Raw genomic sequence first — 144,179 nt, forward strand, 5'->3', positions numbered from 1 at the left:
TTAGCGTGTGTAAATTCCTTTTTCTGATGATAAAGGTTGTGCTGTTTCGGTCACTACTCTGAACGCACCAAGATCTCTTTGATGCGAATTCTCTCTCACCTTCGCTCAGCCCAAAAAGGGGTGTGAGCTAAAAAAACGGTAAGCCCTAAAAAAAAAAAGAAAAAAAAAGGAAAAGAAAAACGTTTTGCGGGTAACAGGGTGTTTTAAAAATAACAGTTGCCTACATAGATGACTCGCAAAAGTCTGAAATCGGTGGTCACTTTGCTCGAATAGGTATATTTTACAGATCAAAACAAGAATGCCCCATGTTTTTTTGTTTTATAGGATCCGTCTTTTTGTGTGTGTGTGCTTAAAGTGGATATTTAAAACTTTAATGCGTAAATTGGACTAGTAAAACACGTCGCCGAGGAAAGTTTTGACTGAATACGAGTCGCTAGTTTCTGGCCATTCATATTAAACTTTTATTCTAAGTCATCCTCTATATCGCGTAGTTTTATTGTTTTTCTCCAACGATACACTTTGTTTTAGCAGCATCATAAAATTTATACTTGGTAGTTCAGTGTGAGCAGCGAGGTAGAGTAAAACAAAGTATAGTACGGTTCCAGGAAGTGCCAAGCTATGAGAATATCCTGAGTACAGCGCGTGGTTGTGCACTGACGGTTTGTGGCTGTGATGAGCTTGGTGGCACGAGTCGGCCAAATGCACCAACTGTGAAGGCCACAGGCTCGAGACCCGGCTCCTATTCGCGCATTGAATGCACAGTTCGTCCGAGGTCACACTGCGTATGCATGATACAAGAACTGTCTCCAGACGTGTTCCAAGACGAGTAAACGCAACATACGTGCTTCGTATGCCGCAACCAATTCAAGAGGTAGCTTGGTACGGGGCATACGAAGTGCGCATGTCGCGGTGACTCGTTTTGGAACACGTCTCCAGGCAGAATTTTTGTATGATGTATAAGCGGTGTCACCCCGGCGTTATGCGTTCTTGCAGCGGGACTTATCAAAGCCACCCGCTCGCGCCTTTCGACTTTGCGGTCTAGTTTGTAGGGGAAACAAAAGTAGAGACCGACACGCTGCTTAGAAACGAGCCCGCGTTTGCCCACACAATGGGTGGGCACTGTGCGTGCGCAGAAACCGCGTGAAGCGTCTGCGCAGTGAAATCGACAGCGCCACCGCAGCTGCGTGACGTCAGGGCCGCGTGTGTTGTTCCGAGTTAAAGGGCAAAGGAAAAAAACATTTTTTTTAAACAGTTTAGATAGAAAAAGGATATCATAAAGCAATATTACAACGAAGAAAAAAAATTTAGAGCTATATTTACGGCGCTATGAATTTGTAGTTGGCGCCCGCCGGCGCCGCGGAAAGGTGGCCCTTAATCTGGCCCTTATATATCACGTGGTGCTTGCACTCTTTCGGAAGCTTCCTATGGCCTCTAAAAGTAACTTATTCATCTTTGTTTGAAGTATAACAAAAAACTAAGATTAATAGGTAACTTTTAGAGCCCAAAGGAAACTCCTGAAAAACGAAAGCAGACGTGATATACCTGTGCGCCGGTCAGACGACGGCGGCGGCGTCCCGAAGCAGACGAATTTGTGCGGCGACGGCGGCGTGGAGAAACTCGTTGAAGCGGCGTTCGCACAACGCTCAGCGTGCGGCGGCGACGCAACGCGGTGGCGCGCGGGCCTACCACGTGACCAGCGGCGGCTCCCGCGGGCGCCAACTACAAATTCGTATAGCGCCGGAAATATAGCTCTAAAAATTTTTTTTCTTCGTTGTAAAATCGTTTTATGACATCCTTTTTCCATCTAAGTTGTTTAAAAAAAAATGTTTTTTTTCCTTTGCATGTGTCCTTTAAGAAGGTTAACCCATCTCGATTTTTTTTTAAATTTTTCTTGTAACGCCTAGTACTCGGAGCTGGAGATGAACGCATGTCATAAATGTTTTTGAATATAAGTAGGTATTTCTAAATAAGCTTTGAACAAAAAAAAAAAGAAAAACTCGCTATCCACTGCGTGCTAGATTACAGTTCTTACGACGGGCACTTGAAACTTCGGCGACGCAGAAGATGCTCGTGGGAACCGCTTAAGTACAGCCAATAATAGATGCACCCCGAGACTCGTCTATAAAAACATACGTTTACACGATGATTTCGAGTTATGAGAATAACGTTTTTATGGTATTTTATTATTACACGTTTTCAAAGAACTCCTTGTCGGAAGACATTCACACGAAATTCGCTTTAGTGATTGCCCTAATGCATTATTGTTATTGTACTATTACTGATATAGTGTTGTTCACTGTAATGACGCCAACCGTCTCCTATTAAAAAATGACAGTATGCGACGTCAATTCATATCAGTTGGAAATGCTGGGAACACAGTATTTATCAGTAAAATATTGATAAGGGTAAAATACGTATTGTAAGTTAGAATACGTATTTTACATTGTACCTCGAACCGTAGGCTTCTAGAATTATTAAGAACAAAGTGCGTTACAGATTTGGCTGTGAAGTGCCTTTTATCTTGTGAAAGCAAAGAATCAGTGTTGACACTTATAAAAGAAGCGCTAAGGATAATCGTAGTTTTAAAGGAGTCCGCCTGTCTTACTTAATGGTACGAAAAATCAGCTCTAATGACTTCTTTTGCGTTTTGTCGTTTAAAGATGCCATGGGACGGCATCGAACTAAACAAGTGAGAAAACTCTTTGACTACGACGGGAACCATTCGAAATGCAAGATTGAAGGGTGTGGCGTGAAGATAAAAGGAGACCATGCGGCTAACCTTGAGCGGCACGTAAAAAAGTTTCACACTGACATTCACGATACATTAGCGAAAACGCGAGAGGCTGCAAAACCCTTAAATAAGTGCACAGAAAAGCGTGGGGCCTCATTGTTGAAAAAGCCTTGTTCCCAACAGAGACTATTACCGTCCTTTCTGAAGTCAAGAAACATTCAAGTGACCATCGACAAAAGAGTTATCATCGAAGCATGCGTGGAAATGGTCACAGTAAACGGAAGACCCCTTGCGTTGATGTCTGATTCGGGTTTCCGGAAAATCATTGATCCCCTTCTCCAAGGTGACAAGGTCTCGGAAATGAGATTTCTGTCAACCCTCAGAATATCCGTGACGAGGTGATCGAGGAAGCTGCGAAGATACGGGATGCGATAAAGTGCGAGGTCAAAGGGCGCCTGGTATCGTTAAAAGTGGATTCCGCCACAAGACTTGACCGATCCATCATTGGGATCAACGCTCAGTTTCTGGTTGCAGGGACCCAGGCCGTGCGAACTTTGTCAATGCGGGAGGTCAAGGAGCGCCACACAGCTGAACACCTGAAATCTGTCATCCTAGAAGTTCTAAAAAGTTACGAAATAATGCCAGATCAGATTTATTCCGTGACAACTGACAACGCTGCTAACTTAGTGAAGTCGGTGTCCTTGATAGTGGAACACGAGGAAACAAACTTCCATGGGGTGCACGCTATAAACGGAGCTGAAAGCGACGATGATGAGCAGTTCTGGAACGAAAGTGAGTCTGATATCATCTTCGAAGAACTTCTTGGTGCCGGCTCAGGAATCGCCGCAACAGGAGTGGCCCTTCGTGGGGTCCGGTGCGCAGCACACACGCTTCAGCTGGCCGTAGAAGACGCACTTAAAAGCGCGGACGTGAAAGTTCTTCTTGACAAGTGTCGTGCAATCTGTAAGAAGCTGCGTGTACCCACAACAATGATGCTAGTCAAGAAACTGAATCTCAAGAAGCCGATCCTAGATTGCCCAACTAGGTGGAACTCTACCTGTGACATGTTGGAGAGGCTAATCGAACTCAAACCCTTTTGCATTGACATGGGGAAAAGCAGCACTGACTTTGTGGGGAGTGACGAAACCTGGGCAGCTATCGAAGGAATTATCGCCAGTTTAAGGCCTGCAAAGGTTGCAACCAAGGCTCTTCAGAAGGAGCAGCTGAGCCTCGGTGATTTCTTCGGTATATGGCTGCAGTGCTCACTGGAAACTGCGAAGATAGACAGTGTTCTTGCTCAGCGACTGACATCTTCTTTAAAGCAACGGCAGAAAAGTTTGCTCCAGAACGACGTTTTTCAAGCCTGCGTGTTCCTGGATCCTCGTTTTAACGTCCTTCTTCTGGAAGATGAGAAAAAATCTGCCAGGGACCACCTGATGAAGACGTGGGTGGCTCTGAAAAAGGTGCAGAAGCCTTTTTTGGTTGCCCCAGCATCTGCCTCGTCTGGCGAAGAATCGACAGCAGGTGACTCTGACGATGATTTGGACGCCTTACCGCGACTGAAGGAGGCGGCATCAAGAACTCAACAAGCAAGCTTGAAAGCAGCAGATACTTCTATCAGGCCACTGCTTGACTCTTTCTTAAGAGAACCACGTTTAAAGAGACCGGAAGATATTTTCAAGTACTGGGAAAACCAGAAGGGTCTAAAACCAGAGCTCTACGAAGTGGCGTCAGTTGTCTTAGCTGTGCCTGCGACACAAGTGACAGTAGAGAGGGCATTTTCAAGTTTGAAATTCGTTCTCTCTCCACAGCGAGCAAACCTTAGCGAAGAAATATTGAACTCTATTCTGCTTGTTCGCAACAATGTAACAAAAATGAGCACCTAAGCTTTCACAAATGTCTATTTTTCTGCACCCCTAATTTATCTAGTATAGTCAAGCGAAGGCTAAGAATAATAAACGTATACTTGTGCGTTCTCATTTCTAATCTGGATTGATTTGAGTCTGAGGCGCGGTTCTCAACAGGAGTGCAAGGTGTGACACAGCACAAACAAGCAGTCGCAGTTTTCTATTTTTCGGAGCTGACTCGTCCATTACTCTTAATATAGGTTGCGCTGTATCGCACTTCGGGTATGAACAGGAGGGAGACGTGTCGGCACTACGTTGCGCGATGTGCATGTCATTTAATTAAGCTCAATCATAACGCTAATATAATGGCTTGACGAATCGATTTGCATCCCCCTTTACGTACAGAGTGCGACATTGTTAGCGCGAACAAGCGATCGCCGGTTTTTCCAGTTTTTCTTTTTGAAACCGCGGGATGTCATTCAAGTTATTATTGCTACGGAAAGAGCTCATTTAGTTCTATAATGTAAGCGATAAAATTTCGTGCTCGCTACTACTATCTAAAAGTAAAATGCGAAAATGTGGCGATGTCATGTTAGCGCGAACTGTGTCGCGATGTGTACATCAAATACTTTGGGATGTGATGTGACTCTATCGTTGTTCCTTTCAGTATTTGTCCGTTTCTAGCTCTAAACTCCAACACCGACGTATGACCGCGGTTTTCTACAGGAAAAATAATCATCTCAGCCCCCGCTCCCCCCCCCCCCCCCCCGGCCCCGCCCCCCAGCCCTCATCCAATCGCCTCAAAAACGGCGAGGGGGGATAATACGACGAAGGCAGTGTAAGGTGCAGAAGGTGTGGGAGAGGCCGTACTGAGCAAAAATTGAGAGTGCGAAGTGTTGTACTCTACGTCTTTCACCAAGGCTTAACGCTTTATGTGCGATCTGGAGATGTCGCGAACCGGATGAGGTTCGAGTTCGACCAGGTTCGACTTCTTCGAGCTTCTATTTATCTATTTATTGAACATGCCCCGAGGGCCCGAAGGCATTACAGAGGAGGAGAGCAGGTACAAAAGGATGGGAGGAAAAACAAACAAGTTATCGATATTAATATTATAACAAGCAATCAAACAGGTCGTGAATCATTGGACAAAATGGTTAGTGGTAGCTTTTCAAAATAAATTAGGGTCAGTGATGGTAGCAATAAAACCGTGGAGGTGGTTCCACTTTTGTGTTGTGCGAGGAGGAAATGTAGTTACTAGTGAGTTTGAGACTGCAACTTTACGCTGATGATCAACACGGGCCGAAATGTACAAGGGGAAAGTTATCATGGAAATACATTTTGTGATATAAACATAAACGTGAAATTTTACGGCGCTGAGAAAGAGATGGTAAAGATAAACTAATTTCCATCGATATGACACTAGTAGTGCGATGATATGAAACGAGCCGAGAGATTTTGTATAGACTTCAGTGCCATGACGAGGGTATCATGACCCGGATCCCAGAGAGAGGCTGTATATTTCAGCTTGGATCTAATTAATGTTTTTTTATATATATAAGTGAAACGGGTGCCAATGAGAAGTTACGTTTTATGTAGCCCAACATGCAGTTAGCGCGAGAAGTGATATGCTGAATGTTGGGTTTCCATGACAGGTTAGAAATTAAGTGAACACCCATATTTCATTTCATTTATTATACTCTCAGGGCCCGAAGGCATTAAGGGGTCTTACATATTTGTAAGATGACACTTGTTTCAAAAAGGTGCCATCAAGGTAATAACAAGGACTCGTTAGGTGTGCGGGACACTCATGTGTTTACATTTATAGTGTTTAGTTTCATTAGCCATGACTCACACCAACAAGAGGCAGAGTTAATAACAGATTGAACGGCAAACGAAGAAGAAATACCTTGACTTTCACGGTTATCACCACCATCATCGGCAAAGAGACAGATATTAGAAAGTTCAAGGAAGTTCGACTAGAGTTCAACTGTGCGGCGAGCTGGCTCAGTTGGCTTTAGATTGCGTGGTGATGGCGAAATGATAGTCAAACATCCTAGTTTTAGTAAGGACAGCACTGTTTGGTTGTTTGGGTAATATAGTAAGAATACATTTTGTTATTAACTTTTTAAGATTTCAGAATCATGTTCTGTTGATTGTAACTGCTTCTAAACGAAAACAACTTATTCCGTAAAAACATCTTTCCAAACCTAGACATGCTTGTATCAAAATCTAACCGCACTGTCCACGAAGTCGAACCTGTTTGAAGGTTCGTCGAACCAGTAACTGTAACCATGTTGAATTAACCTGACACTGGGTTAGAGAAGAAACTTCGAAACGTAGAAGGGACAGAAAACAGACAGGACGACGTCTCAAGGAGCGGGAAATGTATGCTTGGGTACCAAATTATATCATGCGAATAGATTTAACGAACAAGTGTTGGAGCTAGAAACACGTGCAACTTTTGACCAATTCGAAGTACCAGAAGTCGTTTTTGAATTTTTGGTACCGTGAATACCCCGTTGTTGGAATACTGGGATTACTTGAAACCGTTTATTGTAAAACACGTGTCTAGCATTTTAATAAAACAGACTATTGGAGAAACCGAAAAAAAAACCGGTTTTGAGGAGCGTGTAACCGCTAACCGAAACCGTAAATATTAAAACCGTAAAAAACCGAAACGAAACCGGTATCAACAGGAAACGGTAACCGTAACCGTAACCGAAACGTTATATTTTTCGGTTTGAGTCCCTGATTTTGGGTCTAGGCGGAACCTGCATTTTTCACTCCGGCCTGAATCTGACATTTTCGTACGGGAACGCAGACCACTAATCAGTTCAACTTTTTTGAGCAGGTTAGTAAACCGAGCAATCTTTTCTAAAAAAAAAAAAAAAGTAATTACTTTTTGATACAGCTGCCAAGCCCGCAGTGTTGCGTTGTTATTTCGATTGAGTGCTTCCATACCATCCGTTCCTTGCGGTTGCAATCGGGTGACATCGAAACTAATCCTGGTCCTGATACTAACGCCATACTAGCCGAGCTAAAAAAAAAAAAAAAAAAAAAACTATCCACCCGTCAATCGAAAGTACTTGCAGAGGTACAAGACCTTAAAACCCAGCTTTTGACAACAGATAAAGCCATATCAGATTTGAGCGGGCGCATGACTGCACTCGAGAGCTATTATCAAAATCTCGCCCCCGTGCGCACCGAGTTAGAAAATGTAAAAATCGAGACGGCTCAGGCGGCCTGTTTGGTCTGTGGCCTGGAGGCGCGCTTCGACGATGCCGAAAATCATTCTCGACGCAACAACCTCAATTTCCATGGCCTCCCTAACTCCACTGGATCAGAAACGTCTGCCCAATCTGAACAACCGGTCATCCGGCACTGTCGTGATCGCTTGAACCTGAACATAGACCCCAAAGAAATAGAGCGTGAACATCGTCTTGGATATCATACATCTGACCGCCCTCGCCCAGTAATCGTTAAATTCACGTTCTATAAAACAAAATATATATACTATCTAATGGCCGCAAGTTCGAAAGAACAAGTTTCAGTGTTTGCGAAGACTTTTCTCGGCCCGTCCAAAATGCTCGCAAACACCTACTTGCGTTTGCAAAAAGCAAAAATACGCCATTTTCTTTACGGTTTAAAACACTACTCATGAGCCCGAAACGTTATGTTTTTGGTGAACCACCACAGACTGTGAAGGAAACAGCATAACGATTGCTCCGTCAGAAGGAAATAACAGCCCCCTCTCGGATTTCTACCGAAACTAATCTTTCATTTTCTGTAATCTTCACCAACGCGCGTACTTTTCTTCCGAAACGAGACATTGCGTCTAATTTCGTGTTGTCCTCCGGTAGCAATTTGTTGATATTAACTGAAACCTGGCTGTCTAAAGAAACCACTGATGCTAAAGTTCTGACCGATCTGCCGGACTTCCGCCATTATAGAAATGACCGCCAAGTCACACGAGGGAGTGGCGTTCTCATCGCCGCACACCAGTAGTTGTCATGTTCTATTGCTAACATTACATACGACCTTGGAATACTATGGCTCATATGTCGCGCTTTACCTCACACGATTCTTTTGGGAGTCTGCTACAGGCCTCCCCATAATTCTTCCTACGTTTCTCGTAAACTTAATAACATCTTTAGCGAATTTGCCTCAACGTACCCCAATGCGCATATCCTTCTCTTTGGAGACTTTAATTACCCGCAAATAGACTGGAGCAACCGGGTCCCCTCAGCTATAGGCCACGAAGCCGCAAAATATTTTATTAACGTATGTTTTGATTTTAACCTTGTTCAACTTGTATCCGAACCCCCACGTATTTCACGGGATTCTGCAAACATCTTAGATCTAATACTAACCAGTCATCCCGACGGCCTATCATCGGTTACTTATCTCCGCGAAATCAGCGACCACGAAGTAATTCATGCTACCTTCAGCTTTTGCCCGGTACGACGCCAAACACGCGATAAAAGAATTCGTCTTTATGATAAGGAAAATTAGGAAGTAATAAACAGGGAGCTAAACGCCTTCCTTCCAATTTTTGAAGCATCATTTCTTAATCGCTCTATTAATACAAACTGGATAATGTTCAGAAATAAATTAAATGAACTTGCAAATGAATTTATCCCAATAATTACGTTCCGTGAGAATCGGCAGAAACCCTGGTATACAAAGTCTTTAAAAGGAAAAAAAAAAAAAAACAAAAAAAAAAAACGTCTTTTCCGCTCGGCCAAGCGGAATGCGAATGGGAAAAATACTACGCAGCTGAAGACGCCTATCTGGCCTATCGCCTATACGTAACGCAAAGCACTCCTTCCTTTATGATGACTTGCTAAATATCTTAATTAAGGCCACGGTCCCACTGAATGCGGCAGTTTAGGTACTTTTTGGCAGGTCATTACTCATCTAATTTTAAATACAGTTTTTTGGGATTGATGTCATTCGAAAGGCGATGCAATCCTCTTTCATTTGATATTATGTGTGTGTTGGTGTTTACTGTTCATGCGCATTTGTAGCATTGCGAATATGATGGCGCGGACCCTCACTTGCTCCACTAGTTCATGTTTTATGAACGATCCATTAAAGATAACACGGTTCCAATATAGCAGTTTTGTTAAGATGATGTTAAAGCAGAATGTAACGATACACTTTTTTGGTATTTGCACTACTATGTTTTTTTCATCTCTCCAAATATTGCCCTAAAATTGACATTTTTCATCACAAATATGTTTTTAATGACAAGAGCTAGGACAATGAAATTAGCTACAGATGTAGTGCTTATAATGGGTAATATGCAGAAAAAAATTTATAGTTGTGTAAAATGTTTTTGTTGAGATTTTTTATATCAAACGTATCACTTCTTTGTGCTTCGAGTCATGGTACTTCAAATGCCGCTGAGGAAATAATTAAACTATAATAAAATATTTTATAACATTTAGAGCTACAATGGTTGCCCAAGAGGTGGACGATGGCTTTTTTTTAATTTGCAAAGTCATAACGCTCCAGGAGCCCTTCAAACTTACCTGTTTTTGACGCATATCTTTTTTAGACATCAAGCAGATTTATTGGCATCTAATAACATTTATTGTTTGGAATAGATATACATTGCGATGTAATACATTATCAGAATGATCTTGCTTTGGTTTTTTAATAGGTGTAGAGCTTAGCTAATTTTAAAAACAAAAACTGTTTGGGTGTTTTGTTGCGCTACCTGGCGGATGGCAGACAAACTGCTGATTTCTAATGTTCAAAAAATTTCCGAGGGCGGCGTTTTACCTTCAAATTTAAAAAAATATATTGGAAGATTTACTATCGATAAATGAATGGTTTAAGTACTGGGTCAGGTTAATAAATCTAAGACAAATAATTACACAAGCGTAGCGTGATATAATGTGTTCATATTTCGATATGATTGAAATCAATAAACAATAAAGACGAAGAGGAAAAGAATACACCCGGGTTCACTTCTTGCCTAGAGTCACTAAATGAGCTCTAAAGTATCGGCAGTCCGTTCCCCAAAATTGTTTAGGGCGCCGCCATTTTGGGTCTTGTTCAGAGCAAACGCCACTGCCGATCGCCATGATCCAAAAGTACGTCTTCCTCAGCATTAGATGCGGTGCAAGGAAGCTGATGCAATATTGCAGTGCTCTGTCGCGGGCTGTTTAAGCATTTGTGGGGGACGGAAACTAGTGGTGCAAAACTATCAATAGTACTATCGATAGTATCGATAGTCGCCAGAAATCTGACTATCGATAGTGAAAAAAACTATCGATAGTCGACTATCGAAAAAATATCGTTAATCGTCTATCGAAAAACTATTGATAGTCGACAATCGTAAACATATCGATTGTACTGTCGACAGTTTACTATCGATAGTTTTCCGACACTAGCAGTTTTGCGTCGCTCCCTTTTTTTCTTTTTCTTGCTTTTTTTTTTTCAAATCGGACACCAACTAGCCTAAGAACTTACCATCCCAACTTTGGTTCAGCTTTCAGTGATGACGAAGACGGGAGTTTGGGTGAAAAGAGGCGGAAGGTCAGGCGAGTGGCGGTGTGGCAACTGTGTTCGCTCTAGTAGTGGTGCAAAACTATCAGTAGTACTATCGATGGTCTCCATAGCCGCCAAAAATCTGACTATCGGTAGTAAAAAAAACTATCGATAGTCGACTATCTAAAAACTATCGATAGTACTATCGATAGCCTACTATCGGAAAATTATCGATAGTACTATCGATAGTCGACTATCGAAAAACTATCGATAGTACTATCGATAGTCCACTATCGAAAAGCTATCGATGGTCGACTATCGATAGTCGACTATCGAAAAACTATAGATAGTACTATCGATAGTCGACTATCGATAGTTCTGCGACACTATCGATAGTTTTTCCAAAACTATCGATAGTATCGATAGTCGATTTATCGATAGTTTTGCATCACTAACGGAAACGCGTTTCCTGTGATTTTAGATAAAGCTTCAGATAACTGGCAACCATGATTTTAAGCCACAATACGGCCAAGTGTCGTTACTCTGAACCGTAGCTAATTTACTGGCACAAGCGGGAACAATGAGGAAGAGGCAGGTGTCAAAAGGTAGTGGCTTGTGGAATCCACGGGGCTTACGTCATGGCCCCTCCAGGTATTACAAGCCTCTTGAACAAGAGCATGAATAGTGTCATTAAATAAGCTACGCTTCAGAGTAGCGACACTTGGCCATGTTGTGGCTTAAAATCATGGTTGCCAGTTATTTGAAGCTTTATCTGAAATCACAAGAAACGCTTTTCCCTCCTCCACTTTAAACAGTTTGCGACAAAGCAACGGAACATTACATGAGCTTCCTAACACCGAATATAATGCTGAGGAGGTCGCACTTTAATCATGAAGATTGGCAGTTGCGCCTGCTCTGCTCAAGCACGAAAATGGCGGCGTTCACAACACTGTCGGGGAAGAGAGTGCCGATACTCTAAGCGCAGCTCATTTATTGGTTCTACTTCCCTCAAATCTCCTTTCCCCTGACTGAAACTGAAACTAAATATGAATAATACACTATTATTATACCTTATTTAGTTATAACCAACTACACATAATGAGAGGAGGGAGCGGCCGAGAAGGAAAAACGCGGGTTTTATGTGCAACCGTTCTTACCGTCTCAAAAGAAAGAACGCGCGAGCTTGCGCTGGTTTAAAAACAATACTATCCAAAGTAGTAGTAGTAGTAGTTAGTGGTGAGGGTAGTGGAAAGCCGGAACATGTTGGCCACTCCTTTCGATCCAAAGAAAAGAGGCGGCATGCTGTGTTCTTTGTGATTGTGCGTCTAATTGCAAATGGTTGTGGCTATGTTTATACAGCCGGAAGTTAGTCTGCCTTAGTGGGCGTCTGGTGTCTCAGCTTTAGATGAACAATTTAGCCAGTGCGGTACGACCGCAAACCTGGGGTCTTTAACGTGCGCCATGCAGTAGTGATGCACGACCGCACGCCGGTACGATGCTCTTCCAGATCAAAACGGGCAGGGGCGGGGTGGGTTCTGCAGTGCGAGCTTTCGCTCCATGTGCTCCGAGCTGGCGTGCGCTATACTCCGTTCCACCTTATGGTGTACCGCAGAGAAGGCTATTAACATACGAGAGCTTGTGCCGCCGAGATGTGCCCTAGAGCAAGGAGCTCGCGCTTGTACCTTTTACTGTGGTACATCATAAAGTGAAGCAGAGTATAGACCATGCACTCGGTCACCGATCCCCCCCCCCTATTGAAAATATTTCTAAAGGGCCCGTCAGCCTTGAAGGATTATGGGACCTCCACAGGCCTTTAAAACCCTTCAAAAATACCCTTCAGAAAAACCCTTCAGGGATACCCCATAGAAAAACCCTTTAGCCCCACATCCCTTCAACCCGTATGACCCTTTAGCCCATCAACCCTCTAGACACCCAAATGACTGTGAACCATAGACAAAAATGCAGTTCAAGACATTATTGAAAATTTATTGCAGGCATTTAGTTTTACATGCATATTATAACTCAAAAAGGCGATAAAGAGCAACTCTTGTTCAAACCCGGCGCAAGGAGCTGTAGGCGAGAGATCACATCAAACAGGGGCAACTGACTTCTTTATCACAAAGAAAAAGATCTTTCAAAGTACTCACAATGCCGCTGGGTATATTCCTGATGTACGGTAGTTCAGCTAATAAAACCGAGCAGATGCACCCCACGGACACATACACAGTCTCAGTAAGCACGTTTAGCGAAAACCACGACCTCGCAAGCAGCACCCGCCGCCGTTGAGGAATTCCGAACACAGTCACGGTTTCGTCCATGATGACGTTGCGCCGGCGTCTTCGGCGTATTTTTCGCTCGCTGGATGCTTCTGAAGTCGAACGGACGAAGAGGCGCAAGGAACAAGTCCGAACAGCGGCCGTCATCCACCGTCTCAGGACCCACAGTGGCATAATCCCGGTGCGCAGGCACAACATGTGGTGGGACGCTGACCCCGACTGCCAGGCTTTGCAGCGAGTAAGTCGACACCGGCCACCATCTCCTTGAATGCGCCGAACACGATGGCGATCGAGCGGTGCTGAAGGCGGCCAACGCCGAACTGGGGATCACCTGCGGAACCAAGGAAGAAACTGCACGGATCAAAACAGACCAAGGGGCGAGCCGTCAAAGCCATGCATGCTCACCTTCCTGGAGGAAATTGGTCCGCTCCGATAATCCGCGGCGGCTCTTGGGCTAACCGGAACCGCCCACACCAACTCATGTTTGGATGGATGGATGGATGAATACGGCTGAGCCCTTTGGATCGGGCGGTAGCTTACGCCACCTAGCCATTTTGTTTTACCATTTAAGCTTAGAATATTTAAATGTGAAATCTATATTCACTCCGCAGTGCAAAGAAAGTGAGGCTATGAAACCCCCTTGCCATCAGTGAATAAGAAAATACCTAGTTTTCTCTCGATTTCTGCCACCATTCACTTAATCTTTGCTTGGTAATCTCTACAGTCTTGAAATCCACTCTCCCTTCGCTGTCTCTAAAACCCAATGACTTTATTAAATCTATGTTGTCTTCGGTAGGCATAGGGTGAAGCCCTTTACAGTAGAGTATCAAGTGCTCAGCCGTCTCGTCCTCCTCTCCACAAGCAGTGCACACTGTATCAATTTCCTGGTACTTCACTCTGTATGTTCTGGTTCGCAGAACACCCGTTCTTGCCTCAAACAGCAATGAGCTTCCCCTAGAATTGTCATAAATGCTTTCTTTGGCACTAACTCTTTTGTTTAATCTATAGCTTTCCAGAGCCGTCTTTGTCTGCATTCCCTCTAGCCACCGATCTCTTTCTGTGACCTTAACTTTCTTCTTAACTGAGACTTGCTCTTCCGTATCTTCGCTATAGCCCAAAAACTTTCCTCTTAATTTCCTAGTGCGCTGTCTCCACTTTGTGTCTACACTCCTCATGTATAAATAGCTGAAAACCTTTCGTGCCCATTGCTCCCCGTCCATTTGCCTCAACCTATCCTCAAATTCTATTTTGCTCACCGCTTCCCTGCTCTCAAATGATGCCCATCCCATGTCTCCTTGTACTCCCTGGTTTGGCGTTTTGCAATGTGCCCCCAAAGCCAGTCTACCTACTCCGCGCTGTTTTATTTCTAGTCTCGCATGCACTTCGGATTTCATGCATAGCACTGCATTTCCAAAAGTCAAGCCAGGCACCATGACCCCTTTCCAAATCTCTCTCACCACCTCATACCTGTTGTAATTCCAAAGTGCTCTATTTTTCATTACAGCTGCATTTCTGTTGCCCTTACCTATTATATACTTTTCATGGTCTCTGAGATATTCTGCACCATCACATATCCATACTCCTAGATACTTGTATTTACTAGCTCTCTCAACTGTAATATTCTGTACCTTCAGCCTCTCAACTTCATCCTCGTTAAAAATCATGACTGCCGATTTTTCGCTACTGAATTCTAAACCTAATTCCTCTCCTTCCCTACCACAGATGCTCATTAATTCCTGCAACTCTGTCCTGTTGTTAGCCATTAGTACAATATCATCCGCATACATCAATCCCGGTAAGGATTGCTGAATTTTTTGGCCTAGCTTACTGTAAGAAAGGTTGAACCCAAGCCCACTCTTCTCTAGTCTATCCTCCAATCCTCTCAGATACAACATAAACAGCAAAGGCGATAACGGGCACCCCTGCCTAAGGCCTCGTCTTATCTCTATTTTCCCTGTCGCCTTTCCTTCCCATGTTATAATCACCTTGTTATCTTTGTAAATGTTCCTTAATAGTGCTGTTAGTCCTTCATCTAGGTTTAAGTTCTCCATTATGTCCCACAGGTTTCTTTGGTTCACATTGTCATAGGCACCCTTGATATCCAGAAATGCCAGCCAGAGCTGTCTGTTTTCTTTTTGCGCCATTTCTATACACTGTGTTAGAGAAAATAAATTGTCCTCCAACCTTCTTTGTTTTCGAAACCCGTTCTGTAACTCGCCCAGTATGCCCTCGCAATCTACCCATTGTTTACAAACTAACCGGAGCGCCCCTAGCGGACGCCACCGGCGCCGCGCATGCGCGGTGGCGGGTGGGCAAGAAGCCCGCTGTCGCCCATAAACAAACCATTGAATTGCGTTGTTGTTGGCGTCGGTGGGAGTTCCCGTGCTCTTTTTCGCGCTGGAATTGTTGATTCTACGTCCTCCTAACAATGTCTGACTACTTGAGCGGCTTCAGCAAAACTATCGGGGCAAAACTTTGCGTGAATAATGTGACGTGCGGCGATTCATTTCACGTCGACGCCGCAGAATGGGCGCTAAAGCCTGACTCCCACGATGAGATTCTGCTCGCTATTTTCAGTCGCGACGTCGCTCGGACTGCAAAAACGTGGACCGTAGCTGCGATGGTGGACGTCGATACTAAAAACCGCAAGTTGAATCGGGCATTACAAGTCGATGATGGCCACTGGTAACAATGATCAACATCTTGTATCTGTTTACAGTTAGCCTACTTACCCCAACCAACCTTCAAAAGTGTTTTGAGGCCTGCACTTAGTTCTTATCGCAATTACCGGGTCAACTTTTGGTTTACGGGCCGCTGTCGTTTGAACGAGCTGACGACAAAAAGCAACCAAGTTTGAAAGAGCAGACGACAGTTCGAACGCATGCGCATTGGAGTACGGGCAAGAAGTACCGCGTCAACAAACCATTCGAATGTCACTTTGTCGGCGTCTGTGTGAGTCTGCATACTCTTTTTCGCGTTGGAGTTGTCGATTCTATCCTCATCGCAATGTCTTACCACTTTAATCGCCTGAGCGAAATTATCAAGGCTCGTTACGCCGCTAAACTTTCCGTAAATAATTTGACGTGCGGCGATTCATTCGCATGAACGCCTCAGAATGGACGCCAAAACCATGATGAGATTTTTGTAGCTATTTTCGGTCGCGACGTCGCTCGTGCTGCAAAACTGTAGAAGGTAGCGGCGATGATCGACGTCGATGCTGAAAATCGGAAGCGGGAACAGACCAAGCGTAACAAGTCGGTGATGGCCACCGGTACCAATAATTAACATCTTGTATCTACTGTTTACACCGAGCCTACTTAAGTCTTTTGAGGCCTGCAATTACTTCTTAGTTCAATCACCGGGTCAAAGTTTGGTCTACGGGCCGCTTTTGTTTGAACGAGCAGACGACAAAAAGCAGACAACTTTGAAAGGGGTCCATATCACAAGAGCGAATGACATTTTAGCGAACGGCGACATTTTAGCGAATGGTCGTTTTAGCGAATAACGGGGGCGCGCGTTAACCCATCCGTCGCGCTGCGCTTTACGCCGCTTCGCGGCGACAGTCTGCGGCAACTCATTACAAAAATATGAACTCATTTCGTCCGACTATTCGCTAAAGTGTCGTTCGATGAAACGTGGGCGTTCGCTAAAACGTCATTCGATCAAGTGAGTGCCTCCCCTTTGAAAGAGTAGACGAAAGTTCGAACGATCAGGCGGCCGTGTGAATTTGAAGACGTACTGAACCCGCGGGTGGTCCGGACAACTTGGGGTTTTCTCTCGTTCATGTTGGAACAAAGCGACAAAGCAAATACATCTGGCGACCACAAAGTGTGGCCCGCACAAGCAATCGTAGTTCGACAGCGTCTGGTTTGCCCTTTTCACGGCTACTATCCACGTTCTCGGACGAACGGTGGGGGCAAAAACACATGCAAACTGATCTTCAAACCTTTCCAGACTCTCTTGGTACAGCCCCTATCGCAGCATTTTGACGAGAAGGCAGGTTTTTTGTCTCTTTTCTTCCAAAGGAACACAGAATGCATGTCTGGCACGGCGCCTTCTGCCCACCGCCCCAGACCGGAAGTGCGTCCGGCGCGCCACCACCGCGGCGTGACGTAGGAGAGTTGAGTTGGTGTTCACGCACCACCCTCTCCCGCCGACCGCTGGCCTGGCTGTTCTGCACCCTCTCCCCATCGCCGGGTGGAGAGAAACGCAGTGTGGATTGTTTTTTGGGGACCGTCCCCCGTCGAGGAGCCGGTTCCCCGAACCAGCCGCTCCCGCGTGCATCCCTGTTCCTGAAAAGCGCGCACTGCTCTCGGCATGTTTTTTTTTTTTTTTTTTTTTTTTTTAATGGTTGCACGGATTTTGCTTCAAGCGGGCAAGATTGCGTTCGCCTCAAAACGCCGCTCGGCCAATACCACTCGGCCCGCGGCTCGTCAATTCTCCACATGGGGCGGTCGCCCTCGGTGGCCTCCTTGGCGACCGAACACCCGGGCAGTGACAGACGGGTCCAGGAGCCCACTCGTATTTGATAGAAGAGCAGTAATAAAATCTGACCGTACATACATACGATCGACATTCTCCAAATACTTATTTTTGTTTTCCCGTAGCGTACAATGAGCAACTATGTTCTAATTCTGCGAAATGTGTTTTCTCCACCTAAGCCTTTACCCACAGACATCTGAAGAAGCCTGAAGGTTTTTCCGACCTCATTAGAAAAGTTCTTGACAGGCTTTCAGACATTTCAAGGCACTGTAAAGGGGACTTCAGACATTTCAGGAGAGCTGACGGGGCCAACGAACCCACCAGGAAATATCGGTGCCCCTTTCAAACATCTCAGAAATTCCTGAAGTCCCCTTCACACCCTTTAAAAAAATCCTGAAGTCCCATCAGAGCGATTTTCAATAGCCCCCCCCCCCCTTTGTGCGTCTAATTTATATACAGGTAGAAGTATTTGAAGATAGACGATGGGCGTCGATCGTCTCGAGGTAATGTAACGTAATAACATTATATAAACGATAAACATATTGAAGGACTGAACGACTCAATTTTTTAATTCTCGGATTGTAATAAAGCGGTAGCCTATTGTACTTACCGTTGATGAAGAGCAATATGAGGTGACGAGGTAATTATTAAGTGATGAGGCTCTATAAGGACGACGACATTAGTGGGTGTCGAACCACAACGTACGTTGCCAGACTTGTTTTAAGTATCGTGTACCCAAAAGACCTTTCTTCACCCGCAATAGAATATGGTAAAATCAATGACGATGCTGCTTTACAACTGATGTGGAACAGGAAAACTGCACTGTGCAGAAGTGCGGCTTATTCGTTAATATGAGAGACGGATTTCTAGCAACACTCCCTGATTGACTGCTTGGAACAAATGGCTTCGTTGAGGTAAAGTGTCCCCGTTCCAAAAGATTCTTGAAGCCTGCTGAAACCGCAAAGGCGTATGAGGCGAAAAATAAGAAAAATGAGCCTGTGAAAGGTCCAAATCACCACTATAGCTTCTACTATCAAATACAAGGGCAGTTACACAATCCACAAAGAGAGTTTTGTGATTTCTTTATATTTACACTGAAGGGCATTGATATCCAACGTATTCAGAGGGATGACACCTTCTGGTCAACCAACAAAGAGCCTTTTCTACTCAAGTTTTACATGGAAGGCCCGACTTGCGCTGAAATTCTTCAGGTGGACGAGTTGTCCGACCGAATAAACTGCCATCACTCCCGATGTGGGAATCTCTCGATCTTCGTTCGTAGGCCATAGTATCATGAGATTGAGGGGTGTGGCTCTTCGTCCGCCGAATATTGCTTCGGCGGGTGTTTTTAGCGAGTAAAATGAGACCGCCGCGTGTTGCTGGAACAAGAACCTGGCGATTCTTCACTGAACTGCTTCTTCCGTAAGCTTCAAGAGGGCCTTGTTCGCTTCGCACACCATCTGTTCTGCTTGCCCGTTAGTTGGAGGATGGTATGGTGCACTAAGGTGATGCCCGATGCCGGTTTTCTTCTTTTTTTTTTTCAAAAACTTGTTAATTTTATGTGAAGCAAGATTTGGCACGTTATCAGAGAAAAGTATTTTCGGTAGAGCAAAAGTAGGAAAAACAGAGCGTAGAACGTCAATGACGCGTTTGACGTCGTGGCAGGCATCGTGTAAACTTCCAACCACTTAGAGTGCGCATCGACAATGACTCCGCAGATGCGGATACGTTTCGCCACCCACCGACTGAATAATGAATCGTTTTCAATTACTGTTTATGATGGCACTGGACTCGAGGAAGACTTCGAGTCTTTCTACAAAGTTAGTCCAGGTGCCAGCACTTTTGTCGAAAGCGATAAGTGTTCGAAAAGTCGACAACGTCGGTAGCCACGTGCTGTGCTTGATACTGGACGCTTACCATTCGCTGAGAAGAAACTTGCTTGTTCGTCTGCCACGAGTCGTCCGATATCAGGTCATCACCGCTACTCCATCTCCCGACAAAACAGGTCTTCATTGTCCGCATGTCCATAGTTAGCAATCACGTCAACTTATAAATTCCCGAACGCTCATAACTTGCCGTCGCTAAACGCCGTTTATTCATAGCCTCTTCATTGCAAATAAAGGTCTTCCTATTTATTCTGATGGTTTTCACCATATTCCTCCTAAGCTGTATTGCAACATTATGTGTGTCGGTACTTCCGAAAATATTGGAACGGCGTTTGTTTTCTGGGAACCCCCTATAATGTAACAACCTTTACAACATCTTCCGGATCCCGTGAAACACAATATTTTGTGACATCACTTTTCAGTCATCATTATAATGGTGAGGTAAGTACCGTAAATCGTGAAGCAGTTTACTTGACGTCCGCTTCCACTGGTGTCTTGGAAGATTGAGTCTACTGAGCGTGCATTCCTGCAGAAGAAGTTTTCAATGTTATAATATTGATACGTCAATCAACAAGTGACCCCTTCTTGGTAAGATTTATTGCGAAAACCCGTGCCAACCGCCGAACCGTATTTATACCCAGCCTGACATTCTCGCATACAGGAATTTGCTAGGCCACGCTACTTGAACCAGCTGAGCACAGCTGGCAGCGGCGCGAGCAAGGCCACGAGGGGAACGTGATGGTGCTCGAGCCATCCCACCGTGAACCAATGTTTCGGCCACCCCACGGGTGCGTGTCGCCATCTATTGGTTGAACTAACGCTTTGTTAACGATGGCTGCCGTGGGACCGCAGCCTTAACAATCCTAAAAAAATTTGGGCAAGTTATAAATCCCCAAGAGAGGCGCATTATTAGCCTGACGAACGGAGCGGGCGAAATAGTCACTGATACTGAGTGCGCCAATGCTTTTACCTCGGCCTTCTTTTCCGTGTTTACCGAAGAAACCGATGTCCTTCCCTCTTTAATACCTTCTAACGCAGTATCTACTTTACCAGCTCTCACATTTTCTGTAGATGGCATCTCATCATTAATTGAAAATATCAAACTCTCATCGTCAGCCGGCGTTGACGGAATTAACTCAAAACTTAAAAAAAATACCAAACGTATATCTGCTGTGTACATGACCTTGTTCTCACAATCACTTTCTACTGGCACCTTACCGGACGACTGGAAGGTGGGAAGGGTCGTTTCAGTCTACAAATCGGGTAACAAGGACTCCCCACTAAATCACAGCCCCATCTCTTTAACAGGCGTCCCTTGCAAAGCCATAAAACACGTCATCTACACTCAAATAATTAAATATCTAGACGCTATCAACTTTTTCCACCCCTCCCAGCACGAGTTTTGTAAGGGCTTCTCTTGCGGAACTGAACTTGCACTCTTTGTTCATGACTTGCATTCTAATCTTGACCATCACCTCCAAACTGACACGATTTTTTTTTTTTAGATTTTGCCAAAGCATTCGACAAAGTACCGCACCAGCGCATCCTACTAAAACTTTCCCAATTAAATCTAAACACTGCTATTGTTCAATGGGTCAAGGCATTTCTGTCTAATCGCTCTCAATTTGTCTTTGTTAACAACCACTCATCTAACCCTCTCCCAGAAACGTCAGACGTCCCACAAGGATCTGTCCTCGGCCCCTCCTGTTCTTAATATACATAAATGACTTACCATCGCATCTGTCACGCCACATTCGTATGTTTGCGGATGACTGCGTTATTTACCGTACAATCACTAACACCTCTGACCAGACACGCCTGCAGAATGACCTTAACCATGTACAAGAATGGTGCGACTGTTGGCAAATGACCCTTAATGCCAGCAAATATAAACTTATATCATTCCATCGTCGCCGTAACCCCTTTCTTTTGCCCTATACAATTGCTAGCGTCACCGTCGAATCTGTACAATCAATTAAATACGTAGCTGTAACACTGTCGAACAATCTATTTGGCGCGCGCATACTACCAACGTCATATCAGCTGCAAACAGAGTCCTTGGATTTGTTAAACGTAATCTACGCCATGCCACGAAGCACGTGTGCTTACTTGCGTACAAATCACTTGTTAGATCAAAACTCGAATACGCATCTACCAATTGGAACCCACACCGAGCATGTATTACTAATGAACATGAATCTCTTCAAAATCGATCCACAAGGTTCATTCATTCTGCCTGCTCATACGATATCAGCGTTTCATCTTTAAAAGCAGAATCCGGCCTGACACCTCTTCTCTTCGCCGTCGCCACTTCCAGCCTCTCCCTCTTTCACAAGTTTTACTACAGCTCGCTCAACCATGCATTTTACATTGTTCTCCCATCACGCATATCTACGCGCATTGGTCATCCACTTGAAGTAACACTCCCACGTGCCCGCACTACGACTTTTTTTAGCCTCCTTTTTTTTCTCGAGCAGCAGCAGACAGGAATGGCCTTCCCCACCACGTAGCCGCTATCACATGTCCATCCGTATTCATGGAGACTGTGGTCAACCACCTCCCGACATGAATACTTGTTAAAAATGCTTTTATATGTAACCCCTTCCCGTATCTAATACCCCTAACGGGGTCTTTAAGGTAATAAAATGAAAATGAAATCAAATACTGCGATATCTGGGAGATACGACTTACAATGACTAATATTTCGTGAAGCGCCGCGCACGAAATAGTAGTTACTGTGTGCCGTATTCCCTGTGTTCGAGTTCGAGAACTCTCGCTTGTGTTACACCTTTTCTTTTGGACTGACTATTATAAAAAGCGCTACTGAAGTCATCAAGCAGTACCATGTTCTGATGACGTGCATAACGTCTGAGGTGAAGATTGGGTTCAATTCGTCAGTTTGAATTTCCTGGTAACACTTTCTTTTGCCAGATTTGCTTTGGCCGCGGTTTTGGCCTGATGAACTCATATTTGCGAAACGTGTGCGAGGCGTAAGGGTTACATAATATATCTCTCATCGTAAAATAAAAGTGACAATAAAAAAAAAAAACGAATATTTAGTATGATGTAATGATTTGGGCACGCGAGAGACATTTTGGCAGAAACAAGGAAATTTCATGCGTTTGCGAGGGAAATTCCGACTTTTCGTGTTGGCAGCCTTGCGCTCAAGGCGGGCCACCATTTACGACCTCCTCGTTTGCCATCGGCCCAAAACTTCCGTAGAGTGGACGTGACCAGGGGGCGACATACCGCACAGGAAGATCAAGCTGGACTCTCTGCTAAAGTTCATTCGAGAAGCCTTTATTCTACACTATATTTAAACATTTTATCCTCGTCGTATTCCCCATCTCTCACCCCTAATATTCCCACAAATGACTTAAAGGGACCATGAAATGATTTTAAAATCGAGTTTCATCCACCGCACGTCGTAAAAGGTGTGAAAAGAAACACAAAAACACAAAAATAGGGAGCCAAAAAAAAATTATTTGCTATAGAACTTTTAAAAGAAAACTGGACTCTTTTGCGCCTTCCTTCCTTCGCCTGTTCACTACGATGCATCCGCGGAAATGGAGCACGTCAGCCAAATCCAGGTCGCCTATTGGGTAAGAGCCTACCTCACCAGCTCCGCGATCGTAAACAATAAATAGCCGGCGAATGTTTCCTAAAAGTTTTGTTAAATAATATACAGATCCACATTTTGTAGCATAATTAGAGATGTGTGGCGAAAATTGCCAAATTTGATAATGCTGAGAGCCAAGCGCCATCTATCGTGTGGTACACGAAGCAACTACTGCGCGTGCGCAGTAGGGCAGGGCCAGTGTTGTCAAATTAGCGATTTTGTCGCTAGATTTAGCGATGTTCTATACATTTAGCGACGGATTTTTTTAATTTAGCGGCTAGCGACTTTTTTTAGCTACTTTGCTGTTCACCCGTAATCTTGTTGTTTTGAACAATCTTAGAGATGCTTCCGGGCTAAACCCTTTTGCTTCTCTCGCCGAGTTTGCTTTTGATATATGCTCAATTTAGTGGCGCGCTTAAAAAAAAGTGTCAACACTGTCAACACTGCACACCATCTCTCCCGCGCCCACGTACCCACGTGCTCTCCGCCATACGTTGAGAAGATTGTCGAACTGTTTAGGGAGGTGTCAGGTCGACTTAATTTTACCTCGGTATCGCCTGTGAATAAATACATTCAGTTTTTAGACATTTTGGTCCTTTTTTTTTTTTTTGAAGAACAGGGCTGTTGGCAGTATTGTCCGCGCACTAAGAAAAGCCTGGTTTTGTTTAGAAGTGCTCACTTTAAACTGGTAAAGAGGGGTATAGCCTTGACATGTCAAGTGCGGCTCTGGAAAAAAGTTGCAATCACCAGAAGAAAATTAGGCTTGAAGGACAATCAAAAAGGTTACAAATATTATTACAAATAAAAACCGTCCTAGTTGTTTTTCAGTGTAAGTTCAACCTCTCAAAATACCTGAGATATGATTATTTGAGGTTCACTTACTTAAAAGGATTTAATAAGCTTTTGAAATTCAACGAATGTTTTAGCGACTTCCTGGCGAATCTGGCGACTGTTTAGTGACTTCCTGGTCTCAATTTAGCGGCGCGCGCAGAAAAAAGATGGCAACACTGGGCAGGGCCGACAGTTACTTGGGTGGCGGCGGCCGCCGACGAACGTTTATTTTCTTTGTTTTCCTTCCTCTCAAAACTCTGACTGACTGAACGTTTATTTTTCTACGTGTTCTTCCCGCGCGTGCCGACTTCAAGCAGCAAGAAAACAGTACTTAAAACAGACCACGACGAACAAGAACGCTGGATCCACCGACTCCGACGAAGCGAGGTGCTCAGAATATAGGCCTAGCCGACTCGGCGCTGCGTTGCTTCGTCGCAAGACCGTCTGCCTACGACCGGCTGGCGTGCTAAATGGAATATGCCCGCGCGACCCTTGTGGACCCTTCCCGTATTATAGTTTGATCACTGAGCTCAATTCTAGATTAAGAGGTGAGGTCAATCTCTTCCCCTTGTTTTCCGAGGCAGTGTTGACGAACACTCGTGGAAAGGGACTCTCGTCGATTCTATCTTGTTTTGTGTGATATAGAGCTGAAATAAACGCCGTATGGATTACCTTCGTAACACGGTATGTACACTTTGTTATTGGTATGCCATTTTTATTCTGACAGACTGCACGTCACTGTCGAGCTATAACAGTTCGTGGGAGGTATACGTACAACCCCGGTCCAACCTTTCTTTGCCGAGTGTCGCGTCAGTATCGAGTTGCAATCGTAAAAGAACGGTCCCGAAGCGCTTACAAACAGCGCGAATACAGCACTTCCATCGAACGCGCGCGTCCGCTCCGAGTGTAAAACAAGGTATTTACGTGGCTCTTGCTGACACTCGTAGTTCAAACGTATCTTTTTTAACGTCGGCTCGCTCCTGCATCTCCGAGGCCGCGAAAAACGCCATCTACGTCGCTTTGCAAACGACTGACACGGGCCGGCCCATCTGCCAACAATGACAGGGTGGTTGACTTCTGGAGTCTTCACCGGAAGACCCGCTGCACTTCCCAACAGGCATACCGGCGTATGGGACTAGTCCCATGCTGTCGCTGTAGCGCAACATATCTCATTGAATTTCGCTCAGCTGCGATGCGGCGATGAGAGGCGCCGATTCAGGAAATACGTCGGTGACATCAGCGCAGTAAAACCTACCGGCGCACCCCAACTCGTTGCCGCTAACACTCCCATTCTCCTATTGCCGAGAGAACTTCCGGTTCCGGAAACGGTTTACGTCACGGCTTGTTTTGCGGTCAGTTGGAGAGAATGAAAAAGTCGATATTTCAATAATTTTTTGTGTAGAAGTTAATAAACCGAGACGAAAACGGATGCCTGTTCGGCATTCAGTGAACATTGACGGTTTAATGTAAAAGTTATCTGGAAAAAGTAAAAAGGTCATTTCATGGTCCCTTTAAGGTCAAGTTGGTGGAAAAATCATTAAAATACGTCTTAAACGAAACAAACTTAAAGGAGCTGCGCAACGATTTTAACGTTGAAAGAATTGGCATTTTCTGCTTTTGATATTGTTCCCTGTGTCACAAATGGCAGAAAACACACCTCCTTTCATCGAAATGTTGCGATTCCGCTGCGTAATAGCGAGGCAAAACTTAGAATGTTTCCCGACCTGCAGCCACGAGCGGCGGCCATGAGCAACAAGCGGCGTGACGTCACTTGGATAGTTGTAAGAAAGATAGCAAGTTGTGCGAATACCCGCTCGATAAAAGGCAACTTTATTTTTATAAATCTTGTCGTTCCAACATATATATAAATGCGTCAAAACCCTGGTATCATCGACAAAACTTTTATTATAGGGAGTTTTAGTGGCGCCATCTATCCTAGGTCCACTAAACCGCGAATAGCCGCCATAAGCCGGAGGGGGAGGGGGACAGCGAATGAGACTTTCCTCCTTTCACCGTATATTTCGCGGGGCGCCCGCCAGCTCGTGCTCACGCGGTCGCGAGCGGATGAGTTCTCGCTGCTCGCTGATGGCTCTAAAGAGAGAACTTTTCCGGAACCCCGCGCAAACTCAAGTGACGTCACTGCGCACGTGACCCGGAAGACGATGTACGAGTTGAGAGGCGGCAAAAACCTGGATCTTTTTTATTTTAGAGCGCAGCTCTTAGGGGCCCGTTCCCGGCTTGAGCGGCGTCGGCGTCGGCGTCGCCGTAACTGCAACCCTCGTAACCCTCGTGAGGGTTACGAGGGTTAATCTCATGAGGGTTACCCTCACGAGGATCACGAGGGCCACGAGGGTTACTTACCCTCGTAACCCTCACGAGGGTTACGAGGGTTAGTTACCCTCAAAAGGGTTACCTTCACGAGGGTTACTTACCCTCGTAACCCTCACGAGGGTTGCGAGGGTTAGTTACCCTCAAAAGGGTTACCTTCACGAGGGTTACCCTCACGAGGGTTATGAGAGTTACCCTCACGAGGGTCAAGAGAGTTACCCTCACGAGGGTCACGAGAGTTGCCCTCACAAGGGTTACTAGGGTTACCCTCACGAGGGTCACGATGGTTACCCAGGTCACGTGACCCCCCGTTGACGCCATAGCCACTGATGACGTCACCGGCATCCGCATCGTCATCATCACTGATAACGTCATCAGTGACGTCCCTGATGACGTCACCGGCATCCACATCATCACTGATGGCGTCATCAGTGACGTCACTGATGACGTCATCGGCATCGTCACGTGGCCCCAGGTCACGTGACCCCCCGACGTCACGTGACGCCCCAAGGTCACGTGACTTCCACAAGGTCACTTGAACCACCCCCCCAGTACCATAGCCTCCTCTATACGGAGAAAGCCTGGCACATCGACGACGGAGCCATAGAGCGCGCGGCCGCAGGAAAAAGGAGAGGAGGAGCGCGCCGAACGGTGACCAATATGGTAGCGCAGAGCAGAAAGGGCAGACCTAGACAGCGAGCGCTTGGGTCGTGAGCGGCCGCTCCCCGAACCACGCTTGTTTTTGTGTTTTCGTCACCGTCGTTTTTGTACTCCGGGAGAAACGGGCGCGGCGATTCGAAAGAGCGCAGGGAGAAACGGGAAAGGGTGGACGTTGAGTTTCTCCTCTCCACGATAGCAACAAGAAAAGAGAAAAAAAAAAAAAAAGATTGTTTCTGCGTTTGGCCGCTCGCTCTTTTGTGGCGCTAGCGGGCAAGGTTCTCTCCGCTCCCGTTTCTCCGCCCCTCCTTTCCCATTTACGGCGGCCGTCTTTTCACGCGACGCGCCAGGCTTTCTTCGTATAGACCGACACGCGGGCTTGACGTCACGGAGCTGCGGCGGCGCTGCGATCGCGCCAGAGGCGGGGTGTGTGGGCAAAAGCGCGCACGTTTCGCATGGGCGTCATAGCATTTCAGCTTGCCGCAAAACTGTTTTACCGTTAATTGCACCGAGAGGTACAGCAAAAAGTAGCGGAGTGAGTTTCCAGAAGTTCCCTGCAGACTCTGAAAGGCATAGAAGGTAGATAATATCCGTGGATCGAAAAGAATGGTCGCCTCGCGCGAACGACCGTTTGTGCGGCAAACACTTTCTTGAAGGCAAGTGCGGCTTCCATTTCAATCTCCGTCCCGAGGCTTGCTTATGTGCAAGGAAATAGTTGTCTGGTCGAGACCACCCGGATTTTGTTCCCATGGTGTTCGCGCACAAAGCACCGGCCAAGCGCTCGTCGGAGGCTCGCTACGCCCGTGCTACCCAGCAGAAGGGGATCGGCGACAAAACAGAAGTGTTGTAGGCATTACCGAAAAAAAGTAACGAAATACGTTACTCGTTACTTGCAAATTAAAAATACGCGTTACTGAGCTACCTTAAATGAAAATAAAAGGAACGCGTTTCCGCTACCGATAAAAAGTAACGCACGTTCCTTCTGCGTTACTTGCTTTTTTTTTAAATTATGATTTAACACATTTTACGGTTTTGACGATACAGGTCATATACCAAGAAACATTATGTTCATGCAGAAACTGAACATAATTACTTTATCTCTTTTTACGGTTTCACCTAAATACGATAAAAAACGCAAAGAAAAACATGGCTTGACGCCTAAAACACGGAAACAATTTAAGTGTAATTTCTATAAGACATAGGAAGTAGTAATGAGTAACGTAACTACGTTACTTGAAATAGTAATATAAGTACGTTACCCGTTACTGTGTCGAAAAGGTAACGAGTAGGTTACTACGTTACTGAAAAAAGTAACGCGTTACCAACAACGCCGTTACTAACTCTGTTACCGCCAAAACTGCAGAACGGACAAAGCGTTACTGCTTGTCATGCCTTGTGGTCATGAGGGTAGGAAAAATATCATACCTTGACTTGAAGACGCTGTGTGTATTTAATCAATTAATGATTACACACACTTCCGCAGACCCACAGGCTGCTGATCCCGCCGGCAGTGCGGAAACCGACTCGAAGTAATCGCAGACATCGAGAGACTTGTACGCCTGCACCCTGTCGGCCGTGAACTGGCTTGGCGAAATAACTAAATAAACGACGACGTGAGCCTTCGATTTCCGTGGCGGCAACTTTACGTCGAAAGTCCAGCGGGCCTTGTTTACGGCGTACGGATCCTCGTAGGCAATGCCGTCCACGCCCAGTTTGTTTCGATACTGCTGCCGTTCAGGCTCGGGCAACGAGCTCAAATAGTCAAGCATAGCATACGACATACGTTGTGAGGAAATACGACGCACAAATGAAGATACAAGCGTCGCCACAACGTCAACAACGAGCGCACGCTATAGAGCGCAATGGCGAAAACACGGAGAGCCAGACTGCTTTTGCCCACATAGCTACCGCGCATGCGCGGCCTTCCGACCGTGTTGGTAAACAAAGCCGCTCCGCGTGTCGGTCTATAGAGGAGGCTATGCCAGTACCCTTCCCTCCTCCTCAAGAGCTGCGCTCTAATTCGGCGTTACAGGGAGTTGTAAACGGCTTTCATTTTTTTAAAAATAAACACTAGGGCATCCAGGCAAAATCTGTTTTCTGTAGTTCACTGCAGAAGTGTCAGGCATCACCTTCCACAATGATTTAAGCAAAGCCCTGAAATTGTTGCACAGCTCCTTTAATGCGAAAGCATTAACAGTTCCATGGAGTGAACCGGCGTTATCAGCTTCTGAAGGTGCGCCAAACGTTACCTAAATCCCCCGTCCCAATGGAGCGAAGTCTGTAGCATGCAGCAGCGATCTGATGGATAGGCTCTCATTGGCTGGCGCACGTCAGTTTCAAAGAACGCCACCCCATGACGCTGCGGACCCCACGCCGATAAAAGGAATAGGGTGGCGCGCGCTCGGCCGCTTCTGCTCCTCTCGACGCCGACGAACATGGCGGCGCCTCAAGCATCTACATCGTCGGCGGTCGCAGCCAAATCTGCCCGTCCATGCAATTACACCGCAGACGAACTAAAGGCTCTGTTATACTCCGACGTAACGCGCGCGCAGGCGAACGCTGGCCGAAGTCGGCTACGTCACGTCAATCACGCCGCGCGCGTGAGAGAGAGAGAGAGAAGTCTTGCAAAAGAGGAAAAACCATCGTTGGAGTTACAGCCATGGGCCGAACGGTCATCGTTGGATTGGGGGGAAGGGAAGGGGATAAAAGCTGATAGAAGAAAAAATTGTGAAAAAAAGAGAGAGGGAGGTTGTTTCGCCAAAGCCGACAAGCGGGGCGCGAGGAGCCACAGAAAGTGGCTGGCAGAAAAGGGGGCGGAGCCGAGGAAGGAAGGAGATCCTTTAAATGTCCAAGTGTCTTGTCCAGAAGCCTGTAGCACATCTTCACAGAGTCCAGGGTGAACGAATCGGGTTCGGCACGCGGTGTCCGAATTTCCAAGCACTGTCACCAGTCACACCAACACCAAGTTTCCCAGTATTCCGAGCCAAAGTGCAATGGGTCGGCGAGCATCTCTCTGCTGCATGTATACACAACACAGCGTTGCGAAAAGATTGGGGGGAACATTAATAGATTCCGTTCCCTCAACAGGGGCGGTCGAGCCTATTGTATGCATAAGGGACATTCCGCAGAGTGCTACGGAATGACATTCTTTGCCTGTGTTTGGCTGAGTGACCCACGCGATTTAACGCGTGGTTCACCAAACGCAAAGGTAGAAATTACTTGTATGGCATTTTCTGAAAATGCCTGACCCTTGGCATGCCTAGGGTTTACTAGCTTCCGAATCTATCATTCGAAAACTTTTCACGGCTGGGCGAGGTTAGTTCCTGCCCATTAAAAAGAAAAAAAAGAATTCCGAATTTATTATTCGAAACCCTGACTCAGTAAGGTTATTCCTTGCCCGCAAGAGAAGAATCAACATAAATAAAAAATCACGCCGCGCGCGTCAAAAATTCGCCCTCTTTATACTCCGGCGGCCCTGGCGACTCCCGCGGCTGTGCGTCGGTGGGCCGCCGGCGTGGCGCATGCGCAGAATCTGACTACGAGGGCACGTTTCCTGCGAGAGTGCGCCACTTCCGGTGCCTTTTCGTTTCGAATAGCAGACGAGAATGCTCGCGCTTCTTGAGCGCCAAGTTCGAGCGATGGCGTGGACGTACCTTGCTCGACGAAAACTCGCGCTTGCACTGTTGGTGCACCACCTGCGCCGCAAGCGTAGGCGGCCAATGTACATACGGTAAAATCTTTGACAAGCGTACGGTCTACGGTACTCAAGCTTCCTCGTGTCGTAGACACACAGGTGAGGACGAATTCCCTCGATGAGCTTCTCGACCAGGGTGTAAGATATACAGGTGGGAAAACGGCCCATAGAAGCCCACCGCAGCGCCGTGACCGGATTGTGTACTCGTCTGCTTGCGGGTGCCCCCGATTTGCGACAGATGGCGCTGCGGCGAGAAGAAAAAAATTGGAATCGAATTTGCATGGAACTTTATGGGAGAGTGCGGAAAATAAACCGAGAGCACGACAGTCCACCATTAAAAATCCACGAGAAACCTTCTCCGTCAGTTTAGCCGGTCGCCACCGTTCGCCCACACGGAGTGAGAGTTCGCGGTGCTCCACATAGATGGCGCCACAGAAAAAGAGAAAACCGAGAGGGACACAATCTGGTCGCTCATTTGGCTCTCGTTTCCCCACCTGTTTATCTTACACCCTGTTCTCGACCGACCGAGTCCGATTCTTCAAACATCACGCCACACGGAGTGGTGCTCCTGTCGTCTGCTATTGCTCGCATTCGCCGCACTTCCCGCGCGACGCCTGCCGGGAGCCAGCGCGTGATGCATCCTGGTCCGGCGTCGTCGGCGCGTCCGGCGCGGAATACCGCATGCTCCATTTTGGCGTCGAGGCGGTCAGGCTGCGTCGAACGCCGCCGGTCGCGTCGGTTACGCCACGACGCCGGAGTATAGAGTGTCGGGTTTTGGCCGACGTGACGTCGCTGTGACGCGCTCGCACGCGCGCACGCGTTCTTAAAGGCTCTGTTATACTCCGACGTAACGCGTGCGCGCGTGCGAGCGCGTCACAGCGACGTCACGTCGGCGAAAACCCGACGCTCTATACTCCAGCGTCGTGGCGTAACCGACGCGACCGGCGGCGTTCGACGCAGCTTGACCGCCTCGACGCCAAAATGGAGCATACCGTATTCCGCGCCGGCCGCGCCGGAGACGCCGGACCAGGATGCATCACGCGCTGGCTCCCGGTAGCCCTCACGGCGAATACGAGCAATAGCAGACGACGGGAGCACCACTCCGTGCGGCGTCATGTTTGAAGAATCGGACGTCTCGGTCGTCGAGAAGCTCATCCGAGGGAATTCGTCCTCACCCGTGTGTCTACGACACGAGGAAGCTTGTACCGTAGACCGTGCGCTTGTCAAAGTTGTACCGCATGTGCTGTACATTGACCGCCTACGCTTCCGGGGCATGCGGTGAACCAACAGTGCAGGCGCGAGTTTTCGTCGTGCAAGGTACGTCCACGCCATCGCTCCAACTTGGCGCTCAAGAAGCGCCAGAATTCTCGTCTGCTATTCGAAATGAAAAGGAACCGGAAATGGCGCACTCTCGCAGGAAGCGCGCCCTCGTAGCCAGATTCTGCGCATGCGCCGCGCTGGCGACCCACCGACGCGCGCCGCGGGAGTCGCCGGAGTATAGAGAGGTCGAATTTTTGACGCGCGCGGCGTGACTGACGTGACGTAGCCGACTTCGGCCAGCGTTCGCCTGCGCGCGCGTTACGTCGGAGTATAACAGAGCCTTTATACTCCGACGTAACGCGCGCGCAGGCGAACGCTGGCCGAAGTCGGCTACGTCACGTCAGTCACGCCGCGCGCGTCAAAAATTCGACCTCTCTATACTCCGGCGACTCCCGCGGCGCGCGTCGGTGGGTCGCCAGCGCGGCGCATGCGCAGAATCTGGCTACGAGGGCGCGCTTCCTGCGAGAGTGCGCCATTTCCGGTTCCTTTTCATTTCGAATAGCAGACGAGAATTCTGGCGCTTCTTGAGCGCCAAGTTGGAGCGATGGCGTGGACGTACCTTGCACGACGAAAACTCGCGCCTGCACTGTTGGTTCACCGCATGCCCCGGAAGCGTAGGCGGTCAATGTACAGCACATGCGGTACAACTTTGACAAGCGCACGGTCTACGGTACAAGCTTCCTCGTGTCGTAGACACACGGGTGAGGACGAATTCCCTCGGATGAGCTTCTCGACGACCGAGACGTCCGATTCTTCAAACATGACGCCGCACGGAGTGGTGCTCCCGTCGTCTGCTATTGCTCGTATTCGCCGTGAGGGCTACCGGGAGCCAGCGCGTGATGCATCCTGGTCCGGCGTCTCCGGCGCGGCCGGCGCGGAATACGGTATGCTCCATTTTGGCGTCGAGGCGGTCAAGCTGCGTCGAACGCCGCCGGTCGCGTCGGTTACGCCACGACGCTGGAGTATAGAGCGTCGGGTTTTCGCCGACGTGACGTCGCTGTGACGCGCTCGCACGCGCGCACGCGTTACGTCGGAGTATAACAGAGCCTTAACAGAGCCTTAAGGGAGCGGAATAACGCAGCGCTACGAGCGAGGAGGCAGACAGCGAAATCCTCCATCGTGTCAAGTCTCGGAATACACGGTGGGCGGAACGGGCAGCAGCGCAACGCGCTAGCAGACAGAACAAAGCCTTTCGAAAGCATGAGGCGCAAGCGGTTCGTGATTCAGTATCTCAGGCGGCAAGAGGTCGTGGCCCTTCGACAACGCGAGGCAGAAGCAATACGTTGCAGGATGCTTTCGCATTCACAACTCATAAGTAGTGCTTAGGTGTACTCAGACTTTCGTTTTTATTTCAAACAATATAAGGCAACATGTTTTTGCAGATATAAAATTACCGGTTCCGAAGTATCCACCGAATAAAGTTAGAAGAAAATAGAGGATTTTTTTTAATCAAGCACGTTTTTCAGCTTTTTGGAAAATTTTGGGCGCGATGTAGTAGAGGGCTATTTTTTTTCTAAAAATGTACTAGAAACAATATACTCAGGAAAAAGAAAAATCAGATTGAAGGTTTAATTTTAAAGTGTCCTAAAAATTCAAAAATTCACCGAAAAATGCCTTTTACAAGAGTTGCTCAAAAAGCAAAGTTTGCCTTTTTTTAAGTATATATCATCAGATAATATAAGTTTGATATTTCTAAGAAGTAAAGTTTGTGTTCGATCGGCATAAAAATTTGATAACATAGACAATGTATTCTCTATTCCAGGTGCCTTCAAAGTTCAAAGTTGCGTCAACGGGAAAGTCCTGTTTTCAAACTCATTTTGGGTGTGGTTTGTTTCTCACGAATGCAAAACTTTTCTTGCAAAAGGTTTTTACCGTTGTGTGGGCGCATTTCTCTACCTCACAAAAATTTTAATTGAAAACAAAAAGCATGCGTGGCCAGTGGCGTACCAACTTGTTTTTGAGTGGGAGGGGGGCAAACCAGATGCCCCCTTTCCCCCCCAAAAGCCGGGGGGGGGGGGGGGGCGGTGCCTTTGGTATCCCTTGGGCGCCGCCGGCGTGTTTGCCCTGCCCAGTGCCGGCTGTATAAGGGGGGGGGGGGCAAGCGCCCTTGCCCCCCCCCCCCCCCCCCCCCGGTCATGTGCGTGACACCTCTATGACCGTCCTTATCTGAAGTCTGAGCACACCCCATAGATAGATTTAACCTTGAGCCGCCATGTGCTTACATCTTTTCTTTATTACAGTGACTTTATTCTGTTTCTCTAACAAACATTAGCATCTATGAGATATGTTATCTGACAAATGGTGCACCCTTCCATAGGCCCACAAGCTGTTTAGGAGCACCAGAGAAGTCAAATAAATAACATTCAGACGGCGCCATATGTGGCGTACTTCACTTTGCACAGGCAGGTAATGTGCATGATCAAACTGCCGCAGGATTGAGTGCACGTTCGCGGTGAATAAATACACACAACGAAGTGGTTCTGTCGTTTGACGCGCATCGCGGGCACGTCCTTCATGCACACGCTAACCGTTTCCAGTTTTGGAGTCTTTACAAGGGCATTACATTATTAAATTTATTATGCACCACCAATCTTTGCAATGCTTTTATTGGAAAAAGATCCACTGATTTCACTTCGAGCAACAGCTGACTCAAATGTCATGTTCATGCTGCGCATTCTACGCTTGAGACGGGCACCTAAAGAATGCAAAAAGAAAACATATGACAAGTGGACATCCTTTATTGAACAATATATTATCTCAGATTTGACACATTTCATTCAGTGCATATTCCCGGACATTTTCTGCGAGTAAATAAAAGCCAGACAACCAATACCACAAGTAGTAGCATAGGCAGGTGAATTTTCAATCCTTACATTATATTACAGATGTACAAGCACCCTTCACACCTTTCAACCAAGTCCGCCAATCACATCTATGCTTCTTCACAAGCTAATGTATCAACTCGCAAGCCAGCCTCCCGAGACCCGAAAAAGTGTTCACGTGCGCAAACATAACCTAAAAGTCAAGATTTATTTACGCCCTGCCACACGACACTCAGCTGTTGAAGCTAGGACTTGTGCCAAGACACGCCTTTCAATATATCTTACAAATGTATAGGCTGGAGGTTTCTGGGCCTTACATTCCAATAAAGTGGGACACACTTCGGCATCACCGATTTCGATGTCCGATAAAAGGCTCGCAAATCGCAAGAAAAGCCGATCACTGAAGGTTGGATCACACCAGTGACGTAGCCAGAAATTTTTTTCGAAAGGCGCCTGGGATGTTTACGACTTCGGGAGCAGCGGGGGACCACAAACACTCTGCTCGCGGGCCGCAGCCGGTCGCCGATTCATTTCCACTTCAAACGTCGCTCTCCTCTTACTAACGTATTCATATTGTTAATACTACTTTGTTTTCATTTGCTGTGTTTTTATTTTTGCTTTCCAGCTTTTTGTTCTAGTGATCATCCGTACGACAATTCCGCTTCTAGGCTGCAGGCGCGAGCACTTCGCTAAAAACGCACGTTGGCTGCACTAATTAACCGCGAGCAGAAGCAACTGCCAAATATAAAGCTACGGGCACAGGATTCTCGCTTTCAGAAAATATCGCCATTAAAACACACGTAAGTTCTGAGGCTGCTGCAATTAGAATTGCCAGGAAAGCAAGAACTGTCGTAGGACGATTTAATTTCTTTTCGAGACATGTTGAGCTTGAATAATTCCCGAGTGAATTGAGCAGCAGGAACGTTGGCACAGATTAGGGCCAATAGTAGGCCACAAGCAAATCAAAGCCAAAGATGTCACTGTCAGAAGTGCGGGTTACAAAAAAGTAGAGAGCACACGGTCCCTGCCTTCCCGTAAAAACCTCTTGAACTTCGGCCTTGCGAAGTGGGGCTATCTGGTCCCTACACTCAAATTAGTTGAATTGTTTATAACAGAAAGCACATTGAACAGTTTCTTTTTCGCCTTTTTGCGCACTTTAAGGTTGGTCCAAACACTTTCGGTTGGTTGCAACTGAAAGTGTTGCACGGTCTTGTGCAGACTGGTGCCCTCTATGAGGTAGCTCTGGAAGTGCATTCAACTAAAATGAAGGTTTTGCAGCACTCTCGGGATGAAATATACGTAATACCTATAAGAAATCATAGTTTATATTGTCAAGCTTTTAAAGTCAATGATGAAAGAATGATGCGCCAAAAATTAGCGAATCGCAAGTGTACTCGATAGAATGCGCCAGTGTGTTCTCTAGTCGAAAGCAAGCACAAGGCTGCACAACGCATTCAGTTGCAACCAGACGCAAGTTCACCGTTGTGACTTTTTCCCCTCATAGCTGCACATGCACATTCTGCCATCTGCATCAAAAGAAATTAAGCTATTTGATATAGTAAGATAGCTTTAGAGTGCCTCGTTTTAATAAGGGGAGAAACTAAGTTTATATATATCTTGACCGGTTTTGTTTATCAGGTCAGGTCAGGCTTTTTCCCACAAACGTCCAACCCTAACTGTAGCCCAGGATTCCAGGGCTGAAGCTCTGGCTTTTATGCATCAACAGCACAATTTAACGAAGCAAGCATAACACCGCACTTCAACAAGTATCAACAGTATTTTATACACTTCAGTGGATAGGCCTGACCTTAAATGCACTAAATTTGCACACTGAAAAGCCATCACAACTGGGAAAACTACTGGGGGACCATCTAGGACATCTGCTTCTATGACCTGTACAAACAAATTTACAGGAAATGTACAGCTTAAAGGTGACCGCAAAGACACCACAGTGTTTGCATTATCAAGAAGCCTATACATGTGCGAAAAAGGATGACTAGTCCCACAAACCAGTAGTATGTTTAAATTGCAACATACAGTAGTTAATTTACTTTACCACACGAGCTGAAATGTGGTAGCACCCATGACGAAATATTTCCAAAACGACACTTACAATGTCATGTAACAGGTAGTTTTGCAGCATTTACCTGACTAAATCTATGTTTTCCCCTTGAATTTTCCACCAAAAGCTTTGTGCCTAGGACAGAAGTGGACCAAAAATAGGCGACAAAAATTAAACGCATGTATCGCTTCGCTATCTCCTTAATAACACGGGCATTTAGCACCAGCAAAAATTAAAGAAATGTAAATAGCTCACATGATTTTTGAGAATGGCATTCAAGCAGCACCAATATTGGTGAAATGTTTCTTAATGGTGAATTGGGGTGGTCATTTTTCAGTAAAATATATTTCCAAGGTCTTCGACAAGGTCTTCCAATAGACAAAGGATAGCAAGTGCACATCACTTTTTTTGTAAGCTCCAGTGGTTTGGATTTGCCGCAATTGTTTTCTACAAGAGCTCCAAGATGCCGGGCAGATTGTTAGACAGATTGTACAATGTGTTCCATCTACATTGGAAAAGGCCACAAAACGAAACTAAGCTCACTGGCAATTGGTAAGAGATGCAAGTGAAGCCATCAAGGAAGGCAAAGTTAACTATGCTACGCAGGTAGCACAAACACTAGCATTTCTTCACACTTTACTCGAGACAAGACATTAAAAAAACACAAAATATTACCGCCTAAGTCGCTGCACTGAATGAGCACATTCAACTGCACTATAGTTCCTAGGGCAACATAAGAACGAAATATGGCCTTGTATCGGTGGACATACGCCACAAGTCTGCCGATAAAATGTAAAAAAATATTGAGGAGGAGCATTGCAAGAGCATATAATTACTAAAAGAAATGAGATTTTCCTTATAAAATGGTCAAATTTGGTTTAGGATCTCAAATGCTTGCATGATAATGTCTGTCTTATTGTCCCTTTTTCATTTCATGAAAAAGGGACTGTAAGGTACACAAGATCATGCAAGCTTTAGAAATTAAGGGAACAATCTGACTGGTGCCAAGGGCAGCACACCTTGCACTTCAATATGCAACACAAAAGTAGTATTTGCAAAGAGGTAGGACCAGGTCAAAACTGGTAGAAATATCAACAAGATTTTAACGCAGTTCTCGTAAAAAGAGGCAAATAAAGAATGAGGAGCTGAATGAATTGAGGGAGACAGAGAGCAAAAGAGAAAGCAGAGACCGACACGCTGTTTCCAAACAAGCCCGCATTTGCCCCCACCAGGTATGGGCACTGTGCCAGTGCAGAAACCAGACTCGCTTGAGGTAAAGCTTCTGTGCATGCGCAGTGACAACAGCGCCACCCAGAGGCGTGACGTCAGAGCCATGTGTTGGTCTATAGCAAATTGCCTGCAATTGTGTTGCTACGTGAAACATTGTTGGTTTAGCGCTAGTGGAGCTAAACCACTAGCGTTAGACTAAGTGTTTAGTGGAGTTGGAGGTTAGTGTTAGTTAGAGTTAGTGGTGTTAACTCAACTAACTCACAGTTATGTTTTTTGTGGCTTTAGTTAATCTAAAAAGCCGGCCCTAAACATTTCACAATAAAAACAAAACAAAAAATCTAGTCAATGTTGCAAGAGTATGCAAAGAGTGGTGAGGCCTTCAGTGATTTGTCTGTCGTGTCATGGACATCCTATTAAGGAGGAATGTGGAAATCAACTTGCAGAAAATGTTCAAAAAATGTTTTTCCGATGATCTCGGTACCGTTTCTTCGCGATCTGTAACTATAAATAATAACTAACACTAGCTCAGGAAATGAGGTACACTTTAAAGCGCATTTCTTAGAGCTGTATTTTTTACATTGTTTTGCTCCTGGAGGTTGTACCTTGGCAATCATTTGGACTATTTTTGTTCCATTTGTTTTATTATACTCTTTTAGTTACACTCCACTTTGTGATGTTCTCAGTTTTTCAAGTTATTTCTTCTTGAGTTTTTAATGTTGTCCTTTACCTGTATGCCATTTGTGCCACTCCAAACAAAGTAATGAAGAATGCAAACTAAAAATATTATGCAAGAAATAAAAAAAATGCCCCAATGTCACGTAGCACAGCATACATTTGGGAATGCAGCCCCACTCTAACGAGCCTTCTATTAAATTTTCTAAGCTCTGCAAGGCTCACCACCAGTATGTTCGAAGCAGAAAAGTGTTGTAAATGAAAAAGATACTGAGATATGACCATGATATTTTCATTGTTTCAGCATGGAGGCATTACCAAAACCTGTACGAACCAATTTTTATCAGGATCCTCCTAAAATAAAAAAATTTTTCTTGATCCCCCCATCCTGCCTTAAAGAGATACTGAATCGAAACTTAAAACACACCTATCACATTTGTAAATACGTGAAACATGATCAACCCTAACTGCTAATGACAATCGCACACTTGTATTTTGAATGGACGGCTACATTTTTCGTTCCAGATGGCTGATTCAAGAGAGCGCTTGAAGATTGACCACTGGAGAGCGTGATGAATCACGGGAGGCGTGACGTCAACTGGCCCAGCATGGGCCAGTTGACGTCGAGCATAAACTTGGTGTTTCCGTGGTGTAGCCAAAATGTGTTTGACACCTAGACAACACAATAGGAGCTAGAATTTTGTTGCAGTATTCCTTTAAAGGGGCCATGAAATGATATTGGGTTTAAATGCTTCTCACTTCATACAAGCTTACTGACACTAGTGTGACAGAAGTATACTTGCATGCAATGACTCTAATCAAGAAGCTTCTTTGCCATGGTATTTGATAAAAGTGCAAAAATTTGCCAAAGACACTTAAGACTGCTTCCCCGTAGGAATGCGAAAACATTATAGTCCCACGGGTGAAACACTTTCGAGTAATATTTCTACACGTATTAAAGTTGTTTCTGCCGGCATTGTATTCAGTCCGTGCGTGTGTCTTCCTTTTGCTTGAGCTGTCGTCCGTCGGTGACATCCCGCTTCCCTACCGTGCAGACGAGACGCCCTTGCCGGCTCCACGGCTACCATGACGAAGCATCTACGTTGCTGTGCTTTTCTTTGCATTTTGTTTCTTTGGCGTGTCCGCTTTGACCTTGAGCACCCTGCCGGCTACCGTGACGAGGCATCTGCATTGCTATACTGTTCTTTGTGTTTTATTTTTGATGATGGTGCTTGATGATATGTCTTTTTTTTATCTTCGGGCACAATGCCGCCAGCTTTTCGCATAATGGGGCAAGTAAGGCTTTCACCTTAAAATCATTGCACCATTGCATCATCATTACAAGAATTAAGCATTCTTGTAATGTCTAGGAACTGAGCTAATGCCAATATTTTGAACAAATGACACTGCTTGTGTCAAAAAACATCAGGGATGTGGACAACACTCTGTATGTATTCATAAAGGTCAGAGATGCTGATGCCACTCTAGTATATTCTATCAGTGACATGCACAATCTGTCCAATGTGACATGAGAGTGGAGATTCTGTCCATGACATGTACGATATGTTCAATGTGACATAAATGAATGCACAGAAGTTAACAAAAAACAAGATAGAGGCACCATGTGGGACGTAAGCAAATAGAAGAGCCAGTGGCTGGCATTCTATGCTCCAGCAAAGTGAGTGGCATGTTATGCCAGCCTTTGACCACCCAAATTCACCAAAAGACAACATTGCTCATATTTCACATATGGTCATACTGACCAAAGCCACTGAAATATCACCAGCTCTTGAAAATTTAAGAGTGCCAAAGTACAAATACCATCTATACTGTGTCGTTTCACAATCCATAGGTTACTAAAATCCAAGGGAAGTATAAATTGCTGGAGCAGACCAGAACTCCCATCAAACAAGCTGTTCCTAATGCAACATTGGAACAAATTGTGAATACAATTCCATTCAGAATGTCAAAATGTAAATTGGGCACTCATCAATTCAAACTCAAATCGCCCATACTTTAGGTCAATTCAGTCAAGCTTTGAACATCGGGGTGGCTGTCTCTCATGTAAAATTTTATATAAACAATGGTACCCAAAGCTAAGAGAGCTAGCTTTGGTGTCAAACCAAATGAATCATGCGAATGGCACTACTGCAATACGTAAATAGCAAGAATTCCATTCTCAAAGAATCTGGACAGTTTGGATGGTAGCTCTATACACTGCGACACCCATAACCATTTCTTATCTTACATTCTACTCTGCCGTGCAAGAGGCCACCTGAAATGTATTTCCAGCCCTGTGGCAAGATTTACCTAGTGCTTGTACTAGTGTTTCTATCCACAAACTGCTTTCACAATGTTTCCCTTTCCTTATAATTCAAAGTTCTGATAATAGAGCAGAGTTGACTGAACCTAGAAAACTTATATTCATTGTCAGAAATAAACAAGGAGTTCAAAATAAACAAGAATGTAAAAGGAATTGTCGTAAGTAATGATTTTCTAAAAATAATTGGTAAAAGATGTTCCCCCTCCCCCATTTCAATCATAAAGGTCTTCAGTGACAACAAAGTTTGATTTTATCAAATATAAAAAGCACCCTGAGAAATTTTACCACACAAGCATGATGTCGTCGCTCCCTGTGCTAAAAATACAATCGCACATTTTTCTTTCAATAAGAAAAAAAGTAACCCTGTCAGTGCACAAGTCAGTACTTCAGTCATCACTTCAGAGATCCTAACCTTGTGCCTTTCAGACTCACAGAACTGATGTGCCCATTTCCTTCCATAGAGCACAAAAAATCATTTCTCATTTACAGGGGCCCCAGGAAAGGCATGAATCCTGAATTTTAGGGCCCCATAGTTATCACCACCTTGCCCACTCGGGCATTTCGTAGGTATGCTGCTTGCATATGGCCTTGCTACACAAAATGTAGACCAACATTTGAGTACCTCAACCTATTTACTTCGGAGGTCTGCCAAACATTCATCGTGTAAAGATCAAAAACAAAGGACATGAAGCCCAAGATCTTTTAGACATTTCCCACGCTCTATGTACGTTTAGTGTATTAAAATACTTTATCCACCGGCTCCACTATTGTCTCACCGAGGTCAGATGAGAGGAAGAGTTGGTTACTGCGTAACCTACGCCATGCACCGTCACCGGCCAAAATATTTTTAAAACTAGGCAGTCTTGCACTCCGAAAAAGTACACTCAGCAATGTATAAATATGATAAAACAAATTACTCCAGCGATCAATCGGACATGGCGACACTCCGAGAAATTGCCCTAAGTAGTTGGGAAAAAAACAGGGGACATCCAAGTTACGAATTGTGCCTTGGGCAAGAACCGTCTTCTCTAAAGAATGGCCATTTTTTTGTATTTCAATGCGCCCTTTGGCCAAAACGATGGAGGTGATACCACCTGACGTTTCTGCAGCCTGTGCGATGAAATCGCAAAGGTGCACATCGTACATGGGAAAGCTGCACATTTCACATGCAAAGCTGCATGTCATACATGCTAGGTGCACATCATATATGCAAAGATGCACATCTTGCATGCCAAGCGGTAGTGGCACAGCGAGGTGAGATTTGCCCCTCCCATTAAAGTAGAGTCTAAGACGACAGCGAACCTAGCTGCAAGCTGCACTTGCTAGGAAAGAAAAAATATTCGAGAAACCTAAAAGAATGTTTCTCATGTCTATACAAAAGACGTATATGCTCCAGGCGAAGAGGGACAAAGCGAGTTCCGGAGCGGGTGGTGACTGCGGCACTGCCAGGATCAGCTGCGGCACTACCAGAAATGGCCGCTGTACTCCAAGGAGTGGCTGCGGCTCTTTCGGGATCAGCTGTGGCACTTCCAGGATCGGTTGCAGCACTTCCAAGATTGGCTGCGGCAATTCCAGGATCAGCTGCGGCACTGCCAGAATCAGCTGGGGCACTGCCATAAATGGCTGCTGTGCTCCGAGGAGTGGCTGCGGCTTTTTCGGGATCGGCTGTGGCACTTCCAAAGCTGGCTGGGGCACTTCCGGGATCGGCTGCGGCACTGCCAGGGCCAGCTGCGGCACTTCCGCTGCTGGCCGTTCTAGGACGAGGAGGGTCCGATCCCGAGCCGGGCCAGTGCTATACACCTCCGTCTTCGGATCACCTCCCAGTACACTTCGTGAACTGCACAACGACAATAAAAAAGGAAGCTTGCAACGAGCGGTTACTTCATGGATGGGCCGAGTGACTGCCAATCCTTTCATGCACGAGTTCCTAAACTGGGTTCCTAAGAATTGGAGGGTTCCCGGCGTACCCTTATGGGTTCCATAAGCTCCCAAATTTCCACAACCATCTCTGTTCCGAGTGAGGTGTTTTTCCAGCTAAGGCATTATTTTAGTGCATCTGGGTCACTCATTCACGCATTACTATGAGCAAAAGAAAACGCCACCTAAAATAAACAGAACCTGCGCATTAGAATCTTGAGGTCATCCCAGCGAGATCGAGCAAAGATGGATGGGAAGCGAGTGCTGCGTCAGTGTTTGGGTCGAAGGACGCGTCGAAGGATGCTCGGCATCACGTTTGGGTCCAATTGTCGGGTTGGCGCCATCCAACTATGACGACGTTCCATGGAGAAAGAGAAGGATATTTGCAGGCCTCGATTATTCTCGATGATGTTGGCCAACCACTAGTGTGTACGAAGCGGTCTGCTCTTAAAGGAAACATCGGAACATGCGGCTAGCACACAGTGCTGTGCCAGCTGCTGGCACCTGCGGGAGCTTGGTGCAGATTTGGTGCGTGCCAGGCGTCGCCTGCTACAGCAACGCTATGGCCAAAAATTACTAAAACACTCAGTTGGGAAACTCGCCCTTGAAACCTGGACCGCTGGCGTCCACCGAGACCGAGCTAAATACGATGACAGCGCCACCCTTTACTGATGAGTTGAAACATGCAAGTTGCTTTATATGGCTACTGCTAGAGTCACTGAATGTTCCCAGAGTATGAAAACTCCCAGGCTCAAGGTGCCAAAATGGCGGCTCAATCTTTTTTCTTTACTGTGGTCATCATGAGCATTTCGAAAGTTTTTTTTTTGCATAAAAAAAAATGGAAAAAAGGAACTTTTATTTGACATTTGTACAGAATGAGAGGCGTGTGATGTTTTCTAAAATCTTTAGTTTACAAGGTTTTGTGGCACAATTAATATTGTTTTTATAATTTTTGTAAAACCATGTCTCACCTGTGATTTCAGGTAGAGCGTTGCGACCTGGGTACATCGTAACCTCGGTAGTACTTTGCGGCGCGTCCGCTTGGAAGACAGCGGTTGGTATCCCTGAAACCCTTTCCACTGTATACGTTTTGGTACCAAAAAGGCCGATCAAAGCCAAAATTGAAGAGTAACAGCATACGCTATCGAATGTGATACTCTGACTACTGCGAGATGACGCAACTGGCCCTTGCGCAACTCGATCTGAACAAATTCGTGCAGCCGTGCAGTTCCGCGAGTTGCCGCTGCGAGATTAATGCCGGCATTGCGATCGCCATTAGTTTGGTTCTAAAGGACTAATCGGTGCCACTTTTCCAGAGTAGGCTCTACGGCAGTTTCCCAACTGAGTTGTTCTAGTAACGTTGGCTATGGCGCAGTGAGAGAAAGAGCGACGCAGCAGCAGACGACACTCATCTTAGACCGTCTCCCGCACTCACTGCATCTGTGCCAAGCTTCTGCACGTGACAGCAGCCAGAGGGGCACAGAGCAGCCAGAGGGGCACAGCAGCCAGAGGGGCATGCAATCCGGTGTTCCCTTCAACCCTTTAAGTGCCGGTTTTTTTTTCGTCCCAGCGTGCACCCCAAGCCAAGTTGATTTCGCTGCACAAAAAATATTTACACCCACAAATGCAGTTGTATGATTCAATATATACATTTATTAACCGGAATACGTTGCTTTACGTTCGAAAATTCCATTCACTTCTGAATTGAAGTACACATTGGGAACAAAGTCACCTGGAGTCCAGTTAAGGCCAGTGTTGTAGAGTTTTTTTTTTTTTTTTTCGAGTAGCCTTTCAGGTGGTAAGTCGCCATCACATTCATCAGCATTCCAAATCACTCAGTTTCACTGTCATCAGTTTCTAAATTCATTAGCAGTTCCTGGACTTCGGCATCCATCAAGAAGCGCGAAGTTGAAGCGCGTGGGTTTGCCATTCAAATGCAACGTTGACTCAGAAACGCATAAGGAGGAAGTTGCCTCCACAACTCTCTCCACCTGGCATCAAAACGCAAAATCACAACTACAAAATGTGGTTCAATAGTTTGTCCACAGATGCCACTGCCAGCAAAAAGTTTGTTTGTCATTTTGAGTAAAGTTGGAAGTGGCGGGAAATAAACTGAAAACTCGAAACGAGTATACTCGGGCTTGGCAGGGGGCACTCAAAGTGTTATGAGTGGACTGTTCTGTACATTGTCATTTACACTGTTTGAAGGCCCCTGCACAGCTTTATTGTGTCAATGTCATGATCAGGAGGAGTTTCTCGCTTGCCATTCAAAGGAGATTGGGTTCTTTGGGACCAAAATATCTGAGAACCCGCACGAGGGCAACTCTGCTCAGGTCCGAAAATTTCGGAGTAATTAGTGATTTTACATTAAAAAGCAATACCGTATTTACTCGCATAACGAATGCACTTGCATAACGAACACACCCCCCAAAACGAGTACCAATATTAGGACTTTTTTTTTTTACCCACGCATAATGAACGCACTTCCATATTTTTGGCTCCGCAAGTCTCGAATAGCGTACAATTTAGCTAGCCACCAAGTCAATTTTCTTCTGCCGCCAAGCGGTCACGCCAAGTCAAGCACAAGCCAAGCCGCTCTCGTAATGGCTGCAAGCGGCCACAAGTGCGTAGTTGCGGAAGTGATCAACCGTGAAACCAAGCGGCGCACACATTTGACGAAAGCTTGGGTCGAGGGACTGCCCAGCCCAGGACATTCTTCGCCTATCAGATGCATTGACGTCAACAAGCACACCGTCGTTCGTGGTCCGCTTTCGGACAGTGACTGAAAGTGGTTAGGCCTAAGAACGGTAGCGTTGCTCTCCATGCTGAGTGTGCTTCGTGGGGCGCTTTTTCTTCGGCAAAAGGCACGCCAAAAGCGCCCTAAAAACAATTTGCAATTTATAAAGCATGATTACTGTGTCGCACCGACGACCAGCCATGGGTTGCCTCCGTCAGTGGAGACGTGCAACATACCCTGCCATGCCACACTGGCACCTTAAATGGCATTTGCTTTCAGTATCAAAATGCAAAAATTTTACCCCGCATAATGAACCTAACTTAACTTAGCCCCCCCCCAAATATGGGTCAATATTTCGAGAAAAAAGTGTTCACTATGCGAGTAAATACGGTAATAAAGGGCACTATGTCATTGTCTTAGCGAAAAATGTAATATATATTGTTAAATCTTACTTTAAACATCAGCAGAAATCGAAACTTCGGCTCCAACCCGCAACATTGCCCTTGGCCCGCCAAAAACATAGCCATCACGTGGCAAGCACATCGCAGGTTTGCCAGCCCTGCGATGTGCTTGCCACCGACGCAATCGCATCGCGGGAATGGGTGGTTGGGCTTCGTTTACTTTATCGAGTGTCCCCGCCATGGGAGTTGGATACAAAGAGGCAATACATGTGATTTTCAAGGGGATGTTTGGACTGTTTGATATAAACAATAATTCGAAATATCTGAGTGCGATATAACTAGGCTTGACTGTAGACAGAACTAGGTGGCAATATTTGACGTGTGGTCTTCCTAGGTGATACTGAAGGGGACTGCCTTGTTTTTTTCAGGAACAAAAATGAAGCGGAGTTGCTCTTTAATAATGCATCTGCCCACATTCTCCAACATTGCGAGGCTTGCTACATATCGTATAAACTGGAATATAGGTTGAACCGGAATATAGGTCGACCCCCTAATTTACAAGTTGCAAAAAGCGAAAAAAAAGTTTTTGTGGCAAGAAAATGCAACTTTCTTTACCTTGGTAACAAAATTGGCCAAGTATTCGGAAGGACGAGAAAACATGGCACAATTATCTACTTGCTTTGCACGCAATAAAACAGGAAGTGCGCGAGCGTTACTACTCAGATTCTTCAGAATTTTCGTTCGACGACAGGTTCCCAAGGGACGATGGCGTCCCTTTGAATTGCGCCCTCGAGAGCTCGGAGGCACGAGCGACCTCGACGGCTTTCACACAGATGCACTCCGACGTCACAGGTAGCGGTCTGAAGCGCAGATCCGGAAAAAAATTTCCCATCTTTGTTTCCAATTTGGGGTACATTCAAGTCCTTCCACGAAATGAAGTTTCCTTCGCCTAGCTGCACGCTGTCAGTTTTTGTCTCTGGCCTCGCCAGAAGCATATGCGTTTATCCGATACACCGAACTCTCGCTGCGCAGCAAAATTCCCGTGAATCTCTGCATAGGCAATTGCCTTCTTCTTGAAGGGTACCGTGAACTGTCTTCTCCTTCCGCTCATTATTACTCCGGGAGATGTAACAAACCAAGGAGCACAAGTGAAAGTGTATCGCGACAATCGTGACAAGGGGACAAGTGCTGGGCGAGCGCAAAGGAAAACAAAATGGCGGCCTCAGTCACCCAGTGTTGCGAGATTGTTTTTGTTTTCCCGCTAATGACCGTTATATAAGACAAGGGTCGACTTTTTCGGGTCCATTTTCAAAAATAAATTTGACCTATATTCCGGTATGCACACACTGACAGGGTATTTATGCTCGCCAAGCTTTTTATTTGTATACGAGATATGAGAGCCCAAGAACCCAGAACACAATTTGCGGCTCGAAATTTGGTTTCTTTCCTCCCGAAAACCACCGATCGAGAACAAGCTGGTCTGGGTCGCGCTCACTCTCCTGTGAGCACGTGCCATTTTCTATGTTTTTAGACACCACCACCAAATATAATCAAAGTCGTGGGTCACTGAAGGCACACGCTCAATACTAAAAATAGACAATAAATATGATACCCATTATTTGTGACTTCTAAACAGCTGCAAATACGTTGAGTGAAAAAAAAACAAGTTGCACAGCCACGTGACCTCCAGTAACTTTCTCCTCCTCTATATTCCTTCTTCCTCCCATTCCAGTTTCGGTTTCCGTTTGAAGTAGTCGTGTTTTTGGACTTTATTAAAAATACATGTGATGCTGTAGCAAAATATTAATTGGGTAGTCTTCTGACATCATAATAATCACCTGGCAAAAAAAACAAAAAACATATGGGGGCGTTAAGTCTTTTCTTAATTAACTGCATTTGTGACTGCAGTTCTGCAGAACAGGACAGCTTCTGAATATTTGAACAGCGCACAACAGCTGACGGTGATTCAGTGTAAGACTGTGGCCATCCTCAATAAGAACTTGGGAAATGCATAAAAACATAAAAAAAGATAACAGCATTTCTGGCTTGAATCACTAAATGGCGTACCCAATGCATGCCAGCATTTGGTATGCCGTAAGGATAGGCAATAAGGCAACAACTTAAAGCAATTTCTTGGCCCCCCAAGTTGCAATGTTCCCCAAACACAAGGAATGAGTTGCATTCAAAATTTCAGTGTCTGAGTACATAATAGATCAAATAAAAGCAAAGTTAATTTAGAATAGCTCGGTAAGCCTATTTGTTTTCAAACAACCAAATGTGTACGAAAAAGATGTACGTGTACTGTAAAATCCCCTACGAATGCCCTCCCCAACAGATTGTGCATTCCATTTTTCTGGCTAAATATCCATAGCATAAAAATACCGAAACGTCGCCCGGCCCCCGATTTCCCTTGGACATTGTGCGATGTCAGAGGGAATCATATGAACTGTGCGATCGCCGATACCCGTACGTGTGACAAGCAAGTTTGTAGCTGGTTCCCGCATTTTTCCGTCCGCAACCTGCACGTGCGATGGCGGTTTCATTGACACGCAAGTTGTCCCTGCGTGTTAATTGCATCGTAAAATGTGAAACTGCAGTGTCCGCGATCTGAGGTATCCGCTCCCATGACATACAAGTTTGTAGCGGGTGTGAGGCTTAGCAAGTCCATGCAAAGAGTCAAAGTAATGAAATATGATTTACTAACGATGCTGTTCCAAAATACAAGAAAGGCGAGCAGCACGTGTGCCAACGGAAGGTTTTTGGACGGGTCAAACGAGAACATTGCCGAATACTGGCAAAGACTGGAAAAAGCTACTGCCAGAGCCGCGATGCTGGGCTCGTAAAGATGGTGAGCCTTCTCTCTGGGTATGCCTTACCCGTAATGGCAGGGGTAGGGGAGAGTAACTTTGGAGTAGGTACTCTCCTACGGGTCCCTGCGCTTTTGTCCGTGAACTGCATGCACTATATGAGCGAGTTTTAGAATACCCTCGCAATAGCACTGCCTACGACGTACGCAAGCTCTTGGCGGAATGCTGCAGAGCGCATCAAATCACCGCTTTTAATAGACTGTAATGAAAACGCATATGCAAGCAGTTGCAGAGCCATCTAGATGTGCACATGCAAACTGCTCCAAGCGAAACGAGCCAATCGCAGTCTTGTGCTGTCCCGTGTGTGACAAGAACGAGACAGCAATGCAAAGGACTGCTACACATGCACGCGACAATTGATAGCGAGCGTACGTATGTAAGGCTCGTGGCACTCCGCACATATAAGCGTGCGTAATGTGGAATATGCAACACTACCATATATGCGTGGTGCTTGCACTTGCCAACTCTCTATCGTTTCCTGTGACACACAAGTTCGTAGCAGGTTCCCACACATTCTACGCACCGTCAAACGCGAACATGCTGCGTCCGCAAATTGTGGTATCCCTTCTTGGGACAAAAAAGACTGTAGCGAATTCCCACGTGTTTATTGCATCTTGAAACGCAAATTTGCCATGCCACGCGCTTTATAGAGGGCCCCAGTCTGTATCCCTATTTTTTATAAAATTTTGCTGTTGCATCTCCAAAGACGCTACTGCTCACCCTATGTTTTTCACCATTCATCTCTTCATATCTGGGTGGACGTTCTTACGGCATTTTAAGGTAGTGTTTATTTCACCATAAAAATAAACTAAAGCTATGTATCGTTAAATGCTGTGTCTCATGCCCTAGCAGTCCCGATCAAAGGCAAAAGTTAGAAGCATGTCATTATCTAATTCCCGTAAAATCCTGTAAGGGCATCAACCCAAAACGGAGAGATAAATGATGAAAAACATAAGGTCGGTTCTAACTTGGGGGTCAAGAGGGCAAATCTTTTTCAGAAACACCCCGAGAGAGAACAAGACCCACTACAAACCTTGTGACATGGGAACCCATCGTGAGGATCGCGGACATGACAATGTAGCATTTCACAACGCAGTAAACACGCAGGAATTCCGTATGAACTCCTGTGTTACGGGAAAGGATACTGTAGACTGTGAATGCAGCAGGCTCTTGTTTCACAGAATGATAAACACAAAGAAACCGGCTAAACCAGCGTGCCATGGGAACTGATATTGCGCCCGCAAATTGTGGACAAACACGCGAACCTGCTCGTCACGTGTAGTGCAGGCTGCGCAGTTGATCTGCTTCCCATCGGACATCCCATGATGTACGAGGAGAATCGGGGGTGAACAAAGTTTTGGAATTTTAATGTTAAGAATATTTAGCCAGAAAAATGGGTTGGGCAATCTCTCGAGGGAGGCGCCCATGGGATTTTACGGTAAAAAGTCCCGAGCAATTTTTCGACAGACTTAACGAGAAAATGGGTCGCATTCCTGGAACTAGACGCCATTTTTCGGCACCATGGTTTTTGTACCCAGTCATTTTGTACTTACACTTAGTAACATAGATTCTTTTCTTTCTGTGTGTGCAGTGCCGCATTGCTCAATTTTTTGTTGTGTAACCAGCTGGAGCAGAAAATACGCCAACAGTATTTTAAATAAATAAATAAAACTGTTGGAAGTGGCTCGAAGAAATGGATACTCACTGCTGTTCCGAACGAGTCCTTGTTGGATGTACCTAAGGTAGCAGAACAGGTCGCAGACTGAGGTTATCTGCGGGGGAAAGATGTTGTTGCAACGCAAGTGTTGTTGCACCGCGACACAGGGACAAACTAGAGCCACAAAGTGAGCTACGCTTAGAATATCCACACTCCATTCGCAGATTTTCTTGTGGGCATCACCATCTTGGGGCTTAGTGCAGCATGTACACTATCATCGATTGTTAGAGATCGAAAATGCGACTTCCTGATCTTCGGATACAGCGTCCAGAAGCCCAGGAGATGTCGTTTTGCCCTGCTGCAGACCACTCCAACGTTTCTTGGAGGACCCGAAGAGCGCTTCCTATTATTTCGGATAAAGCTAGAGATAACTGGCCACCGCGATTTTAAGCACCAAGGTGGATAAAGTGCGGTTCAAATTTAGTGGCGCTAGGACAGACCAGGCAGCAGCACGCAGAAGCTCGAGCAGTTACATCAGCCGCTTGGGCCGCTTTTATACACGCAGAAATAACTGTGGTTCAGTCAACTGCAATTATCCCACAGTTATGTGCAGTTACAAGGCAGACCAAACTACACTTAGCCACTGACCATAGTTGGCAATCTCGGTTTAGACCCGTTCGACCCGCCGAGTTTGGGGTGGACGCAACCGCGAGCAACAAAGCCCTTACCATTCCAGAATGCTTGGGGAGACATCTACTGGGTCAGATTGAGGAAATAAAGAGAAAAAGAAGGGTGGAACTTCCCTTTTGCTCGGACCCTCTTTTCCATGTCCTGGACGTCGCTTTTCTTCCTCATACAAGATAATCCCGCCGCTCAAGATTCATACAAAAACAAATTTCCTCTTTTCCGGCTGTGGCTCTGACACACCGTGCGCAACTATACTCCGTTTAACGATAACTTGGCGAACTCAGTGACGGAAGCGGCATTTGACCTTTTGTGGCAGGTTCTGTAGCAGGCAAGATATTGGTTGGAAGCAGCCGCCAACGCTTCTAGAGCAGACGCCAACACCTGCTAGCACATCACTCGAAAACGGAACACTTGTCGCATCTCTAAACGAGTCCATCTCTGATAATGATTGAGGGTTCCTCTTTGATACTGGAGCAAATTACTCATTACATTTTGTAATAAGAATAGATAGGGTGGAAAAGGAACACAAAGCCTTGTTTTTAGAGGTGCAACACTTCAGTTGGGATACCAGCCTCTCACCCCTCCTACTTTTACACCGGGAAGTTTATTTAGCCTCTAAATATTATATTCCCGTAAAATGCCAGCAAAAACCAGCATTTCTGCTAATATGTCTATCAATAAAAATGCTTCCCCCAAGCTTCATGAACCTACCAAGAGAAACACTCTATAAACTGCAAAAACAGCCAACCAGAGATATTACGAAAACCTACACTCATGCTTTAAAAGTGACACTGCTCTTTAGTGGCGTCGGAACAGGTTCAAAGTCAAAAGTTCTCTGCTGTTTTGATCAGCAGCTGCGCAAGAACTTCCTTGACAAGCGTATTATTCAAATATAGATGCACTTTTGGTTTTTTGTGTCTTTCTCCATGCAGCTTTTAAAAAATTTCAGATCTATCTACAATCAAAAATAAAAAAAGGGAGACCTGTAATAGCACCGAACAAAACTTCCCAAGCCTATCGCGCAAACCCAGGCGCTCACCCACACCAGCTGCTGCTCCTGGCACTCCGATGCGAAGCGGTAAAGCTCGACGTGCACGCGCTGGCGAGAGACGGCATGGAGGTCGCCTCCTGCCAGCGCCAGCTCTTTAGGAACAGTTCCCGGTACAAACGTACGCTCTATTCACCCATGAATCTGCGGCGAGTGCCATTGAAAAGGAAACGTTCTGAGCGGAAGCAGTCGATTACACCGCTGCGATAGCCAACGGCTGCAGCTATAAAAGAAAAAAAATGGGGAGTGGATACGGATGTTTTTGTTTAAATATAATTGAAGCCGTTAAATGAGTGAAATTATTTTTGACTTTTCGTATATTGTCAACAGAGATGGAATTGAGCGAGTTCAATTGCCGTTAAAGTACTTTCTGTCGCGGATGGTACTTTCCTAAAGTACTTTCTGTCGCGGATGGTGCCATTGCTGCAGCGGTAAGGAAACCTCCGTGGCCTCCACCATGGAGCGTCGTCGCGCGCCTCCACAGTTTGCCAAGCTATGGCGAAAGGGAGTATATCTACATAGAGCACAGTCATGCAAAACCGAGTATAGGGTCGGTCGTCCTAAGAGAGTCCAACAGCCCCTCACCCTGTTCCTGCAGAGCTGTGAGATGTAGTGCCAGGAAGACGAGTCCCCCAGGCGCATGCGGTACTTGCAGAGCCGGGGAGCGTCCAGGAGGGAGCACTTCCTGCGAGCCAAGGAGCACACACCCTGCCGCAGCCGTTCTCCCGGGGGCCCAGAACAGCGCCGGGCCGCGGTGGCCAGAACGCGTCTCGGACCGCTCTACATGCCGCGTCCTCGAACGAGGCCCGTCAATCTCTTTACAACGACGTTGCAGACGTGCCTCCGCGATCCCGGAGGTGCCACGGAAGTGGAGGCGACGGAGACCGAAGCGGACGCGAGACGGAACGCCACGACGAGAGCGACCCTGGCATCGACCCGCCTTTTTGGCCGGAATATCTACGGCTAACCGCTACAAGATGTCACTTTGGAATCGCTTTCGACGCGTGGCTGGGATACGGTGGAAGATACGCAAGTCAAAGACACGTTCCAGGCACCGTACTAGCACTCTCTTCGTGAACACAAAGAAATTGCGTCGTCCAATAGCGCAGACTGTCCCCCCGTTGCGGTGCCTCGAACGAGTTTTTGACCGTGGTGTATTTAGTGCCCTACGACGCCCGTGCATCGAAAGCGATCCCAAACCAGCAGCAAAGTATGTTGCGGGAGTCAGTGCATCGTGCCGTAGGACGTCGCAATCTTCGCGGACAGTCGTGGCAGTTCCGGCAAAAAGAGACGAGCAAACGAGAGTGTCGCAATGTCCCAACTCGTGGCCGCCAAATCTTTCCCGAACTGTCGTGTCTGCAGGAAGAATCCTACAGAAGGAAATGCGTCTGCCGCGTCGGACTCCTCTGCCGTGCCAAGGTTGCGACAGGCAGTGTTGGATAAAGTGCATCTATACAGTGCTCTAAGTAATGCACTAAGTAAATTGGGGATTATGTACTTCAAGTAAAGTAGCAAGTACACTGGGAGGCAATGTACTCCAAGAACTATAAATGTAACATGCTTTCAAATAAAGAACAAGTGCCTTTTAACGCAATCTTTCACGGCGCTCCTTTCATTGTTATTGAACAAAGAAATGCATTATTAATTTTAGGGCTAGATCTCTGAACAAGATTAATTCAATTGTTTTCTCGCATGTCGCAGAGTCTCGAGTACACCGGGAGCATGAAAATGCTCATGGGGCATTTCCATACTTGAGGAGCGGTTGCCAAGTGCACTTCCTTCGACCACAAGCACGCAGAGCATGTTTGGCAGTGGCTGTCTGAAGCGACGAAAATGAGCCAAAATCGTACATTCTTTCTTAATTCTCAGTAAGCTCTATTAGTCAGATAACAGTGCAAGAGGGCTTAATTTAAAGTATTTTGTGGTTTCTTCGAAATTTCTAATTGCTGAGTGTCCAGTGTAGTCACACAATGACGGAAGCTTACTTGGGGAAAGGATTGCTGCCTGTGACTGCTTCAATGGTGATGCAGTTGTCCTCGATGGCCCTCAGGACCTCTTGGCTTAGCTGCACACAAGCAGCTATCAGTCTTTGCAACTCACAACTGGAAACTTCTCAACCAGAAGCTGCACTGGTGAGTCGCCAACATACACCCACCAAACAATTGTTCACACACAAAAATAATGGACATGCTCGGTTGTTCAGACGTTTTCGTGGAACCGTCGCTCACACAACAGATTTAAAGGGACCGTGAAATAAATTCTGGGCTGGAATAAATGATTCTAAATTGTGATTTTAGAAATTGCATATCGTTTAGTGGGTTTGCAAGTTCCACGCAAGTTCGGTTTTGACTAACGTAGAAGTTTGGGCAAGTCGGCGGTTCGCTCAAAAAGCACGGTGAAAGCTTGGAGTCGTGGCGTTCCGACACCAACATCGTCCAAGTTGACAACCTGACATTACTCGTATTTACGTCGATGAAAGCAAAATTAACTGGACTGGCCAGTGATGTAAAGCTGACCACGTCAGCAAGAAGGCTTTAAGGGCAGCCCTCCCAACCTTCTTGCAGCTCAATATTTGTCGACGATTGCTGTAGCCCAACATTTACTGTAGCTTCACATTTATCGACAATTGCATCGGACGCGAGGGACACGGACGCCTAACCTTGCCGACCCTCAGATGCCTGGGAGAACTTCCGGTTCCGGTGGAACACTACGTCACGACCCCCCCGATTTCTCATTTCACTTTTGAGTTAAAGAGGAAAGTGAAGGAGGAAGATGTTGAAAAATCATTTCATGGTCCTTAAAGGACACATGCAAAGGAAAAATACCTTTTTTTTTAAACAGCCTGGTTGGGAAAAGGATGTTATTAAACAAATTTACAAAAAAAAAAAAAATTTTTAGAGCTATACTAATGGCGCTATACGAATTTGTAGCTGGCGCCTGTGGGCGCCGCGGAAAAATGGCCGCTATTTGTCACGTCACTGCCCGCTATTTGTCATGTGGTACTTACGCTCTTTTGGAAGCTTCCTATGGTCTCTAAAAGTTACTTATTCATCTTTGTTTCAAGTGCAACAGAAAACGAAGATTAATAAGTAAGTTTTAGAGCCCAAAGGAAGCTCCTGAAAAAGCGCAAGCAGACGTGATAGATCTGTGCGCCGGTCAGATGATGGCGGCGGTGCTGCGGAGCAGACGAACTTGCGCGGCCACGTAGAGAAACGGCACACAGGTGTATTACGTGACCCGCGGCAGCTCCCGCGGGCGCCAACTACTAATTTGTTTTGCGCTGTAAATATGGCTTCATTTTTTTCTTCGTTGTAAATTTGTTTTATTGCATTCTTTCTCCATCTAGGCTATTTAAAAAAATGTTTTTTCCCTTCGCATGTATCCTTTAAGGTGAAGTGACAGTTTGAAAGTGTACCTGATAAAGTGTGTTCTAAATATTGAATAGCTGAAGTAAGGGTAATGAAATTTAATATATATGTTATGAATGTAGACCCACAATAAAAATGCACTAAAACAATTTTTTTAACATTTTATGTTATTATTTTTTAATTACTTGTTGCAAATTTTTTAAATTGGCAAGCAAAGAGCTCTAGTAACCCTGCAGGGCTAATACTAAAACAGAAATTTTGTTTAAAAAAAATGGCTACTTTTTTTTGTCTCTATATTTCTTCTTCCTCCCCAGTCCAGTTTCGGTTTCGGTTATGAGCAGTTGCATTTTCTGACTTCATTAAAATATATGCAACACTTTAGCAAAATATTCATTGGGTAGTCCACTAACACCATATTACATCGCATGGCAAAGAAAAAAATGTGTGGGGTGTCAGTAATCCTTTAACAACCGGTCGATCTGAGAGTGCCCACGGACCTGCTGAGTGGCAAAGTGAAGGCAGGGCAGGATGTCCTCCTGGTAGATGCGTGCCAGGAACGGGTCTTTGGGGTCCAGGCCAGGGTTCTGCCTCCAGGAGACAAACTCCCGATGGTACACTGGATCCACCTGCAGAAACAAATGACAGAGAGAACAATTCCTCAGGATTCTCACCGCTCATCATTTTCCCTAGAGGCCAGAGTGAGCAGCAAGGTGGGCCAGCTTTTTTCCCTCTTGACGACAGAGGAAGAGAATGGGCAGCCAAGAATGACAGTATGGAGTGCAATTGTTAGTCATACCGCATAAAACAGGGGTGGTTCGAAGGACGTATGCAAAGAGCCATAAAAAATTACATTTTCAAGAGAAGAGTTGCAGTTAAAAACTTTCAGCTTTTCCACTCTGGTGAAGAAGGAAGACAAGCAAAGCTGGTACTATGGTGGGACGACCTCAAGGACGACTTCTTGAACGACGTCTAAGACGATTTCAAGGACGACTTCTAGGACGGCCTCAAGGACAACCTCAAAAACGACGCCTAGGACAACCTCAGGAACGACCTGAAGGACGAGGTTAAGGACGACCTCAAGGACAAAGTCTAGGACGACCTCTAGGGTGACCTCGAGGATGACTTATAGGACGACCTCAAGGACAACCTCTCGGACAACCTCGAGGATGACGTCTAGGACGACCTCAAGGACGACTTCTAAGACGACCTTGAGGAGGACATCTAACAAGACGCCTAGAGAAATTCAGCTTTTCCACTCTGGTGAAAATCAGAGTGGAAAGGCTGGAAAGGTTGCCGCCATTTATGAGCGAGGACGGAAAACTGGTTGTCTGGTTGGCGCCGTTGCTCATAGATGGCGGCAGCTGTCAAGAGTTTTGTGTTGACGTTTGTTTGGTGCCGGACACGATCCTGGGGAACCTAGCCCTTAACAGCTCCGCTGTAAAAGGGGGCATGCCACTATTTTTTAATGCGAAAGCATTAACTGTCCCATGGAGTGAGCCGACGTCATCAGTTTGAAGCACGAAAACGGCACCTAGTTTCCCCAATCCCAAAGGAGCAAAGAAAGCTGATGGATTTCACTTTCGGTTCCATTTGCTGGCGTGCATCGAAGGGACCCCTGTTGGCTGCTGCGCTCGTTAGTTTACACGACCGCTCGCCTCATGGTGCTACGTTTCCATCAGCGCACCGTTAACACAGAGCGTCCAGGGTCAGCGTGCGCAGGGGAGCACGCACGCTGACTGGCGACGAAAAGTATGCAGCAGACGAAAAAGGGAGCGGACGAGCGGCTTGCATGCTTTCACATTCACAACTCATAAGTCCTTAGGCGTACCTCGAGCTTTCTCTTTTACCGTATTTACTCGAATCTAGGCCGATAGTTTTTCCAAAAAAATTAAATCCGAAACTCGGGGGTCGGCCTAGATACGAGGATCCGGCTCCGCCATGACCGCGGGACGCCATCTTGTCTAGATCGCTTCAGGAAGATACGCTGTGTACCACGGAACGCACGGAACGTTTGTCTCTACACAACGCTATGGCATCGACCAGTCGATGACACTACTTTGCGGCTTTTAAGAGGAAAGTTGTCTTAGCTGCTGAACACTCGTCCAACCTGCAAGCCCATCGTGACTTCGGCGTGGACGAAAAAGATGTGTGTCGCTGGAGAAAGCAGCGTGGTCAGCTCTTTGCATGTGCGGCAACAAGAATGGCGTTCTCAGGACCGCGGAAGGGAAGGCACCACGAGGTGGAGATCGAGGTCGCAAACTTCATCAGGGCCCAAAGAGCAGCAGCACATCCCGTAACAACAGAAATCATTCAGGCAAAAGCAAGAGAAGTTGCAAAAGAACGAGGTGTGCCTCGGACGCAGTTCAAAGCAAGCAGAGGTTGGCTGCAAAGATTCATGAAGAGATTTGAATTCAGTCTCTGACGACGAACGTCTGTGTGCCAAAAACTGCCGACGGACTTTGAGGAGAAGTTGATCAGATTCCAGCGATATGTGATAAGGAAGAGGCAAGAAAAGAACTACCTTCTAGGACAAATTGGGAACGTTGATCAGACGCCTGTATACTTCGACATGCCCCTTGCGTACACAGTAAATGAAAAGGGCGCGAAAGAAGTCAAGATTCGACCAGCTCGGTACGAGAAACAGCGGACAACGGTGATGTTGTGCTGCATTGCCGACGGACACAAACTGCCAGCATACATCATTTTCAAACGGAAAACACTTCCCGCTGGAGAAGAGTTCCCCAAAAAGATCGTTGTGCGGGCGAACGAGAAAGGGTGGATGAGCAGCGCCTTGGTCGAGGAATGGGTGAAGTTGATTTGGCAACGCCGTCCAGGTGCAGCACTGAGCAAGAACTCGTTCCTCGTTTTGGATTCGTACCGCGGACATCTGACGGACTCCGTGAAAACCGTGCTTTCCGAAGGTGCGACGGATTTGGCCATCATTCCCGGAGGCATGACAAGCCAACTGCAGCCGTTGGACGTCACAATCAACAAGCCGTTTAAGGATAGGCTCCGGAAGTACTATACAGATTGGCTTACGCAGGAAGACCACCAACTGACCCCGACCGGTCGAATCAAGCGTGCCTCGTCGGGTCAGGTGGCGAGCTGGATCGCGGCCGCATGGGACGACATCCCGGCGGATCTGGTGGTAAAGTCATTCCGAAAGTATTGCATCTCGAATGCCCTGGACGGTACGAATGACCACGCGTTGTGGGAAGCGGACAGTGACAAAGATACCAGTGAGGACGACGAATGATCAGGAAAAATGCAGACATGAACCGTGAGCATACCGTCGGATTCGTGACTGAAATAGTGCTGTACATTGCAGATAAATTCCGTTCTGTGTTTAATTTATGGTGTTTTTCCTATACTTTTTAGTCGGCCTAGAATTGAGAATTTTTTTTTTTATTTTTCGGCCCTGCCGTTTTTGCGGGGTCGGCCTAGAATCGATGCCGGCTTAGAATCGAATAAATACGGTACTTCTTTCACCTCAGCTTTTGGGCACAGCAAAATCCACTTATAATGCTCTTTATGGTTCTTTCCATGCGTCTGCATTCGTGAAACAAGTGCTTTGAAGTTTGGCTCGAACTTGGAGGGAATGAGCACTATCCTTGACCTTGACCATGATAAAGAGAGGGAGGCAAAACATTTCCAAAACTGTTACCATATTTACATGACTGTAGGTCGACCCTTATTGCAATTTTTGAAAATCTGAAGTGACCTATAATCAAAGCAAAGCCCTCCACCACCAACAAAAACTTAACAATTGTGATGTCAAGAACATCTCTTACACGTTCAGCTGGCTGTACCTGTCGCATTGCACTATTCTGTGCACTCATTTTACAAGTTCTTTTTTTGTTCTTTTAATTTACACATACGAGTATTATTGATAGTGATTTGCAAATTAGCCCGAATGCACAGTGGTGAACAGCGCACGGCGCGCCCAACTCCCAGTGGTGATGGCACTTCTTCTAAGAGCCAGCCCAGAATGGCAGCTGGAACCCGTGACTAGAGCAGCCTTGCGTCTAACTCTCTGTGGCTTATTTGTGCAATTTTTCGCGCGATTCACGGTCACATGTCGCTTGATCACACAAGAAGATCATGCCGGAGTGCCAACTACGTTTTATAGCATCGACACGCGTGATTGGTGCAGTTTAGGTTTCTGGTGCACGTTTACAGCCATTCTTCATCCAGAAGCAACCAACAACTGCACCGCTGGATGCAAGTGTGACCCATCGGAGCGAGTGGTGCTCCAGTAGAGTCTGCAAAGGTGCGGGATCTTAACTCCAACGGCAAACAAAGAGGCTGCTGCGGGCCCAAGTCTGGATAGGTGGGGACGCCTTCCGGAGTTTAGAGGTCAGGCTCGCAACGTACGTCGCTGAAGTGCACAATCGGTCCCTAGCCATGACGTGCAACGCGATCACCGAGCAAGCGCGGAAGATGCGGTTGATGCTGTCATTTGCAAAGTGCGAGATTTCGTCGGACGATGCCAAAGTTCTAAAGTTCCGTGGATTCTTTGTGTGCAGTGACTAAAAGCTCTGAACACGCCTTCCCCGTATAAAACATTCGGAGTAAATGACCAAAATAAAGCGTTCACTAACGCACGTCTAAGATGCCATTTGATTTAGGCTTTTGCTTTGGAACAGTTACTGCTGCAGATGCCGGCACATGTAACACCATTCTCTGCATCCTCCTTGATGCTTGGGTAATTTAGCAACAGGTCTATTCAGTGGATTAGTTATCAATAGGCACGATTTTCAAGATCAGCAGACTCTCAGGTAGATAATAAAGGTTTCTCAAAGATTTGCCGCTGTGCAACCCGCGTTGGCCATGTCTACGCTCGCACCGCCCTTTCTATGTCGTCGTATCAAGTGCTTACATGCCTACTTTCCTTTCCTTCCGCTTTCCCAGGGTGGGGAGTCCCGCCGGGGGTGTCTAGTTTCCTCCGGCTCCTCGGGGTGGGTCTGTGTCATGTGCTAAGGCCCGCTTCAGACGGAGCAACTTTCTCAGCAACTTTGGTGTTGCTGGCGGGTTGTTCCCTAGCTTTCCCTAGATCGACATGAATTGCTGAGATCGGGTCCGGCTCAAAACAAGCCCAGGCAGCACCGAGTTCTGGGCCAAAACTTGGCTTGCGTCTGGCAGTTTAGGGCATTAAAATGCCCGAAGAAGCCAAAGTAGTGCCAAACCTGACCTCCCTTGGCAACAGTCTGGGTATCTTGGCCCTAATTCGCCAAACAAGTGCCAAACTTAGGCTTCGCTGCCGGGTAGTTCGGCTGCCGTCTGGCATCTTCGGGCCTAAATCGCCTAAAAAATGCCAGATTTAGGCTTACTGCCCGGTAGTTCGGCAGATCTTTGGCATTTTTGGGCCAAAATCGCCAAACTAATGCCAAAGTTAGGCTTCACTTTTTGATAGTTCGGCTATCACCTGGCACATTCGGGCCAAAATCGCCACAGATGTGCCAGAGTTAGGCTTACTACCTTGTAGTTCGGTAGAGCTTTGGCATTTTTGGGCCAAAATCGCCGAACTAATGCCAAAGTTAGGCTTCACTTTTTGACAGTTCGGCTGTCACCTGGCACATTCGGGCCAAAATCGCCAGAGATGTGCCAGAGTTAGGCTTACTACCTTGTAGTTCGGCAGAGCTTTGGCATTTTCGGGCCAAAATCGCCAAACTTATGCCAAAGTTAGGCTTCACTTTTTGACAGTTCGGCTGTCACCTGGCACATTCGGGCCAAAATCGCCACAAATGTGCCAGAGTTAGGCTTACTACCTTGTAGTTCGGTTGAGATCTGGCATCTTTGGGCCCAAGTCGCCAAACGAGAGCCCAAGTTAGGCTTCGCTTCCCGATAGTTTGGCTGTGATCTGGCAGCTGCGGGCCAAAGTTGCCAAACAAGTGCCAGAACTAGGCTTACTGCCTTGGAGTTCGGCTGATGAAATGTTTGATGTACGCGGGTGGTCTTCATCTTAATTATATAGAAATCAAGTTTTATTCGGCTGGCAACTTTATCCTATTTTGGGTGTCTCTTGATTTCTGCAGTCCAAAGGTTGGCTGAATGTTTTGACGCGGCTGGAGCAGGCTTTGCAAACGCAAATAAATTGTGCCAGAGGTTGCACTCGCGCGTAGGTACACAAGCCAATATCGGGGCGCGTCGTGAGACTGGTTCGACATTATGGCGCGTTCACACCGGCGATGCGATCTAGTCGCGCCATAACTTTCATCGCAAAAGCGACCATCGCGGGCAAAAAGTGACGGGTTTTGAGCAGTCGCTTGCTGACCCGACTTTTTACGATGCACTCTAGTCGCGGAAAGGCCGAGCCAACCAACGGCGTTCGGAGCGAGAGTTTTTGAGAAGCGACTCGCCAACGAAGGCGTTGGACTCGCTCATCGTGCACGCCAAATTGACCAACCAATTACTTTTATTTATTTATTTATTTTTTTTTTTGCGATGCGATTTAGTTGGATTGCGCGACTGCTTACATCCCCGGTGTGAATCCGCCTTTACAGAAAGTGCTGTCATTGAGCTAACACTGCGCAAGACGGATGTACGCACGTTTCCACAAGAGATATCATTATTAGGCGGCGCATTGCAAAAGCGAGCGTGGCTCTGTGCGTGTCTTGCATTGTGATTGAGCACTGTCAAATCCTAGCGATAACAAAGAGCGGAAACGACCGGGGCTCCGTGGCGCGGCTCCCGCATCACACTTGGGGAATGAAAATGAAATCCCGGAAATTGTACTATTTTAGCGTGTTGATACTTTTTCGACATTAAAAAGTGGAGACACAAAAGGGACGATACAGACAGGACAATCTGAACTTTAAAGGCCGCTGTACAAACGGGACGTTCTACAGAGAAGAACCTTCTATCCCGAAGCTAGGGGACGGGGAGGGAAAGGGCCATCGTTGGGTGGAAAGAGCGTCTAGAGAATGGGATTAGCCTCGGGGCGAGCCATCCTCTCGAGAGGGAGTGGGGACGGAACAAAGCTGCCATGGGGATTCCGGCTAAAAGGTGGAAGAAAGTTAAGCTTGTCAAACGGCGCCCTCAGATCCGAGGACGGGCACGTTAGAGAATTTGAAAAAAGCTGCTTGATTAGCTGGACGACCCAGTGCGGTCTACTGGTTCTAGAAGGTGACTCGGATGAAGAAAACTCGTTTTGCTCGAAAACTCTAAAAGCATTCTGGACGTGAACTCTTGCCACAAATAAAAATAACACATGCATGAAAAACTACGAAGGCAACTAAGCTTTCTCCTATGATGGGAGAATGCGTGAGCATTACAGGCAGAGTTATGTTGGCGCAACTTGCAATAAAGAAAGAAAAAAAAAAGTTATGTTGGCGCAACGGACAGCGCGCTAGTTTCACGATCAAGCGGGCCTAGCTTCGAAACCGGGATGGTTTTTTTTCTCGTGGTCTTTTTTTTATTTCGTTTATTTTTTTTTTTTTTTGTTTGGTCACGTAACAAGAAAAATCACCAGAACAGAATTTTTTTTTGGCCACGTCACCAGATTTTTTCTTATTTCTCCTTTCCTTCAGTCTTTTTTTCTTTTTTTCCTTTTTTTCGGTTTACGCTTCCTATCGCAAAACTCTTTGCACCTATTTCGCGTTAAATTGGCGTTAGCCAAATCATTTTATTTATGGCAGGGAATTCTGCCGTACGTACCTTATGTTACTATTACCAACCCTGGCTTGCAATTTCTGCTATCCAAAGGACTGGACTATGCCCTTGCTCCACGGTACGTTCCAAAACCTGACTTCATAATTGAAATTGAAGAGAAACTCAGACATGTGCACAATGTCACAGGGGTAAATCTCGCAAGAACCCGCGTTGTCAGTGTTTCGAACAATGTGAAACCGGCCGGGTCAAATTTAGATCAACAAGAACGCATTGCTCTTAATGAGTTGAAGTCAGACAGCTCCATCATGATTTTAAAGGCCGACAAAGGAAAAGGAACCGTTGTGCTTGGTAGGGATGACTACATGAAGAAGATGTATGAAGTTATAAATGACAGTCGCTATTTCGTGAGGCTATCAAGAGATCCCGCTGCTAAGTCCGGAAGAGAGTTAGCTGACCACCTTCGGGAGCTGAAAAAGAAAGGACGCATCAGTGACGACCTATACCGTCGTCTCTTCTCCTTTGACGCCGCGACACCCAAGATGTATGGACTCCCCAAAATTCACAAACCGGGTTGCCCCCTACGCCCGATTGTATATGTTTTTGGTTCATCCACTTACAGCCTTTCCAAATATCTGGTTATGATTCTGAGCCCTCTTACGGGAAACAATGAGTTTAGCGTCCGGAATTCCCATGACTTTGCTGAACTTTAACGCGCTCAGACCCTGCTACCGCACGAGGCTATGGTATCCTTTGATGTGATTTCATTATTTACGAATGTCCCCAACGCCCTGGCGGTTGATGTCGCCCGTGACCGGTTGTTGGCAGACCAGTCGTTGTCCACTCGCACAACCCTCCTTGTTGATGACGTTATACTCCTTTTGCGTTTTTGTCTCAACCAGTGTAATTTTAGTTTTAATGGGACATATATCACCAGGTCAGCGGATGCCCTATGGGGAGTCCAGTTTCCGTAACCGTCTCGAATCTCATCATGGAATATGTTGAGGAAAAGGTAATGTCTGGCATTGATTTCCCCGTGAAGTTCTACCGTCGCTATGTCGATGACACTTTTGTAATAGTTAACAGAGAGAACGTAACCGATTTTCACCGCAATTTGAATAGTGTCCACCCCTCAATTCAGTTCACCTGCGAACATGAAACCGATAGTACCTTGCCGTTTTTATATGTACGTGTCCATAGAACTAGTGAATCTTTCTTTAAGATGGAGACATCCGTATATGGTAAACCATGTGACAGACAAAACTTTCTTGACTACCACTCTCATCACCCTACTCAACACAAAACCTCAGTTGTAAGATCGTTGCCTTCATCGTTCAGAAACAGTCCCATCTAACTCAACACTTAGCGATCAAGAACTTAGCCATGTGCGGGAGGCTTTGAAGAAACGTAACTACCCCGACCGGTTTATCAATCGCGTTAAGAAACAAATGTCCCGTCGGCGCCCGGATCGAGCCGAACGAACACGTGACGTCGTGTGCATCCCGTACGTTAAGGGGGTTTCGGAGGCATTGGGACGCGCCCTTAGGCCGTTGGGGGTACGAACTGTATACAAACCCTACAGAACAATTGCCAATGTTATCTCCAAGCCAAAAGACCCGACTCCGCCAGAGGCAGAAAGGGTCGTGATCTACCAGGTGCAGTGCAAGGAATGTGACGCTTCCTACATTGGCGAGACGGAACGAAAAAGAAAAACAAGACTAAAAGAACACGCACAGGATGTCGCCAATTCCACGAACGCCACCCGCTTCAAGTCCGAACTCGTCGACCATGCATGGACGTCGGGACACCAATTTGACTTTGACAAGGCGAGGGATAAAAGGTGGGGACCTAGGAAGCTGCTGGAATCTTGGTTCATCCAGAACGACAAACGCGGAAGTGATTCATCGCTGGTAAACAAGAACCGTGGCCCCCTGCCGGACGTGTACACAAACTTTATGCCTAAATAGCCAAACTTTTTTGTGCGACTCTCGCTCTGCACTGTACTGAAGATGCCTCCCGCATGGGAGGCGAAACGTTTAATTAAATTGTTATTTTTGTGCTGTCAAGCCGTTTTTGTTATTACATTTATCATGTCTGTGCCCGGCTTCTGGAGTATTTTTGCGCTCCTAATTTCACCGGTACGACAGCCATGGGAGGCCACTGCGAGCGAGTGGGGACAGAAATCAGACTTGGACGTAGTTCAACTACTCTACTCAAACTACATTAGTTTAACTACTTTTTCGAGTAACTTGGTAACTTTCAATTACAACTTGATTTGGGTAATTAGTAGTTTAATTTAACTACTTTTTTCAGGTAACTTCTACTCAAATTACTAACTACTTTCGAAATTATATAATGCCAATTTTGCCTATCACGAAAGTTTGAGCGCAGAAATGAATAAGACGCCGGCAGATGAAGTGGCATTCTCGAACAAGGGGCCCCCTTGTTCGGGAAGGCGTCCTTGGGCCAAGGTGGCGACGAGCAGCCAAAACATAACACCGGCACGCACGAACGCAGGAAGAGATGCTTGCTGAACAAGCTTTGGTCGGGTATTGACCTAATCCGGTAATGCATGCAAGCGCTGCGTTTCCAGCTGCAACCGTGAAAGACGGGGACACTCTGAGAGTTGTTGTTTTCGTGCTGTCTGTCTTTAGTGAGTTCTGACTCAAGCGGTAGGTTCCACGGGAGGCGCCACTGGAATGACCTCGCAGCTGGGCGCCTTGTCGTCAGCGCATACGCCTTTGCAAAGCCGGACTCTCCCGCGCACAAACCCTGGTACGGATAATCCGTTCATGGGAGCACGTTCCCGCTTACAGCTGCAACTGTATACGAGCGACGATGCTTGTTCACGTAATCCTTCGCGTCCTTCCGACCATCCATGCCTGGGAGACCTCCTCTTTGTTAAAAATGATTCAGGCGAGTCAGAATGTTGTAGTCGCCGGCGAGGATTGCGAGTTACCCTTGGGAGATCCTTTTGTTGGACCCAATTTTTTTTTTCAGTAGCGTAGCACTAGCACTACGACGTGACGCGCAGTCGTCCGGATGATCTCATCGTCGTGGCGCGAGACTTGAACCCTTGACGGTCTGGTGCACTCGCCCAGCGTACTCTCAGAACGACGTCGGAATGAAGAGGGGCCAGTCATAACAATCTCAACTTGACGAAGAAAAAAAAAAGGAGAAAAGTTTGTTATTAAAGACCCTCTACCCGAGGCAAACCTCACAAGTTTCGTCATGGACTCCTAAGATGCCGACACTCGCTTACCCGACCCCGCACGGCCTGTTTCACAAATTCAACGCTGCCGTTCCATCCAGCCCGTCAGCGGAACGTCTATTTAGCTGGGCTGGGGACGTCTTGAGAAGGAAAAGGGGAAAACTCTCCTATCAAGAACTTTGAAAGTCAATTGCTTCTGCGAGCGAGTAAACTATTTTGGCGAAAACGCAAGCCATAAATAGACTGCATTTATTTTAGGCTCGCAGGGTTTTTCATTGATCAAAACTGCTGTTCATTTTGCTACCACAAATATATAAACAAGTAACTTCGAAAGTAACCTCAAAGTAACTCGCTACGTTTTACAGTAGTTAGTAGTTTACTCAATTACTATTACGAATGCGTAATTTCTACTCTACTCCAATTACTTTTGGCGCCGATACTCACTAACTTAACTTAACTACCTTTTTTGAGTAATTTGTACATGTCTGAGAGAAATAATGAGGTTTATCGGATGGCGACAAGCCCGAAAAACATAACCACCCCGTCCATTTCGCTCTCAAGAAAGGAGATTATCTTTCTGAGGCCCTCAATGGAAGCCGAACGCTGACAGACTAGGCAAGGCGACAAGGTCACCGGCAGAAGCGGCCTTTCCTTTTATGCGTTGTTGATTCCCCCTCGACCTCGCCTTTTGCAAATCCTCCCCACCTGCTTTTGTGTCTTCGTGTGGCTGTCAGCGAGCGCGACAGCCGCTTTAAGCAAATCAAAAAGGGTGAAGCGAAACGCGTGACCCAGCGTGACCTCTCTACGTAGGACGCGTAGGACAAAAATGTTTGGACGAAAATTTTTCACGTGACTTTCTCTGTCACGCTGATGGGATCTCTGGGGCTGTCGTTTTCGCCGTTTGCCTAGTTATAGAAATAAGCGGGCCACGTAGGTCCGGTTTTCGAACTGCTCCTCAGTGTTCTGTTGTTTTCGTGCGCTGAAGACGCGACTGTGTTTTTTCGTCGTAAACGGTCGGAATACGTCCATGCCAATTTTTCGGTAACAGCCATTTTTTGCACCGGAGTTCGTGGAATACTTGTGATGTGTTTGTTGGACACGTTTCGACAAAAACTGCTCTTCGCCGACGACGAGACGTCAGTCCTCGAATCCTCGAATGTGTTTGTGGGGTGCCTGAGTTGGATTATGGATCTATCAAGGATTACATGATATCGCTCTTTTATTAGTAAGTGCACTGCAAGCATGATTCTGATAGTCGTCCTGCTTTCCTCTCAATCTCCGCGGTTTTTGTGTGATGAGTTTTGCTTGGCATGAGGACAGTGTTAATTGTATTTTATAATTTGCTTTTCGTTTTACAGAGAAGTGTGACCTTTGTAAATATGTTGAGAATACACTGTGTGCAATGATAGTTGTTTAATAAACTTCTGGGAGCGATCGAAAAAAAATTGTTTATCCGCATAAGTGATTGGATATGCAACAAATGACATGCAACGTACATATACTTGCACGACGTTCGGCCAATACGAAGCAGACGCATCGTAGAGTTTTCGCACAATATTGCGCGAACGCTAGGTCGGGGCGAAACAGCTGTACGGCAACACCCGCCGGGTATCAAACGGTGGTACAAAACTGGATAGTTGAGCGATATTGGAACCGACTTTCGGCCGGCACTGGCACGATACTGCAAAGTATTGCCGTGCTGCTTGGGAACGGAGGTGATGACATCTTACCATCCTGTTTCCAACGCTTGTTTAATTTATTTCTCTTCTGGGACGCGTGAAAGAGCACTTCTGTGACACACCAGAGATATTCGAAACTTGGGCTGGCCTCTCGGCTTTCTTTGCCAGGCACTTATTTGGCACTTCAGTGGGTAGCCAGAGAAAAGCCAAACTTCGGCATGCCCCGAATCGACAAATTAAGATTTACTGCGGCAGTTATGGCTCAAGTCTGGCACTTACTTTGGCGCTCCTCTGGCGGACCAGAGAAACGCCAAACCTTGGCACGTTCCAAATACCGAAATTAGGCGTTGCTCTGGCAGCTATGGCTGAAGTATGGCACCGACTTTGGCGCTCCTCTGGCGGACCTGAGAAAAGCCAAACTTTGGCACGTCCCAAATACCGAAATTAGGCGTTACTCTGGCAGCTATGGCTGAAGTATGGCACCAACTTTGGTGCTCCTCTGGCGGACCCAAGAAAAGCCAAACTTTGGCACGTCCCAAATACCGAAATTAGGCGTTACCCTGGCAGCTATGGCTGAAGTATGGCACCAACTTTGGCGCTCCTCTGGCGTACCAGAGAAACGCCAAACCTTGGCACGTCCCAAATACCAAAGTTAGGCGTTGCTCTGGCAGTTATGGCTCAAGTCTGGCACCAACTTTGGCGCTCCTCTGGCGGACCCGAGAAAAGCCAAACTTTGGCACGTCCCAAATACCGAAATTAGGCGTTACTCTGGCAGCTATGGCTGAAGTATGGCACCAACTTTGGCGCTCCTCTGGCGGACCAGAGAAACGCCAAACCTTAGCACGTCCCAAATACCGAAATTAGGCGTTGCTCTGGCAGTTATGGCTGAGGTATGGCACCAACTTTGGCGCTCCTCTGGCGGACCAGAGAAACGCCAAACCTTGGCATGCCTCGCATTCCCAGATTAGGATTTACTATGGCAGTTATGGCTCAAGTATGGCACCAACTTTGGCACTCCTCTGGCGTACCAGAGAAGAGCCAAACTTTGGCATGCCCTAGGATCGCCCAACTTAGGCTATAGTTAGGCACCGTACTTTGGCACTGATGAGTGCCATGGTGCAAAAACCTAACTGCGCCAAAGTTGGGCCCTTATGTTTGCCAGACCTTTGCCCAAGTTGGGCATTCCTCTGGCGTGCTACCTGGGAGCGAGCCACTCGGAGCAATTCGAAGACGTGTGAAGCGGCTGCAGCCAATCAGGGATGCAATATTTTCACGTGACACCCCCGTGGTGGTGATGATGACAGCTAAAGACTTGGTTCTGGTTTGAAATAGATCGTTTTTGGAAATAAACCTTTTCAGAAAGATGAGTTTGTATTCTCAACACCACTCAAAGATATAAAAATTTGTTTTAGCACGTAGCTGTGCATCTAAATAGTGCAAGAAAAAAATGACCGCATCTCCACGTGGCGAATGATGTTGATTGGGGCGACGCTCTGGTGGTGCTGATGATACTGATTTTATTGTTCATAGGTAGTGCTGATGGTGTCAATTTTTTTTTTATTGCTCGTAGGTCGTGCTGAGTTCTGGGTTGCGTTTAGACTTCATTATTACTGCTTTATGGTCGGTGAAATGCAAAGCCAGTGGTTCTTCTAGCGGATCAGCTTGGATCGGCTGGAAGCCGTGGAAATGCATCTCCATCGCTTAAGGGGGGACACCGCTCCTTGAAACAAAAAAATGACAAAAAAATCACATTTCTGAAATTATGTTTTTTAATATCTACAGGTATTTTCGCATCTTTTCTCAAAATATTATCACAAAATACGTGCTATTTATTTTGGGGTATTGATTTTAAGTATCTAAACGGAGATGCCTCCTCCGAAAAAGGCAAAAAAAGGTACAATTTGACCGCCGGTAGCTCGAGAACAACGCGATAGAAGGGGGGCATCTTAGTCTCATTTGAAAGCTCCGCTCCCGCTCTTTCTTCTCCCGCCATTCACGACGCTAGACGGCGATTGGCCGCCGAGAACGAAGCACAAATGAAAAACTAAATCTTGCCACGCAGTTGGCTGTTTCGGATCACGTGTGCAAATGGCGCTTTCTCATTGGGCGTTAGGGTTACGCAGCGTCTGCGCATTGTTTCTGATCCACCATCTTGTTTGATTTTCGTGCGCGTCTCTGACCATGAAGATCACAACAACTCCACGGAAAAAGTTTCACACGGCCCACAAGTTCGGAAAAAATGAAAAAAGGGCCCGAGGAAGCTAATCTACGGCGCAGTTCAACTTCCCGTGAGCCTGAACGTCGACGACGAGGTGCGGGAGCCCGAACACGAAGATGTCGCATCGACGGCGCCGTCGACATCCGTGACTTCAAGCGAGCGAGTGCTGCTTGACACGGTGATGCTCAGCGCTTCCGAGATCGACGAGAAAGAAAAAAAAAGCCGAGGAAAAACTCAAAGAACTTTCGTCGACGTCCGCTATGTAGGAAATCGCGTACCGCCGCCGATTCGCCATTTCCCACGTGGTCCGTCAACAAACCGAGTCCAGCCTGGTTCTTTCACGGGAGCGGGATTCCGCTCCCCGTTTATTCGTACAATAAAACACAACACTACAAAACACTCAATCTAAACTACAAATACAAGCTAAATTACACAATTATTTACAAATGCACGTTCAGGCTAAATCTAAACACAAAGGAGGCCCTTAGGCCTCGCGTCCCGCGATATCCTAGATCCGGTCGCCACCCACTTGCCTGCCAGTGCCTGCGTCTCGGTCGCGTCCGGAGTTCTTAGAGGCCTCTCGCCCCCTGCCCCACCGAGTATATATGTCGATGGGCGAGGAGGTCTCTCCTCGCCTGCCACGGGGGCGCCTGCAGCGCCCTCCAGTGGCTAGGAGAGAAAGCGGCGCGTCGGGAGCCGAATTCGAGATCCCGATCGACCCCGCGGCAACACGACCATGTGATCGTGTCGCGGCCAAGATTGGCCGAATGGTTTGATGGGCGCCCTCGTGAATTCACGGTGCGCCATAGCTACGACGCGGAAAGCTGCCCTGATGGCCGGCGTCTCGGGCGCCGATCAAGAAGCTCCCGAGAGCACAGAGAGTCTCATCGTCGTAAGCGTCGACATCGTGAACTCGCTTCTTCATCTCGCGAAGTATAAAGCTTGTTGCGGCGATGTCGAACTCATAAAATGCGATCGCGAGTATGGATTTGCAGTAAAACTCAAGCTGTGTTGCAAGATCTGCGGGGATGTCGCATCCGAGTGGAGTTCGCCGCGGGTAGCAGTAAAAATCTGTCCGTGAACCTTTTTTGCTGTTTTCTCGAAATGAACTTTTTGCGCAGTTTGCTATTTTGCGGAAGCCGTATCTTGGCCTGTACACAACCGATCTTCCTAATTCTTCCTTTCCTTAGTAGGTGTATAAGTGGGGTATCCAATAAGGGGTCTAATTGCATCAACCTAGGCATCAGTATTTTTTGTTAGCACCTCCAATATAGATTGTAAAAATTAATTTATAAACTGAAAATTTCGAAATGCCGTAAAAATGTTATAAATAATCATGAAGCCTTCATTTATACCTTATTGGATTCTGTAGACCTTCTAGTTTACAGAGATATATTCCTTTTTGAGTGTTGTCTTCATAATTTTTTTGAATCTCGCCCATAAAATGTTCAAATAAAATAGTTAAATTTATCAAAACTAATCAAGCTATTTTAAAAAAAAGTACATATTTGTCATCAGAGTGGGAAGATGATTATGCTCTATAAATGTCAATTGGATTGGACCATAAATAAAAAAAAAGCTCAAGAAGCAGTGTTTTCCCTTAAAAAACAGTTCATGTGAGAAACAGAATGTGTGGTATGGAACGTGGTTATAGACGCATTTGAGCATTTTACCGCACCGCCCTCTCGTCTATAAACGTTGAGCCAATGCATGCAAAGTTTAACGTGATTATATACGCATTTGACCACAGCGCCCTCTCCTGTATAGACGTTGAGGAGCTAAATGCAACGTTTCATCCATGACGTCCCCAGCTCTTGAGTTACTACCACATCTCAGAGCCCCCTACTCGTCCCGCAGTCGTGGCCGAGTGGTTAAGGCGATGGACTAGAAATCCATAGGGGGTCTCCCCGCACAGGTTCGAATCCTGTCGACTGCGCAAACATTTTTTTCTTTTTATGTGAGCACGGATGCCGGACGGACGGACAAGGCTAGGCCCTAAGGAGCTTCGTCCCTAAAAACCCAAATTTCATGATGATGATGGCAAGTCATAGCAATTTGGTTGCTGTGTATGAACGCAGGTGGCCTGTTTTGCTGGTGTTGCGACGTCAAGTTGCTGGGCGAGATTGCTCCGCCTGAAGCGGGCCTAAAGAGTTTCGCTGGACCTCCAGCTTCACAAGTGGAATGGCTCACGATTGTTTTTTTTTACTTAATATTTGTTAATGAGAAAAGCCTAATTTCATCATCTGGGCTTCAGGTGCATTGCAGCAAGTATGCTTCACATTACTGTACTTTTGATTGCCGAAGAACACACGCTCAGTACCCGCTTTCAATGCGTAGCATTTTTAGTGTTAAAATGTTATAAGGAATCCATCTCCTCCAACAGGGACATAGAGAAAAAACATGTAGTGCCACTTTTACTTTCCAAAGAAAAAGCATAAAACATTCCCGAACTCAGAAATGGAGTGCAGAATTAGTTGGAACCCGGAAGCTGAATCCATGGATCTATCGCCCATACAAAAAATGGTTGCTTAAAAATGTTTATGCGGGCATTGTTGTCAGCGAGCCCTTTCGGATAATTTAATCGCACCAAACAGTAAGTTTCTGACTTTAAATATTGAGAGCCGTCACTTTTAAGACTTGAGAATGAGATGCAAGACCAAGCCGCAAGCTCTCGCGGCAGAGCGGGACTCCAGCAACGTCAAAGACGCGCTAGTCTCGACGACGTAGCACAGAGTAGTTGATGCTGAGCTTGCGAACTGTTTCCGCAAGCGGGACGACGGAAAAGCACTTTTTGCATCTTCCCCAGGCATGCTAGCTAAAGCTGGTGACAACAGGCAACATCGAGACTATGCATCAAAATGAGCTGGCTCACCATTTGCGCTCGAGTGCGTTCCCTCGCAAGTGCTTACACGAGAGAACACAGTGGTGCCCTCTATTGGGTAAACACTTCAGACTCGCATATTTATTTTTATAATTTTGAACAAGTCACTTTTACTTTTACTATAAAGCTTGCATTTTCATTGTTTTCGTCATCACAACAAAGACAGGTAAGCCTATCTCTGCTGATTTACCAATTTTTATTTGCTGCTCCGGTCTTTGCGCTGTTTCGCTGGATGATACCTCAGAATGCAGGATTTGGTGCGAATCTATATTTGTCCTCTACAGACACTGTCTCGGCCGACGGGACAGGCGTAGAAATATATTTGCAATCATGGACGAGAACAGCTTTTTGAACTTCACTTACGTGCACAGTCATTTGGTCTATACCGTTCGCTCTTTAAAAATATGAACCGTCACATTTTGATCAACTTCTTTCTTGCCAAAGGCCTGTGCGTTGCGGTGAACGGTAAGGAGCACATTTCGTGCGGCTCCCAAGCTCCACAGACTGACGATGATGGTGGCAACGATAATTTGCGAATCTTTCTTCGTATCGCTTGGTTTGGTTGCGAGTGCCACGAAGTGCCTCTACCGGCGAATGCAACGGCTCAAGGAGCGCAGCCAGAGCGCAAAAAATCTCGGAGTCCAGGGTGCAAGTCCAACGAGCCCACTGTCTGCGCGCGAACGAGTCTGGACGTGCACAGAGTGACTCGGTGGCCTTACCTCGCAGGCATCTGGTGCCAGCTCGAGGCAGTCGTCCTGGCTCCCGTTGTGCAGGGGGGCGGGGGGCGGGGAAGCGGGGCCTCCCGGGGGGGACGGGGGCCGGGTGGCCAGCTCGTAGTTGGAGGGAGACCTCCGGTGCTTCCGAGCCCCCAGCTGAGGGTGCAGGTGCGCGTTGGGGCGAGAGGGCGTCGACGTGAGCACCAGCGCCTTCAGGGCCTGCACCTCCGCCTGCAGCACCTCCGTCTGAAATGGGGGCGTGCCAATATCCCAAAATTCAAATGGCGTTTGCTATTCGACTTGCGGCGCACCTTCGTAGTTGATGCCGCCATGTTTTTCAAACTACAGTTCACCATTGTATGCAGGGCCAAATTTCGATTGAATGGGAAAGTTTTTCCTTAGATAGTCCGCACATAAAATATCTCGTATGCAGCACACCTTGACAAATACCTGCTTTATTTGCTCACAAAAAAGCCTGTATCACACATAAATCAATAACATGCTCCGTCATTCACAAAATCAGTCGCGTCTCGTCAATCTACAAAAAGAAATCCGCGACAGTGTGCACCTGTAGATAGTTCAGACCATATAAATTTCATCCTTTAAACGTGTGTAGTCTGTGGACTATGGTTCAGAAAATAGCCTAATTGAGTTTCTGAAATAATTTAATATTTGATTTGATTCACAACACACACTTGGCACCTTAAGCATTATATTTTTGGTATTCAAATAAATTGCTATTAAATTCTATCCGAAGCACACATTAGCATCCAAAGCATTAATTTTTTTTTTGTATATTAAGATTGGTTACTTGATTCGCAAAACATGTCTAAGCAAAACATTATCAAATATTCAAAATTATAAATTTTTGCTATTCACCACACACGTGTAGTGATTGAAGTATTAAAGATTTCCAAATATTCAAAGGTTAAGAACGATGTCTTCAAAATTTCCAGATTTCTCGCGTCAAGCTTTACCGCATCGCACTGGCACTGGCGTCCCAAGATTCCCCTACTTGCTCTGGTGTGTACGTGTCAAGCTTCACTGCTTCACAGAATTACGTTTATTTTTAATAAAGCCAAAAAAACTCAACTGCTTAAAACCAAAACACGAGCACGGAAGCCATGGCCCTCACATCGCTACACCCAACCGCATTTTCTTTTTTTTTTCTCCGCTTCTCTGGCTTGTCAAGCAGACAACGAAAACGACAAAGTTGCATGCACTGTTTGTCGTGTGATTGTTGGCACTTATACCCCTTCTGCTCGATGTCCTGCGCTTGAAGATTGATTGTCCGTACAGTATAGACCACTTACAACGTAACCGCTTATAGTGCAGGACCGGGTATAACGCGTCTTTTTTAAACCACCGGTTCGCCTCCCATAGAACTCCATGTAATTACATACCACTTAAAATGCAGGCGCGCGAAGGGAAATACCGGTTATACACTCCGTGCGACGTGACCGGCGCGCCGCCGCGCCGCTGTTACCGAAGGTAGGCAGTGAGAGTCCCAGCGAAACGAAACCACGCCGCGTACACTGGTGCGCATTGAAGTCGGACCGGTGCGGTTGCGTTGGGTTGACAGCATGAATTGCTGCGTCGTTAAGTGCTCCAATATTTATGCGTCGTATCTTGTAAGGACGAAGTTTCACAGTTTTTCACCTCGCCAATCTTTTGTGGGACAGCGACAACGATGGACCGGTCGCGTAAGACGCGAGAAATTTGGTCTCCGGATCATGTCTGCCACTGTGTCGGCACGGCTGACATATTCTACGCTGCCGCTTTGCGCTCTGCGTTTGTTTTCGTACCAGTAATGCCATCCCACATTCACGGGTATGCAGTGCGAATTTCGTTGAAAGAATGCCCTCTAAGGAAGTTTGGTCCTCCTCGTACGTGTCGATGATATTTCCGGACCAGTATGGCACGCAGTCTGTACTTCATGAAGAAAGATTCGGACGGTACAAAAACCGACCAATATGAATCTAAGGAAAACTACAATGAAATTTGGAATGAATGGACAATTGATGTTTGAGTATGGAAGTTTATGTTGCGTGCTTTCTTTTTTGATCGGCCTCCTTTTGGATGTGGAAACACTGACATCCCATGTCTTGTTGACGATTTTTTTTTTCTCTGCTTTAGAGCTACCTATCGCAAAGTTGTTCGAACTGGAAGTACCGTCCTCTGGTACCTTCCTACCTGTAAAGTGTGCACCTCCCGGCCATGATGAGTGGTATTCTCTTGACAGCCTTTGACGGTCAAAACCGGTTCCCATTTAGTTACGCCGTTCAAAAATATTTCCACCTGGTTAAACTATCCCATCTTTTTTAGGTACAATAAGTGTTTTGTCAAGTTACGGTTGTCCAAGACCTGTGTGCCGAAAATCAGCCCCTCGCACAACCATATTACTACACAACAGCTGACCGCAAAAGCCTTTGACGGCCAAACAGTGTGTTAATTGGCCGGCAAACTTGGTTTTCTCAGCTTTGAAGCCACCTTTCGTAAAGTTGCTTCAATTGGAAGTACAGTGCAGTAGTCTCTTCCTACCTGTAAAGTCTCCATCTCCAACGACCAGTGGTATTCTCTTGACAGCCCTTTCACGGTAAAAAACGTTTCTCATTCAGTTACGCCGCCCAAACTTAATTTCCACTTGGTTTCCCTATGCCACCTATTTTTGGTATTATAACTGTTGTGTCAAGTTACGGTCATGTCCAAGAAACTGTGTGTCCAAATCTGCACTTCGCACAGCCCGGTTATAACACAAGATTTTGGATCCAGTATTGGATATTCCTGACAGCTTTATTCCTTTATTCGTTAGAACGATAATCTTTCACACCTGCTGTCTTAATAAAACTTGACCCACTTAGTGAACATCTCACTCACCTCCAAATATCATCGCCCCAGCAGTCCTACGTTTACAGCGACGAGCGAAACAAATTTCCCACTGAGAGCAATTATGGTGGCGGCCGTCTTGCTCGTCGGAAAATTTCTCAAACCCCTTTTTCGACCACAACTAAAGAAATTACCCCTAATAACAACTCAAACTCAATATATAAGGAGGGGAGAACAGCCTAAATGCCTGTCTCAAATCTCTCCCAGCACGCATGCAACGTCACCCTCAACTTATCGGCTCAAAAAGCAAAAGTTCCGTCCGTGCGCGCTTCCGCCGCCACAGCTTCGCACGCGAAAAGGCGCCGCAAGCTGCTGAGCGCGCCTCACTGTCGAACGCCAGCTCCTCCGCTAGCGGCGCTACGCGCGTTTTTCAAAGCGCCCCCTATAGTTCCCGCACGGAGCGTATAGTGCGGTTTCTCGAACACCGCGCCGAGCGCGCCGTTTGACCGGCGCAGTTAGCACGCTTCCCTGTGCGACACTAGATAATGGTTCTAGCCTGGCTAGATGCAAGCGGCACTCGTGGGGCAAGGATGTTGCTCGAAGTCGTGGCTCCAAGAAGCGGAGAGAAGTGAAGAGAGGCTTCAGTTGCCATACCGATGGAGGGACGCACGCACGTGTCGTTCACGTGCGTGCGTCCCTCTGCTGCGTTGGCGTTGGAAACAACGCCAACGCGCGCGAACACATGAATTGTTCAACGCGCGCGAACACATGAAGTGTTCGCGCGCGTTGCATGCGGGCCGCGGGCCGGCTTCTATCCGCAAACATGGCGTCGGTTGCGATCGTTCCACGTAAAAGCGCTATCCTTGACAGTGAATTTTCGTTGTGTGCCGCTATGATAACCCAGCACATACTAGAAGGGAAGATCCACCTACCCGTGCGGCGATGTCGTGGCGGCACTCTCAAGACGGCAGAAACGCCCGTGTCGTCGTGTTCGTTTACTTCGACTACAGTGGTGCTTTCTAAGCATTTGTGTTTTCGAAAATCGCCCGGATTTCTTATTTGGAGCATTTCACGCCTGTGCTAAAGCTGAAGGTATTACTGGCGTGTACCGTATAAAGGATGTGAATTTTCACGCGTCTTTATCACCGGAGAAAAGTGATTAGGGTTAGCAATCCTTAACGCTCGCAACGTCCGTTCGCAACCAGCAACGTTGTTAAAAGGCTGCGCCAGGCAAAAGTCGCTCATTTCTTTCAAAATTTACACACTTAAAACAGAAGTGTACTAGTCTGGTGAAAAAAAGACTCCTCTTCGTCTAACATAAAATAAATTGTTTTACAAAGGTAAGTTGTCTCATGGCATGTATTGTGGCCTGAAAATTGATGTTTTGGTTATAACGCGGTACCGCTTATAGTGCAGATTTTCGCGACTCCGGCGACATACGTTATATGCGGTCTACACTGTACCACGGACGGCAGTTCTGAAGTAGCGGCCCCGCATCCGTCGCAATGTTGGTCCGTCGTTTGCCGCCATCTCATCATCCAGCCCGTGGTATGTCGCCATATTGAGAGTGACGTGTACATGTACTTCCTGCGACCTGTGCAACATTTTCTCCTTTCCATCAACGCATTTACAGCTTTTTGGGGGCCACAAATATGGGGTTCATACTCTTTTCTATTTTTAATATTGCATATGTGTCTTAGATGATCTACGACTCTGAATATATTTGGTATACATAGATTGAATGCAACGTGACCATAGAAAAAAGAGCGGATGCAAATGAAGCCGGCCAATTCTCGACCGGCTGTTTTCAGGCGGAACGAAAACAAATTTCAAGCCGGAAATTGTGTTCTGGGTAGTTGGGATATTATAGATCACGTTCAAATAAAAACCTCGGCGAGCAAGAATACCCCATCAGTGTCCCTGAAGTGGTTTTTCAGATTGCCTATTTATGAGCATAGCTCGATCCATAGGCTGTAAGCATTCTAAGAAAACTCAAGATTAGATTGATACTCGACGAATTGGAGCATGCTGGTAAGTTACCAGGATAAAACGAAAGTGATGTAAAGGACAAAGACCTTTTATAATGTCTTTGTCCATTATGCCGCTTTCCTTTTATCCCTAAATTGATACACGTCTGATCGTTGGTCAGTCCCTTGCCAAGCGGGAAGCGATCGCTACTAATTGGCAATAGCGCGTCCGATGGCGCTCTCTGGTTTCTGTGCCGAATCGCAGAAAAATAGGCGTGTAATGTTTGATCAAATTTTTAATAAACAAATCGGACGCACATCGATCTAACCTCGTGATTTCTAGAATATTTAGAGGCCGTAGACGAACCATAAATAGACAACCCTGAGGAACTGTGCCAATATTTTTATAGTTTTAAAATTGGCTGGTAGTTGGCGGACCGAATCAATATCCCTTTCGAAACTGCTTGCCATTTTCAAATTATGCCGGTCGCGTACTGTATTTACTCGCATAATAAACGTACCCCCCCCCACAACAGGTACCAATATTTGGACTTTTCTTTTCTCGCGTAATGAACGCATCTTAAATTTTCAGCTCCGCGAGTCTCGAACTGCATCCAATTTAGCTAGCCACCAAGCCAATTTTCTTTTACCACCAAGCGGTCAGGCCAAGTCAAGCCAAGCCAAGCTGCTCTCGTAATGGCTGCAAGTGCATAGTTGCGGAAGTGATCAACCGTGAAACCGAGTGGCGCGCACACTTGACGAAGCTTGGGTCGAGGAATTGCCCAGCCCCGGATGTGCTTCGTTCATCGGATGCATTGATGTCAACAAACACGCCGTCATCTGTGGTCCACTTTTGGACAGTGAAATCGTGAAAGTGGTTAGGCCTAAAAACGGTCGTGCTGCTCTCCGTGTTCAGTGAGCGTCGTAGGGCGCTTTTCCTTCGGCAAAAGGCACCCCGAAAGCACCCTAAAGGTTTGCAATTTATAAAGCATGGTTACTGTGGTGCCCCCGACCACCCGTGGGTGAACCTCCATCAGTGGAGATGTGCTACAGTACCTACCCGTGTCATATTGGCACCTAACACAACGTTTGCACGAGGTGTGTAAATGCAAAAATTTTACCTCTCGTAATGAACGCACCCCCAAATATGTGTCAACTTTTCTCGGGAAAAAAGTGTGTTCATAATGCGAGTAAATACGGTAAGTTCCAGCAGGCGACTTTCTAGGCTGAAATGTCCCTACTTTTCCCCACCCCCTTTATGTCATCGGCGCGAGGGGGGATGAGAGATCCAGAAAGCCACTACCCGGCTCTCCGTGCAGCCAGAGATCAAGATCCGTTTTCTGTAGCCTCAAGGTCTCTGCTCCACGGTAGGCTGCACCAACAACACCAGAAAAGTCTAGCTCCCATTTTCTTTACCTTTTTTTTTCAGGAAAAAAAAAAAGTGTTTTGCGGCAGCAGTGGGTGTGGCAAACCACATATAAGTAACTTAAAAAATCTACGAAGCTCCCATTCAAACGTATGTGATCATTCATGACAAATGGTGGCAAGAAAACATGAGAAAAAGTGTAAAAATGGTTAATGTGCAGGTGAGCTGGTGTAAGTTTAAAACCTGAAACTGTGGTTTGAAAAACGGTACACTCGTGAAGGAGGAAGAAAAAGGAACGGAGAATATCTCAAAGGCACAAACATTGTCTGTCCTTTTATTATTATCCTCCTTCCCGAGTGTTCCTGTTTTCAAACCACAGTCTTTGGTTGCAATCATCATATCAGGAAAAGTGCGGCATCACCCTAGCAGCTAAAGCTGCCATACACTGTGGGTTTAGAGGGCCCCGTGCCAGGCCCCTGGACGAGAGGAACTCACCTTGAGGCTGCACTCCTGCAACCTCCTCTCTGCTGTAGCCTGCTTGATGTTGGCCTCACGAACCATGTTGTTGGCCTCCTGCAAACAAAAAAGGACACTTTGGAAAACAAGCCAGGAACTCAGCAGGCAGAAATATCAGGACCACTGTGCAAAGCAGCTTCACAACATGCAGCTAGATCTGAAAGGAGCAAACGCCGCCTCAATGAAAGTTTTGCGACAACAAAGTATTTTCAATATCCTGTTTGTAGAGGATAGTGTATAAAACGACTCTCCACAATAAACAACTTTTCGAACACCGCTTTGCTCTAACGAAGCTTTCACGACGGAAAACCATTATGGCTTGCAATGTCGCCAAACAGCCAAAGAAAGCCCAGGTGCCATGCAAACTGCTGCTTGTATGCTCCCCTTTCTGTAAAAAAAAAAAGGGCCAACAAACTTGTCAGGGTCAATGGTGATTGACCCTGACAAGGATTGTTTGATGGTAATGACAAGGCAGAGGAGCGATCGGAAAGAGCTCCAAAGCCTCCAAACTTTCCGCACGGACTACTTTGCTTCCCTGCAACACGGTCTCCTTAGCCATAGAGCTAATTTTTGGCAAGAGATCGACTTGAAAACTGTTTAGTCTGGCAACGGTACAATGCTTTCCTGTTCATTCTTTTTGTTTTTGGATGATTAAAACAAAAATGGCACATCGTTGTTTTGTGCGTTTGCTGGTTCAGTTTGTGGCGTGATTCTTGGTTCCACGCATGAAAGAAACTGCAGAAACATTGTCCGGCTGATGCGACACAGGTTCCGGTACTCCTCCGAGTTTGTGACAAGAAGCTTCCCGTCAAAACTCGTCTAGCTCGTGGTGATAATTCTTGCACATCTAATCAGCTTTTCGCTGAGTAAGACCTTTCTTGAGGCTATGGTGTACATAAGTGTAGTGCACGAGACCGGAATGCATGAAGACATCTGCAAACGCAACTCTGCAAGCCCAGAACTTCGTTGCTTCTATGCCGAAGCCTTTTCGAGCAGGACCGTGCCTTGGTCACTGTCATGCCTTGGGCTAGTAAAGCTTGGCACTTTGCGCGAAGCCCATCATGGTGTTTTGTCTCAATCTGCACGTAACAGCGACACCCGATTCTTTATCGCGGTAGCAAACGTCGCTTTCTCTCTTAGACAACAGTGCCACGGTGCGATGTTGGAGTTTTGCGGGACTGTGGAGTTGCGAACAGGTTCAGTACGTCCTCGCTGGCGTCTGCTCGTCATCTCCCCCATGTGCATGCACTTTGAAGACAGACAACCCGTGGACACGTCATGCGATCAATCCATCCACGGATCAGTCCGCCGGGTGAATTGGCCATTACCGGCAGACAGTGCACAATGTCCAACAGAAATCGCATCAAGCGCGGTCTGCGGTACCGGCATGTATGACAAGCGGGTTCCAGGGTTTTTGTCAGCAATCTGCGCTCACAATATCTGCTTTCATGACATGTGAGCTCGTAGTGAGTTCCTGCGCCTTTTTTATGCAATCTCTGTAAACGGTACCAGTTTCCATGGCACGCAAGTTTAGCCAGTTCCCCCTGTTCACTGCACCGTGAAACATGAATCTGCCACATCCAGTTTGCGGTATCCTTTTCCACGACATGGGGGTTAGTAGCAAATTCTGGCGTGATTATCACATTGTGAAATGCGAATTTGCTATTAGTGTGATGCGATCTGTGGTATTAGTTTCCGTGTCACGTGGTTTGTAGCGGGTGCCCCTTGTGTCTATCATGAATATTTTAAAGTTTCCCTGTCTCATCCCCAAATTTAGCAGACCATGTTTTTCACCAGTTATCTTTTCATTTTGGCTGGGCATGCTTACGGCATTTCATGGAACTTGCATATAGTGTCACAAATGACAAGGTGACAAAACAAAGAAGAACTGAGGAAACTGAAACGTTTAGTGGCGTGAACTTGTGCCCAAAATAAAAAGGAAACAAAAGATAACAACAGAGCGTCGCGGGCGTCGAAGTCGGCATAACAGCAGAATCGAACGCTGGGGCGAGACTGACCTTGGCTCGCCATGCGAAGCCCCTTATGTACACACGTGGGCTTTTGAAATAACCGGTGTAGAAGGCTCGACGCGTAGAACATTCCGACCTAGCACAAACAACAATGTTCTCAAATTCACCAGAACTCTACACTTCAGAAACAACAAAAAGGGGCGTCCGACCCCAGGCATCGAACCCGAAGCCTCCGCGTGATAGCCAAGCGCAGTAACCTTTCGGCCACACCCGCGGCAACAGCAAAAAGATGAATGAATTCCCTCGATTAGGTCCTGTAAGGGCTGTGCAAGAAGTATCCAACCTTTGGACGGAAAATTTAAATTTATTTCCCTAGAGATCCAAAACCCTAATCCCCATATCATGAGGACCCATGTCAGGAGAGTGGGGAGACAAAGGCGACCAGTGCTGTGTTTTGCAAGAAACTAAATAAACCAGATGCGAGGAATGATCTGGTACACTGTCGTGATGCAGCTGCCAAGTAACTAAGTGTTACACAGTATCAGAAAGGTAGAGGACCTCTAGGTAGTTCTCGCTTGTCACGTTTTGGACTCGTTGTGCACCACCACAAAGGAGAAAACGGTCAACATTAAACTTTGATGCTGCTGCGCACCAGCCGTGATTTCTTTGGCCACTGAGACGACTGCGCTTTGGTTTTCGGGTGGTACCCGTAAACCCACGACTCATCACCAGTAATGAAATTACAGTCAAGCCCGACTACATTAAACCTGGATATTCCGAATTATCCCTCATATAGAACAATTTCTGAACACTGGAAATGCGCAACAAAAATGCATAGCAGAAAGTATGGCTACACTGAATGAAAATAGAAAGGGCACCCTATACAGTGGCCAACCCATCTTTCTTGTAGACCGAGTTCTTTTTGCTCAATCGTTAGCAACTTCGGCACGAATTTCGCAGACACTCTTCACAAGGCCAAAAGCTCGCTCAAAATGGAATACACCGAGCCAGTACTTATTCCTACCTCATCTGCAACTTCTCGGATAGTGCTACGATAGTATTGCATGAATAAAGTTTGCAGTTCGTCAATGACATTGTCATTCCGGCTAGTTGAAGGCCTCCCGGAACAGGAGTTGCTCTCCACCATCGTCCAGCAATTTTCGAACTGGTTGTATCACTCCTTAATTTGCATAATTCTCATAAAATCGTCACCGAAAGCCCACAGAATCTTCCAAATGGTTTCTATTTGAGTGCAGAAGGCTCGCGATAATTCAACTTCTGACATTTCATACTTCTAGTTAATTCAAACGAATTTAAAAATTTTGGTTGTCCCGCTATGTTTTTAATGAGCCGCTTAATTCTGACGGCATTTTCGTGTAATTCACGCGATATGTTCTCGCGGACCTGTTGAGTGTGCTTCTTTCTGAACATCGGTCCATTGCAGAAAGGCAACACACGTGGAGTTTGCTTCTCTGCACAGCTCCGGCGCTCAGTAAGAAGTGCACTCAATGGGGCTCAAGCAGGCCACATACGAGCTATGAAAACAGGCGCCACTTTTGCGGACGCTGTGACGTGGTGACATGGCATAGGTCCCCGTCACAGCGTCCGCGCAAGTTGCTATGAAAACTGCCCCCCGGTGCCTGTTTTCATTGCTCATGTGTCCCCTGTCCAATAGTCCAGATTAGACAACTTTCTGGACTCATGAACAAACTTAAATTTCTTTTGAGTTGTTACGTGCTGTCCAAAGAGCCTACGATAAACAACATTTTTGAGAAATAAATAAACTTATGTCATACATTTCACTAATGTTTCATGCATGGCATACGTGCTTATGATCTATGTATAGGAAATCGTCAACTGTTTTGTATGTGTAGCCATTCATATAGCAAATCATAATCTTATCTTTCATCATATCTAGGTGAATTTCTGAAAATTTAAACTTCCAATAATTCCAACAAAATTAGCGGCTTCCTGGAGTTTCAAATAATCAGAGTCTACTGTATCTCCAAGCTTGATGCAAAATTTGATGCAATATATTTGTTCGAGTCTTTCCATCATTTCTCGGAAGATGAAATTCGACAAATGTTTAATACACTCCCTCACTCACAGGCTCACCACCAGTAACTAACGCTCTCAGCAGAAAAGAACACATTCACACGTGTGAATTCCCTGCCAGAGCAAACCTCACGTGGTTTGTTTGGTTCTGCCGAAATAATTCATGCTGGATACGTTTTGAACAGTCCACGTAGCTGGGCCTCTCTATAGGTTTATTTTATGTCAGGTGTGTCGTTTACTTGCCATCCCAATGTAGGCATTGGACTTTCCGAGGTCACAGTGCATAAATATAGTTAAAGATTAACCTAGCTTAGAAATGGACAAGTGGAGGCTTCAGAACCTTCACGAGTTCAGTTGGGCTTCCCTTTAAGCGTGGTGCAGTAGGAAAATGCTACAAGAAACTATTCAATGTTTGATTTGAAAATATTTGGCCAAAACCACTATTCGCGCTTTGAACTCAAAATCCGCTCTTTGCACATGCTTGCACATTACCGTGGAAAAGGCAGGTTTTATGGGTGTTAAAATTTGCATTTATATAAATACAGAAGAGTGTCATTGATACATTTTCCCATTCCATTAATCCCGCAGAGTTGGGACGGCATATTTGAGGTGACTGCTCACAGCGCATGCTCGGGATGAGTTCTTACTTATAATCTCCCAAAGAAGGCAATCTTCATGGTGCGCGATTGGTTGTTAGAAGCGTAGTGGAAGCCTGCCGTCAGTACGTGCTCAGCCAGTGAACACCACCTGTTATCAATTTCCAGCTTGTTATGTTTCCCTTCCCGGCCATTACATCCAAAAATACGCAGCTGACGCGATGCATTGGGCCACACAGCCGCCATCTTTCTTTTAGTCCCTTCCCCTCTTGTTCACCTCTTTGCCGGTGCTGTGCTTCTCGCTGGGCAGGCACGACCTCACAACAATCAGATCATCTCTCCATGTCTTTCTCAGATCTTGCAAATTTGGGAATGGGCGCTTAATGTTTAATGGGCGGATGCGTGGTATTCGACGGTATGTGGGTTAGCTGGATGGGCTCGGAACTTTGGCGCACACTTCCAGAATGGCGATTCCTGGTCACAATTATGAATCAACCTCTAATTTTAATGTACAGTTGTAAGAGAGAAATGCTGACCCGCGTTTCAATTATTACGATAGGGCTGTGCAGATGTAAAAGTCCACGTGAAGTAAATTGCCGAGTGAGAACTGCTTCTTGTCCATCTACAAGCCGCCAAATGCGCTGTCGGTTATTGCCGTTTCCCAGTTCTTAAATATTTTTACTGCGGCCCCCTCGAAAATGCATCTAGTGCAAGCTGTCATATTTTAAACATAACCGGAAAGGCACAGAAATTAGTGCATAAAACAATAATTGATTAATTGGTCGTACGAAAGTCAAAATCGGACTGGATGCCGTGACCACAACCAGGGACACTTCTCACCCGGGAATGTATCAGAGAAGTTTTACTAAAAGTTATGAAGCATGGTGTAATGCACAAAAAAAAACAAAAAAACATGCAAGCTGACACACACACAGCTGCCTATGTGTGTGTCTGCTTCCTTGTGTCCTTTTTTTTTTTTTTTTGTGCCTTACGCCAGGATTTATAACGTTCACCAACCTTGCCCAACAACAAGTTCTTCCTTTCTACTAAAAGCGATCGGAACCAAAACCTAGAATGAATATTTATGAAAGTTCAAACGGCATTATCTATTGATAGCCAGCATAATACCGGCATGCCTCATTAATTACAGACCCTGTTAATATGAATACAGTCACCAACCGATTATGCGGAGTCGGAGGCAACCCCCGAAATGGTCCGAATAATCAGGCAGTCCGAAAAATCGATAGATGAAAAAACTTGCCATTATTACGCCTGAGCAGGCTTTAAAAAGCCGTCAATAGTGGCTTGCTTCATGTTACGCCTGCTCGCAATGATGTCTGCTTGCATTTGTGCGAGCGTCGTGTTCTTGTCGTACACATTCATCAGCAATGTTAATGCGTTCGTAATGTCTGTTGTCAATGGCTGCGGGTGGTAGTTGTCGTCAGAGTCTCTTTTACTGCTGGTGCGAGTAACGAGATCAGAGATGCAAATCCACGTGCGCAAATTTGCGACCAGTGACACGAAAGTGGGGCGGAGGCGCGAAGGGATGGAAGGAAACAAAGCAAAATGATGATGATGATGATGACGACGTGCAGCTAAATGGAAAAAAAAGGGCTAGCATGCATCACCTAGTGGTAAGACTCAGGAGTACTCAAGCAGCGCTGCCAAACCAAGCGAATCCATTTGAGGCCACTTCTCGGTGGCGTTTCCCGCCGATCGCTCGCAACGATTTTGTCCAAATAATCGAGCTTTCGGACTTCAAGCTGTCCGAAACATTGGTCGTGAATGTACACTATTTCTGTGGGGGTAAGTCATGGTTCCTCCTTTAGGTCAGAATTATCGAACAAGTCAGAATTATAGAAGTCCGACAAATCGGTCGGCGACTGTACCCCACATTTTTGGGGATGAACTGTATTTTTGTTTCGTTATAGAGAATTCACATTACGGTTACTTATTGGGGGGAACGGAGGGGTTCATATTACTGAGACTTCCCTGCAATGCCACCTCACACAGTGCCAAAAGTAAGTTAAGTCTACATTCACAATTATGTTTTTCTAGGTTACTCCTGTCATCTATCTGCCCCAGCACGAAGCAACCACATTAGGAAAGGACACTTGCCTAGTATTCCAAATCTTTTGCACTCCCTGCCTACGTCTCAATTCTTAATGCATACTTGGCTGAAGCTTTTGCATGCTGCATTCACTGCCAGAGCCGCCTTGGGTGAAATTCAGAACTTCCTTGATGCACAGGTCAACTCCGTCAAAATAGCCCAACCAGTTTCTCTGGCAGGCCTTGTATAAATATGCACAACTTGACCTTGTAAGGGTTCGTCATGGGATACAAGAACATGTACCAATAATATGACTGCTGTCAGACAATGTGGGTGAAAAGAGCAAAGGTAAGTGAGGAGCAGAGGCAAGCAAGCAGAGAAGGCGTATGAGGAACAAAGGAATATGAAGAACAAAAGCATGCAGAGTGAAGACATACAAGGAACAAAGGCATGTAGAGTGAAGCCCTCTCAGGATTTAGGAACAAAGGCATACAAGGAACAAAAGCATATGAGGAATAAAAGAACATGAAGGCATGCAAGGAGCGAAGGCATACAGGAGCAAGGGCATACAGGAGTGAAGGCATATGAGGTGCAAAAGCATGAGAGAAGCAAAAGCATGCATGATTTACCTCAAAAAGACTGGCCGTGAGTTCCTCCAGTTCTGCCCCGACTTCGTCCCTGATCTGGCTGAGCCGAGCAACTTCTTCGTCCTTCAACTTCAGCTCCTGAAAGCACGAGAGACACAATGAGCACTCTAGTGGGCAGAGCTCAAACTGCCCATATTTTCAGAAAACTACAATCTATTGTGCCTACCTGTTGCAAAGAAAAAAATTACAGGGGGACACTCAAGACTGCTTACGTGTAGGAAGAGGCAAAAGCCTTTCTACATGTACACGTCCCACACGTAAAATGTTTTCGAGTAATGTGTCTACACAAATTAAAGTTTAGGACAATGTCGAGTATGGCGTCTAGGACAAACTCTAGGACGACGTCTAGGATGATGCCGAGGACGACCTCTTGGACAACGTCCAGGATGACTTCTAGGACAGCGTCAAGAACGACGCCTGGAGGATGGCACTTAAGGAGGCTGTGGCGTATTTGCGTGGGTGGCCACATTTGCCTGCAGAAGCCACCGTAGATGTCGAGGCCGTAGATATAGACGCGATTGCCTCACAGTCCATCGCACAAAGCACACAACAAGCACAGATGAAGTTCGAAGTGCACGTATTGCACACGGTGCTCCAGCAGTGACATCACGCTGATGATGAATGATGACGCTTGATGACATATTTTATGGCCATCTTTTGGGCACAGCGCTGCCGCTTATTTTTCACATAATGAGACAAGTGAGGTTGTCCTGGAGGTCTAGGACGACTTCTAGGATGACCACAAGGATGACGCCAAGGGAATGGGATAAGCAGGGTTGCCCATTGAGCGGTGTCCGCCGCTCAATCATATTTTGATCAACTTTTTCAGTACTTTTTCGCTCAATGGTACAAGTAAGGCCTTTGCCTTAAAAGAGTTGCAGTATCACACACCTAAGGTCACAAAGTTACTGCATTCCAAAACGTCAGTTATTGACATTTTGGGATGAACTTAAAGTAACTAAATGAATTTGACCGTCAACCCGATTTGCGAAGCATTCCCTGAAAATATAAAGTGCAAAAAGGGGTAATTTCAAACATATCTTGTTTAGAACGACACGAAGTTTGTTGCTGGCGTACCAGCAAAACGATTGGGTGACCCTCGTTTCATTTTTACAACAAAAATTGTAGAGCCCTTCCACTTCTCATGAAGATGGAGGACCAGCAAAGCTGTTATATCTTTACGACGTCTAGGATGATGCCTAGAGGACGACGTCTAGAACGACCTCAAGGACGCCGCCTAGAGGACGACCTCTCAGATGACCGCAAGGGTGACTTCTAGGACGACCTCAAGGATGACTTCTAGGATGACCTTGAGGACAATGTCTAGGACGACCTCAAGGACGATGCCTAGGAAGACCTCAAGGACGACTTCTAGGATGACCTTGAGGACGATGCCTAGAGATAATAAGGGATCAGTACCAAACTATTTAATAATGCCAAGGAAGGTTGACTCACACTGATTGCCCCCTCATTTTGTTTTTATTTAATCATACTTGCTATGATCAGTGGGGAGTTTTCTGTCGACATGTGAGGACGCATTTTTTCCCAGTCTCTAGCGTATAACAGCTTTATTGTAAAAACAAACTCAGCACTCGGGGCTTTTAATGAATTATACCAGAGGGCGCTAAGTGTTTCATTTATGTCCCATGCGACAGATGGTACTGATGGAGTTCACGGGTCGCTCGGTTTTGGTTCGGTTATGTTTTGGTAGATTGGCGTTGGTTTGCCATCCCGTTAGGCCTATCCTAACGGGATGGCAAACCAACGCATCCCGCTAGGATCTCACCAAGCATAAGATAGCGAGATCCTAGCACCCCGCTAGGATCTCACCAAGATAAGAGTTGCAGAGAGGCTTCCAGTCGTCGCACCCTCAGGGGGAGCTTTCTACTATACATTCCCGTGTTTCGTGATCTTCCGAGTGTGCATGCACAACCAATGCATGACAAATACTAGCGATGCATGCTGGATGCTAGGCATCAGACAGAGACAACGATGACATGCGCTCATCCTATTGACTTCTGCATCGCCATGAAATGAAGCCTAAAAGAAAAGTGCCCACCCTCGAAGAAAAGACAGAAATTATGCACACTTGAATCAAAAAGGACACTCGCTTTGCGCTTTGGTGGGATATGTGGCCATCAATGTGAGCCCCGGCTTGCTCTCGCAATTTGCTGATAACAGGCATGGACTGTGGTGCCAGAAAAATATCACCAACGTAATTCGTTTCTTCAAAAGTTTCAAGGTTCCCTTCGCTCGCTAGCCGTATGGGTATAGTCTTAACGAACGAAACTCATAATCGTATAATTCACATTTTAGGCGATCAAACACTTTAGGAATGCAGTGTCACAATAGCTCTCTTGATGCAGTGACATCAAGACTAAGCTTATCATATTTAATGCCTATAAAATGTAATTTTTGATTTAATAAAGTTTCCGATTTAACGAAGTAATTTGCACCTCCCCTTAGACTCGTTAGATCTAGTTTAAACTGTAAATGGTTTGCAAGCCCCAATGGAAAACCTTCCCATTACAAAATGAAAGAATGTCTCAGTTTCGTTTTTGAGATATCCTTTTGGCACAAGGCATGGTGCAATTTCTCACAAATACAGTCTTATTGGAGCAGCATGTAGCAGGTTGCCCATTCTGGCACATTGTAGTGCAAATGGCGCAGCAATTCCATCGTGCCGCGCAGTGTCCATCTCAATATGCGTAACCAACTAGCCCAGCAGTTTATTTTGGATAGGCAAGGTTATAGGAATCAAGGGGGGCTCCACTTCACCTGCTGGGCACGAGACAGCTCCGCCTGGAGCCTGGCGTACGCCAGTTCCTTGACTTCGGCCACCGAAACGCTTCGAGGCCGGGAGGCGCTGCCCCACCGGAGGCTCTCGCTGGAACCCAGACAAGGTGGGGCTCAGGACACACACAAAAGAACTTCCCCGTCCATTCCACAGGATGCACCGAAAACGAAACCAATTACGAATCATATTTAAATGTAACTAGATTACACTTACCACTAAATACTTGCATCGAAAAATTACTTAGCTCAATACATTGCGATATTAAGATACTTCAATTAGGTGTTTTCAATCCCCGCGCTTAGTCCGAGATCACCCGTAAAAATCAGCACCAGCACGTAGCGATTTAAAATTTAAAAGCGAAGAAGTCGTTTCATGGCACATTTTGCCTTGCAAATGTCCAAGGCATAGCTCCCTTCCTGCAAACTCTGTGAAAAGCCAACGAAACTGCTTGCAGTATACATCGGGAGATGGCACCGCATGCACAAACATCAACTCGCTTGTTTGCGTCGTCATTTGCCACTAACCTTGGCGAGCCTCGTTTTTGACGAGAGAGCTACACCTCAAAATTGTACTAGTGAAATCGGCTACGGTAGCAAAAATGCGGTCAAAGACGAACCACAAGCACAACAGGACACTTCTGCTGCGGGTTCGGAGCAATAGCGTACATGCTGCTGCGGAGTTACGGTTAGGTTAGGGTTAGCTTAGGCTAGAGTTATGCTATACTCTGTTGCAGGATAAGAAAAGAACGACAAGCCCCTCTTTCCACTCTAGCAGAGCAAATGCTACACTACGTTCACCCCTAAACTGAAAGTGCGGTGGAGGCTGAGCATTCGCCAGACCAATTAAGTGCCTCCCTTTCATCACCCGACCTTGTTCTCTGCGCCATGGGTAGGAGCGAAAGTGGGGTCACGTGAAGAAAGATTGATATACGACTTGCCCAATCAGTGCGTAGCTTCCGCTGCACTATCAACTTAGGGGCGAGCAAAGTTTACAAAGGGTCGAGGTGAGTTCACCCGCCTCTCGAGCGTTCACTCCGCTAAAACGGAAAGAAAGGAGTGCTTTGCTGGAGGAGCTTGTCCCACTTTTCTTAACCTGTAACAGATACGCCAGAGTTACGTTTAGGTTACGGTTATACTAGTTAGATAAAGTTTAGGTTAGCTAAGGGTTATGCTAGTAGAGTTAGGTTCATGCTCATAGGGCTAGGCTCAGATTAGGGTTAGCATTAGGTTATGCTAGTAGGGTTTTTATTACGTTAGGGCTAGGTTAGGCTAGAGTTGTGCCAGTAGTTTAGGTTAAGGTTATGCTAGTAGGATGAAGTTCAGGTTAGCTAAGCGTTATGCTAGTAGGGTTATGTTCATTCTACCAACTGTCTCAAGTAGCGGCCAGACTCTTTAAATCGACCGCAAAATTCGGCTTCTTAAACCTATCGTGCTGCAATTTTTCGCAGCTTTGCCTACAGGTGGTGCATTTTTTCTATAAAATTTGCAAAGAGCGAACTTACCCCAGGAATAAGTAAAAAAAGGAAAAGGCTTCACTCCTACGGAAACGCAGCGAAGTCACTGGTCCTCAAAAAATCGGGCACCCTATTGATTGCGAACCGGTGGCTTCGCTGAATTTCTAGAGGAGTTAAGCCTTTTTCTTTCTTTACTTTTCTTTCAGGTCACTCTTTGCAAATTTTATTAAAAAAATGTACACCTGTGGGCAACGCTGCACAAAATCGCAGCGCGATAGGTTAAGAAACCGAATTTCGGGGTCGATTTAAAGAACCTGGCCGCTATTTGAGACACCAGGTAGTAAGACTAGGCTCAGGTTAGGGTTAGCGTCGGGTTATGCTAGCAGGGTTTTGGTTACACTAGGGCTCGGTTAGGCTAGAGTTATGCCAGTAGTTCAGGCTAGGGTTAGGCTAACAGAGTCAAGTTCAGGTTGGGTTTGACTTTCGAGGAGACATTAAGCCGGCCGGAGTCCGCTCCCGAGCTCGCAGCACGAGACGACTCACCAGGGCTCCCCGGGAGAGCAGAGGTCGTGTAGCGGAGTGGGCGTGTCGGGGCCCTCCGTCGTGGTCGAACTGGCCGAGCTGCTCTGGGTCACCCGGGAACTCCGCAGCGCCGCCCGGCGATCTTCCTCGAGCTGCTCAAAGCGTCGGCCAATGCGTGCCCGCAGCATCGCCACTCGTTCGTCCGAGTCCGAGTGGCTGCGAGCTCGCTCCACGGACGCTGGGGGACTCTGCCTGGACGGGTGAACGGATGAATGCGTACGGCTGAACCCTTTTAATCGGGCAGAGGCTCACATTACCCCGTCGGTGTGCCGACACAATGCTGTCAATTTCTGATTTGGCCCAGACATGGTGCCGTGAATTTCTGATTCGCTCAAGAAGGCTGGCAAGCGAACCTGCCACCACGGCTTTGTTTCAACCACAAGGTGCCGTCAACTCTGCTGGAGTCGTCAATATGGTTGCCTGGAAATCCGACTCAATGAGTGATGACAGGGCACTTTTCAAAATCGAAATCGCCTTTCCCCGTTCTCCTCTTACAGAAAAGGGGAATGATGTAAAGAGTATTCATGGCGCACTTATCATCTAAGTTGTGCCTTTCTTTGCATTTCATATGGCTCTTTGTCACTTACCAAGTCAACTTAACACACCATCTAGGTCTTTGAAACACGTGTGCTAAACAAACAATATGACAAACAAACCTACTTTTTAAAGTGTTTTCCTCCTCACTGAAAATTCAGCAAACTTACCAGGCTTTCTCAAATTCCTCAAATAAATGTAAGGGCGCAAATGAACTGGTGTACATTAAACATAATTAAAAAAATCCCCAGACTGCAGGTAACGACACACCCACTCAAAAGTCTCAATCCTCTCCTCGGCTTATTCTATGCGGAAACAGAATAACCGAGCAACTGAACGGCAAGATAGAAAATTATTTACCGGTTCTATATGGTCTCGCGGAGAAGTGCCCAGACCGAGCTCAGAGGTCCCAAGGTCCCATGTTCGTGCTCCTGCTTCTTTTATCTTGCTCTATTTATCCTTGGAGGCATGCTACACCCATTAATTCTCAGAAACTGAGACACTGTTAGGTATACAAAGACTTCTTGATATTGTTTTGTGTTTTGTTAGTCTTTAAACAGGGGGCCGAATGGTCGAGGTGAGGTGAAGGGAACCAGCGAGCGGGGTGCCGAAAGACACTTCCCGTACAAGTCGTTGTGGACTTTGAGGGGGAGAGGAGGATTCCGGGAAATCTGGCGATGCGCGGGAGGAGAGAGAGATTCTACGCTAAGCATCGGAGGGCCACTAGGACTTCCGAGAGGGAGAGGTCTAGCGTGGCTAGCCAAGATCTGTAACCCAGCTGGAATATAGTATGTAAATAAACTGCACATGTGTACATCAGTGTGTTATCTTCACCCGGGTGTCCCTGTGCTTCTTTGCAATCTCCGTCGGCGAAAGCGGAGTCCGGGGTTTCCATCGTCCCATCTGCGGCAACCGCTACAGCAAGAACCTAGCTGTCATCCTAAGAATAGAAGTTCCTGGACAAATCCTAACATTCCATCTGGTCTCAACGTCATTTCATTGACCTAATAAAGTTGCTAAAAGCAGCACTAGCCACTATTCCCCAAGTTTTGATGTCTCGAAGAGACAATTTTAACCGGAAAGGGGGAGGCATGTTACAATGTTCTGGAAATCCCATGAAATGCTGCGATTCTACAAATGTGCACATATTGGATAAATTGGAGTGTTTGGTATTTGACTCAATTCACAATGCAACTTTTTATATGTCTAAAAAGTTAACATGGAAAATATCTGTTAAACCCACTAATAATAGCCACCAACAGATAGGCTATAAAAATTATAAGGGGTAACAATAACCATAACATGTTTTATATCTAAAGCACTAAATTCATAAGACTGCAGTAGTAACAGATCATTTGTAGATATTTTTTTATTATTAACTACGTGACCATGGCAGCATTGTTGACATGTGGTTCAACAACCCTTTCGTCTTTTCTGTTCAGGTGAGCAAACATTATGAAAAGACCTTTCATAGTAATAATGTCTACATCATCTTGCTGCTGTGCTCAAGGTCTTCCCACCTGAACTTCACCTATAAGAGACTAGAACAGTCTAGATAAGCAGTTTTTTAGGTGTGCAAGTGTTGAATTTTTCATTGGTGCAGTTGGAAACCAACTGCTTTGGCAGTTTATGAACCGATATCTGATTCCTTTGTCAAAAAAGACTGAGTATTTTTTGTTTTTCGTTCTACTGATATTTGCCTCATATTTTAAATCTTTTTGTCTCAATAACTTCAAAAATCCCAATAGGGATCGACAGTATCTTGAAATAAATTAATAAAATTAGTTTACACATCAAAAGGAAAAGTGAAGAATCATTTTTTTTTAAAATTCAGAGTCCTTTAAGTAATTTTTAATATCTTTCCATAGCATTAGGTTTCCGCAATATAAATTAATTGTGTTAGTTGGGACATTAGATTCCCTCTGTCCCTATCGTGCCCGTTATGAAAGACATTGTGACACCGAAAGCCACATCACGTTCTAACTGATCACTTCAGGGCTGAACCACTACAGTCATCAGTTGAGACAATCACTAAATCCCTCAAAGTCTTTCTCAGTGAAAAATGCTGACTCACCTGCCCACAGCAGCAATATCCCGCATAGCTCCATCCGAAGCGCTTCTCCTAGGCCCGCTGGCGATGACGGTCGTACCGCAAACAACTGGCTTGGGCTGTGGCTGCAACTGCAGCTGTGGCTCTGGCTTTGGCACCTCCTTCATCTGTGGCTCTGAATCCGTCTCCGGTCGAGTCTGGGGCTGTGCTCGTGGCCCTGCCACTGGCTGCGGCTCTGGAGAGGGCTCGGCCTGTGGCTCAACGGGCGACTTGGGCTGCGGCTGGTCCGTGGCAAGGAATCCGCCCGAGCCATTGCAAGAGGCGTAGCCATTCTGCAGGGGTGACTGAGCAGTCTCAGGGGCCAGGCGGAGGTCTGCCATTTGGGCCTCAGACGGGTGCATCTGAATGACACAAAAGAGGACAGGGCAACAATTTTAATGTTGAAAAAGTTTGCAGCTTGATTTTTTTTATACTGTTTATCGTGAAACTAGTCAGAGAAAACGTACCACCTTCCCCCAAACAACTGCAATTCAAATGTGCCAACTCAAAAGTAAAACATTTTTTTCCCATCTGCGGCCGCGTGTGGCAGTCATTGGGAGTACACAAGTTTTCATGGTGCGACCTATCAGAAGCCAACAAGACCATTGTCTCTCCACCGCTATACACCTTTCCAAGAAACACTCGACCCCAGGGGCAGCAAACCGTCTTCGAGCCCATTCACTGGGTATGAGGCTAGACTCTCATCGGCGTCCCTGTTAACCCTAACCGAGTGGACTGTGATTTCGATAGGTTCAGCCTGCGTAGGCACAGTTTCAAACACTGCTGGCGGCTAAATTCTCGTCTTTTCCTGCTGTATTCTGTGTTTCATGGTGCATATATTTTCTCGAGGTTATTGAAAAAGCATTGTACTACATTAAAAAAAAAAAATTTGTAAACTATTTTTGTTGGACGCACGCGACAGAATGAATGCGACTGGAATGTATAGTTCTAGTTTTTTATTGTATTTTTTACAAGAAGTTTTGACGGTGCTGCGCTCATATCGCTGCATGTCAAACGACAAAGAGCTTAACTGTTGAAAATAATTTATTACAAAAGATAGCCCAAAGGCATGCATTTTTCACGCTCACAAATAACGTGTTTACCGATGGACAGGACACGGACATACAATATAGCAAGTGTTAACATTCGAACAATATATTGTACATACCACACGATGCAGCGTTATCTGAAAAGAATTTATTTGAGAAAGATCTCAAGTAACGCAGTCACAGTCGACGACAGTTACATCTTGACGATCGGACGGAATCCAAAATGACTTTGTTTTGGGGCACGTTTTGGGGAGAGCTTCCTTTTTTCATAACAGCACCAAGGCAAAGGAACGAACGCAATTGACCCATTTCCCACCCCAACCCGGACAACTATTTTTGGAGATCACTGAGGACTCTACAGCTTGGCATGCACTATTCTTGCAAGATTGATTGCAGTTACAACCTCAGAGGTTGTTGTAGTTAGTCCTTGAAATCCTACCGCGTATGAGACTCAAACTACGCCGAGCCCGAACCGTGGCAGAAGTCCGACAAAAGTAAGTTTCTCCTTCATTGGATCAATTTCGCTAACTAGAACGACAGAAAAACGAGATGGAATTGGCGTCGGAACATATAGGTATGAATACCGACCGTGGGAGTCATTTGGAAATGCCTAGGATATTTGATTTAGGTGTGTGACTCTGTCGCTTCTTTTGTTAGTGCCTTAAGAGCGGAAAAAACTGATTCGTTTTGTCAGAAGTGAGGTTTTGAGAAGCAATTTTTCGACATTTACTCCATATTTAAGCAGATCAACAATATTGTTAATGTTCTGTTTCTTTTTGTATTTTTAGTGCCAATGCCTTCACTTTTCATTTGTTGGTTCTTTAAAATAAACAAAATAAAGGAAAAAAAAATATTAGCCCACTGTTTTATAATTTGTGCGTTAAAGGGTTAACAGCTGAAGGACTAATGATTGACAAAGAAAAAATAGAAGCAATCAAAAGAATCGGAGAGTCAAAGAGCAAGACTGAACTTCAGCCAGTGTTGGGTATGATACAGTACCTTCAGAAGTTTGTCCCTAACCTGGCAGAGAAGACAAGCTCACTCAGGAAGCTAATCAAGCAAGACATAGCATGGCTGGGGACTGAAGAACAAAGCACTGCTCTAGGAAAGATCAAGCAAGCTCTCAAGCAAGCACCAACGCTAGACAACTATGACACAAACAACAAGACGACAGTTCCTGTCGATGCCAGTTCAAAGCAGGGTGTCTAGGCAATTATTATTTTGAAATTCCCTGACTTTTCCAGGTTTTCCCTGACAATTTCAGGTGAAATTCCCTGACCAATGTAGAGGCGGGTACATATATAAGACCATTAGAACACGAGGCATGGAGCACAGGGAGAATCATTTTGCACGGGCTTAATCCAACTTGCATATTCCGAAATATTCGAGTTCGTCCAGTTCAGATTAAATGAGCACTTTCTTGCCGCTGACATCGTCAGTGCAGCAACCACTTCCGGAAACACAATGAAAACACGACACCCAACAACACACGTCAATAACTAAATGGCAGCATGGTGGCATGGCCGGCAGTGCCACCAGATGCACACTTTTGGATACTTTCGGCTGAAGGCTTCGATTGGGGTCTGCGGCTTTCCCAGTTGTTACTCAATCTAGTAGCTCAAACGATCTAGCCTTGTGTCGTGCCCTCAGTCCAATCCAATCCAAGGCTTGGATTTATCGGCTGTTCCTTTTGCATAGAGTAGCGCACACTACATCCAGTGAGAAGAGCCCGCGTACTGCTCTAAGCATAATTTATTGCCTATTTTTCTGCCCCCAAGTCCTCAAGTATTTGGTCAGGGCACTCTATGCCATTTCCGGCTCTTTTTCCCCGACTGTGCTCGCTTTTTGACAATATCCCTGACAATTCCCTGATTTTTACCAGTAACTAAAATTTCCCCGACAATTCCCGGTTTTCCTGGTCGCTAAACACCCTGTCAAAGGTACTAGGAGCTGTTTCGCTCCAGAATGGAAAGCTTGTGGCTTATGCATCTGCAACTCTGACTAGCACGCAGCAGAACTATTCATAAGTTGAAAAAGAAGCGCTGGCCGTCGGTTATATACGCAGGAAATTCCACCAATACATCTACGGACGACAACTAGAACTGGAAACCAATCACCGTCTGCTGGAAACCATCAGCAAGAAGCCACAAGGACAAGCAGTGCCACGTCTTCAAAGAATACTTTTTGACATCCAGCCATATGCCCCACCAATCAAGTACAAGAAGGACAAAGACCGGGTTATTGCAGATCTGCTGAGCCGTGATTGTCATCCAAACGTGAAAGCCCAAGACTGCACAAAAGACATACAGATTCTAGCAATCGTCCTGATGTCATGAAGCACACTTCAAGAACTCAAGGCATCACTACAAGACGATGACCCTCTACAAGACATACTCCAAGCGACCATGAATGAATGGCCAAGCAATGGTGTTATGGCAGAAACCATGGAACTGTTCTCAACAACTCGTGATGAAATAGTCATCTATGAAGGAGTACTCTTTCGAGTCGGCACGATGGTCATACCAAAGACGTGGCGCAAAAGAGTACAGGACAGGTTTACAGTGGGCACCTGGGCATCGGAAACTGCCCGACGCAAGCAATAGAATCAGTATACTGGCCCGGGATGTTGGAAGATAGCAAATGGATGGTCATTACCTGCACCACCTGCAAGTCCAAACAAAGGTAACCACCCAACGAACCTTTGATGCCTAAAGAAGTTCCCAAACTTCCATGGGAAAGGGCAGCCATCAGCCTACTCGACCGGATTGGGACAACTAACATCATCATTGCGGACAGTTACTCTGGCTTCATTGACTACCAGGAACTGAGAAATGCTTCATCGAACGAGGTCATCTCGGCTCTGAAAAGATGATACTCAACTCACGCCACTTTAAGGGGTTTGGAATCCTACAACGGAACATGCTTCGATGCATGCAAGTTTCAGAACTTAAGATGCAACTGGGGATGCAATTACATCACTTTCAGCCCTAGGTATCCGAAATCCAATGAACTAGCGGAACGAGCGGTGCAAGTTGTAACAAACCTACTCAAGAAATGCATTGCAGACATAAGCGACATCCAACTGGCTCTGCTAAGCCTGCAGCACATTCTTCACAACAGAGAACTGGGTTCCCCAGTGCAACTACTGTTCAGCCGACGCACAAGGCCAGGTGTTAATCCCCAGTGTAGTCAGCGACAGTAAGCAGAAAATGACGAGCCAGAGCCAAAAGCTAAATCACTATGTGGACCAACATACAAGAATGACACCTGAAATCAAAATTGGTGACAAAGTCTGCATGTAGGAAAACAGCTGTCACTGGACACCAGGAGAGGCCATCCAAAAAGCAACAATGCCGAGGTAATAGTGGGTCCAAACAGGAAGCGGGCAAAAGAACGATACACCTCCTTCATTCGTCCAACTCAAGCAGAGTGGAAACTGCCAGAAACATACGCAGCAAGTCCTGCACAAAACCAGGTGTTAAGAAGAAACAACTGCACCCCAGCAGATCACTCCAACGCAGAATCAGCTTACACAGACACCCGCAAGATCGGGCTGAGCGGCGAAGCCTGTTGTGGGACTCAATTTATAAAGGGGGATGTAAGCAGTCTTGGGTAGTAACTAATTACTAGTAATGCGTTACCGGTATGAAGTACCTTTTTCCATGAAAAGTGTAACACGTTACTGCCTAGTGAAAATAATTGTAACTAACAGGGTTACTATTTTTCTAAAGCAATTGTAAAGAGTAACACCATTAGTTATTTCTCAGATTACTGTGCAAAAATATTGCAATGATGCTGCTAAATCATCCCGCAACTCGTGAGAGAGTCCTAAGTCCTGATATGGGAAGGGCACAGCAAAAACTGTTGCAGAAACCGTCTGGAGCACACGAAAAAAAAAGAAACTAAATTTTGGGAGTTCTGCTTGGCCAAGCTGGTCCTACAATCTGGGAGGATGGAGACGTTTTTGTCTGTACCCACCCTGTACAGTACATCGCCCCCAGCGGGCACAGATGTAATAAAGCGCAGCATTTCTAAAGTGTTTCTTTTTTTCTTCATCTGGCGGAGGGAGCGAGCGCTTTTCACAGAAGACAGTTTTTGGCAATTGTCGCCCCAAATGAATGCAGGTTTACATCACAACCGATTTTCCAAACCTCGTCCTTTTGCCGCCAAGCATACATTCCTACCCATCTAAATTTGAATTGTCCAACTCCCAGATGCACTCTTATGGGGTCCGACTTTAGGCCCATTCGCTCTCCCTTCCCTTTTCTTGCAACCGAATTACCGGCCCTGCCTTCCGTCACCCTCTTGTTGTTCCCCATTGTTCTGCTTCTCGGTTCCCGTTACTTGAGAAAGAGCATTCGCTCGAAACTCCCGTCGTCCTGCTTGTTCGCGTTTTCTTCAAATTAAAGGAATGCCCTTAGCGGGGACCAGGGGCACTTGGCATCAGTTAATTTATAGATATTCACTTCGCGGGCTTTTCGAGTCGTCGCTTCTAGTTGGGCTGGTGAAATCGAGGAGCCCGGACGTGTCCAACCTGGTTAGGCAGTGGCGGAGAAAAGATGGACACAGTCATTTGGAAATCTACATACAGTGGTCATTTGTACCCCGATCAGTGCTTCTTTTGCACCACTGCAATGTTCAGTGGGTTTGACAGAAGAACGTTGCTGCAACAATGCTCTCTAAGTTTTCAAGAGAAGCTTCTTGTTTCATGAAAGATTATAGCAAAAGAACTACGTGGACCTATCTATCAACGACCTGGTAAAGTGCGTGTCCATGTTAGAAAGTGACTTAGCTGGGCTAGAAGATGAATGCTCTAGGGGACATGAACGTGCAGACCCCGATCTGACCACTGCATCTGTCGAGCTATCGCAGTTGAAATTGCGTTTTGATGATGCTGAGAACAGGTTCCGTGATTCCAATCTTCTGTCTTTCGATCTCGCAGATTCTTATGAGGAGACATGGGCCATTTCGGAAAAGCAAATTACAGACCTTTGAAAAGAACACCTAAGATTTAATGTTGATGGGTCACACAATGACAAAGCCCACTGATTGGGGCCTTACAAAGAAGGTAAACGTAGGCCTGTTATGGTAAGACTGAGCTCCAAGAAAGAAAAAGAGACTATCATGGAAAATGCTTACAATATCAAAGGCACGGGGTGCTCAGTCAGTCATAATTATGCTCCTTGAGTGCGTCCTGCTCGGCGAAAGCTCTTAGACTATGCAAAGTCCCAAGGCGATCCCTTCACGTTACGCCATGATAAGACTGCTTACTGCCAACAAATGCTTTGTAATCAACGCAAAATCGGACTCAATTTTAGAGAAAACCTCGTAGCAACGGTGTTTAGACTTTTTGAGTGTTTTCCCCACACGCTGCCTCAAACAGGTCGATCTTGAGCGTAATCGAGGTCACTCCATTCTGAGTTCAACGACTGTCCATGAAAAAATTTATTCTAGCATCTGTCGCCTTCTAGGTTTCCAATCATTCGTCAGGTCTTACCTTGAGTATACTGGTACCATATGGGCTCCTTATCAAGATTATCCAATTAAAAAAAATACAATGCATTCAAAACAATACAGCACGTTTGATATTTAAAGACTATTCACCATCTACAAGCGTCACGGACTTAAAACATAGAGCAAATTTGCCTTGATTAGACACCAGACATAGGGTTTACCGCCTCGCGTTCATTCGCAAAATTTACTATTTAATGTTCCCTTCAAGGAGCGGTTCTTACCTTATAGAATTTTTTCTGGTTCCGACCATCCTCATAAAATTCGCGTAGTACATAATTGTCGTACTAACCAATTTCCCAACTCCCCGTTGCAGCTTGCCATTTCTGAGTGGAATTCTCTGCCCCATAAGTATCATGTAAATTACAGGTAAAACAAAATTCAAAATGTAATGCGAATTATTAGTTTATGGTACTCAGAAATTAAGCCTGTGTGTATGAATTTGGTTGTATTGTATTCATCAATATTGCTATCGTTCTTAAAAAAAATTTTTTTAGATTGATGACATTCTTTTTTTGTATGTGTAATAAGTGCATTTTTGCATGTTGCAGTTTGTATGATGAAATTTTGTATCACCCCTGATATATTGCATAACCAGGCAACTTGAGGTATGTTAAATGAAATATGAAGGACGAGATGAGTACCACTATGTGAGGAGCCAAACTTTTTTTTCACGGTGCTTGGGGTGAAAACAAGTAGAGTGACTGACCAAAATCTTTTGCACAAAATGAATTTCAGTCCTGAAACTCGCATCTGGTAAGTATTCAAAAGAGGAACCAAATTACAGGTGTTTTGTGTGCAGATAGTCATTCAGGGGCTTGTGGTGGTGCCAGGTGACGTCGAGGGCCAGCTGGCAGAGCAAGCACTGACATGCATGGTGGATGGACGCTGAACCATCTTTAATCCAATGATGATGGGCTTATATACAAATGTTGGCATGATAACCAGCACCCTCTATATACAACATATTTCCCCCTTAGAAAAACAAAGAAACACAGTAGTTAGATATATGCAGCTAACAAATGCAATGACCAGATTATTAGTATGAACAAAACAGCCCGGAAAATCTACATTAACTATTTACAATCAACTCAGGACGTAGTCTTCATATCTTTGCGGCATTCTTCTCGTCCACTGGGGTGTTTCTACTTTTGGTGTGGACAGTGCCAAGCATCGATCGACCAGTTTCGTTGGCACGCAGCAGTTCATGGTGGAACTTGAAGTAAGCGAGAGGCAATTGGTGTGAAAGGCTCAGATGCACACAGCCCTTTCCACCACATGCATGGTGGGATATGCTTTGCCGAAACGTCCAGTTCCTTATTTGGTCACGCACTTGGCAGGGTTCTGCATTCAACGAGATAGTACAGCACTTTTCCCGCATCAAAACCTAACCTCCCTGCCACTTCTGTGATATAATTATAGCATGGCATACTTTCTTTACTCAAGCATCTTCATCTGCACTTCGGGTCAACCGAATTTCCGGCGGCATGCGCTGGATGACACATAAAGTTGCATCGCTCACACAGGATTTCTGCTGCTCTTTCCTTTTTGTTGGTAGACAAGGCAGTCTGGAGGGCCTTTTCAGCTTGTTTTGTTAGTTAGAAGATCTCATAAACATTTAACACAAGAGCAGTGTCTGACCCAGCATCAGAAATAGCGCGGCCAGCTGGCTTCAACCACTCATCCCATCTCGCCAAAAGTCAGCTTCGTCTCACACCATTGTATTTATTTCTCTACTCACCTGAAGCTCAGTAGCGATAACGGTTTTTTGTAAACCTTCTTTGTTCCTAAAATTGAAAGAAGTAATGGATTACAGACTTGAACTTCTTATGAAATTCCTGCAATGCCACCATTTTCAGCAAGTCAGAAAACAGCAAGTTTATTTGAGAACAGCACCCCAAAGTAGTGATGCGAGGAAAGTGTTGACTTACGATCGTCCATGCAATCTTTATGTTTGTGTTGTCTGTAACCATGGCAAAAACCTTTTTTGCTCCAAGTTTTTCTGACCTTCAAGATTTATCCTGTGATGTATCCTCCACCCTGTCTGAGATCTTCCACCTCTACGGCATTGTAGAAGATGAGCGTTGGCATGGCCATCATGAAGTTCAAGATGCTGCCACCTCATATATTCGTCCATCCGTTTGTGAGTATGGTGACACTAAGTGTAGAGTTGGTTTTGTTGTCTTCCTGTGCCATCACTCAAGCGTACTCCGCCTTCAATAGTTGACCACGTAACTAGCGCTCGGAGGGCGGTGAGTATGCAGGCCCTCCATTATCTCTCATCGGTGACTGACAAAGGCCATTCCACTAGAACACATCGCTTGCGCAAGTGCCTCATTAAGCTTCCTTTGGCACTTCAGTGTCATACTGTCAACAAATGCTTGTATAAAAGTATGCTGGTTGATAGGACTAGCAGTTTCTCTTTGAAAGTTTGCACTTTCATTTTCTGGTGGTGCACATTTTGGCCACACAACTTCAACACAAGGGCTCCTTTTTCAGGGAGGCATCGTTCCAGATTCCAAACTTGCTGCATGTCCAGAGGCCACTTTGGACATCCTGCGATGTGAAGCTTCAAACGGGTTGAGTTTGAAAATACATACTTGGCACGACAAAATCTACACACAGCTGGTCCCTTACCATAGTTGAGCACATTGAAGTTTACCCAACTATTTGAATGGGATATAGACCTGACGTCCCTCACTGCGCCTCCGAAAAGGACGGCCCTGTTTCTTCTGCTGACAGTTGCCAGATGAGTACTGAAGAATCCACTAAATTTGCAAAAGCTTGCGTTAATGCTAAAACAATTAATATGATGATACTGCACCATAAGAAATCACAAAAAGGTCTTGCTGTTATTTACCTTTTTCACTATCTTTTAGATTATAGCGGGATTATTACTGTTCAGACAATTTTTTAACGCTTCCAAAACTTCTTGAAAAAAAAAACATTGTTTTTTGTCATAGTTTTTTTTTTTTTTTTTTTGCTTTCAAAATTTTTCTAAATTGTCCATCATATCTGGGGCACAACCACGGCATCCAACCTGAATTTACCTGCTTAAAAAGAAATGTTGAGAGCCATCTTCTGTGCACCTTATAACTCTCACACTAAGATCAAGTTTATTAATCTGCAAATGTTAAAAATTCATAACCTAATTGATTACAGACATCTATAATCACCATTAAGAACGAAAACGGAAAATGAAGTGTTCTTTTAAACGAGATAGCTGCAGTAGAAAAAAATAATACAATTTACTTGACTCGTTATAATGAATATTGAGAGATTCCCACATGCAGGTCAAATTGCGGGCAGCAAATGCTTCGGTATTTAATTCCTAAGCTTCTAAACAGCTTTGGAGAAAAAATAGAAATCTAGAAACAATATCTTCTGAAGAGTTGTGCAGCATCGTTTTACATATTTGAACTTTCTGTGTCATGTTTCTGCTATCCCACTTGCAAATGTATAATTTCCTGTATACGATTGTTCTTTATTTTCATTGCACAAAAACCGTTTGTTCCAATGGCTGTCGATGCAACTCAGGTTTCAGTCAAGCTCAGTGATGTGATTGGTCTGAGTCATTTTGGAGCAGCTCTTGAAGCAGCCAAAAGTCAAATTTGGAGCAGCAAAAAAAACTTTTGGAGCATCATTTTTATTCATACCAATGCAGACATGATAAGATTAATGTGTCGGCGCGTCCAACTAAAAGGTAATGTCTACACTGCCTTCTCACTTAAGTGCAACCCCTTGTTCGCATCAATTGCACAGCAGGAGTGAGTCCCTCAAACACAAAACTAGCGTTTAGTTGCGTGGAGAAGCACCAGACACGGTGAGAAGGTGAGTGGAGAAGGACAGCGCAAACTGTTCTGAATGGTTATTTTAGGTGCTGAATCTCACTGAAATAATACAATAATATGGAGCCCATAAATTAATGGTTCCTTCAAGTTCTTGAGGTTGTAACAAAACAGAAATTTTTAGTTCAGATAAAAAACAAAGCACTTGTTATTTGACTATGATCGCCAATAACTTTTTATTTTTTGTAGAACTTCATAACAGAAACGGCATGTGAACACAACTTAAAAACAATCCCGCCGAACTCCTTAAGGTTCTAATTATAGTGCAATTAAATGCAAAGGTGCAAGCGAGCTGGACAAGAATGACGAAAGTAATCCCTGGAGAAGGGGAACAAGAGGGACAAAGGACAAACATAAATCTCCAAACACAGCTAGGTGACTGGTGAGCGACCGAAAAAATCTGCCTGGTCCGGGTATTGAACCTGGGACCTCTCCATTACAAGTGGAGCGCTCTACCAACTGAGCTAACCAGGGGTTAGACGTCAGTAGAGCAAACGGGTTTTATCAGCTGCCACCAGTCTAACACCAACAAGGGTGAAGCTTGCGATTTAAGGTTATAAATATAGTTCAATTAAATGCAAAGGTGCAAGCGAGCTGGACAAGAATGACGAAAGTAATCCCTGGAGAAGGGGAACAAGAGGGACAAAGGACAAACATAAATCTCCAAACACAGCTAGGTGACTGGTGAGCGACCGAAAAAATCTGCCTGGTCCGGGTATTGAAGCCGGGACCTCTCCATTACAAGTGGAGCGCTCTACCAACTGAGCTAACCAGGGGTTAGACGTCAGTAGAGCAAACGGGTTTTATCAGCTGCCACCAGTCTAACACCAACAAGGGTGAAGCTTGCGATTTAAGGTTATAAATATAGTGCAATTAAATGCAAAGGTGCAAGCGAGCTGGACAAGAATGACGAAAGTAATCCCTGGAGAAGGGGAACAAGAGGGACAAAGGACAAACATAAATCTCCAAACACAGCTAGGTGACTGGTGAGCGACCGAAAAAATCTGCCTGGTCCGGGTATTGAACCCGGGACCTCTCCATTACAAGTGGAGCGCTCTACCAACTGAGCTAACCAGGGGTTAGACGTCAGTAGAGCAAACGGGTTTTATCAGCTGCCACCAGTCTAACACCAACAAGGGTGAAGCTTGCGATTTAAGGTTATAAATATAGTTCAATTAAATGCAAAGGTGCAAGCGAGCTAAACAAGAATGACGAAAGTAATCCCTGGAGAAGGGGAACAAGAGGGACAAAGGACAAACATAAATCTCCAAACACAGCTAGGTGACTGGTGAGCGACCGAAAAAATCTGCCTGGTCCGGGTATTGAACCCGGGACCTCTCCATTACAAGTGGAGCGCTCTACCAACTGAGCTTACCAGGGGTTAGACGTCAGTAGAGCAAACGGGTTTTATCAGCTGCCACCAGTCTAACACCAACAAGGGTGAAGCTTGCGATTTAAGGTTATAAATATAGTGCAATTAAATGCAAAGGTGCAAGCGAGCTGGACAAGAATGATGAAAATAATCCCTGGAGAAGGGGAACAAGAGGGATTATTTTCATCATCCTTAAGGTTGTTCCCGAGCTTCCATCCACTGTTCCTGCCAACTTAGTTCTAACTTAATCACATTTATATAAAAGGGATAGCTAAACAAATCAGTTGGCATAAATGAATAAATAAACATACGAAAGAGCGCATATAAATGTTCTTGCACTACCGAAGTATTCTCGCTTAATCTCAATATGAAAAAAGCTACCGCCAGGATATCGTAGTCTATCATACATACGAGCCAAAGTTGTATTCAGGAATTGTCACGTCTCGCTCTGGAGGAATGCTTTCCCCTTAGCACGGTGATGCGCTGCGGCGAAGCAAGACACGCAAAATCGCAATGCTTACATTGCGGTTTTCGCTTCTCTGCAGTACACCAGAGCGCGAGGAGAAGCGCACTCGACCAGACTAACTAATCCTCCAGCAGAACAGACGACGAACACGAGAATTATTGCGAAACTTCCGAGTGTACTGTCAGCCTTTCACACGAAATGCGATCGAATGGTACTTCATTTCAGACAATAGCCAAAAGTTCTGAGAATTCGCATAAGCATATCGTAACGGCCTGGCCGAGCAGCGAGGCCTGAGCTACAATATTTTCAGTGCCATTAAAGTGCAACGTTGCGCCAAAACTAAATTTGGCGCAACGTTGGCACAAATTTCTCACATTCTGGTAAAATGTAGCAGGATGTAGCAGGGTAAGCACTTTGGCACAGTTCGGCACAAATGGCGCAGCAATCACATCACTGCAAACTTCTTGAAGCTTTTTCCCTTTTGCTCCACCATTACCTTCTTTAAATAGAAATAAAGGTGATTAATTTTAATATTGAATGTGTGCTCTACATGAATTATGATTCTGAATATATTTGTTACTCCTAGTTTGAAGGCCACGTGACCATGGAAACGAGTGAGCGCAACAGGGTGCCTGTGAAATCATGAAGCATATTGTTTGTTCGCACCTTGTTAATTTCCTAGATCCTAACTCCTTTTCTACACCCCCTCAGCATGGTTTTTGTAAATTTCTTTCCTGTGAGACCCAACGCCTTTCTTTCACTAATGATCTCCTTTCTATTCTCCATCAAGGATCCCAGGTTGATGGTGTTTCTTGATTTCTGCAAAGCATTCGATCATTCTCACAAGGTTTTACTTCTCAAACTTAATAAACTTAACCTCGGCCTCAATGTGTTTTCCTGGATTGAAAGTTTTCTTACAAATCGGACCCAGCATGTCTCTACTAATCAAGCTAATTCCCACCTCAGTGCAGCAACATCCGGTGTTCCACAAGGGTCCATTTTAGGCCCTCGTTTGTTTCTAATTTGTATAAACAACTTGCCTCAGAATCTTTCATCTCCTACTAGCTTGTTTGCAAACGACTGCGTAATCTATCAGGAAATTACTAACGAATCTGATGCTCCACTACTTTAAACAGGTTTAGATGCAGTTTTGGAGAGGTGTAACGCATGGTTGATGACTCTTAACAACCACAACTGTAAACCTATGCATGGAACTCAATGTAACTCCTCACCACTGACATACTACCTCAGCAGTATGTCAGTGGTGTTCATATTTTGCTGTTCATATTACCCATAACAAGTCATGGAACGTTCACATTAATCACATCTCTGCTAATGCCAATTCTATGCTTGGTTACTTAAAATAAAATTTTACATGAGACCCCGTGTCATTAAAGTTACTTTTATTTAAAACACTGGTACGTTCAGAATTAGAATACGCTGCAGCAATCTGTGATCCCGGTCACTCAACACTCATATCTAACATTGAGGCCATCCAAAATTGCGGTGCAAGATAAACCTTTTGTGATTATCACCGTACCGCAAGTGTCTCGTCTATGAAAACTAACTTGTGTCAGCCTTTTCTGTCTTTGCATCGCAAAGTTTCTCGTCTGTGTCTTTTTCACAAAATGTATTACTCTAACCCTACTCTAAAAGAAAGGTTTCTTCTTCCTCCCCCAAATATCTCTGCTCGCCTTGACCATGAATGCAAAGTAGGATTTCATCACTGTCGTACTAACGCCTACATTGACCGCTTCATACCTGGAACGTCTTTTGAGTGGAACCACCTTACTGCATCTTTAGTGTCCGTATCATCAACTGATTTGTCCAAAACGGCGATAACCAGTCATCTTTGTTCATAGTAACCTTGCCTGCTCACGTTTTACATTGTCTGCATTTGATTTCGTTTTTACAGAATTTTGTACCGTATCTCGCCCCTTGCCTCTGTAATGCCCTAGTGGCCCCGAGGGTACAGAAAGAAATAAAATAAAAAAAATGAAACTGGCCAATTCTCTGTTGTCTGTTTTCGGTTGGAAAAAAAACAAATTTTGAGCCGCAAATTGTGTTCTGGGTAGTTGCACTCTTAAAGATATGTTCAAATGACAACCTCGGCGAGCGTATATACCCTGCCAGTGTCCCTTTAAGTTAACAAAACCCATTAAATTAACACAATGCAACAAAACATCCTGTACATTCTCTATGGGTCCAGAGTTTACAACTAACATGTGTGGCACATGATGCACAGACAATAGTGGCGACCGAGCAAATTTCTATAACTTAATGCCGGGAGCACGCCGTTATAGACACATCATATCCGTCGAGAAATCGGAACATCATCAGCATCTACAGCTTGCTCAAGGGCAGCGTCTGACGTCTCACTCGCCAAGGTTTCCTCTACGAGACAACTTGTCTAATGCGAAGACCAATATGTTGCAATGCTGACAAAATTAAAAACGTTGATAGGCGTTCATCGACAAAACGATTGCCACAGCAGGTAGACTGCTGTCAAGCCGAGGCACAGCTGACTCCACTTCCCTGTTTGCTTAGTAGGTCTTGGCAGCTTATGAAAGGGGATCTCCCAGGCGTCAGGCATGTACGGCCATCGCGTACGCGCGCTGGCGTTTGTCCAGAGCTGTGGGGAAATCATTCCTGCACGAAATGGTTTCCGCGCGCGTTGTGCCATGCACGGGCGCGAACGTGAGCGCATCGGCTTGCGCAAGACAAGTTTTTCTTTCCGGGGAAAACATCGTCATCCATTCCAGATTCCATATACCTCCCCCTCCCGATTCGTTTATCGCGTCCATACGTCGCGATCTCTTCGGTGTACATCGGGCCGCAGCCACCCGCGCCGAAATTTACACGAGCACTACAAACAACAAATGGTGAAATCGGTTGGAAGCTTGTGTGTCAACACAGCATTTCGAAGCGCAGATGGGGCGGTTGTTATCCGAGACCATTGTCTCCAGTTGGAGATAAAAACCAGCCTTCATGGGTTCAAGATACAATTGTCATAGAGCTGTAATCGGCACAGAACTCGGCGGTAGGCCGTCAATACACCTGGAAACGGACGCGATGCACTTTCGCGGGAACGCGGGGCAAAGCGGAATTGGCCGCAGCGTGCCCAAATAAATACGATCACAGAGATATCTCGACATAGGGCCGAAAAACTAGGGCAGGGGCAACACTGCGGTTCTGGAAAACGCTAAGCAATGAAGCCGCCAAAGAACGAAGTCAATGAATGTGACACAAACATAAAAATCCCAATACTTTTCTGCGATTCTGCTTGCAATTTTCGGTTGCAACGTCGGTGGTAGGGGGAAAAAATAAATAAATAAACCCCGTGAACGGCAGGTGAAGTGCGTGCTATGGATCCACGAGCTTTTGGACGCACGAGACAGAAAATCGCAAGTAGGATAGCACCATGTGAATCGGACTTTAGCGAGTACAGAGGAAGGAAGTAAACGAGCGTGATAAAACAACGTAGGAATCTGATTACTTTCGACCGCGATCACGGCATAGCTGTTCACGCGCGTCCTTGGAAGAACTGTCCACAGCTTATTTGATTTTCGTTTCTGCGCGCGAAACAGCGACCAAGCGGGGCTTGCGGCGCCTATCAGTCGTTACTCGAACTCGAGCAGGTAACGAGGGCATTGCCCGGTCCGCATTCCTGACCTCGAGAGCGGACAGCCTTCGCCCCTTCGGCAACGCGAAACAGCTGATCGGCGGCAGCCTGTAGCCCTAAGCTGGCCCCCCTAGGCCTACGATCGGAGGAATGCGGGAAGCGCTCACCGGTCATGACGCTCTTGGGCAGCGCTGGGAAGCGTGGACGACTCGAAGGCGGGCGAGTCCGTGTGCAGAACCCTGCGGGGAGCGGGCAGGGCGCTGGACACTGCTGCACCGTTCGCTCGCAGAAGCAAGTAACGCCCACCAACCGCCACCGATTGCCCCCCTGTGGCGTGCGAACGGCGCAAACCGAAACACTACGGCAATAATAAACAAACAAAAAAGAAAGGCGAATGGTTAGATAAGTAGCTAGGGTGGACGCTTTGCATTAGGCGGTATTGCGCGCCACCTGTCTAGTGTTTAATTCCAAACGTGCTCAGCAACCTGCTGGGCGATTTCTTTTCAAATCATACAGGAAAAATGGGTCACGTATAAAAAGCTTTTGACAAAAATACATATGCTGGGAAAATTCTTCACCAAGACGAAACTCAAAACCATTTTTGCATCATATTTTTGGTTCTCGAATTTTTTTTTTTTTTTACTTCTAAAGGACCAAATGCGGTTTTGGGGGTTTGTGCGATCGCCACAGTTCGCGCATTTGAGAGCTTCGTCAGGTTCAATAAATTCACCAAAACTAAAATACAAAAGAAAAAAAAAACGTTGTTTCTTAAAGGGACACTGACAGGGTATTTATGCTCGCTGAGGTTTTTAGTTGTACGTGACATATGAGAGCTCAACTACCCAGAACAGAATTTGCGGCTCGAAATTCGGTTTCTTTCCGCCCGAAAACCGCCGATCAAGAACTGGCCGGTTCGAGTCTCGCTCACTCTCTTTTTCGCGGTCACGGGCCGTTTTCTAAGGTATCGATGCGACCACCAAATTTAATCAAAGTCGTGGGTCACTGAAGGTACACAGTCAGTATTAAAAATAGAAAAAAATATGAAACCCATTTTTTGTGGCTTCTAAAAAGCTGTAAATACGTTGATTGAAAAAAAAAAGTTCCACAGACAACCGGAAGCATTCTGTGCGTTCGTCGTTTCGCGTATCGTGGGACTCGCGGGGACGGCGATGGCAGCGGACGACGGGCGTGGGACCTCTATTTCAGAACTGTCGTTCGCGGTACCGGCGAATTCTGTCTACCGTTAAAAGAGAAATTTGGGACTGATCAAAAGAATTGGTATTCATCCCGTACGACACGCCCGGCCACCAAGCCGATTTGCACGAAGACGTCGCCGAGCCGTCGCTCCCTTCTCGTGGCTGAAGACAACGCTCGCGCAAACGTCAAGCACGACGTGTCTACTTCGAGTTGAATATGCACGCGTACGAGTTCTTTCCTAGGTGCGAATGTCCCCAAAGCGTGGTGCTTCCCGACTTCGACCCAGGAGTGCTTTTGCTAGAGAAAAATCGACAGCAAACTTTCCAACTTACAGTTTACCGGCTGAATTGTTACTAAGGAAGGAAATCCTACAAAAAAACGATGCGCCAGTAGCTCAGTGGGAAAGACGTCCGGTTTACACGCTGTGGGACCGGGTTCGATCTCCCGTGGAACTTAATTTTTTTTCTTCAAACATTTTTCGATGTTTACATATGTATATATTTTTTTACCATCATCACTGAAGAAACAAACAAAAAAATAACAAACTAATGTTGTGGACGATACTTCGCTGATTTAAATCGTATGGGATTTCCGTTTCGACACCTGCGAGCTCAATGTAATCACTTTCCACAAAATGCAAGGAGCATATAAATCAGGTAACGTCCGCTTTCCGAGGTGCCCGTATATGTTCTACAGGAATTGCAGCCAGCCGTTGGTCCCGATCCCGTTGATCTTTCGGAAACTCTGTCGCACAATGCCACTTTTTTTCGGATTCAGGAAATGTGAGCCAGCTCTTCACGCAACATCTTGGGTGTATTCTTTTCGGAGCCGATCATGGAAATTCACCACGGGCACTCACAACTCATGTCCAACTCCTCAATGTACAAAACAACTCATCTTGGAGTACAGAACAACGAGCGGAACAAACATAACTGCCAAAATATCGCACGGCGAGCAGTTCCCGCACGCCCCATCGCACGCCGCATGTCCTGTCGTCTGCTACCGGAGAGGAGAAAAAAAAAAAAAAAAACGCACGGTAGGGTGTAGCCACGTGACTTCCGCCACTCACTCTCTTCTCTCCACTTCTCCGACCTCCGTCGGGTTTCGGTTTCGGTTTCGAGGAGTTGCGTCTTTTGGCTTTATTAAAAAAATACGCTACTCTGTTGCAAAATATTAATTGGGTAGTCCTCCGACACCATAATGAAGCGCCTGGCAAAAAATAAATTTTTTTTTTGGGGGTGTCAGTGTCCCTTTAAACTTCAGTACAAGCACCAAATGTTGTTTTGTTTATGTTTAATGGTGTAAAAATATTCCAAAACTTGACCCCTCTGACGATCATTTGTGAGGTTTAAACGGTGATAACTTTTGTTACATTCAATTTTATGGCGTAAATTATCGGAAACGTGCGACAAAACATTGGCGCCTTTGGTGCAGCTCCAGCAGAAGCATTTCGCATACACTCTCAGAACCAAGGCTGTAGACTTGCTGTAGCCTTACACTCTTTCGACGTACAGCGCACTGGCGTCGAATTAAGGACCCAACTTGCACGAGCGGCTTGATAACAGTGCGATATAACTTATTGTACTGCTATAACAAAAATCAAGGGCTGCAAAAAAAAAAAAAAAAGCAAAGTTTTGCTTTAAAAAAAATTTTTTCTTTTAGTCAGTAACACGTACATTAGCTATTTTAACAAGTTGTACAACTCGCGGCTATCCAGCCGCTCACGAAAGTTGGTACCGTCGATTTGACGTCAGTGTGCTATACTTGGAACTGAAGTCTTGGGGTGCCTTATAGGGACGGGGGTTGTAAGACTATACCTTTTGCTAAGAGTGTGGACCACGGACAGACTAGCATAGACATTATGTGTTGCTGCCAACCTTTCCAGTCGATAGCGACTTTTAGCAAACCGTTACCGTGTTGCGTGTTCGGCGTACCGCACTACTCCAGCCTTTAAAGGAGCTGTGCAACGATATTCAATTGGAATGTTTTTCTCTCTACACGAGCTTACTGGCACACCTGGGACTCAAGGATACTCACACGCAACGCCATGGGCCAAGAAACTCCTTTGTCGCGGTGTAATTTCAAGGACAAAAGCGATCATTTTCATTCAGTCTCTCCTTTGCAAAATTTGATGACGTAACTCGGGGATCGCAGTACACCCAAGTGACGATATTTCAATGCGGTTCATAGATTGGACCCGAGCATTGCGTGGGCACTCGACTTAGGCTCGTGACAATTGCTAGCTCGAGAAGTATTCGGGTTGTGACCCGTGTCCAATCGCTGCAACGACGACAACAGCCGAGCCATAACAATGTCTGGAACTCAGCGCGTGTCCTGCGCTTTGCCAACCCCAGCGCGTGGCTGTGATCAACACTGGCGGCATATAATCGGCTCCAGATCACGTGGCCGCTTGTTCTGGCTTCGAGTTGAGGGGGTGAACGCTGCTCGTTTTTCTTTAATTTTTTTTCTGGGACTTCTATTGCGTGGGGTGAAAAACGAACGCGTGTTTCATAGGTCATTAACGTTAGGGATCCGTTTTAAGCGGTATTTGCGCAAAGTACAAAAATTGTTGCATAGCTCCTTTAAACTATAAAGCATAAAGAGCGCTGTCGGGTGATACTAGGGAGTTTTAGCATAGAGTAATATACAAAGGGTAAAGAGCGGGCACTGCCATAGGCCCCAGAGGCCCAGATAGACCAGTAACGGCTAGCGCTCCATTCCGGTCAAGCTAGTTTCGGTTTCGGTTTGGGCGCTTCTGCTCCGGTGCAGCGGTACCCTTCTTCTTTTTTCCCCCTCTCTTTCCTCCTCGTCTCCCTCCTCGCTAGGCTCTCGGGAGCTACTCTCCTCGCCTCCCTCCTCGCTAGGCTCTCGGGAGCTACCAACACCTCCTAGAAATAAGGCCGTAGCGCTCCGAGTGGGTACGTCACAATGTCGGAGGAAGGAAGGCCGTGGCGCAACTACGTGAGAAAATTTCTCCTGTCGGACGGTAATGTCCCTGCGCGTTTAGCCGACATTATTACACGTTTTAAAAGCACAGTCTTGTATAAATTATTATATATATATAATATAAACGTAATATACAACGCGCTACCAAGGTTGAAAGTACCAAATTTATATTTATGATTATCCCCGTAACCGCAGGACTACGCGCAGTCCCTCAGCTCCCACACGTTTAGTGTACTTTTAGAATGAACCGGCTCCGAATTTCCGATGCGACATCTTCTTTTTCCGAACGGGCTCCGATTCTGGCAAATTTACGTTGTGTGTGAGCTGCTGACTGTCTGCAAAGGAGCGCCGAGATATTTCAGAAGGCAAAGGAATCGAGAAAAAAAATCCAGTCATCGCTAAATCCAGCGCACACGAGCAAGAGATGAGTCGACAATGATAAGCCTCCCGTCCTACACTGCTCGTGCTCTCTGTCTGTTTGTGTGTGTGTGTGTGTGGGGGGGGGGGGGGGGGGGGTTGGGGAGGTCCTTTTGATTCTCCTACCCGTCGTTTTTTTGTCGTCACCGCAGCCTCGGGTATTTTTTTTTTTTGTTGTTTTGTTTTGTTTGCTTGATACTACGGCATTTACGTGTATTCGCGAAACAAGTCCTGCTACAGTTTGAGTGACGTGTATGGCAACTAGTCAACCATGATAGTGGCCGATGACCTCTCTCTCGACAGAGAGAGACTTCTAGAAATTCGTGTTGAAATGTTTTTGTGATGGATCGTATGGGACGCATGGATACGATCGACAGGTGAGAAACAACTTATTTACGGGCTTTCTTGGTCATGTAAAACGCAAGTAAAGTGTTGCAGTCGATTTTTTTAAAATCTCGTGATAGGATGGAATTTTGTTCTTCGTCGTTATCCGTTTGCTATTGCGTCGACATTTGTAAATTTGCGTGGTAATATTCTAGTTTTTACTGGAAGGCAGATAACAACTTTGTGTGATTATTGAAAGTGCGTTTTTCGTGCTTATGTGTTTATTTATACTTATGTTATTTTGTTGCCTTTACCGCGTTTATACTAAAATCTTAACTGTATTAAGGTAATAGTATTATTTTGTTCTTAGGCAGCTCGAGCCCATCGGGAGAAGTAAATTAGTTGACTGTAAATAGTAAGTTTATTACCCCCCCCCCCCCGCCCACGCGGAAAAGTTAATATATTTTGATTAAATAATACAGGATTTAATCAGCTCGCTGTTTATAAACAAAAAAAATATGAGCGTCGCAAGCTGATTTGTCCGCTTGGTATTGTCATTCGATCGAAATTAAATTAATATTAATTCAGTGACTGGACGGGAGAACATCGCTTACATGATCGTAAGTGACACTTGTCTTGCCTTGTCCGCGTTGACTACGTCTACCTGATTTTTAACTGTTCTGTTTTGCTGTTTCCAAATCACTGCGTGTCTCGCCATTTTGTCTAAGTATTTATGTATAAAATATTCATTCCTACAGCAATAATTGCGTGACTCAATATTTTCTACTTAAAACAATCACATTTTTTCTACAGATGTCTACGCGTATACCTCGAGCCATTTCGCATCGATTATTTAGCGGTGTAATGTTTTGCCCGTGTAATAAAGTGTTTCTTAGACCCGTTGCAATGTGCAGCTTTCATTGTAGCTAATAAGACACGCATATGGGACGAAAAGCGCGTGACGGTCGATCCACGCGCGTTGCCTTGGCTTCGACGCGCGCCCCGATGGCCTTCCTTTGCGACGTCACGAGAAGAGCGCTACGGCCTTATTTCTAGGAGGTGTTGGAGCTACTCGGAGGCTCCGGGAGCCGCTTCTTTTTTTTTCTTTTTTTCCCTTTTTTTTTCTTTTTTCGTTTTGTTATGTTGACGCAGTTTTATTTTAATTTTTAGGATAGAATCTGTGTAATCTGTGCAAAATGTGTCAAACAAAATTTCTACTTCATAAAAAAGAGGTGTATGTCTTGTTTGTTTGCTTTTTCTACTGTTAAACATTGGAGTTACACAATCTCCACATTGACTTCTGACTGGCGGAGTATTTTGGGGTCAACAACAAAAAGTGAACAAAAAGTACATGATTTACTTCAGACGCTTTGTATGTTTTATAACAAAAAGATACAAAAATATCTGAATATGAGGGAGTTCGGCATATCGTACACTTCGTAATAGATTTATAGCGGAATTCCCAAATAACAAAAACTTTCCACGGAGAACATGCTGAGTGATCCCTTCGCTTTCACGACGACTCGGGCACAGGAAGCACGTAAGTGCAGAAATAAATAAGACATCGCTATCATTGCCAGTTATAAGAGTATCATAAGAGTGCAAAGCATACAGCGGAGAGTACAAATTCCCAATTTCCGACTAACATAAAACACACGAATTGGCTTAGCCTGAAACACACTGTGGGAGAGCCATTTCCAAACAATGAGAACTCTATTCAGAATCTGAAAAGATTCAACGTCCCTAAACATTCCCCGAAAAACATTTGATCAAAAAAAAAAAAAAAAAAGTATGGCGTAAAAAAAAATCGGTTAAAAAACTATAAGACAGTGGATACAGAAGTGGATGCATTTTTTTTTCCTCGAATCTATAGCCTCTATACTTTATTTTTTATAAAAAGTTTGTAGAAAGTGGATAAATACTTTTGCAAGGGGGCCGTGACACATTTGTTAGAAATAAGGGAAATAAGTGTTTGGAGTGCAAGGTTCACCGCTCAATTAGTAAGCCCTTTCTGTGTTTTTTTATTTTTTTATTTTTTTTAATAGACTATTAACACTTAAAATAGTCTAGTTGCTTACCAGAAACTGAAGAGTGAAACCAGACTTTGTCCAAGTTCCGGTTAACGAATCGAACATGCCAACACAAGCGTATTCTGCAAAACATTTCTAAAAAAAACATTTGTGGCACTCTGAGCAAAGTTAAACTACCTAGTCCTGAAAGTGTGTAATACAAGGCAGCACACGCTCCCCGAACATGCGCCACACTCTTTATTACGACAAGAATGTGATTTTCTAGTTGCTGAATGTAATTAAAGGCAACCTGTGATAGTGCTACTAGGTTCCCGAAGAGTTTTCCAGGCACATGGTATGATTTCAGCGCAAGAAAGTATTGGTGAGGCCTGGTCAAGTTGTCAGACTCATCAGCAGCTGAGAACAACCACAACTGTGGGTTCTCTGCTCAAGGAAATGCTTGATCAAATAGCCCCCAACGTAATACGTGAACGAGTCATCAATTACGTTAGACCTGATGTCTGATGTCAGCTCAGAAATATCCTCTAGTGGTTGGAAGTTCAATTAAAAGACATTCCACATTGTCTGCAATTGAACTTTCATGGTGCAAACTAAGGAGATGACGAGGCTGACCTCCTTGAGGAGGTCAGCCTTGTCATCCTCTACGTTTCCATTGCTCGACAGTTTGAACAGTTTCTTTACCCGTATGTGTTTTATTCCTGAGGTGAACTGATACACATTTAGGTTTGCATTGCAGCCCGGCATTTGTCATATAGTACCAAAGATGTTCTCAAGTGAGTCTTGCTGCAGGCGTCGTGTAAGTGAGAACTTAAAGTGGTGGCTGTTAGAAAGCTCCTCCCAGAGCATGAGGACACTCTTTATATTAACTTACTACCCTTTGATCGTTTGTGGTTACCTCCTACTTTGGAACTTCCATGCTGAAATCTGTCTGAGTTGCTGGTGAAGGAAATCGAGTACCTCAGATTCTCCTTTCAGAATGGCATGACGCAACTTCTGCCCTGTCTTCTTGAATTGTGAGCTATTTAGACACTCAAAAATTCTGTCCATCAGAAACAGAAATAAGCTGTAGCCATGGCTGCCTCAGGAAGCTCCTTGGCATAAACAAGGGTTGGGACTGCGAGACAGACTGAGGCACTCAGGGCCTGTGCGGCACGCTTTGCTCTCATGTTACTTAAAGGGTTTTGAAAAATGCGCCTCTCAGTAAGTTTCGGAGCCAGTCGCAACCTCGTTTTATGGGTAGAACGATACAGTTCAACAATATGAGGCTTCTCAATGACCTCATTTTCAATGAAAAATTTGTGTGCTTGGAGATTTTCCTGGTTGTTTTGATGAGGTGCGGAACATCAAAGGTAAAGTTTACATGTTCGATGTCAACTTTAAAAATGGCTTATCAACAGACACACCAAGTTTGTTGGACAAGCTTACGTTTAAAGCCCCCTGACCACAGACCACACACAGCCTTTACTGTGAAGCCAACAGTCTTAAGCTGCCGCAATGAGAAGTTTGAGGAGACTGCGGATAAAAGAAGACTGTGTTTAAGTGTGCACAACAGTGTATGCAAGGGGCTGAACCCACCTCCTGGAAATTCTAGAGAGCACAACAACCAAGGCTCTATCTGCAACACCGTTCAACACCGTCATCTGTAAATCCATAGAGACAATGTCGTGCGCAGGGTCATAAATCAAGTACTTTTACAAAATAACCTCATCGAAAATCGAGGGGCACACACGACTGCAGCCCGACAGCCCGACGGAAACAGCAGAGCGAGAAGCTCAAGCCACTCGGCTTCACAAACTCACTCTGACCATGCGAGCACGCGGGAGGTCATGCTTCACCTTGTTTGATGCAAAGCCGACCGAACATGCTACAGCAGAAAGCACAGACGGACGGCACGCACGGCACGCACGGCACGGACGAACGACGTACGGACGAGCAGAGGCCATGCAGAATGATGGCATTCTGCAGGCAAGCAGGCGGGCAGGCCCACGGCAGGCAATGACAGGCGCCATTCATCACGTGGTTTTTGTGACGTATTAGATTAAAACTATTTAGTCGTTTTAAGTACTTTACATAATTCTAAATCATAACAATTTAAAAAATAAATGCTTTTCACAAAAAGAGTTCTAACGAATTTGAACCAAATTACAGAAAAGCACCAAGTAGCGGAGGGCATTAAACGCACTATCTGGGCCGCGAATCGGCTTCTGTGTCCTCTCTTTACGTTTACTATATTTCTCTATGGTGTTAGTAGACCGTGTTTCCCCCTCCGCTAACCCTCCATTATGAAGAAACCGCCACTGCGCCTGCGTGCCGATGGCTTTGGCTGTAGAGTTCGGGTAGCGGAGGTGCTTAGCGGAGGGGAAAACACGGTCTACTAAAACTCGCTACTGTGACCGCAGGGCGCGCGCTTGAAAGCCTGCTTCAAAAGCTCCGGTAGCACGGTACGCTGAAGACAGTAGGGAGTTTTCGTAGACCGCGTTTCCCCCTCCGCTAAGCCCTCCGCAACGAAGAAGCTGCTACTGCGCGTGCGCGCCGATGGCCTTGACTGTAGGGTCCCGGGTATCGTAGCGGGTTGCGGTGAACTTAGCGGAGGGGGAAACGCGGTCTACGAAAACTTCCTAGTAATGGTTTGCTAAAAGTCCCCAATTGGGACTTTTTGCAAACTGCTACCGTGTTCTGCGTTCCGTAATACCGGAGCCTCTGAAGCAGACTTGTACAGAGCGCGACACTGTAAGCGCGAACAAGCGATCGCCAGTTTTCAGTGTTTTTCTCTTAGAACCGAAAAATTGTTATCAAAGATATTATTGTTATAAAAAGGACACATTTAGGGCTCTAATATAGAGGGTATAAAATAGTGCTCTCACTAATACTCCTCCCTAATAAGATGAGAAAAGGCGCCGATGTCGTGTTCGCGCTAACAGTGTCGCGATGTGTACATAAACCCATAATCTAAAACAAGTGGCAAGTAGGTATGGTGCGCCCCTAGCACTCTCAGCCCCTAAGGAAATGCGACAAATTTATTCTAATGTTCGCGCAAAAGCGGAAAATGTATCCGAACACATCTGCCACAAACAAAAAACAAAAAAACATGCGCGTTCTTTTGTTTTCCGTTCGTCGGGCGTTGCGTATAGTATTCCTCTTCCCTGTAGACCAGGGGTCTCAAACACGCGGCCCGCGGGCCACATGCGTCCCGCGACTCTCTAGGACGCGGCCCGCAAGTATTTCGCGGCTGCAAGGGCCTCGACACGTTCCCTTTACTGGAGGACTACATGCGCGCGCCATCAATAATTGTCTCATATGCCGCCCATTAATTTCTGCAGAAAACGAAGTTCTCTGAAAACGTGCTCACATAACTGTCACTATTCTGATTTCTTTCTAAAAGCGGATTGTTTCGTCTTCAATACCACTAAAAATGCAAGTGTTTTCTAATAATTCTGCTATAAATATCGCCAGGAAAGCAAAAACTGTAGTCTGAAGAAATATTTTATTCGAGACATGTTGAATTTAGCGACAAAGCAACGGTAATGTGCTTCCTCTCTTGATTTTTTGAAAAAAATCTCAATATCTCGAAGGGGCTGGAGAAAAGGCGAGTGTGCAAACAATGCTTGGATTTGGGCTAGTTGGTTTGTCATGTTGAGGATGCACTGCGCTACGAAGTTGCACTGAACAGATAAAGACGTAAACTATGAGACGATATGGCAGACAGATAGTTTCTTCGTCCTCCTTTATACCTTTGTTCTGAAGGATGAAGATTGCCTGACAATTCTGAGAGTAAAAAATTTATTTCATCGCGGGCAATTGAAGACACAGGTGTTTTAGGAAACGGAGAAATGCCGGAGCTTTAGACGACGCGCATGTACCCGAGAAACTGTGAAAAGGGATGGGACGATTAATGTCTTTTTTTTTTTTGTGTTATTTGTAGACATTTGGTATTGTTGGTGGGTGTGCCTATGCTTTTGGTACCCTGTGCTGCGGGATCTGTTTAAGGCTGCGGTCCCACGGCAGCCATCTTGAACAAGGCGTTAGTTCAACCAATTGATGGCGACACGCACCCGTGGGGTGGCCGAAACATTGGTTCACAGTGGGATGGCTCGAGCACCATCACGTTCTCCTCGTGGCCTTGCTCGCGCCGCTGCCAACTGTGCTCAGCTAGCTCCACTAGCGTGGCCCATCAAACGGATGTATGCGATAATGTCAGGCTGGGTATAAATTGTTCTCTGATATAGGGACATACGGTTCGGCGGTTGTAACGGGCTTTCGCAATAAATCTTACCAAGAAGGAATCAAATGTTGATTGACGTGTCAATATTCTATCAATGAAAATTTCCTCTGCAGGAATGCACGCTTAGTAGACTCAACCAGTGGAAGCGGACGTCAAGTAAACTGCTTCGCGATGTACGGTACTTACCTCACCATTTTAATGACGACTAAAATAACGTCACGAAATATTGTGTTTTACGGGGTCCGGAAGATGTTGTAAAGGTTGTTACATTATAGTTCCCGGAAAACAAACGCCGTTGCAATATTTTCGGAAGTACCGTCACACATAATGTTGTAAGTACAGCTTAGGAAAACCATCAGAAGAAATAGGAAGACGTTTATTTGCAATGAAGACGCTATGAATGAACGGCGTCTAGCGACGGCACGTTATGAGCGTTCGGGAATTTATAAGTTGACGTGATTGCTAACTATGGACATGCGAACAATGAAGACCAGTTTTGTCGGGAGATGGTGTTGCGGTGATGACCTGATATCGGACGACTCATGGCAGACGAACAAGCAGGTTTCTTCTCAGCGAATGGCAAGTGTCCAGTGTTAAGCACAACACTTGGCTACCGACGTTGTCGACGTTTCGAACACTTACCGCTTTCGACGAAAGTCCTGGCACCTGGGCTAACTTTGTGGAAAGACTCGAAGTCTTCCTTGAGTCCAACGCCATCAAGAACAGTAACTGAAAACGATCCACTATTCAGTCGGTGGGTGGCGAAACGTATCCGCATCTGCGGAGTCATGGGCGATGCGTACTCTAAGTGACTGGAAGTTTACACGATGCCTGCCAAGACGTCCAAACACGTCATTGACGTTCTACGGTCTCTTTTACCTAATTTTGCCCTACCGAAAATACTTTTCTCTGATAACGCGCCAAATCTTGCTTCAAATAAAATAAACAAGTTTTTGAAGAAAAAAAACAAAAAAACGGCATCAGGCATCACATTAGTGCACCATACCATCCTGCAACTAACGGGCAAGCAGAACAGATGGTGTGCGAAACGAAAAAAAGCCCTTTTGAAGCTTACGGAAGAAGCAGTTCAGTGAAGAATCGCCAGGTTCTTGTTCCGGCACCACGCGACGGCCTCATCTTACACGGAAAAAAACCAGCCGAAGCAATATTCGGCGGACGAAGAGCAACACCCCTCGATCTCATAATACTGTGGCCTACGAACAAAGATCCAGATATTCCCAGATAGAGGGTAATGGCAGTTTAATGGGTCAAACAACTCGTCTACGTGAGGAATTTCAGTGGAAGTGGGGCCTTCCATGTAAAGCTTGAGTATAAAAGGCTCTATGTTGTCGACCAGGAGGTGTCATCTCTCTGATTACGTTGGATATCAATGCCCTTGAGAGTAAATATAACTAAATCACAAAACTCTCTTTGTGTATTGTGTAACTGCCCTTGTATTTGATAGTAGAAGCTATGGTGGTGATTTGGACCTTTCACACCAGGCTGCTTTTTCTTATTTTTGGCCTCATACTCCTTTGTGGTTTAAGTATGCTTCAAGAATTTTTTGGAACGGGGACACTTTACGTCAACGAGGCCATTTGTTCCAAGTAGTCAATCAGGGAATGCTGCTAGAAATCCGTCCCTCATATTAACGAATAGGCCGCACTTCTGCACAGTGCAGTTTTCCTGTTCAACGTACAGTTGTAAAGCAGCATCCTCATTGATTCTACCTTATACTGTTGCGGGTGAAGAAAGTCTTTGGGTACACGATACTTGAAACAAGTCTGGTACTGTACGTTGTGGTTCGACAAGGGGGGGGGGGGGGGATTGGGGGTGTCGGTGGCCGAGTGCATGGTCTAGCGCACAACAGCTCGGAGCACTTGGAGCGAAAGCTCGCGCTGCAGAACCCACACCGCCCCTGCCCGTTTCAATCTGGAAGAGCATCGTACCGGTGTGCGGTCGTGTATCACTACTGCGTGGTGCACGTTAAAGACCCCAGGTTTGCGGCTGTACCGCACTGGCTAAATTGCTCACCTACAGCTGAGACACCAGACGCCCACTAAGGCGGACTAGCTTCCGGCTGTATAAACATACACACAACAATTTGCAATTAGACGCATAATAACAAAGAACACAGCGTGCCGCCTCTTTTCTTTGGATGCCTTTTTTTTTCAAACCGGCGCAAGCTCGTGCGTTCTCTCTTTTGAGACGGTTAGAACGGTCGCACATGAAACCCGCCCTTCTCCTACCCGCCCGCTTCCTCCTCTCATTATGGGTATTTGGTTATAACTAAATAAGCTATAATAATGGTGTATTATTCATATTTACTTTCAGTTTCAGTCAGGAAGAAGGAGTTTCGCGGGAACTAGAGCCAATAAGTGAGCTGCGCTTAGAGTATCGGCACTCTCTTCCCCGACAGTGTTGTGAACGCCGCCATTTTGGTGATTGTGCAGAGCAGGCGCAACTGCCGATCGTCATGATTCAAAAGTGCGACACCCTCAGCATTAGATTCGGTGTTAGGAAGCTCATGTAATGTTGCTTTGCTTTGTCGCAGACTGTTCAAACTGGAGGACGGAAAAGCGTTTCTTGTGATTTCAGATAAAGCTTCAAATAACTGGCAACCATGATTTTAAGCCACAATAAGGCCAAGTGCCGCTACTCTGAAGCGTAGCTTATTTAATGACACTATTCATGCTCTTGTTTAAGAGGCTTGTAATACCTGGAGGGCCCATGACGTAAGCCCCGTGGATTCCACCAGCCACTACATTTTCACACCTGCCTCTTCTACATTGTTCCCGCTTGTGCCAGTAAATTAGCTACGGTTCAGAGTAACGACACTTGGCGATATTGTGGCTTAAAATCATGGTTGCCAGTTATATGAAGCTTCTTCTAAAATCACAGGAAACGCTTTTCCATCCCTCACAAATGTTTAAACAACCCGCGACAGAGCATTGCAATATTGCATCAGCTTCCTAGCACCGCATCGAACGCTGAGGAAGTCGCACTTTTGGATCATGATGATCGGCAGTTGCGTTTGCTCTGAGCAAGACCCAAAATGGCGGCGCCCAAAACAATTTGGGGGAACGGAGTGCCGATACGTTAAAGCTCATTTAGTGACTCTAGGCATAAAGTGAACTCGGGTGTATTCTTTTCCTCTTCGTCTTTATTGTTTATTGATTTCAATCATATCGAATAATGAGCACATTATATCACGCTACGCTTGTGTAATTATTTGTCTTAGATTTATTAGCCTGACCCAGTACTTAAACCATTCAGTTATCGATAGTAAATCTTCCAATATATGTTTTAAATGTGAGGGTAAAAAGACACGGAGATTGATGATGATACAGACGCCAACGCCGCCCTCGGAAATTTTTTGTGCATTAGAAATCAGCAGTTTGTCTGCCATCCGCCAGGTAGCGCAACAAAACACCCAAACAGTTTTAATTGTTTTTAACATTAGCTGAGCTCTACACCTATTAAGAAACCAAAGCAATATCATTGTGAAAATTTAATATATCGCAATGTATAGCTATTCTAAACAATAAATATTATTAGATGCCAATAAATCTGTTTGATGTCTAAAAAAAATATGCGTCAAAAACAGGTAAATTTGAAGGGCTCCTGGGGCGTTATGACTTTGAAAATGAAAAAAAAAAGCCATCGTCCACCTCTTGGGCAACAATTGTAGCTCTAAATGTTATAAAAGATTTTATCATCGTTTAATTATTTCCTCAGCGGCATTTGAAGTACCATGACTCGAAGCACAAAAAAGTGCTACGTTTGATATAAAATATCTAAACAAAAAAATTTTACACAACATTGAATTTTTTTGTGCATATTACAAATTATAAGCACTACATCTATAGCTAATTTCATCGTCCTAGCGCTTGTCATTAAAACATATTTGTGCTGAAAAATGTCAATTTTAGGGCAATATTTGGAGATATGAAAAAAACAAAGTAGTGCAAATACCAAAAAAGTGTATCGTTAAATTCTGCTCCGACATCATCTTAACAAAACTGCTATATTGGAACCGTGTTATCTTTAATGGATCGTTCATGAAACATGAACTAGCGGAGCAAGTGAGGGTCCGCGCCATCATATTCGCAACGCTACAAATGCGCATGAACAGTAAAAACCAACACATACATAATATCAAATGAAAGAGAATTGCATTGCCTTTCGAATGACATCAATCCCACAAAACAGTATTTAAAAGGAGATGAGTAATGACCTGCCAAAAAGTACCTAAACTGCCACATTCAGTGGGACCGTGGCCTTAAGGGCATTGATATTCAACGTATTCAGAGAGATGACACCTCCTGGTCAACCAACATAGAGCCTTTTCTACTCAAGTTTTACATGGAAGCTCCGACTTCTGCTGAAATTCCTCACGTAGACGAGTTGTCAGACCGAATAAACTGCCATTACTCCCGATCTGGGAATCTCTCGATCTTTGTTCGTAGGCCATAGTATCATGAGATCGAGGGGTGTGGCTCTTCGTCCGCCGAATATTGCTTCGGCTGGTTTTTTTCCGTGTAAGATGAGGCCGTCGCGTGGTGCCGGAACAAGAACCTGGCGATTTTTCACTGAACTGCTTGTTCCGTAAGCTTCAAAAGAGCTTTTTTTCGTTTCGCACACCATCTGTTCTGCTTGCCCGTTAGTTGCAGGATGGTATGGTGCACTAATGTGATGCCTGATGCCGTTTTTTTTTTTCTTCAAAAACTTATTTATTTTATTTGAAGCAAGATTTGGCGCGTTATCAGAGAAAAGTATTTTCGGTAGGGCAAAATTAGGTAAAAGAGACCGTAGAACGTCTATGACGTATTTGGACGTCTTGGCAGGCATCGTGTAAACTTCCAGTCACTTAGAGTACGCATCGCCCATGACTCCGCAGATGCGGATACGTTTCGCCACCCACCGACTGAATAGTGGATCGTTTTCAGTTACTGTTCTTGATGGCGTTGGACTCAAGGAAGACTTCGAGTCTTTCCACAAAGTTAGCCCAGGTGCCAGGACTTTTGTCGAAAGCGGTAAGTGTTCGAAACGTCGACAACGTCGGTAGCCACGCGTTGTGCTTGACACTGGACACTTACCATTCGCTGAGAAGAAACTTGCTTGTTCGTCTGCCACGAGTCGGCCGATATCAGGTCATCACCGCAACACCATCTCCCGACAAAAGCGCATGTCCATAGTTAGCAATCACGTGAACTTATAAATTTCCGAACGCTCATAACTTCCCGTCGCTAAACGCCGTTCATTCATAGCGTCATCATTGCAAATAAACGTCTTCCTATTTCTTCTGATGGTTTTCATCATATTCCTTTTAAGCTGTACTTACAACATTATGTGTGTCGGTTCTCCCGAAAATATTGCAACGGCGTTTGTTTTCTGGGAACTATAATGTAACAACCTTTACAACATCTTCCGGACCCCGTGAAACACAATATTTCGTGACGTTATTTTAGTCGTCATTAAAATGGTGAGGTAAGTGCGGTAAATCGCGAAGCAGTTTACTTGACGTCCGCTTCCACTGGTGTCTTGAAAGATTGAGTCTACTGAGAGTGCATTCCTGCAGAAAAAATTTTCATTGGTAGAATATTGACACGTCAATCAACATTTGATTCCTTCTTGGTAAGATTTAATGCGAAAGCCCGTTACAACCGCCGAACCGCATCTCCCTATATCAGAGAACAATTTATACCCAGCCTGACATTCTCGCATACATCCGTTTGCTGGGCCACGCTACTTGAGCTAGCTGAGCACAGCTGGCAGCGGCGCGAGCAAGGCCACGAGGGGAACGTGATGGTGCTCGAGCCATCCCACCGTGAACCAATGTTTCGGCCACCCCACGGGTGCGTGTCGCCATCTATTGGGTGAACTAACGCCTTGTTCAAGATGGCTGCCGTGGGACCGCAGCCCTAAGGCCACGGTCCCACTGAATGTGGCAGTTTAGGTACTTTTTGGCAGGCCATTACTCATCTCCTTTTAAATACTGTTTTGTGGGATTGATGTCATTCGAAAGGCAATGCAATCCTCTTTCATTTGTTATTATGTATGTGTTGGTTTTTACTGTTCATGCGCATTTGTAGCGTTGCGAATATGATGGCGTGGACCCTCACTTGCTCCGCTAGTTCATGTTTTATGAACGATCCATTAAAGATAGCACGGTTCCAATATAGCAGTTTTGTTAAGATGATGTCGGACCAGAATCTAACGATACACTTTTTTGGTATTTGCACTACTTTGTTTTTTTCATCTCTCCAAATATTGCCCTAAAATGGACATTTTTCAGCACAAATATGTTTTTAATGACAAGCGCTAGGGCAATGAAATTAGCTACAGATGTAGTGCTTATAATTGGTAATATGCAAAAAAAAATTAATGTTGTGTAAAATTTTTTTGTTTAGATATTTTATATCAAACGTAGCACTTTTTTGTGCTTCAAGTCATGGTAGTTCAAATGCCGTTGAAGAAATAATTAAACTATGATAAAATCTTTTATAAAATTTAGAGCTACAATGGTTGCCCAAGAGGTGGACGATGGCTTTCTTTCATTTTCAAAGTCATAACGCTCCAGGAGCCCTTCAAACTTACCTGTTTTTGACGCATATCTGTTTTGGACATCAAACAGATTTATTGGCATTTAATAACATTTATTGTTTGGAATAGATATACATTGCGATGTATTCAATTTTCACAATGATCTTGCTTTGGTTTCTTAATAGGTGTAGAGCTTAGCTAATTTTAAAAACAATTAAAAACTGTTTGGGCGTTTTGTTGCGCTACCTGGAGGATGGCAGACAAACTGCTGATTTCTAGTGTTCAAAAAATTTCCGAGGGCGGCGTTGGCGTCTGTATCATCATCAATCTCCGTCTCTTTTTACCTTCACATTTAAAAATATATTGAAAGAGTTACTATCGTTAAATGAATGGTTTAAGTACTGGGTCAGGTTAATAAATATAAGACAAATAATTACACAAGCGTAGCGTGATATAATGTGTTCATTATTCGATATGGTTGAAATCAATAAACAATAAAGACGAAGGGGAAGAGAATACACCCGAGTTCACTTCATGCCTAGAGTAAATAAATGAGCTTTAATTTATCGGCACTCCGTTCCCCAAAATTGTATTGGGCGCCGCCATTTTGGGCTTCCACTGAAATTTCTCGCGTAGACGAGTTGTCCGGCCGAATAAACTGCCATTACTCCCGATCTGGGAACCTCTCGATCTTTGTTCGTAGGCCATAGTATCATGAGATCGAGGGGTGTGGCTCTTTGTCCGCTAGATATTGCTTCGGCGGGTTTTGTTTCCGTGTAAAATGAGACCGTCCCGTGCTTCCGGAACAAGAACCTGGCGATTCTTCACTGAACTGCTTCTTCCGTAAGCTTCAAAAGAGCTTTTTTCGTTTCGCACACCATCTGTTCTGCTTGCCCGTTAGTTGCAGGATGGTATGGTGCACTAATGTGATGCCTGATGCCGGATTTTTTTTCCTCAAAAACGTGTTTATTTTATTTGAAGCAAGATTTGGCCTGTTATCAGAGAAAAGTATTTTCGGTAGGGCAAAAGTAGATAAAAGGGACTGTAGAACGTCAATGACGTGTTTGGACGTCGTGGCAGGCATCGTGTAAGCTTACAGCCACTTAGAGTACGCATTGCCCATGACTCCGCAGATGTGGATACGTTTCACCACCCACCGACTGAATAGTGGATCGTTTGCAGTTACTGTTCATGATGGCGTTGGACTCAAGGAAGACTTCGAGTTTTTCCACAAAGTTAGCCCAGGTGCCAGGACTTTTGTCGAAAGCGGCAAGTGTTCGAACCGTCGACAACGTCGGTAGCCACGTGTTGTGCTTGACACTGGACACTTACCATTCGCTGAGAAGAAACTTGCTGGTTCGTCTGCCATGAGTCGTCCGATATCAGGTCATCACCGCAACACCATCTCCCGACAAAACTGGTCTTCAATGTCCGCATGTCCATGCGGACAATGATATTAATTCCCAAACGCTCATAACTTGCCGTCGGTAAACGCCGTTCATTCATAGCGTCTTCATTGCAAATAAACATCTTCCTATTTCTTCTGATGGTTTTCATCATATTCCTCGTAAGCTGTACTTACAAAATTATGTGTGTCGGTTCTTCCGAAAATATTGCAACGGCGTTTGTTTTCTGGGAACTATAGTGTAACAACCCTTACAACATCTTCCGGACCCCGTGAAACATAATATTTCGTGACCTTTGTTTAGTCATCATTAAAATGGTAAGTACCGTAAATCGCGAAGCAGTTTACTTGACGTCCGCTTCCACTGGCTTCTTCGAAGATTGAGTCTACTGAGCGTGCATTCCTGCAGAGGAAATTTTCATTGATAGAATATTGACACGTCAATCAACATTTGATTCCTTCTGATTAAGATTTACTGCGAAAGCCCATTACAACCGCCGAACTTCATGTCCGTATACCAGAGAACAATTTATACCCCGCCTGACATTCTCGCATACATCCGTTTGATGGGCCACCCTACTTGAGCTAGCTGAGCACAGCTGGCAGCGGCGCGAGCAGGGCCACGAGGGAGGGGAACGTGATGGTGCTCGAGCCATCCCACTGTGAACCAATGTTTCGGCCACACCACGGGTGCGTGTCGCCATCTATTGGTTGAACTAACGCCTTGTTCAAGATGGCTGCCGTGGGACCGCAGCCTGAAGTGTAAATATAACTAAATCACAAAACTCTCTTTGTGTATTGTGTAACTGGCCTTGTATTTGATAGTATGGTGGTGATTTGGACCTTTCACACCAGGCTCCTTTTTCTTATTTTTCGCCTCATACTCCTTTGCGGTTTAAGTATGCTTCAAGAATCTTTTGGAACGGGGACACTTTACGTCAACGAGGCAATTTGTTCCAAGTAGTCGATCAGAGAATGGTGTTAGAAATCCGTCCCTTATATTAACGAATAAGCCGCACTTCTGCACAGTGCAGTTTTCCTGTTCCACGTACAGTTGTAAAGCAGCATCCTCATTGATTCTACCATATACTGTTGCGGGTGAAGAAAGTCTTTGGGTACACGATACTGGAAACAAGTCTGACACTGTACGTTGTGGTTCGACACCCACTAATGTCGTCGTCCTTATAGAGCCTCATCATTTAATCATTACCTCGTCACCTCATATTGCTCTTCATCAACAGTAAGTACAATAGGCTACCGCCATATTACAATTCAAGAATTGAAAAATTTAGTCGTTCAGTCCTTCAGCAAGTTTATTATTTATATAATGTTATTACGTTACATTACCTCGATACGATCGACGTCCATCGTCGATCTTCAAATACTTATACCTGTATATAAATTAGACGCACAAAGGGGGGGGGGGGGGGCGGGGGGCGGTGGCCGAGTGCATGGTCTAGCGCACACCAGCTCGGAGCACTTGGAGTGAAAGCTCACGCTGCAGAACCCACCCCGCCCCTGCCCGTTTCGATCTGGAAGAGCATTGTACCGGCGTGAGGTCGTGTATCACTACTGCGTGGTGCACGTTAAAGACCCCAGGTTTGCGGTTGTACCGCACTGGCTAAATTGCTCATCTACAGCTGAGACACCAGACGCCCACTAAGGCAGACTAACTTCCGGCTGTATAAACATACACAAAACAATTTGCAAAAGAACACAGCGCATGCCGCCTCTTTTCTTTGAATGCCTTTTTTTAAACCAGCGCAAGCTCGTGCGTTCTCTCTTGAGACGGTTAGAACGGTCGTACATAAAACCCGCGTTTCTCCTACCCGCCCGCTTCCTCCTCTCATTATGTGTATTTGGTTACAACCAAATGAGCTATAATAATGGTTATTATTCATATTTACTTTCAGTTTCAGTCAGGGAAAAGGAGTTTCGCGGGAACTAGAGCCAATAAATGAGCTGCGCTTAGAGTATCGGCACTCTCTTCCCCGACTATGTTGTGAACGCCGCCATTTTGGTACTTGTGCAGAGCAGGCGCAACTGCCGATCGTCATGATTCAAAAGTGCGACATCCTCAGCATTAGATTCGGCGTTAGGAAGCTCATGTAATGTTGCTTTGCTTTGTCGCAAGCTGTTTAAAGTGGAAGACGGAAAAGCGTTTCTTCTGATTTTAGATAAAGCTTCAAATAACTGGCAACCATGATTTTAAGCCACAATAAGGCCTACAGGGCTGGGCTACAGAGCTGGGCTACAGCGCCTACAGAGCTGGGCTGAGCATGAGGGCATACTCGGGGAACTCCAAAACGGATTTCGCAAGGGAATGAGGCTGGAGGACAACCTGTTCATAATCACTCAGGCTATGGAGATCGCCAACCACGAGCAGAGGCCCCTATACCTCGGTTTCTTGGACATCTCCAAGGCTTATGACTCTGTGAACCATTCGCTGCTCTGGAGGGTATTGGAGGAGTTGGGAATACCTGTGGAATGGAGGGACCTGCTCCAACAGATATACAGAGACAACAGCGTAGTGGTTCAGTGGGGGGCAGAGTTCACCGAGCCCATAAAGGCCACAAAAGGACTGAGACAGGGGTGCCCGCTTTCACCACGTCTGTTTATGTTGTACATTGCAGGACTGGAGAGAGCACTGGAGGACAGTCGCTTGGGTTTCAGGATGTGCTATGGTGAAGAGGGGAGGCAAGTGGATCAGAGGATCCCTGCCTTGATTTATGCAGATGACGTGGTACTTATGGCGGGGTCCTTGGAGGAACTTCAGGAATTACTGGACATCTGTGGAAAAGAGGGAACCACCCTGGGGCTAACGTTCAACCCCAGCAAGTCTGGAGTCCTTGGGGCGGGGGTGGAGCAACAGGAAACAGAGGATGCCTCTACGCAGCTGTCGCAGAGAGTGAACATCCAGGGCCAAGAGATAGAGTGGAGGACCGAATATAAGTACCTGGGAGTGACGCTGCAGTCGGGACAAAAGTACCTCAAACAACATGAGGCCGAGCTGCGGACCACGGCGAACAAACGCAAGGGCTACCTGGGATGCAGGGGAATGTGGAGCTTCAGCCGATACGAGACGGTGCGGGCACTCTGGAAAATGGTGGCGGTGCCGGGTTTGACCTTTGCCAATGCCGTACTGTGCCTGTCGGCACGTACACGAGAACATCTGGAAGTGAGGCAGCGAGAGGTGGGTCGCCTGGCGCTGGGAACACACCGAAACACCACCAGTGAGTACGTCCAGGGCGACATGGGTTGGTCCTGCTTTGAGGCCCGTGAGGCCAGCAGCAAACTGATTTTCGACCGGCGGCTTTGCACTTTGCCGGAACAACGATGGGCTCGCCAGGTGTTCAAGTACATCCACCTTCGAAGCATCAACACCCGGTGGGTAAGGAGAGTGAACAAGCTCACGGAGCGATATGACGTGCCACGGGTGCTGCTGTGCGAGGTCGAATCTCCGGGGACGGCGAAACAGGTGCGGGAACGCGTGAAGGAGACAGAAACGACCAGATGGGTCGCCGCGGTAGGCGCGCGGCCGTCCCTCGCCGTCTACGGTGCGGAAAAGAAGAGCATTGTGGACGTGGATTTCGTCGACAACTCAAGGGGCAGTGGGCTGCTGTGCGAGGCACGAAGTGGAGTGTTGAGGACACGCCACCTGAGGTCCAAGTACACGCCGGGGATGGACGGTACATGCCAGCTATGTGGCCAGCAGGAGGAGACAGCTGAACATATCATAATGGAGTGCCGAGAGCTGAGACCGCTGGTGCCACCAGATCTGGTGGATTATGCGGTTGCACTGGGTCTGAAAAGGTTGGACTTGGGACCGACACCATCGACAGGGCAGGGGCAGACGACGCAGACGACGTGCATCAATGAAGTGGGAAGTCGAGACCATGGTGGCCAGCGCAGTCAGCGGGGGGATGTCGGCAGCCTCGGGGTGGTTGAAATCACTAAGCGAAGACTGGAGGACTGGTGGGGGAAAACTGTGAGGAGGGTGGGGGGCAATGGCAATCAAATTTAGGTTTTTTTGGCTAGATCCAGCTTTGTTAAAACTGTGATCGCCCGATACAAAGGGTTAAGCCACCATATCCATCCATCCATTCATAAGGCCAAGTGTCACTACTCTGAAGCGTAGCTTATTTAATGACACTATTCATGCTCTTGTTCAAGAGGCTTGTAATACCTGGAGGGGCCATGACGTAAGCCCCGTGGATTTCACAAGCCACTACCTTTTGACACCTGCTTCTTCCTCATTGTTCCCGCTTGTGCCAGTAAATTAGCTACGGTTCAGAGTAACGACACTTGGCCATATTGTGGCTTAAAATCATGGCTACCAGTTACCTGAAGCTTTATCTAAAATCACAGGAAACGCTTTTCCGTCCCCCACAAATGTTTCAACAACCCGCGACAGAGCATTGCAATATTGCACCAGCTTCCTAGCACCGCATCTAATGCTGAGGAAGTCGTACTTTTGGATCATGACTATCGGCAGCTGCGTTTGCTCTGAACATGATCTAAAATGGCGGCGCCCAAAACAATTTTGGGGAACGGAGTGCCGATACTTTAAAGCTCATTTAGTGACTCTAGGCATGAACTGAACTCGGGTGTATTATTTTCCTCTTCGTCTTTATTGTTTATTGATTTCAATCATATCGAATAATGAACACATTATATCACGCTACGCGTGTGTAATTATTTGTCTTAGATTTATTAACCTAACCCAGTACTTAAACCATTCATTCATCGATAGTAAATCTTCCAATATATTTTTTAAATGTAAAGGTAAAAAGACACGGAGATTGATGACGATACAGACGCCAACGCCGCCCTCGGAAATTTTTTGAACACTAGAAATCAACAGTTTGTCTGCCATCCGCCAGGTAGCGCAACAAAACGCCCATACAATTTTTAATTGTTTTTAAAATTAGCTAAGCTCTACACCTATTAAGAAACCAAAGCAAGATCATTGTGAAAATTTAATACATCGCAATGTATATCTATTCCAAACAATAAATGTTATTAGATTCCAATAAATCTGTTTGATGTCCAAAAAAGATACGCTTTAAAATCAGGTAAGTTTGAAGGGCTCCTGGAGAGTTATGACTTTGAAAATTAAAAAAAGCCATCGTCCACCTCTTGGGCAACAATTGTAGCTCTAAATGTTTTAAAAGATTTTATCATAGTTTAATTATTTCCTCAGCGGCTTTTGAAGTACTATGACTCGAAGCACAAAAAAGTGCTACGTTTGATATAAAATATCTAAACAAAAAAAATTTACACAACATTAAATTTTTTTTCTGCATATTACCCATTATAAGCACTACATCTATAGCTAATTTCGTTGCCCTAGCGCTTCTCATTAAAAACATATTTGTGCTGAAAAATGTCAATTTTAGGGCAATATTCGGAGGGATGAGAAAAACAAAGTAGTGCAAATACCAAAAAAGTGTATCGTTATATTCTGCTCCGACATCATCTTAACAAAACTGCTATATTGGAACCGTGCTATCTTTAATGGATCGTTCATAAAACATGAACTAGCGGAGCAAGTGAGGGTCCGCGCCATCATATTCGCAAGGCTACAAACGCGCATGAACAGTAAAAACCAACACATACATAATATCTAATGAAAGAGAATTGCATTGCCTTTCGAAAAACATCAATCCCACAAAACAGTATTTAAAAGGAGATGAGTAATGACCTGCCAAAAAGTACCTAAACTGCCACCTTCAGTGGGACCGTGGCCTTAAACAGTTCTATTTGTTTTTGTTTCAAAGCTACCGAGGGTTCACTAACGCACGTACCATGCCATCTTGAAGCCATGTGCAACGCTTCCATGATTTCACGCGTGGTCCTGTTTCTTGATCTATCTAAAATGGTTTAGTTCCAAGGAGATCTCAAGGTTTGTTCACACGATGCATCTTTTAGGCGCGCAACAGTTTCGCGACACTCAAGTTTCGCGAAATGTGTTCGTTCGCACGTACCGCTTCACGTGCAACAACGATGACGTTTAGACTCACGAAAATAGTTCGGGTGCTGACCATAAAGTGGCGCTTCAGTTGAAAGCCAACATCATCATCATCACCATTAGCCATTCAGCGTCGTGTTCTCCATCTCCCGCCACATTCTAAGAGTCAAAACTCAGGCGAGCTGGTGAACAATCATAATTAAGAAATAAAACCTTAAGACAAGGAAGCAAAAAGGGACATACACACCACCATCTTAAAACCAGCACAGCACACAGCTGTCATTTACTTCCATTTACTTAATTTACTCTAAAATTGTCATTTACTAGTTGTTGAATTGTCATTTACTGCCATTTACTTTATTTACTGTTGAATGTGTATAATTTGGGTGGAGGTTGACAAAGAAGAAGACTGTTGTGGAAGTAAATGAGAGCTGTACGCTGTGCTGGTTTTGAGACGGTACTGTATACGTCCTTTTTTGTTTCCTTGTCTCAAGGTTTTATTTCTTAATTATGACTAAAGATAGACGCTTATTATAATCATCACCAATTACGTTTTCGTTCATCGCTGGATTTTTTTCCGATATGCTACTCACTTTTCCTTCAGTGGTGCTTGACGTGCTTGCGGGAGAGCCGGCAGTATCCATCGTTCGTGGTTTCGGTTTTTTTTTTCGGATTCGGCTCGGCTACAACACCGGCAGTGAAGTGGTCTTCTCAAACAGCTCGCTCCCCCCTCAAAGGCCACGTGAGAGCGTTTCTGAGAGGCCATTGGCGGCGCCCTCAGAGTGATTGACAGGACTCGGCAAAGTTTCAGCAAAAGCTCGCTCCAGAAGCGAGGTGTGCGCGCAACTTTTTTTAGATGCGCGCGTCCTTTTCGGACTCGTTCAGACGGGGCAACCATTTCGCGAAACTACGTTTCGCGACACTAGATGCGCGAGAGAAATGCATCGTGTGAACGGGCCTTTAGCAGCTGCATCTTGCACAGTGTGTTGCGAGGTTACCAGGTGCTTGCAGCTGTCCGCACACGTATTTGTGCTCTGTTATACCCTTGTTACACGGACACACTTAACTGCAGTTAAGCTAAGTTACAGTTAGCGCACAATACTTGCGGACAACATTCTGCGGCTATGCAGTCAAGCTATTGGGCAGGAGATCGAACTATAGGGGGCGCTTTATCGAGCTTGTTGTCTCCACAGCCCGGTGTTTACTAACACAGTATAACAAAGAGATTGAACCTCGCGAGCACGGTCTGAACACGAGCGCTTCTCTCTGACCATTGCTTTAGTCGCACGAGGAACTGTTTTCGAATCGTCAACTTTCATTTTTCGGATCAAAAATAAACAAGAAAATACGGTTTGTTGTCCCCACAGCTGAAGCGTACCGCGAGAGGCGTGGCTGTTCGATCTCCTCCCCAATAGAAGAGAAAAGGACGAAAAAGGGAGCTACGGCACGTCTTCCCCTGCGTCTTCCTCCCTTCTACTGACGCGCCCCCAAGCGGTTACGAGAATAATAATAATAATAATAATAATAATAATAATAATAATAATAATAATAATAATAATAATAATAATAATAATTTTATTGCAAATGAACATAACGTATGTTAAGTCTGACCTGCCTAAGCCACATTGGGCTTGACTGGCAGCGTCTTAAAATCAGTGAAACCATGCCGTTTGCAAAAGGAAACATGTAAAATAAAATGCACACAAAAAATCAGAATAACAAAAGCAAACTAGTGAGCACTTTACTATCTAAAATTTCTCAGGGCTTTCTTGAGCTTGTATTTTGTTCTTAAATTTAGAATACTAGAAGGTAGCTTGTTCATAAATGCTGGTACATAGTAACTCCGAGCTCTTTTTCCAAATCTTGTCGAACATCGAGGTATCCGGTAACGCTCTTTGGGTTTAAGAATACGAGAAGGGACATATGGAACTTTAAATTGACTATCCCAAAAATGCCTATGAACAACAGTTTCCATTAAGAGCGAGTTAAAATCAGGCAAATGCAGTGCTTTAAACACATCAATGTCCTTATCAAGGCATAAATCATAGGAAATGTTTTTTAGCAAAGAACGCAGAATTGAATTAATTCTAATTTGCGAACGCAGAGCACAATGACCATACACGGTAATACCGTAACGGAGCACACTATAAACAAGAGCATGTACAACCATTTTTCGAACGGATAGTGGCATAAAATATCTCATGTTGTATAGCAAACAAGACACTGCACGAATTTTCTTACACACATGAGCAAGATGAGTGTTCCAGGTTAGGTCACTGTCAAAGAATAGCCCAAGATATTTTATAGAAGATATATGCTGTATAGGCTCACATGCACATGATAGGCACCTGGACGTATGTAATCGTAAAGAGCAGGTCATATTAACTTTTTTCAAAGGGTTGTGGAAACATATTAGCTGCGTTTTGGATGCATTAACTTTAATTAAATTAGCTTCAAACCAGTCCATAGTTTTAATTGCCGCAGTTTGCAAAGACGAAAAGGCATCTGAATAATTGGACGCTCTAGATAAAATAACGGTGTCGTCAGCATATTGAAATAGCGAAACTGGTACCACCATGGAGAGGTCATTAACATAAAGATTATATAACTTTATGATATATAACTAACTATATAAGAAGGGAGGAACGAGACGTTTTTCTCCTTCTCCAGGTTAGTGTGAACTAGAAACTTTATCCAGGCAGACCGGACCAACGACGGGACGAAGGTTCCGCCCAATGTTACTGGAGCAAGCTCAGTTTCTCACCTCACTATTCTCGCCTGCTGAGGCGAGCGGCCCAGGTGGCGGTCACGAGAACTAGCGGCGCTGCAGTCGGATCTTACTTTCCTGTCTCGCGGAAGCAAGGCTCGACTGCAGCGCTGCTAGTTTTCGTGACCGCCACTGAGCCCGCGTCGCAGGCGGAGCCAGCGTTATTGGAGCAAGCTCAGTTTCACAGATCCGCCTGCGACGTGGGCTCAGTGGCGGTCACGAGAACTAGCAGCGCTGCACTCGGGTCTTGCTTCCGGATTGTCTAGCCCGCCAAGTTTGAATAGCAATACTTGAGCTTGGGCGGGTTGCTGATTCATACTAACACTTCACAGCGCAAGGAAACAGACGACACAAAAATAAATTTCAAACACTCAAAGAAAGAACACTCACAATGTGCTGACTCTGACCTCTGTGGTATAATACACTTCATCTTCATCATCTTTTTGTTACTAATATACAGATGGAAGTAAAAAAGGAAGAAAAGAAAAAGAAACTCAACACAGTGGTAGCCAACGTTACTGGAGCAAGCTCAGTTTTGCAGCTCACTATCTCGCCTGCAGAGGCGAGTGGCCCAGGTGGCGGTCACGAGAACTAGCGGCGCTGTAGTCGGATCTTGCTTCCCTGTCTCGCGCGTTGTCTCCTGCCACCATAGAGTTATTATAATGTACGCTAGAGGTCCAACTGGCGCTAGTGTATATGCGACTTCCGAGACGCAAATTGAAGCAGACAGCAACCAGTCCACTTTTGCGGTGCTCCTGTGCATTCCTATGGGAAGACGCGCGTGCATTTTGTCTCTTCGCCGGAAAATAACACTGAACGCTTTGGTTATTTGGGTCGTACCGAAAGGTATGTACCTTGATTAACATTCTAAAAGTGTAATTACTTTAGTTAGCGCACTTTTCTTCATCGGTGAGAGATGTTTAACTTCGCTACATTTCAGTCCCAACCATGTATTCCGCAGGAGGTGTGTAAAAACAAGCGACGATTCAAAGCAAAATAGCAATCGAAAGGAGTATAGGGTGTGTTCAAGGCTCGCCAGCATACCGGTGACGCTTATATATTGCTAATATGCCAGTCCTCTTACTATATGAAAATGACCCCTTCGTGCATGAGCGAATAAAGACATTCAAAATGTAAAAAATAAAGTATGTGGGCCGTGAAAGGTGTTTTTTCGTATTGTTTTATCTGCCGGGCCCCTTTAAGCAGGCTTGCAGACACTTGTTCTCAAAGATTTCGAGTGTGCGGGTCATATTTTAAACGTACAACAAGCATCTTCGCGCAGAGCAGAAAGAATAAAGCAGTACTTACTTAAAATCGGAATATATTACGTGGCCTTCAATTTATTTTGATCGTGCATGCACTGGTAGTGACTGATCCAGTGTTATTGAGTAGTTCTTGCCGTCTCTCTTGGCTTTCAAGATGTCCTTCGTGGCTGAAAAGCGCCGGCGTCGTGTTCGCGCTAACAGTGTCCGACAGTGCACATAAATTCACGTACGAAGCCGTTTTAGCACCGTTTGTAATGCAACGAATTTGAAAGAAAAACGCAGTAACTGACCAATTATTTCATCTGCGTGACTGAGAAATGTTCCAATGCGCCTAGTGCGCACGAATTATTCGTGATATTTGCTCTTATAATCGAGCGCAGCGAGAAAATGCACTCGGTCTTTTTTTTTTTTCCATAGAAATGCATTACCGGAAGTCAATTTCGGACTGGTTGCTTCAATTTTCGTCAGCACACTAGCGCCACTTGAACCTCTAGCGTACATTATAATAACTCTATGGCTGCCACTGCGTTAAGAGCTTCCTTTTTTTTTTTACTTCCATGTGTATAATAGCAAAAAGAGAAAAAAAGATGATGAAGATGAAGATGAAGTGTAATACACCACAAAGATGAGAGTCAGCGCTTGCAGAAAAGCAGAAAACAAAGACTGACAACAAAAGACCTTGTCTATGGCGGAAGCCCCAGCAATATATATGTGAATGAGCATTTAACCGGTGCAAATAAAAAGCTATTGAAAGCTGCGATCGCCCAAAAGAAACTTGTTGGGTGGAAATTTATGTGGTCTTCTGGGGAAAAAGTGTTTGCGCGAAAGGATGAACATGCCAACGCAATCTGAATTGCTGGCATGTTTGATGTTTAGAAAATTGTGAATTAAACTATAGCTAATGCTTTGGAGTGCACACGACACTTCAATAATGGAAACTGTCCTACATGATTGTTATTATTATGACTACAATGCTTTCAATAAACAGTACAAAGAAGGTAAACGCCACATTTCAGCAATACATTTAAATGTAAGAAGCATAAAGAATAAAGTTGATAACCTAGAAATATTTTTGCATTCGTTGAATGTGCTGGCGCCAATCATGGAGGGTTATAAGTAGGGTGTGTACTTTCCGGTGTTTATTTGTGAGAAAAATCGGCGGATGTTTTTCGGTGTTTATTTATTTTCAAAAAACCGGTGTATTTCGGTGAAACGTCTCGCGACGAGGCTAAAATCGGTGAATATCGGTGAAAAAAAGCGATTGATTACAGACAGAGAGTTCCAGCTTTATTCACATAGTTCATACACTTCTTTAGGAAGCAACTATTTCTCACACACAGTTATTATAGTAGATGCAAGCATACTTTCATGCTTGCATCTACACGCAAGGAACGTGCTGCCGTCATGGCAGCACGTTCCTTGCGGTTCGCAACCCGCAATTATGAAAACGCACGCTCCTGTGCGACACGGACGTTGGCAGTGTCTTCCAGGAACCACAGCAACCTCTGAATATATGGCTTGCACCGACATCACTTGGCCAGACACAATAAGGAAAAGGCACGTGAGAGCCTACCCTCCACTGTGTTAATTTTTTCACAAAAGGGGGCCATGGGAGACACAATAAGGGAAAGGTGTATGAGAGCTTAGCTTCCACTGCGTTCACTGGACGCTTTTGACCCCCAGAAAGGAGGGCGGACTGACGCCACCTGCAAGCCATGTATAAACACGGGAAGAATGCAGGATCCACGAGATTACACGTTTGACGAACCTCTATGGGGAAAGAGTTGCGCTAGGTCGGAAACTAGCAACGACCGGTGTTTTTCGGTTTTAAACAGGGCAAAAATATCCAACCACCGGTGTTTTTCGGTTTTAGCCGATTTTATATTTTCGTAACCGACGGATGTTTATCGGTGTTTTTCGGTTAAAACCGGAAAATACACACCCTAGTTATAAGTGCGAAATCATGAGCAGAGATAAGAAAAGGGGTGGCGGTATCGCTATTTATATTAAAGATAAACTACAGCATGAGGTTGTAGATGACTTATCTAAAATTGATGCAAACGTTGAAAGCTTGTGTGTTAAACTATCAAATACTGTTGTTCTTGCTTTATTCAGGCCACCTTCGGGTAATATATATGAATTCATGACCTTTCTTGATGATGCACTGTCTTTCCTTGGATCACTATCTGGGCCATTCTTTATTCTTGGCGACATAAATATAGACACAATTTCAGATGATCTTCACGCTCAAAATTTTCGCGATATTGTCAACCAGTATGCTTGCAGCAATTTGATAACATTGCCCACTAGAATAACTGCAGACACTGCCACGTACCTTGACGTATGCATAACAAATACCGACACTCGTCATAATACAGCAGGTGGAATCATGTGTGATATTAGTGACCATCTTCCAATCTTCTGCCTAGAGTCCTCCTCTGCTAGGGAAAATAACAAAGACATAGAGATGTTTTGGCATCGCACCATTAATGAGGAAACGCTCAGAGCTTTCGGCTGCCTTAATGAAGAAGAAACGTGGGATGACCTTTACGCTGAGTGCTACCCTAGAATCGACTATAAAATATTCCTCATGAAAGTCAGACAGTACTATAATGCAGCTCTTCCTCTTCAGGAACGTAGAGTGAAATGTAGAAAAATGAAAAAGCCTTGGATGACTAGAGACCTGTATGAAAGAATAAGGAAAAAAAAAAGCCAAGTATCATGGCTTTATTCAGCATCGTGATCCGCGGCTGCTAATCGAGTTCAAGAAATGCAGAAACAAACTGAATGCCGACCTAAAAAAAGCAAAATGCTAATACTATCAAAATGAACTTCTACGTATACACAATGACCATAGAAAAGTGTGGGACACAGTAAACAAACTCACGAACAGAGAGCAGGCACGATGTAATCTGAAAGAAATACTAATAGGTAATAAACGTGTCACCGGGAAAGAACTTCGCGATGAAATGAATAGACATTTTATTGGCATGGGTGCGTACACTGGGAGGGCTTACAACATAGATGACTGTATTGACACAGGAAACCAAATTGGGTCGATTATGCTTACTCCAACGACACCATTTAAAATTGATAAAATAATCAGAAACCTAAAAAATGACGTCGCCGCTGGAATAGATGAAATAAAAACCCCACCTATTAAGCACACTGTGACCATAGTTAGTCCAGTTCTATCGAATATAGTAAATAAAATGCTTCAGTCTGTTGATTTCCCTGACGAGCTAAAAATAGCCAGGGTCACTCCAGTGTATAGACGCTTTACACACGCGCCAAATTAGAGCCGCCATGGCTGACCTTCTCTTGTCTTACCGAGGTGCCGAGCAACTGAAACGTTACTTGACGATCCTCTACAAACGCCGATGCTTTAGAAAAGGACACAGTTGAATCTAGTATGGCAATAACCTGGCCTGCTATGGTAATGATGAAGTGAAATAAACGGAATAAGAGGAAACAAAAACTGAAGGTCAGTTATGGCGGCG

The 144,179-nt window shown here is 45.5% G+C and overlaps 1 protein-coding gene, 2 non-coding genes and 1 pseudogene across 3 annotated transcripts; 2 read left to right on the forward strand and 2 right to left on the reverse strand.

Annotated features, from left to right (window-relative positions):
- The first annotated feature begins 7,405 nt into the window (after positions 1-7,405).
- LOC121837593 lies at positions 7,406-8,295 on the forward strand (annotated as a pseudogene).
- A 26,594-nt stretch (positions 8,296-34,889) lies between these two features.
- LOC8042496 (guanine nucleotide exchange factor for Rab-3A) lies at positions 34,890-111,949 on the reverse strand. The gene is made up of 12 exons (XM_029970821.4): positions 111,757-111,949; positions 95,707-96,083; positions 93,060-93,290; positions 91,045-91,153; positions 88,249-88,344; positions 80,928-81,005; positions 74,277-74,519; positions 56,458-56,586; positions 54,578-54,657; positions 53,178-53,277; positions 50,906-50,972; positions 34,890-43,115 (listed from the first exon to the last, which is right to left on the reverse strand). Exons 2-12 carry the CDS (start codon positions 96,081-96,083, stop codon positions 43,033-43,035), a joined length of 1,593 nt encoding a protein of 530 aa, XP_029826681.3. The 5' UTR covers positions 111,757-111,949; the 3' UTR covers positions 34,890-43,032.
- Trnas-aga lies at positions 72,530-72,612 on the forward strand. The gene has a single exon. It is a non-coding gene; the product is annotated as a tRNA-Ser (tRNA).
- Positions 107,135-107,207, reverse strand: Trnat-ugu. The gene has a single exon. It is a non-coding gene; the product is annotated as a tRNA-Thr (tRNA).
- Positions 111,950-144,179: the final 32,230 nt, after the last annotated feature.

This window comes from Ixodes scapularis, unplaced genomic scaffold (assembly GCF_016920785.2).
Source record: "Ixodes scapularis isolate PalLabHiFi unplaced genomic scaffold, ASM1692078v2 PGA_scaffold4__175_contigs__length_147842914, whole genome shotgun sequence".
In the NCBI taxonomy this organism is placed as follows: domain Eukaryota; kingdom Metazoa; phylum Arthropoda; class Arachnida; order Ixodida; family Ixodidae; genus Ixodes; species Ixodes scapularis.

Coding starts and splice junctions, on each gene's coding strand:
- LOC8042496 (XM_029970821.4), bottom strand. CDS start 96,083: ATGCACCCGTCTGAGGCCCAAATGGCAGACCTCCGCCTGGCCCCTGAG. Junction 56,587..74,276: donor TGGCACCAGATGCCTGCGAG/GTAAGGCCACCG, acceptor TTGTTTCTGCAG/GTGGATCCAGTGTACCATCG. Junction 50,973..53,177: donor CACAGCTCTGCAGGAACAGG/GTGAGGGGCTGT, acceptor TTTCCCCCGCAG/ATAACCTCAGTCTGCGACCT.